The sequence below is a fragment of the Mustela putorius genome, unplaced genomic scaffold (assembly GCF_011764305.1).
Source record: "Mustela putorius furo isolate JIRA1106 unplaced genomic scaffold, ASM1176430v1.1 tig00003988_pilon_pilon_pilon, whole genome shotgun sequence".
In the NCBI taxonomy this organism is placed as follows: Eukaryota; Metazoa; Chordata; class Mammalia; order Carnivora; family Mustelidae; genus Mustela; species Mustela putorius.
The window spans coordinates 9,655,977-9,800,155 of record NW_025422127.1 but is presented as its reverse complement, the minus strand read 5'-3'; the positions used below and the strand labels follow the sequence as shown (position 1 = coordinate 9,800,155).

Below are 144,179 nucleotides of genomic sequence, written 5' to 3'. Positions count from 1 at the left end.
AGCATCTGCCTTTGGATCAGGCCATAATCTTGGGGTCCTGCTGGAGTCCCTCATTGGGCTCCCTGCTCATCAGGGAGTCTGCTTGTCTCTCTCCCTCTGCCCCTCCACCCTGTTCATGCCCTCTCTCCCTTTCTCAAATAAATAAAGTCTTTAAAAAAAATAGTACGAAGTGCTAAGTTGGATCTCATAAAAATTAAAAACTTTAGTTCTTCAGAAGACACTGTTAAAGATTGAAAAACAATGATTTCTAGAAAATAATTGCACATCATATAACCAATAATAAACTTGTATCCAAGATACATAAAGAACTCTGGTAACTCAATTAAAAAAATTTAAAAGGGACAAAAAGATTTGGATAGCCATTTCCCCAAAGAAGATACAAATTTACAGATGGAAAATGAGTACTTGAAGACAGATTTGACATCATTAGTCAGAGAAATGCAAACCATGATGAGTTATTAATACACACTGATAAGAGTGGCTAAAATTAAAAAAAAAACTTGACAATGACACATGTTGACAAGAATGAAAAATAACTAGAAATCAAAGGCAAAATGGCACCACATTTGACAGTTTCTTATAAACATAAACAAACCACAGGACCTAAAGATCTCACTTCTAGATATTTCTCAAATGAAAAGAAAATTTACTATTCACACAAAAGCCTGTGCATGACTGTTTATAGTGGCTTCACATGTAACTATCCCCAATGGAAAGAACCCAAATACCCTTCAAATGACTAATGAATAAACAAGCCATAGTACTACCATACAATGAAATATTATGCAGCAACAAAAAGGAACAACTAATTACACATGCTAATATATATGGGTGAATCACAAATGTATCATGCCACATGAAAAGAAGTAAGACTCACAAAGTTGTATTTTGCATGAATCTACTTCCATGACGTTCTGGGAAAGATAAAACCATAGAGACAGAAAACAGAAGTCATGGCAAAAGAGAAGTTAATTACCAAGGGTCATTTTTGTTGTGGTGAAACAGTTCTGTATCTTGGTTTTGGTGAGGGTTATACAACTATATGCTTTTGCAAACACTTGCAGAACTATCCACTAGAAAGGGAAGAATTTTACTGTATTTTGCCTTAGGACAGGTTTTTTTTTTTTTAAAGTAAAACAATAAAGTTTTCAGTTTAAAAAAAAGAGAGCATTTTCATGATATTGTAGTAAGTTGTTTCTTAAATAGGACATGCACACCACTAACTTGAAAAGAAATAAACATAAATTTCCACAATCTGTCCATTGACTGATTCTATTAAGAGAATGGAAAGGCATCCCTCAGAGTGGGAAAAGATACTTATAATTCACATATCTATAAAGGACTCATATCCAGAACACAAAAAGGATTCCTCTAATTCAAGAAAGAAAAGACACATAACTTATGAGAGAACAATGGACAAAAGACTCAGACAAGCACTTCACAAAAGACTACTCAAATAGCCAATGAGCATCATTGAGGGAAATGCAAATTAAATCCATATGCAATACAACTATGGACCTAACCAGAGCAGCTAAAATGAAAAACACCTGACACTGCCAAGTGTTGGGGCATATACAAAGGAAACAGATCTCTGTTGGGGGAGTATAACTAATATATCAAAATACATGTACAAAATCATCATAATGGCGCCACTTATAAAAGCCCCAACTTGAAAATCACCAACACTAAAATAAATCAATAAAACATGACATATTCAGATAGAGGAACACTCTACAGCAAAGAGAAGGAAAGAACCACAACTACAATCAACAATACTATAGTTGGATCTCACAAAACAATATATAAAACAAAAAAATCCAGATATCAAAGATTACATACTTCATGATTCATTTAGATGCATTTCTAAAGGAAGCAAAATATATTGTTAGATATTCAGATGTTGGTTCCCAATGGAGAATGGTACCTGAATGAATGTACAAATGGGGCTTCTGGGATGTTTGTGCTGCCCTCTTCTTGATCTGAATGATAATTATTTGAGTGTATTCATTCTGTGAAATTCATAGAATTGAACAATGGGACTTGTGTACTTGTGTATTTGATGTTAACATTACATTGAAAGTTCTATCTACCACTTGATAATGGAGTGTGCTTTTTGTATACATTATGCTTTAAAAATTAATTCAAAGTGTACTAAAAATCTACCCAAGAAATGAGAAAAATAATTTAAAGTAACCTAAGAAGTTAGGAGGCGGTGCCGGGAATATTTCAGTCTGAATGAATCCCATCCCCTCTCCACTTTTGCTGTTGTAGTTGTTGTTGTTATTATTATGTTTAGTTAGCCAATATATAGTACACCATTAGTTTTGGTGTAGTGTTCAACAGTTCATTAATTGTGTATGACACCCAGTGCTCATCACAACACATGACCTCTTTAATACCCATTACCCAGTTACCTCATCTCTTTCCCTTCTGTAACCCTCAGTTTGTTTCCCAGAGTCTCCCTCCACTTTTAATTTCAGCACATTCCCTTCTCCTGACAACCCAGCAGGTCTTCACAGAACAGATCAGGCTCTGTAGTAATCCCCATAAAGGAAATTGATGCAAGCCTGTCACTTCTCCATGAGAGAGTTTTTTCAGAGAGTTCTAGGGTAAGGATTAAGTATAATGTTTTCCATAGAATGCTTGACTTTCCAGTAACTGTGACCCCATGGATGAAGAAAAACTCTACTATCTGGCTTGTCTCTTGGGCTCCCAGAATCTGAAAAGGAGCATTATTGATTGGCTTTTCCAGAAGCAGACATTGAGACAGAATTGAGGATGCAAAATATTTTTTAAGGATTAATGTCTCTGAGAGGAAGCCAAGAGTCAGGGGTGTGAAAAACAAGATGAACTAAAGGAAGAAGTTGAGTTATGATGCAGGTCCCCCAAAATCTCAGTCATCTTGGTAGGGAAGACTGGAGCAAGTATGGACTGTTTGAGTCTTATAATAATAATTTGTTCTGAAAATGTTTTCATAGGAGGGATAGAGAATTACAGAAACCACAAGTCCCATTAAACTTATTGGAAGAATGCACTCTTCATGCCATCAGAATTTTATTTATTAAAGTGTATTTTTATTTTTAGTATTCCACTTTTATAAGTGGTGCCATTATGATGATTTTGTACATGTATTTTGATATATTAGTTATACTCCCCCAACAGAGATCTGTTTTAATGATTCAATATCATTAATCACCAATGAAATGCAAATCAGATCAGTAATTAAAGGCCAGAATTACCTCATTCATTTTTTTATATTCAGAATTGTGTTTGATGCTCCAAATATCTGTGAATCAATAAAAAGTTCAAATGATCAGCAGAATATAATGCAAGTAAGAAATTTAAGCTGTTCTCCCATAAAAAACAATCCATGCATCTTGCCTGGTTCATCAGAAACATATTTTGAAATTGGTAATGGGCTTTGGGAAAGTTGGCCTCAGGAAGAGCCTAAAATGATACTCGTGAGTTCAGGTAATCCAGCAGATAATTACATCTCAGGGAGAAATGATGAAGACTTACCTTTAAGCACTTACATGCAGATAACAGTGGGAGTTCTATGGCAGTTGAAACTGTACTGTTGACACAGGTTGGTACACAGATTATAAAAAGAAGTAAATGCCACAGAGTTTATGATGAGAGCAACCAGGATAACTATACAGAGGATTTAATAAACTGTGGGAAGTGGTTGGGAAATGCAGTGGGGTTGGGAAGAGAGATTGGTAAGGAAAAATGAGAAGAAGTTAGCAAATGAAAGAACAGGAAATATTATTAAGTGGGTATATTTATTTTGAATACTCTTTCTTTGGAGTTGTCCTCCCACCTAAGACCACTGAGTACCTTCACAGAGAGTACCTAATAAGAGAACAGCAGAGATTGTACAAAAGACCTAAAAGACAGCAATTCCTTTCCCCTGATGCAACTTTGCTTTTGTCTTCCTAGATTCCAAGATGGCTGAGAGTACTAAATTTTGGGGTATGGCACCTATCATCCTGCAGATGAGCAAAGACCCCACCAACTTCTACATAGGCCGAGCACTGTGGTTCAGCATTACTTTTCTTTATATTTCAGTTGTGTATGTAGTGCAAAACACCTGGCTTCACCTGGATGTAGACTTCCAGTGCCATGGAAATATCTCCAAAACCTGTCTGGCAGAATGCTACGAGAATCACTTCACGAGGCCTGTATTAGGAGTTTGGTATGTGGTTGGCTTTGCCTTTTCCTCCATTTTTTTTGTGATGGAGTTTTTTGTCACTCAGACTGTGCATAAGCAAACAAAGATATTTAAGAAGGCATCTTTGGAAAAGGAACCCCATGGCTCTGAGAGAAACGCATACCACGTACACACAAAGGAAGACGAGATTTTTGACTTATCCCGGGAGAAGCCCCTCCTGATAATGTATCTTGTCTACTTTCTCATTCAGTGGTCTATACAGGTGATCTTCTTGGTCATTCTCATTCACTATCACCTACCACTGATTAAAAAACCCATTCAGTGCAGTACCCACATGTGTCATGGACCTTATGCATGTGTGCTATTGGGGACACAGGAAAAGATGATGTCCATCATACTTCTGGCTACACTCTCAGTGGTTATCATGATGCTTTGTATTATGTTTTTCCTGTATACAATTAACACATACATAGTCATGGGACATAAATCGACCTGAGACATACAGAGACTCTGTAAAATCCTGACAGTAGCCTTAATGATCAGCACTGATGACAAAACATGGAATGATGGCAGAGAAGGCCTGCAGCAGTCTGACACCAAAAAACAAACATTCTGGATCCTACTTTCACATTCCCAGAACATTCTTATCTTAGAAAAATAAACTCGGAGATGGGACAAGCCTGCTTTCTTCTCATCTGGGTAATCAATTCATTTCCCAAAGGAATAATTGGAATAGGTTTCAGGGTATTTCAAAGGCGGGAATATGACGGCATTTTACCCTAGCAGTTTGATATCCTGTCTATGGTGAAATTTTAAGAACTATTCTTTTTTTTTTATTTTTCATTTTCATGTGCTTATTAGTTGTTGTTATGTTTTCTTTGGTAAAATGTCTACATTTTTCCCTGCTTTTTTTTTTTATTAACATAGAATGTATTATTTGCTTCAGGGGTACAGGTCTGTGAATCATCAGTCGTACACAATTCACAGCCCTCACTATAGCACATACCTTCCCCAATGTCCATCACCCCGCCACCCCAGCCCTCCCCTTTCTCTCCCTTTATGCCATGGTTCTCAACTTATTGGAGAGGGAAATATCTTGAGCAGAATAGAGTGGGAAAAGAATTTCTCCCTCCTTCTGTTCCAATTCATTTTTATCCCTTCCTGTGTCAACAAAAGATTTATGGAATCAACACTACCATATTCTGGGAAAAAAGAAAAATTTTCTGCTCCCTTACCTCTCCTAGAAGCTGGAGGGTGCTAGGCCTCTGAGCAGTAGTACATAGAATTTTAGTTTCTTTGTTCCTCCTTCCTCTGTATTGGGCTCAGAGATTATACCGTGTCTCTATGTGAATATGGACAGTTAACATTCACCAACATGTACCTACCTACTTTCTCTTATTTTAAAAAAAGAAGATAAAATTTATTTTATTTTTTTTAAAGATTTTATTTATTTATTTGACAGACAGAGATCACAAGTAGGCAGAGAGACAGGCAGAGAGAGAGAGAGGAAGGGAAGCAGGCTCACGGCAGAGTAGAGAGCCCTATGTGGGGCTCCATCCCAGGACCCTGAGGTCATGAACTGAGCCGAAGACAGAGGCTTTAACCCACTGAGCCACTCAGGTGTCCCCCCAAAAAACTTTTAAAAATGGGGTTATAGTAGGTCAGCAAAGAGTGATTTTGACATGTTTGGGTGGGATAAGTAGCGATTTTGACAACATGGATTTTCCTTTGGCATGTTTAATTGTGATGTTTAACAGATATCCTTACAGTCTAAGGTGACACTTTTAAACTCTGTCCTAATGATGACTTGAGCCCTGCCCCTTAATGGAAGAATCAGCAGAACCTATAGAATCATATTTGGAATTGACATTCTCTATTGAAATTTTGTTCCTATTTATTTTTAAATTTTCTTTTTGTTTCACTGGAAAGGAAAGATGATGTTCAGTTTTAAACATTTGTATAAGTTGCTTTGTTATAGTAGAACTAAATGTGTAAAAAAAAAAAACAACCCAGTGGATTAAGAAGATGTGGTGTATATATATATAAATCCGGATACATATCTTGCCATTAGCAGTGACGTGGATGGAACTAGAGGTATTATGTTAAGCAAGATAAGTCAATCAGAGAAAGACAATTATCGTATGATCTCTCTGATGTGCGGAATTTAAGAAACAAGGCAGAGGATCATAGGGGAAGGGAGGGAAAAAAGAAACAAGATGAAACCAGAGAAGGAGACAAACCATAAAAGACTCTTAATCTTAGGAAATAAACTGAGGGCTGCTGGGGAGAGGGGTTGATGGACACTGGGGAGGGTATGTGTTGTGGTGAGTGCTGGGTGTTACAGAAGACTGATGATTCACTGTTATATAAGGTGATGAACCACCCAGAATCACCCAAAACCTAACATATAACAAATGAACATAGAACATAATGTATGTATATAGCAAATAATACATATAATATAATGTATTATTTGTTATATATTATATAATATAATGTATTATTTGTTATATGTTATATTTTAAACATTGTATGTTTTAAAAGTACATATATTTATACAAATAAAAGGTACTTTTAAAAAAGGTACTATTCTACAGAACTACAATGTGCTCCTACAATCTCACTTTCAACTCAGAAGAACTGAAATCAGGATCTAAGATTTTATTTATTTATTTGAGAAAGAGAGAGAGATAGAGCACAAGCAGAGAGGAGAGGGAGAAGCAGGGACCCGGATGTGCGGCTCCATCCCAGGACCCTAGGATCATGACTTGAGCTCAAGGTAGACACTTGATTGACTGAGCCACCCAGTCACCTGCCATTGAAAGATTTTAAGCAATAGAGTGATATTTTCTGAATTTATGTTTTCAAACTTTGCCTTTTGGAACAAAAGGAGGCCAGAATGTAAATGTAAATGTAAATTGAAAGACCTTTTAGAAGACAGTTGGAATTTTCCAGGGAAGGTATGTTGATAGGTGGGACTAGGGTAGAGATAAGATAACTTTTCAGGTCTGAGTCAACTAGTCAGTGCTAGATTGGGCAGGGAGGCCCAGGAACGGGGGGAATCAAAAATGACTCCAAGGTTTTGTCTTGAATAGCTGAGTATGTGATGGTATCATTTGCTGAGATGACGAATAGAAAGGAACTTATTGAAATGGGAAAGGGAGAGAGAAAGGGAATGTTCCACTAGGGATATAGGAATTTTGAAATGCTCGATAGACAGCCAGTTGGGGGTGTTGAGTAGGCAGTTTGGTCCATGAGACTGGAACTTGAATGAAAGTCTGACCCGGAAATATAAGTCAGTGTCTGTATATGGCCTCCCAACTATGCAACTAGATGAAGTCACTTGAAGAGAGTTTGTATAGGGAAGAGGACCAGAACTGAGCCCAGAAGCCCTGAAGCCCTGAAGCACTCATTGTTTCAGCAGTGGGGAAGCCAAGGAACCAGGGAGAAATTGTCCAAAAGAGAGGAGGAAACCAGGACTATGTGGTGGCAGAAAGACAGTGGCGTCAATATTGAATACAGTTGAGGGCAAGAAAGTCCCCATTGAATTGTAAACAGAAGGGCAAAAGCAGTTTCCGTGGCTTGGTGGGGAAAGCTGAGGAGGGACAGGGAGATGAGGAAGAAGAGACAGTACTGTTGGAAGCAGGACCGTGCAAGACCCTTGCAGAAGAGGGAGGGCTGGTTTACCCATACAGTGGAGGGAAGGGAATTTCAAATTATTACCTCAGCTGCTTTTCTTACTAGGTGATGGCGAGATGACTCACTTTTTTTTTTAATCCGTACATTGATTAACATTGGATTGGGCTGTGTACGTGCATATACAGCATGTTGTTCATCATGCTGAGTTCGATTTAGTTTAATAAAATATTCTTTTAACTTTAAAATTTATCTTTATAGACTTCACCATGACAGTAAACATCTGTTTAGCACCTGCTGAGATTTCTAGTTCAGCTATTGTTCTACATTGAAGATGATCATAGCCCCATCTTGTGGACTTGTTTAGTGGGTGAAGGTACAACTGTGTCCTGTTCTCTGTTCTCTACGACTCTCTCTGGAAGACAGTCAAGGCTTTTGTGAACTTCCTGGCTATCTGGTAAATGAAGACAAATCCAAACATTTGGCCACTTTGCTTTATTTTTGTTTTGCTTATAATTTCATAGATTCTATGTTAAACCCCATAACTTCATGGGAGAAATAGAGGCTCCTGGGCTAGCGGTAATACAGTGTGAAATCCAGACTGATTCCAATGTCAGGAGGCTGCAGCAGTTTCTAGAAAGTGTCAGAATTCTAATCATCCCTTGGCTTCTGGAGGTGAAAGCAGGACCTTCCATTACACAGAGGCAGTTAGGGAATTTTCTGATTGTGTAAATAATTGAAACTTTCATAGAAAAATTTTGGAGATTAAAGTTAGAAAATGGAAATCATTCATCATCCAAGCACTTGAAAACAGTTATGACCATTTTTGTATATTCCATTTCGGAGCATAGGATTTTGACGCTTATTTTTAAAGCCATTGAGATCATTACAGAGAGAGCTTTGTGTTTGGTGAAGGTTTGAGGGCTTTGGGGTTATATAGGAAGTTACAGATAATCTATCCATTTCTGTTTGTGAATCAGGAACACAATGATATTCAGACTGGTTTCTCTAGAGCCAGGCAAAGAGAATTCATGTCCTTAGGAGTTTGAAGTGGCCTATTTTGTGCAGTGAGATTGTAATAATTTTTTTTCTTTCTAACTTCTCATTGTCCCTGGCAAACACTTAAAGTCTTAGGCAATGTGAAATTTCGACTTTGGGGAGTCACTGTAATTTATGGCCACTCTGACCACAGGGAAGTGGTTGTTTTAGATGTTGGTCTTGAACTAATGGTGGGTGGTCATGGTGCCTAGCAGGGGCTGGCTTTAGAATTTGAATTACAACAGTTTTATTTTGAATGACACTTGTATTTAATAGCTTTACGATCTCACTGTGGGCAGACAAGGGGCCATTAGAACCTCAGTAACAAGTGCATCTGAGGCAAGGATTCACTCAAAAGGACAAGAGCATCTTGATTGGGGATAATTAATTGCTGATTTTATAATTTGATTTTCAACCAGGTCTGCAGGCCAAGAATTTCATGCAGCTAATTCATGTGTGTGTGCTTGATAACTAGTGTGCAAGTAAAGGGCTTGTGCAGGTGTGGGTTGGCTGCTCTCTTTTTGTGCTTTTTTTTTTTTTTAGATTTTATTTGCTAAGATTTTATTTATTTGACAGAAGGAGAGCACAAGCAGGTAGAGTAGCAGGCAGAGGGGAAGGTAGGGGGAGAAGCTGGCTCTCAGCTGAGCAGGGACTCCATCTCAGGACCCTGGGATCCTGACCTGAGCCAAAGGCAAATGCATAACCGACTTACCCACCCGGGGAACTCCTTTTAATACTGTTTGAACTGAGTTCAGAGCCAAGGGAGGAATCTATGGAGGGACTAAGCCATGGATATACATGGTTTATAAACAGCCTTTAAGATTCATTCCCCACTTTGACATCCAGAGCCTGTAACATCTCAAACCCTAGGATGCACGGCCTCCAGTAGAAATGACACAGGGATTTGTCCCACAAGGCCTCTAGAGGCGCACTTCATCAAAAGCGCCTTTATTTCAGGAACTTGCTGAAAGTGGTTCTCCTGCTGAAATAATTCTGGGGATGAACATTTCCTGGGAAGCTGGGTTCACAGACCTAAGATGTTCCACAACAAGGAGCAGTCTACATTGTGGCTTGGGACCAAAAACACCGGTTCTTGGGAGAGAATGCAGGCCCTGTCACGACGTGGGAGCCCACACTGACAGAGAAAGATGGCCCTCAAGGGGACGTGGAAACTGAACGGGAAGAGCTGCTTCTCAGGGTCTGATACCGACTGCTTCCCTTGCCAGTTTAAAGGAAAAAGAGAGAGAGAGAGAGAGAAATATCTCAAATGACAATCCCTGAGAAAAGAAATGAGAGACTCCCAGCCCCTACCACATCCTCGTCCCACAAAAGTGGTAAACTTTATATTATCAAATGCAACCTCTTTTGAGGTGTTCTTTCAAGGGTTTAAAAAAAAAAATTGAGCTATAAAAGGACTCATTTACAAAAACCAGGCTCTGAATTATAGAGAGCAATCAGATGGTTACCAGAGGGGAGATGGGTGGGGAGATGGGTGAAATAGGTGAAGGGGATTAAAAATGCTCTTATAAAATTAAAAAAAAAAAAAAAAGGAAAGAAAGAGTGCACTTATCATGAGCACTGAGTAACGTATAGAACTGTTGAATCACTATCTTATACACCTGAAACTAACTTAACTCTATGTTAATTACACTGGAATTAAAATTTAAAAAATAAAATGATTGAAATTAAAAATGACTGAGCCACCAGGTGCCTGATTAAGATATATATATACATATACATATGTATATATATATAATTCATGGTTTAAAAATGTACATATCAGTGATTTTCAGTATATTAACTTCACTATTGCCTGTTTACCATTAGCTAAAACCAGTAACAAATTCCAGAATATTTCCATCACACCAAAAAGAAACCCCACATCTATTAGCAGTCAGTCACATTTCTCTCCACCTTCACTACATGGTAATCACTAATCTTCTTTTTATCTCTACAGATTTGCCAATTCTAGATAGTTCATATAAATGGAATCATACAGTGTGTAGCCTTTGTGACTGACTTCTTTCACATCAGGATAATATTTTCAAGGTTCATCCTTATCGTAACATGTAGCAACTCCCATTAGTTTTTAGCAGAATAATTTTTCATTGCATAGATGTGCCACATTTGTTTATCCACTCATCAGTTGTTGGCATTGGATTGTTTACATTTCTTTTTAGACATTTATTTATTTATTTATTTGAGAAAGAGACATCAGCGGGGAGGGGCAGTGGGCGAGGGGGAAGGAGAGAAGCATACTCCCTGCTGAGTGCATAGCCTAGCAGAGCTCAGTGGAGTGATCCTGAGATCAGGACCTTAGCCAAAAGCAAGAGTTGAGTACAACTGAGCCCCCCAGGCTCCCCTGGATTTTTTGCATTTTTTTGGGCTGTTATGCATAACGTTATGAACATTCTTTTTTTTTTTTCCAAAGATTTCATTTATTTATTTGAGAGAGAGAGAGAGCATGAGAGGAAGGAGGTCAGCGGGAGAAGCAGACTCCCCACCAAGCAGTGAGCCCAATGCGGGACTCAATTCTGGGGTTCCAGGATCATGACCTGAGCCGAACACAGTCGCCCAACAAACTGAGCTACCCAGGTGCCCTACTATGGACATTCCTGCGCAATCCTAATTGGGTTTTGGGGTCATGATCATAGGCCCCAGACAAGCAACATAGGTTGACTAGTAAAGTTGAAAGAAATACTGTTCAATTTCTATTATGACTTTTGATGACACTGAGTGCTGAGATTTGGAACATAATTATGTTTGGATTAACTATCCTAAGATTTGGGGATTGTTTTATTTTTGTTAATGTGTAGGTGTGAAAAACGATTGCTGTGTAATTTTATATGCTTTAGATCCTTCATAGTGAGGCTGATGAGCTGTGAAGTAAGGAAACAGACACAAAATCTGAGGTCCTGAACTGTAGCCACTCTAGAGAAAGACAGTACAGGTTGCAGCCGCTTAAAGAATGAAGACATGGAAAATTTATCTAACTGAAATTGAGCAGAATGAGCAGTTGATGAGAATGTAAGAATGATTATTTAGACTTTAAACTGAAATTCGGGACTTTAATTTCTTGAATTTGTAATGCACAGGAACAGCAGAATTTTAGCCCTTTACACTTTAGCCCTTTGGGACTTCAACTAAAAGATTTTGGATTTTAATTTTTTAAGATTTATACCTTTTAATTATATCACTGGGAAATTAACAATGGGAGGGTTTTTTAATTGAATTTAGGAGTATCACGGTATGTTGATATATGATTTTTGGAATATTTTAATTTAATTTGGAATATTTTATTTCATTTTAATGTTTTAATGTTGTTATTTAACCTCATTGTGGAAACTCTGAGAGGTTATGTTGGGCAATATAGCCGGGCAAAATTTGGAAGAGAAAATAGAACAGAAGTGAACATTCATCTTTAAATTCAGAATGACCACTGAGATCATTCAATTAATATACCATTCAGTCCCATTTCAGAGCGTAGAGCAAAATCTAATTCTATTAGCGGTAAGAAAGGTCCTAGAAAGTCCCAGAGAGACCCACAGATGAGTGTGGAAGGGCAGTTATTTTCTTCTAACAAATATTTTCTTCACTATGGTAAATGTATATTAGTTCTATGCTAATAATGCCTCATGAACTAATTTTTAGAAGATATCTAAAAAAATCATATACCTACATTTAGAATAAAAATTTTTAAAAATGCAGCACAAAATAAGTCTTCTATTCAAAGGTAAAGAAAAAATACAAGGAATGATGGTTGTATTATCACTTACTCTTCCATCTGGGAGATGGAAAATTTCTTTTGCTGTAGATTTTTTAAGCAGTTAGATTACAGAGACATTCAAATGTGAAAAAAATAGTTCTGGATTTTCCTCTCTTAGCTGAATCACTGCTACTTCCACTGCCAGGAGTGTAAAAATGGTGATTGGACTTTGGCCCTGCAGTTTTTACTCCTTGGGCCAAAGTGGAAGATAAATTTGGTCGTTCTTCCAAGTGTGGGTCTTGAGCCCTTTCCTGCCAGCCTGGAAAAGAGGCTGGAAACCAGCTATGCTCTTTCTGCCCTGACCTGTCAGCACTGAGTGTTTCCAGAATTTTCCCACTGGCTGCTACTTTGCATACTCTTCTCTGGAAAGGGAGTCACTTTTCCATTCCTGGCATTATATCTTAATTTGGTGCAAGGTTGTGGGATAAGATTAGACCTTTTGTTTGTTTGTTTGTTTGTTTCATCATGGAAGACCTGTTCTTTACTGTTTTTATTTTTTAAGTTCATGTCATTCACTTTTAAGAGTGATTTCAAAAGGGATTTCAAGAAGGGCGCCGGGGTGGCTCAGCTGGTTAAGCATCTGACTCTTGATTTTGGCTCAGGTGGTCATCACATAGGTCGTGATCTCATGAGTTGTGGAATTGGGCCCCATGTCAGGCTCCATGCTCAGTGGAAAGTCTGCTTGAGATTCTCTGTCTCCTTTCCTCTCCTTCTGCACCTCCTCCTGTTTGCACGCACACACTCTCTCTCTCTCTAAAAGAAAGAAAGAAAGAAAGAAAGAAAGAAAGAAAGATTTCAAAAATTTGTGCATATATGGCCATTTTATCCTGTCTTTAGAACATTTAAAAATGTTTCAGTGTCTCCTTTTTAAAAAATCTGGCATATTTGTTTTGTTTAGTTAATGTACAGACACAATGCAAGGTTCTGAAGCAGAATGTCACATACATTAAAAGCCATCTCTGGAATTTTGAAGTTAGAGAAAAATTCTGCAAAAAAAATCCCATCTAGCCATCTAATTCTAGTAGTGTTAGGAAGCTCACCTACTTTTTTTTCTTTTTCAAAGATGATTAAATATTACAGAGTCAGAATTTCACATTCTACCTGGCATATGGTGAGTGTTCAACAAATGTTGGCTTTTATTGTTACTACTCTTTAATTTGCTCAGCCACATGTGATCATCAAACAACGATTTTACCGATTTTACCCTATGCTTATGTAATACCTTTTTGCCCTCCTTCTCTCTGCCCTCCCTGGCTCTTTCATTCTTCACTTTTTTTCTTTTCTTCCTGCTGTGGTCATCTCCACAATCATCCTTTAAGTCTGCTACTATTTCTATTCTCATTGTTCCTATCAATAACTCCATCAGGCAAATAGTGCAAATTTGTATGTTTACTTTAAAAAAAGATTTTATTTATTTATTTGAGAGAGAGAAAGAGAGCAGATGAGTGGTGGGGGTTGGGCCTAGGACCCTGAGATCATGACCTGAGCTAAAAAGGCAAATGCTTAACTAACTGAGAGACCCAGGCATCCCGTATATCTACTTTCTAGTTTTATAAAGTACAAATGTGTTTCTTCTTTTTTTTTTTTTTAAAGATTTTATTTATTTATTTATTTATTTATTTGACTGAAAGAGACAGCAAGAGCAGGAACACAAGCAGGCAAAGTGGGAGAGGGAGAAGCAGACTTCTTATTTTCTTATTGAAGCATATTATTAAATTTAAACATAAACTATTTAAATTACTATATCAACTTACACTAGGAAGTCCTATATGTTAGTATAAACACAGACCACCCAAATATTATTGCTTATGGGCTTGCCTTTAGTCTTTCATGGACTGATGTGAAGTACCAGATTGCATTTATAATGCAGGAGAAGGCCTGCTTCTGCTTTCCATGGCACCATTTTGTATTTAAAGTAAGGATGCTTGTTAGTTACCTAATGGCATTTTCCTTTGGTCTAGTCTATAAGATGTGGGGCATTTGGGATGACATTTTGGTTCATGCTCATTTTATTTCTTTGGTCACTCCAGACATTTGTGGGAAGAAGGATTTTAACACTTCTTATAGCGTAATGTTTTCTGGAACTCAACCTATACTATCATGGACTCTTCAAAAATCAAGTCATATGTTGTTTCGAATGCTTGGAATCATCTCTCAAAGACATTTGCTGATTACCATGTTAATGCCTAAAAAATGTTTTGAAGTTCTTTTCCATGAATGCATTACCTTAGCATTCAGAATTAAGATGTATCTCTGATTCAAAATCAAAGTATAATCATGGCAATTATTTTTTCAGGAAATTAGATTTTCCTGGCTGAGATAGCAATAAGTCTGATTGTCAAGGAAAACCCTCCACATGAACAATGTTCTAAAGGAGGAATAAAGAGGTTTTATCTGAGAATTTCAGAACACTGAAGGAAACTATTGTTTAAGGAGAGCCTGATTTTGGCAGTGATTCTTTAATATATTGAAAAAGTGAGATAAAATTTTTATTTTTACTTCTTCATAACCACAAGATGGCACCAGTTTCCTATTTTTAAAAGTTTGACACTGTTGTTTTTCATTTTTAATGTATTTTTTTTTTTAAGATTACAAGCTGTTTGGGGACATCTGGTTATAACTTTCCCTCAAATACAGGCTCGTAGATTATAAGGCTAGAATTACGGCATTAAATAAGAATTTGTAGGTGGAATAAGATTTCTAATATATGTCACTTATAACAAAGCTTTAATGTGGAGAGAGTTACTCATGAATAAGCTGGGGTACTGCAGTAATTTTGTCCACAAATGTTAAACTATGGAGTTTCAAACTCAAAACCTCATACTGGCAATTTTATGAGCATTTTCTCATACAAAGTCACATAAATGAGTATAAACTATCTGGCTATGTTAGGTCTTGTCTTCGTTACCAGAATTATAATGCATTTGTGAGTTTGAATGGCCAAGACCAAGAATCAAAGCAGATTGTATCTGATTGCTCCCTGCTAGTTTCTTCTAGATTACCCTATAAATAGATTTCTCAAAATGACTACAGAATAGATTTTGGCTAAACATTCCATAGTCACACATTTTTTGTGATGTTGCCTTGAAATAACTTGAAGTTGAACTTTTGAGACTCTAAGCCCTGGCGAGTTTGGGATAGGTCCCAGGAATGATAAGATGGCATTGATGATGTGTGTCTGTTATAATCGCTTTCCACATTAGTTTACAAGTGTTAGAACTGTTCCAAAGGACTTAAGGCTAAGTTTATTTTATAAAGGGTCAACCCATTATATTAACATGATAACTGTGCTTTTCTTGTGGAAAACTTGGAAACAGACTAATAATAAAATGTCCCCTTGCCCCCGACTATGAAAACTAGATTGCTTTAATTTGAGAGAATTGATCATAGTCTTACAATGACAGTTTCTACACTATTTTACACAACATTCTCAGTGTATTTAACATTTACTTTGACAGCAAAGCTGTGGAAAGAAAGGTTCTGACTGCATGGTTATGAACCAAAAACCAGGTAAGAAGCTTGACTTTAGGGAATAATTTCTACCCTGTTAATTGTCCTATGGGTCTTAAGGAAATGAGATAGACAATAATCCATTCTTAGTGGGCTAATGAGGCACAATGTCTGAAAAGTTAGCACGTATATTGGAACTTCCTTGATGATGAATGATGTCCAACATCTTTTGTGTCCAACCTGTTGGCCATCTGTATGTCTTCTTTGGAAAAATGTCTATTCAGAGCCTCTACTCATTGTAAAATCAGACTGTGTTTTGTTTTGCTTGGCTATTGAGTTGTATGAGATCTTTATGTATTTTGGATATCCACTCTACTTCAAGTCCTATTTCTATGTTCCCTGTTCCTTGACTGGCACCACCATTCAAGTGGACAGGCTAGTTTATCTCTCATCCTAACCACTGAATTCTGAAATTTTTACCTTCGAAACATCTTCTTCTGTCAGTTGCCACCATAGTCTGAACAACATTTTTTTTAATGTGGAATATGCATTATTAGCCTTAAAAATGGCTTTCTTGTATGCAATCTGACCTTCACTCTGGCAGAATAACCCTTTCAAATAAGAATCTATTGATACCACTGATTGGACAAGACACTAAAGAAATTCCCCTTATGTTGAGGATAGAGACTCTATTTCTTTTTTTTTTTTAATTACATTTATTTATTTTCAGCATAACAGTATTCATTATTTTTGCACCACACCCAGTGCTCCATGCAATCTGTGCCCTCTATAATACCCACCACCTGGTACCCCAACCTCGCACCCCGCCACCACTTCATTCCCCTCAGATTGTTTTTCAGAGTCCATAGTCTCTCATGGTTCACCTCCCCTTCCAATTTCCCCCAACTCCCTTCTCCTCTCCAACTCCCCAGAGACTCTATTTCTAAACATATGTCACCAGTGCCTGTATGATCTGGCTCCTCCCTCAGATTCTGGATTTCTCCTGCACCACCTCCCTCACTCCTCTATGCTCTGACCTCTCTGGCCATGTTCTCTCTTGACACAGAATCTTCTTACATGAGGCTTCTCCTATCTGGACTACTCTTCTACCTCTCCACTACATACCAAGTTGTCTCCTATCTTCCCGCAATATAAGCTCAAGCTTTAGCTCCTCAAGCCTGCCTTCATGGACCTGCCTTGCAGCTCTTTCTTGGTGCCTATCACTGATAATTTTACATTTGCTTCTATTATTATTCTTAGCCAATAATGCCTGTCTTCCCTACGAGGTCATGATTTATGTCTGCCAATCATTAATTCCATAGTCCCAGGCAAGAGAATGTAATAGGAGCTCAATAAATAGTTGTTAGATGAAAGATTGCTTATACTGCTTTACAACTTACTTTTCTATCTAAAAGAAAGCGGTGTGTGATTACTGTTAGGTTTGGGCTGTCTTGAGCATTGTTTTGAAGTGGCCAGCAGAAACTTCAATGGCATACATGAAAGGGATGTAGCAGGCTACTGTGTATGTTCTTTCAGAGGAGGTTGTGGATAGAGTAGCCCAATTTCTCAGAAGAAATAGATGTTGCTCCCACCTTATTTCCTCTCTAGCCACACAAAAAGCAGACTAAATGGAGCAAGTTAATTTCAGATGAAGTTTCACACTGTTGAGATATCTCACTGGGTTGAGATAGCATTATAGGATAGTCAAGGTGGTCTGAGATTGGCTGTGGACAGTTGCAATTGGTGTTCTTCCATACATATTGGGAAGCATGAAAAAGTTTCCAGAAGTGTTACTCGAAATAAAAATCTTGTTTGCTTAACTAAAAGCTGTTCCCACCTTTTCTTGGGATGTAGAACCTTTATTGCGTTCCAGTGTGTAACCCTAACTCATGTGCCTTGAGAAAGATACAGTATCCAGACCCCAGCAAGAAATTCTAATGGATCTAAGCCAGTCATTGTGACCCAGTTCCCTTGTCATTGAATCTGATGTGGGCATGTCACTGCATATGAGAGGCCTTTGAGTGTTCTTGGAGAAAAGGCTCTTCTCTTGTCATCATAGGCATGTGGATAAGCAGTCTCCCTCCTTCTGCTCAATGCTTCTGTGTCTGAATGGGGTCCTGAGAAGGCTGCAGCCAGCTTGTAACATGGGAACTAGTCTGCAGATGAGAGACATGCTGAGCATGGCAGAGAGGCAATGTAGAAAGCTCTGAGCTGCAGGCCAGTTCTCCAGACTCCATCCTCTCCAGACTGCGACCAACCCACCATCTGTCTAAAATGTTTTAATGTAATAATTGTTTTCCCCTGCTTTCTTGTCAGTTTCCTGCTGTAGTATCCATTTGGCCTCTGCCAACCATTTTTCTGTTCTCATCTTTAAATACGGCACCCCCCCAACCTCTACTCCGCTTGTTTCTTGGCATTTAAAGTCCTGTCATACAAGATCACTTGCAGTTCCTGAGTGCTAAAGCCTGTTATTTCATGGTTCTATCAGATTGTTTATGCTTAACGTTCCCTGTGGTTTAGAAATCCTATTCTCTGTGATGCCTCTCTTGACTTCTGAGGTAGCATTTATTTTACCACCAGACCTAGAACCTCTTTTTTTTTTCTTTTTAAGATCCTCTTTATTTCAGAGAGGGAATGCATGCGACCAGAGGAGGAGCAGGATAGGGGAGGGAAAGAGGGGAAAGAATCTTCAGCAGACTCCTTGCTGAGCTCAGAGCCTGATGTTGGGCTTGATCCCATGACTCTGAGATGATGACCTGACCTAAAACCAAAAGTCAGTTGCTTAACCACCCAGGTGCTCCCAGACCTAGAACTTCTAACATAATATCAAAATGATTTCAAAAAATTAGTTATTTGTTTATCTCTCCCCAGTAGACTGAGAACATTCTGATCATTGGTTATTTATCTTTACATTTTCACAACCTATACAAGTCCAAGTTTGTAAAAGGTACTCAGTAAACATTTAATAAGTTAATGAGGTTTTTCCTCTAGTAGAGATAAAGGAGTGTGGTCATCAAACCATTGGAACCCTAAGTCCACATGCGACCTACTGTTTCCAGTATAGTGTTCTTACAGAGAGTTTCTTTATTAATCGATGGATCAAATGTAAGTTCCAGAGTTAGTTTACTTGCCGTTGAATAAGTAATTTATTTTTGAGTCTTAGTGTAATTCTTCTGATGGTCAACAAAAACTAGAAATTCTAGAATTTTTGAAAGGATTTTTTTGTAAGTGATCATTATATTATTGGGCAGTGTTATCTATATAATAAGTTAGTACTGATGCCTTGTTTGTGTATTAAGGAGTTCCTGTTGTGGGACAGGGGATCAGATGTTGAGAGTTTGGACAAACCCATGAAAACCAAAAATATACCTGAAGCTCACCAAGATGCATTTAAAACTGGTTTTGCAGAGGGTTTTCTGAAAGCTCAAGCCCTAACACAAAAAAACCAATGGTAAGTTGATTAGACACCATCCATATTTGGGAAGAATATCTAAAAGGAAGTCATAGCCCTACCTTTAAGTGGTTACACATACTTTTTCTAACACATATGCACTTTTTTATTGGTTATATTCCATTATATTTGTAAGTTAAGCTGTGTCAAAATGGAAATACCTGTTGACACTCTCCCTTTTCTCATATGAGAACCAAAGTCGAGGACAGAAGCATGAGTGCCTTCATGAGGTTTTTGATAATAGGGTGCTGAAGGAAATCATGGCAATTATACAAAAGAATGCCAGGTTTCGAAATTGCATTCGATGGAATATGATTACTGTCAATAACCTAATTATTGCTTTTCATCAGGTGTCATTTGTCATTGTTGTTATTTGATTTAAGTTTTTCTTTCTTTTCCTCCTCCAGATTCTCTGAGACGAACTCATCTGATTCTCTTCATTCTGCTGTTGTTTGGCATTTACAGACTCTTAAAAAATCCATTTTTATCTGGTAAAGGCACTTTTTATTTATCTGGCTTTTTAATCTTTTAAATACACGACTTTTTTTCATCGTCTGTCTTAGACCGGAAAGAAAAAAGCATTTCCTGTTTTGTTTTTGTTTTTTAAATATTTTATTTATTTATTTGACAGAGAGAGAGAGAGATCACAAGTAGGCAAAGAGGCATGCACAGATAGAAGGGAAAGCAAGATCCCTGCTAAGCAGAGAGCCTGATGTGGGTTTCGATCCCAGGACCTTGAGACCATGACACCCCTTTTGGAATGAGCCCAACTCTGATTATGAAGCTAAAGAAAACATATTGATAATACTAGAAAGGGGACATTACAAAGTTTGTAGATTAAATTTTCTATGCTTATCTAAACAAATATTATAATTGCTATTACAATTCTATATTGCCATCATCGTTATAGAATCTAGATTTATATAGACCAATGTAATTTATAACATTTACCAAAATAGGTGGTTCAGTAGGTGGTAACTGTGATCAGTTTTACCAACTCTTGAAGAGCTAATATAGGAATTTCATTTCCTTGCCTAGAATTTCTGTTTCTGTAGGAATAATTTTACATATAGTTGCCTTAAAAATACTAATAAGGGCTTTTATACCTTCATTCATTGTCTTGATCCCTCAACTCTATTCTATATAGATTTTATATACCTCAGTTGGGAATTTTTTTTGACACAAAGTTTGGGCAGAGGAAATGTAGCTTTAGTAGTAGATGACACCTAATCTGTTTCCCTTTTTCCTACAATTTAAAGTTATTGATTACCTTGTCCAAATGTCTTTTGTCCTTCTTTTAGCATATGGATATCTTTGAATTTAAAAAATGTATTTTAATAGATGAAGGGCTAGAACTCTTTTTATTTATTTATTTTTTGGGGGGGGAAACAATAGGTTTATTACTCATTAGAAGAGGTACCCCTCTTTCAACATTTTTTGATGTTTCTACTTAGAACATTTTTTGATGTTTCTACTTAAAAACTGTTGTTTTTATTTTGGGGGGATGCTATTTTTTTTAAGATTTTATTTATTTATTCAAGAGAGAGATTGTGCGAGAGCACAAGCAGAGGGAATGGCAGAGGGAGAGGGAGGATCAGGCTCCCTGCTGAGCAGAGAGCCTGATGTAGGGCTTGATCTCAGGATCCTGAGATGGTGACCTGAGCCAAAGGTAGCCACTTTACTGACTGAGCCCCCAGATGCCCCCAGATCTCTTAATAAACATAAATTTTGAAGTTTAGCATTCGCACAAAACTGTACAAATCACAAATCTGTACCTTAGTAAGTTTTCACACAGTGAACTCAGTATATTATTGGCACCCATCTCAAGAAATGAAATATTACCAGAAATTTCCTAGTGTCCCTTTCTTCCCACCGCAAGCATATTGTTGTTCTGACTCATAAGACACATTAATTGGCCTGAGTTTGAATTTTACATAAACATAGTACATGTGGTGTATATGGCTTCTTTCATTCAAGGTGATGTTTATGAGATCCATCCATGTTTATAGATGAAGTTTTACTTCATTCATCCCCACTGCAGATTATTCTATGAATCACAATATTGTGTATTCCCCATTAGGTAGACATTGGGTTGTGTCTAGTTTTGGCCTAAAAAGTGCTCTTGTGAATATCTCTTATGTTTCTTGGTGAACATATGTATACATTTCTCCTTAGGGGTGAACAGAACTTTACTTATAACTGTTAACTTTACAAACATTTTATTAAGTTTTAATAATTTAATCAGTAGCTTTCAAAGACCATTCTAAGTCTAATCAAAAAAACTTGTTTACTCTTTAACGATTGTATACATCCTAGAGAAAATCCTAGAAAATGATTTAGGAATCTAAGAGAGTCATGAGTTTAATTCTAGATTTTCATAATGCCCTTCAGCCCAGAGATGTTTCATGTTTTAGTACACTTCTTGTCAGGTAGTTTCTTTTTAACCCTGACCAATGTACTTGAGTTATTTTTTTCCCCACTGAGAACTATTTAAAGTTGTCTAATACAGGGTTGCAAATTGGCTGCAAACGTATTATAAGACCAGTGTAATTTAAAATAAATACATAAAAGTACACACATAAATGCACTTTTAATTTAAATTGATAGCTAATATTTTTAATGATGTCTGTTGGATTCTTGACAAATCCATAGAAATTTACTGTGCTTGGAGGTAAACTTCCGAAAGGCAAGGTACCTTCCCTTTACCATGACTTGACGTTAAAAACAAAATACAATAATCCATTGCTAATTTAATTTTTACCGATTTAAAAGCTTAAGGTTTAGTTCTTAACGGCTATTTTACAAATAAGTCTTCATTCTGAACATACCATTGTATAACCTTTTTTTGAGAGGAAGGGGATTTTGAATTTTATTACAATTTCAGATTTTAAATTGTGAGAATAGTGCAGATAACTCTCTGCACTCTTAACCAGACTGAGTAGTTTTTTAGCATTTTGTCCCATTTTCTCACTTTCTTTACATAAATGTATTTTTAAACTGTTTAAGAGTAAATTGTAAAGCTCATGCTCCTTTAACCCCAAATACCTTGTTATGTATCTCCTAAAAAATAGGATTATTCTATTACATAACTCCAGTATAGTTATTAAAGTCGGGAAATTTCACACCATTCCAGAACTAATTATGAAATTTAGTTATATTCAAATTTCTACATTTCTCTTATTAATACCTTTTGTAGTGAGGTCCTCCCATCCCCCACCCCAAATCCAGGTTTAGGACACAATCCAGGTTTACACATTTAGATTTTTCTTTAATCTTTTTTTAAAAATTATTTTAGAGAAAGAGAGAGAGGGAGAGCAGGCAGTGGGGAAGGGCATAGGGATAGAGAGAATGAAAATCTTCAAGCAGACAGATTATGATCTGAACCAGAATCAAGAGTTGCTGCCTAACTGACTGAGCCACCCAGGTATCCCTAGATTTTTCTTCAATCTGAAAAAGTTCTTTAGCTTATTTATTTATTTATTTATTTGAGAGAGAGAGAGTGAGCACATATGCAAGTGCAGGAGTCAGTCAAGGGGAGGGCAGAGGGAGGGAATCTGAAGCAGACTCTGCACTGAATGTAGAGCCCCATGCAGGGATCAATCTCATGACCCTATCATGAAGTAAGCCGAAGTTTAATGTTTAACTGACTAAGCCACCCAGGTTCCCTTCCTCACTCTGTTATTATGAGAGTGGGTGTGGATATTTCATGACCTTAAAAATTAGTATACATACTAATTTGTGGAATAGTCCTTTTTGTCTTTGGCATTTTCTCTTTTAATGACTGTTGTGATTTATAATTAGAAATACATATTTAGGGGCGCCTGGTGGCTCAGTGGGTTAAAGCCTCTGCCTTTGGCTCAGGTCATGATCCCAGAGTCCTGGGATCGAGCCCCGAATTGGGCTCTCTGCTCAGCGGGGAGCCTGCTTCCCTTCCTCTCTCTCTGCCTACTTTTGATCTCTGTCTGTCAAATAAATAAGTAAAATCTTAAAAAAAAAAGAAATACATATTTAGTTTTAGTCCCATTTCTTGTAGTTTTATAGTGATGACAGGAATAGATTTGTCTTCTGTTAATGAGTCAACTTTTAGGGCACACCTAAGGTTAGCAGCTGGTTGCCAGGAGAATCAACCATGTGATAAGAGGGCTGGAACTTTCCACAAATTAGTATGTATTTTGCAGTCTTTTGGGATGAAGTCCTTAACTTACGGTATTTGATGCTATCTTCAGGTGGGTAGCATCAGAATTGATTTGAATGTTAAGGTTCCCGACTGGTGTTGGAGAATTGTTTATTGGTGTGAGGGAAAACCATATGCTAGAATTGGGTACAAGATTGTAATGACTTTGTGGTGTCCTTGGACTATATGATCATACTATGCTGTAATCACTTACATTAAACTTTAACGGTTTCCAGTGTTTTGCGGTTAAAATTAGCAGTCTGAGGGCTTGGCAAAAATGTATATAGAGGAAAGAGAGAAACATGCTTTTAGTTGTCAAATGAGTAGGTCAGAGGAGTAAAAGGCATAGGAAATATAGTCAGTGATACTGTAATAGTGTTGTATGGTGACAGAGGGTAGTTATACTTGTGAGCACAGCATAATGTTTAAACTTGTCAAATCACTATGCTGTGCACCTGAAACTAATGTAACTATGTGTCAACTATACTCAGACATTTTTAATTAAAATAATAAAATCAGCACTGTGGTGATCATCTTATTATCTCAAGGCTTTGCCTACATCCTTGATTATCTCTTTAGAATAAATTCTAGATTTATTAATTTATTTATTCATTATTCTGGATTCTAATACTAGAAGTGAAATTGGTAAGTTAAAGGTGGCACTCATATTTAAGGTTTGTTTCTATACTGCCCACTATCTGTACTGACAATGTTCAGCAGTATATAAAACTATTTGCATGAATCTCTGCTAATTTGGGATTCATTTATTAAAATCAGTACTATAACATCAAAAAGTTTAAAGTTTAAAGTCATAGAATAGTTAAACACTTTTCTTTCTAATCACAAGAGATATTTTGTAAAATTGTTGGAATATTCTCAGTTACAAAAATACATTCTACCATTTAAGCCAGTTAAGAATAACAATAACATAGCAATACAAGGGGTAGTCTTAAAGGTATTTTTCAACAACTTTCCTTTAAAAATAGTTTTTTATGTTAAAATATAGCATTAATACAGGGCTTTTTGCCTTTTTAAATGAAAAATGAAAAGTTGTGAAAACCAGAGAAATCTGTTATTCCAACTTATGAAAAACGCACTGCTGTTATGAAAATTTTCTAACATAGGAAAAGTTACAAAGCTTAGCATGAACTACTTTACCTCTACATACTTTGTTATGTATCACCTAAGATTAAGGACATTATCCTAAAGAGAATAATTTATCCTACCAAATGAAATTAAATACTGTTTCCTTAATATCTTGTACTCCGGAATTTCTTCAAATTTTCATCAGATGTCCAAATCAAATTTTCATCAGAGTTTCTGAAATATGTTTTATATGTGTCACATTTTGTTGCTTAATCTTTTAATTTGTGTTTATGTGAATTTTATCTTACTTGTTTAATGACAGATAAGTTTATTATGTTCCATTCTCTCAAGATATAAATGGTAGAGGGAAATTAGTTTTAAAGAAGTTCCTGAAGTGAATCATTACTAGAGACATGTGTTTTGCTTTGTTTCAAAATAATAGTCATGTGCTTTCAACCGGAAAACTATGTATACATTAATCAATAACTACTTGTTTCATAGGTTCACATCAGGTTTTATTTTTATTTTTTAAGTTGAATCAGTGTATTTGCTTTCTCTTTTAGGAATACTTTTAGTTAGACCACCAGGGACAGGAAAGACGCTTCTTGCTTGGGCTGTGGCTGGAGAAGCTGATGTTCCTTTTTATTCTGCTTATGGATCAGAATTTGATGAAATGTTTGTGGGTGTAGGAGCCAGCCATATCAGAAATCTATTTAGTATGTTTTAATGTATCTTTCATACAATACAAAATTTTGTTAATTTTAGGGGAAGAGGGATTCTTACCCTTGATTTGTTATTCGATTATGATTGATAGCTGACCTCACCATTGTGGGGTTTTGTTTCTAGGTAACTTAATGTCTAACCTAAAACAGAACTGTACTTTCCCAAACAGAGGAGCTAGAAGTGTTAGGTAAGGTTTGGGTCTGTTGAAAAGCTGGGTTTTCTGTTGTTGTTGTCCTTTTTATCTTATTCATTAATTCAGTAGTTTTAATTAAGGAATAGTTAGCCTCAAATCTGACTGTGCCTTGTACAGTCAGAAGAATGAGTACTTGGTTATTTTTATTATATATCATTTTGTATGATACAGTTTTTTTCCTGAGGCTGCTGTTCTTAAATCAGTTTTAAAAGAAAGAAAGAGATCTCATTTTATGCACTTTCTCCTTAATGAATGTCTTTTGTTGCCTTTGACAGTCTTACAGGTTTTTAATACTTACATGATTTTGTTAAAAAAAACATTGATTTCATTAAACTTATTTGTATCTCTTCTCTCTTCCTAGGGGAAGCAAAAGCAAATGCTCCCCGTGTTATATTTATTGATGAATTAGATTCTGTTGGTGGGAAGTGAATTGAGTCTACAATGCATTCATATTCAAATATGTAAATCAGCTTCTTGCTGAAACGGATGGGTAATTGAATCTTCGTCTGTCTTTGGGATATCATAATATATTTGGGAACATTCAAGAAATAGCGGGGCATCTGGCTAAGTCAGTGGAGTAAGCAGCTCTTCCTCTCTGAGTTGTGCATTTGAGCCCCATGTGGAGTATAGAAATTACTTAAAAATAAAATCTAGGCAACTGAGTAGTCCCTGTGCATGAAGTCAAGACAAGCTGCATTCTCTGTATTGTGTTCTTTCAATTACTAATGGGCTGACTGAGGTATCAACTCTTCTTAATTGGTGATCTCTATACCTTTTTTCATTGATTGTATCATGACAGGAAAATGATTCCCATTTAGAATACCAGTCTGTTTGGATACGTAAAGAGTGTTTGCTGATTCCTCGCTTTTAGTGTTGTGGTAGATTAAAAGTTTGCATCAGTTTTTATAATATAAAGAGCAAGAAGTGGGGTTTCTTTGCAATGGCCACGGTCGCCAAACTATGGAAAGAACCAAGATGCCCTTCAACGGACGAATGGATAAGGAAGATGTGGTCCATATACACTATGGAGTATTATGCCTCCATCACAAAGGATGAATACCCAACTTTTGTAGCAACATGGACGCGACTGGAAGAGATTATGCTGAGTGAAATAAGTCAAGCAGAGACAGTCAATTATCATATGGTTTCACTTATTTGTGGAGCATAACAAATATCATGGAGGAGAAGGGGTGTTAGAGAGGAGAAGGGAGTTGGGGTAAATTGGAAGAGGAGGTGAATCATGAGAGACTATGGACTCTGAAAAACAATCTGAGGGGTTTGAAGTGGGGGGGGAGTGGGAGGTTGGGGTACCAGGTGGTGGGTATTATAGAGGGCACGGATTGCATGGAGCAGTGGGTGTGGTGAAAAATAATGAATACTGTTATGCTGCAAATAAATCAACTTAATTAAAAAAAAAAAAAGAAGTGGGGTTGCTTTGGAAGAAGGAAAGCCTTCTTAAAACCAAACAGGAAGTCTAGGAGCAAATAATTTGAACTGGAAAGCTTGAGAGTATTTTTTCACAAATTAGGTTCCCTAGCCTTTTCCGTCAGGTCATGTCTTCCTAAGTAGAACAAATACTGTGAAGGCATGTAATCATAGATGACTTTGTGATTTATTGTTAACAGTTTTATTGAAGTGTACTGGCCTAGTAACATTTGTTCTTTTTAAAAAATAATAGAGATGTCTTATCACATTGGGTATAAAAAAAATCAGTCCCTTTTCTTTACTGTTACGAAATTTAATGATAGTTTTGTGTAGAGCATTTCTATATGTGTATTGTTTTAATTTTCAGTGAAATGTTACTTTCCTTCTTTTTTTACTAGTTTTAAACCCAATGAAGGAGTTATAATAGGAGCCACAAACTTCCCAGAGGCATTAGATTAAGTACATATTAAAAGACTGTTTTTACAAGTACTGATACATACTGAAACATGGTTGAACTTTAAAAGAGAAGGAAGCCCATCACCAAACATCACATATGATTCTGTTTATGTGAAATGTCCAGAATAAGCAAATCGGTGGCAACAGAAAGTAGATAAGTGGCTGCCAGAAGGAGGGAAGAATGGTAGCTATTGGTAGCTATGGGGTTTCTTTTGGAGTGGGGGAATAAAAATATTCTTAAGTTAGATTGTTGGTAATTGCACAACTCTGACTATATTAAAAACTACTGGATTATCTACTTTAAATTCTGTGATGTATGAATTAAATTTCAGTAAAGTTGTTAAAAGAATCTTCTGACAACTTTATATCACAAAAGTTTGGGGGTGGTAGAGAGCATTTTTAAAATAAAATTTATTACAGTTTTAATTTTTTTATTTTATCATAGAAGTTATTCATATTTTAATTTGTTCTAATCATTTTTTTAAATCTTGTCTAAGTCTGTGGTTTAACATTTTATACTTACAGCAGTTGTGATAGGAAGCTATCACAGTGTAGCTCTCATCATAGACTGCTGCAGAGTTATTGTTCCTTGAGTGACTAGTTTGCATGTTTTTGCTTATGAGGATTGCGTACTATCTATCTCTATCAACCTTTGTTCTGCCTTCTGGTTATTGAAACTGTTACTTGAGCCATGTTTTACAAGGAGTTATCTGAATATTTATATGCAGAATTCCAGTCTAGGGTGGAATAGGTGATGGGGATTAAGGAGCACACTTGTGATGAGCAGTGGGTGACATGTGAAATTGTTGAATCACTGTATTGTACACCTGAAACTAACATAGCACTGTATGTTAGCTGTCCTGGAATTAAAATAAGAAATAAAACTCCATCCAAGATGATAATCCTTCACAAATATTTAATGTTAATGGATATGAGAGGCATTAACTTGCAACATGTAGTCATATTTACTCTTCCAAACATGAAATTGTCTATCAAATAATACTAGAATTTTTATTTTTTATTTTTTTAAAATTTTTTGATTACTTTTCAGTGTACTGGAGTTCATTGTTTATGCACCACACCCAGTGCTCCATGCAATATGTGCCCTCCAAAATACCCACCACCAGGCTGGCCCGACTTCCCACCCCCCACCCCTTCAAAACCCTCAGGTTGTTTTTCAGAGTCCATAGTCTCTCATGGTTCACCTCCCCTTCCAATTTCCCTCAACTCCCTTCTCCTCTCCATCTCTCCTTCTCCTCCATGGAGGCTAGTAAAATTTTAGGTCATAATTTGAAAGTTTATAAATCATGTCTGGCAACTCTGCATTTGTTTATTTTTCACAAAGTTATTTAAATTTAAGAACTTTTGTGATGTGTCCCAATGGGGCTTTAATGATCTATTCAATGGCAATTTTGGTTTTCCTTTAGAAAAGGTAAGTTTATTTTGTAGTTACAGTGATATAAATATTTTAAGTGTTAGTTCAAGATACCTGTTTTCAGGGGCACCTGGGTGGCTCAGTGGGTTGAGCTGCTGTCTTCAGCTCAGGTTGTGATCTCAGGGTCCTGGGATGGAGCCCTGTGTCAGGCTCTCTGCTCAGCAGGGAGCCTGTTTCCTCCTTCCTCCTCTCTCTCTGCCTGCCTCTCTGCCTGCTTGTGATCTCGCTCTGTCAAATAAATAAATAAAATCTTTAAAAAAAATAAAAAATATTTTTTAAAAAAGATAGCTCTTTTCTTTTTTCTTTTGGAATATGAGTCATTTGTGAAGAGTTGTTTTGGAATTTTAATATTGTGTTTACCTACGTAGCTGTGGATCCAGAAATTATAGCTCGAGGTACTGTTGGTTTTTCTGGAGCAGAGTTGGAGAATCTTGTGAACCAGGCTGCATTAAAGGCAGCTCTTGATGGAAAAGAAATGGTTACCATGAAGGAACTAGAGTTTTCCAAAGATAAAATTCTAATGGGTAGGCTTTCTCTCTTTTTTATTTTCCCTGTCTTACACTGTTCATTATGTTAGAGAATAAATTCTTTTTGAGAAAAATGTTATAAGAAAGAAAGGTATAGGAGCAAGAAAATATTTACTCAAAAGTAGCCAAGCAACTGGGCCTCTTACAGAACAAATATAGTTTATATGATTATACAGTTTGGGGGCAGGAGGTGCCCATGTGTTTACTCTTGTCTGGTATAGCTGATAAAAGAATAATTGTACTGATAAAAGAAAAATTTTGCTAATTTTCAGTATTTGATTTTAAATCTTGAATCAGCTTCAGAGCAATTTCGTTGTGACACTTCTTGTTTAAATTTATTTTCTGCAAATAGAACTAAACTTTCCTGGTTGACAGTAAGGAGTAAGAGGACAGCTCTTACAATTTTGGTTGTCAGTTGGCAACTTACTTTGGCTTAAAATAACTTATTAACACTCTTAAGTCATGTCACTCTAAGAATAACTTAAAGGCAAATGGGTTTCATTCATCTAAATATACCTTCTTAACAGAATAATTTTATGCAATTAAATTTTTATCCTTAGGGCCTGAATGTAGAAGCGTGGAAATTGACAATAAAAACAAAACCATCACAGTTTATCACGAATCCGGTCATGCTATTATTGCATATTACACTAAGGATGCAGTGCCTATCAACAAAGCTACAATCATGCCAAGAGGGCCAACACCTGGACATATAAGTATCTCGTTTTTTTCTTTTCCTTCAAATAACACTCTCCAAAAGCTTTTGTAGGAAACTGTTGAGGAAAATAATTAAAAAGAAAATTCAACTATGTTCTAAGTTTGCCAGTAAGTTTCTTCTTTAATCTTCTGAACCATTGTGAGATCAGAGATACTCGTGAAACTTATCTGCTAATATAGAATACTAATAGTTCAAATATTATATATTTACATGATGAAATTTAAGTCTGGAATGACACCAAAGTGTCATTCTTAAATATGTCATTGCTTTTTTTCCCTCTGCAAAGAAACTAGATTAGTGGTTCCACAGTCTTTCTAAGATTTTTCTGAGTACAAGTTTCATTTTCTTTCTAAGGATAGACATTTTAAGCCTTTTTTGGCACCTGGGTACAGGTCCATCCTATTGCAGAATTATCCTATTGCAGGATTATATAGCTATGGCATGTAAAATAAACTTTTGCTTTATAAAGAATTTTTTTTTCCTTTGTATAATGCCACTTTTGTCGTTAGTTGCCTACGACCATCTCTACTAAATGTCTCTGAGCTGTCAGCATCATGATATTAAGTACTATAGCAAGAGCCAGATGACAATTCTGATCATTAATGTGAATATTTCCAACTGTGTCTGGAGTTTTTCTTTGTTTTCAATTGTCTAGGTGTCCCTCTTGCCTGAGAATGACAGACGGAATAAAACTAGAGCTCAGCTGCTTGGGCAGATGGATGTTAGTATGGGAGGAAGAGTGGCTTGAGGAGCTTTTATTTGGAACTGACCATATCACAAGTTGGCTGTAAAGAATGGCTTTAGTTCAGATTGTGCTTGCTGATTTAAAAATATTTTAAAATAAAGTCTATGTATATTTTTAAATTTTAGATGCTTCCAGTGATTTTAATAATGCAACTAAAATTGCAAAGTGGATGGTTACCAAATTTGGAATGAGTGAAAAGGTAATACCTAATTTTACCCCTCCCTCATGTATCAAATGATGACTGCCAAGTGTCTCCTTATGAGACAGGGTTCTTTTTTTTAAGACTTTATTTTTTTATTTGAGAGAGTGAGCATGAGAGGGGGAATGGTCAGAGGGAGAAGCAGACTCCCAGCTGAGCAGGGAGCCCAACGCAGAACTTGATTTTAGGACTCTTGGGACCATGACCGGAGCTGAAGTCAGCCTCTTAACTCACTGAGCTACCCCAGGCACCGTATGAGAGAGAGTTCTCGTTATAAATTGGTAACATTTACTTTTCCCCTGTCTCGTTCTGAGTAGATTTGTCACAGCTCATTCTAAACTAAACTTTTTTTTTTTTTGAATACTAAAATATAGTATTCACTTTCCATTCTGGCTGCTTGGACAATAATAGTGTCTCATGAGTTAAGCAAATGATAAGATATTCTGTTTCTGTTCATATGACCTAAAACTTCTGTTTGCCGAGCTTGCTTATTTTACCCTTCCCACGTATTTCACTCTCCTACGTTATCACTGTGACTTCACACAGCACTTCTAATACACTACATTGTGAATTTCTGGATTTGGAATAGTGGCAACGGTTTTCTAAGAAGGTACTCAGAACCATACTTAGGATTTTAAAGTTTCTCTCTTGTTCATACTTTTTAGTCTTACACTTTCAGAAGAATGATGAAATTTCTATACTGAATTTCTTCCTTGCCCTTGATGAGGTTTCCTTAAGTATAGGATAGTACTTCCTCTGTTAACATTTATTAGTGGTTTGGGGTGTTTCTGTTCAATTTCTTTCTTTTCATTTGTTTTAGCTTGGAGTTATGACCTACAGTGATACTGGGAAACTGAGTCCAGTAACTCAATCTGCTATTGAACAAGAAATTAGAATCCTTCTAAGGGTAATAATTCTGTTTTTCTGTGCTTATTCATCTGTCTACTCATTAATGTGCCTAAATAGTTAGGTGCTACCAGAAGATAATGGTTATCCCCTGCTTAGAACTGTCACTATATATAATCAAGAGAATGAGTGCACCATTGAAGCCATGATTTCAGTATGTAGTTGGGAGCCTCTGGTCATAGACTGAATCTTATTTTATTCTGGCGATAGGCTAGGAACAGTTAAAATCAGTAATTATAAATATTCTACTTCAGCTGTAAAACAATAGTGTTGTTAGACTAGGGGGGATATTTGATTATTTGAGTCTTTATTATTTTCACTCTGAAATATATTTTATTCAACAAATATTAGTTGCTTTGTGCCTCGCTGTGTACATATGCTGAGAATGAAGCTTAAAGGGCTTTGAAAACAAAAGTCTTTTGGATTGCAGGGTCCAGAACAGAATATGTGAGCATCGATTCAGTGAGATGAGTCAGTAGGTACTTGGAATCTCCTTAAGGTACAGCAGATGCTTGGATTAGGGCAGTGAGAGGGGAAATTGAGAAAAATGAATGCATTCAAGAGATACTGATCTAGTGGAATCAAATACCTTTCTGATGTTTGGGTGAGAGAGCAGCTAAATTAAGTAACAAAGCTGTGTTCTCGATTTCTGCCTGGTGCAGCCATCTAGTTGTGTGTGCCATTGACTGAGAAAACAGTGATGATGGCCTAAGGTGGGGAAGTGTGTAGATTATGAGCTGAGTTTTATACATATTGAATTTGAAGTATTTTCTTTTTTTAAGGTTTTATTTGTTTATTTGAGAGAGAGTGAGAGAGCATGAGCATAAAGTGGGGTAAGTGAGGAGCAGAGGGAGATGCAGACTCCCGGTTGAGCAGGGAGCCTCATGTGGGGCTCGATCTCTGGACTCTGGGATCATGACCTGAGCTGAAGGCAGACACTTAACCAACTGAGCCACCTAGGTGCCCCTGAATTTAAGGTGTCTTAGTGAAGATTTCAAGTGGGGAAGGATACGTGGGTCTGGTGCTTAGTGCAGATGTTGGATATGTGCATTCCATTTGGATGTACATGAAGGCAGGTCTTGGAATGGAAAAGACTAAGCTAAATGGCAGAAAGTCTAGTGAGTGAGAACTGGAATTAGGGTTGTAGATGGCCGAATGAAGGATGTTGAAGTCAGATGGTGTAAACTTCAAAGAGCTCACCTCTTTACCCTGAAATATCTGGGATAGAAGGGAATCACTTGAGGGATTCAGAGTCTCCCCAGGAGGGCCAGGTTTGATTAACTCAAGGACGTCAAAGCTTTAAAGTCATTAAGTTTATGAAAAGTTTATATGATAGAAAGGTTTAGAAGGTGTTTCAGAAGAGGAATTCTCTCTCCCTTGCCTGAATCTTCATTCTCTCTCTCTCTCTTTTTTTTTTATGATTTATGTTATTTCGAGTAAATTATCTCTCCTAGTATTAGAACATTGGAAATACTCTTTCTTTGCTCTTAATACTTTTCTGAAATGTTAAGCATACGAGGGCGGTAAGTATTCTTTCCACTAGATGGCACACTTACATTGTTAATAAGGAAAATGATGATTAGCTAGTGTACATTTTAAGTTCAAATGCATATGAAACTTAAAGATATAAAAACCTATCATAGTCTTACATGTTACAGTGTAAGGGTTTCATTCCAATGGAGTTTGTTGTTTTTTTTTTTAAAGCATTATTTTTTTAAAGATTTTATTTATTTATTTGACAGAGAGAGATCACAAGTAGGCAGAGAGGCAGGCAGAGAGAGAGAGGAGGAAGCAGGCCCCCTGCTGAGCAGAGAGCCCAATGCGGGACTCGATCCCAGGACCCTGAGATCATGACCTGAGCCGAAGGCAGCGGCTTAACCCACTGAGCCACCCAGGCGCCCCCAATGGAGTTTTTAAAGTCAATACTAATTCATCCTAGGTTATTAGTTTCAATATTCCATGACATATTTATAATACTTTATATGTTATCTTTAATTTTATATTTCACTTGACCATAACAGTTTTGTTCAGAATGTCTAATGATGTTTATTTTTAATAATTGTGTTATTTTTATATGATGTATGCTTCTTGGTGTTGGTAAACTCATTTTACAATGGTATAGTCACTGACTGACAGGTAAATTGTTACCAAATAAGAGTAGAAAAGTAGATCTTTCCTCACCCTTTAAAGTGAATAAATTGGTGAAATCTCACAAGGCAAAAGGAGCAAACCTGCCTTTCCTTTTTAACGTGTATATTGAATAAAGAAATAGATTTCTTTGTTCGCAGACCTTATTTAAAAAGCAGATAAGTATACTATATGCTTATATATTTTTAAGTATAGCTGCCTAAGTAGTACTCACTTATCCATGTGATACATTTTGAGGTTAAATATAGAATGTTTGCAAGTATGAAACTAATCCTTGAGAACCAAGCTTGCTTTATCTATTGATCAATCAATCAAGTAGGCTCCATGCTGGGTGTTTAAAAGCTCCATGCCTTAAGATACTCTTAATCTCACAAAACAAACTGAGGATTGCCGGGGGAGGAGGGGGGAGGGATGTGGTGGCTGGGTTATGGACATTGGGTAGGGTATGTGCTATGGTGAGTGCTTTGAAATGTGTAAGCCTGATGATTCACGGACCTGGACGCCTGGGGCAAGTAATACATTCTATGTTAACTTTTAAAAAGAGCTTCATGCTTTTATCTTTTATAAATAGAAATGAATATAGTTCACATTTTTTAAGGCATATACTTTTTATTTCTTATTTATGATTTTTGCTTCTACTAAGTTTTCTGCCTCTTTGATACCTCCTTTTTTTCATTTCAGGACTCATATGAATGAGCAAAACATATCTTGAAGACCCATGCAAAAGAGCGTAAGAATCTAGCAGAAGCTTTACTAACCTATGAGACTTTGGATGCCAAAGAGATTCAAATTGTTCTTGAGGGAAAGAAATTGGAAGTGAGATGATAACTCTTAAAATGGATGCATTGCTGGTTTTGCTGCAGGAATATGTAAGTAGCATTTCGGTGGTTTCCTTTTGCAACGCTTTTCTCCCATTCTTGCCTTGGTATCACTCAAGAGTGTGAAACACTTTGTCTCTCTTTTGTCACATTTAATCTAATTCTGGTTATTCTCATGATGACACCTATGGCAAATTATCAGCCCATAGCAAATATGTTAAAGAAAATAAAGAACTATTGGGATTGGAAACAGCTTATTTGATAAATGTTAATCAGTTATTCAGTTGAAAATAAGTAATGATTTTAGGGTTGATTCCTCTACTAGATGTGAATAAAAACTTGGCAGTGTAAAATTATTGAAGGATTGTCTTTGTTTTTAGATAGTACCATTTATCTTTGATGAAGAAATGCTGCCATTTGGATCAAGTGAAACATATTTCTATATAGGTTATTGGAAACTTCATTAAGATGCACTTTATTATGTTTCAGATTGTTCATATATAAAATAGTTCTGTTTTTGTCTATCTAAGAGAGAATTGTAAATGTACAGATTTAATCAGAATTTAAGTGACTACAACCTTTTAGAAATGCAGCTTGCATTTTCATGGTCTTTTTTCTTTTTAAACATCATCATTTACTAATGAAATTTACTTCAGAGCAGCAAATATTTTGTTAAATAAAAAATGAAATTTACTTCAGAGCAGCAAATATTTTGTTAAATAAATTATTAAAAAATAATAAGTTAAATTAAATATTTAGTTAATTCAGATTTAGTTTTGATATACTTGTTTCCATACCTCCCATTTTGCTTTTTGTTTCCTGTTTTTCTCTTCACTTCAAAATCTGAATAACTATATAATTATGCTTGGTATTAAAAGAAAGATTAACCCCAAATCTCAGTCCTTTCAAAGTGAACTTTGAATTATCCTCCTGGTTATGGAAAGTCATGTTTGCTTTTCATTCAGATTTTTTTAATATGAACATGTTGTTACAGGATTTACAGATGACTTTATTTAACTGAATAGAGAATTATTTTAGAGCTCATTGTATTGGCTTTACAACCAGATTATATTCTTGAAGTGATTTTATTAAAATTACCTACAGTTTTCTAATAACTTTTAAGCTGTATATGGTCTTCATTGAAGAAGTTGATAGAGGGAGTTTGCTATACAGTATCTTGCCTCTTTTTTTTTTTTGTAGCTTTAAATTTTGATCTAATTTCAAACTTACAGAAATGTTACTTGAATAATACAAGGAACTCTCGTATACCCTTGGTCCAGATTCATTGTCCCATTTTTTAATTGGCCACTTCCCTTTCCCCTTTCTCTCCTCTTTCATCCTTCCCTGTCCCTCTCTCCTTCCTTCCTTCTCCCTGTGTGTATACATGTCTTTGCATGTTTTTATTTTTCCTAGATAGACTTCTGGGGTTGAAAATGCTGGGTCATGTAGTAAGTTTCTGTATACCTTTTTATGGACCTGATGAAATGCATCATTCTCCATATCTTCTACAGCATATTCTTAGGGTCTTTTTGATAAAGTCATTCTGCTGTAAATGGATTAACATACATTTATCTCTACTAGTGATATCCTCTCCTATTTTATTGGCCGTGTATATATTTTCTTTGGAGAAATGTCCATTAAGAGCACCCTCACCGTCACTTTTGGGTTGTCTTATTATGTGGTGTAAGAGATCATATATTCTGAACACAGGTTCTTTATCAATCTTGCTTTTTTTTAATCCCATCGACAATCTCTGTTGAGTGGAGTGTTTAGTTAATTCAGATTTAGTTTTGATATACTTGTTTCTACACCTCCCATTTTGCTTTTTGTTTCCTGTTTTTCTCATATCTCAAGAGATTCTTCTGTTCCTCCTTTTTTGAGTTACATCTAAATGATTGATCTAGGTATGACTGTATGCATCTTATCAGTCTACTCTAATTCTGGTCAAATGTAGGAACTTTGTTTCAATATATCTCATTTTCTTTTCTGTGCTCCTAGTGTCATATGTTATATCTGTGCATGTTACATCAACTCAGCAATATAGTGACATAACTAGCGCTTTATATAATCTTATTTCCACAGTCTTTCTCTGGGAATGTCATTTATTTTTGCCTTTGTTTTTTTAAGAATCGTTTTGCTGGATATAGAATACATGGTTGCCTTTTTTTTTTTTCTTTAATCATTTAGATTATGTTATCCCATAGACTCCTAGCTTCCATTATTTTTTTTTTTCATTTTGATTATGTTATCCCATAGACTCCTAGCTCCCATTATTTTTTGGTAAGAAGTCAGCTGTTAATCATAATTTTGGTCTCCTTTTGTGATAGGTTGTTTTTTTTTCTCTTGCAGATTTCAAGATTTTCTTGTTGTTTGCTTATTCTTGTCTTAGCAGTTTGACCCCATGATGATGTGTTTAAGTGTGGATGTCCTTGTTTATTTCCTAGTTAGGATTTATTGGGCTTCATGGATCTGCAGATTAGGTTTTCATCAAATTTAGGCAATTTTTGGCAATTACTTCTTCAAATATATTTATTAATCCTTTTCTGTCTTCCTTCTGGGGGTCTCCTTATATATGTGTTGGTACACTTATTGTTGATCTGGTCTCAGGCTTTGTTCATTTTCTTCATTGTTGTTTTTTTTTTTCTCCCTCTCTGCTTGAGATTGAATAATTTCTGTTGATTCTTCAAATTCACTGATTCTTCTGTCATCTCAAATCAGTTGAATTTTCCATTTCAGGTACTGTATTTTTTAGCTGTAAGTTTCATTCAATTCTTTAATTTACTTTGTATCTTTTTATTGAGACTCTTCGTGTGTTGTGTCATTTTCATCATGGTTTTCAACACTATTTCCATTAGTCTTTGACCATGTCTGTATAGCTGTTTTTAAATCTTTGCTGAATCTACCATCTGGAAATACTCAGTTTCTCCTTAATGCTTTTTGTAGTAAGGGTCACTTTTCTGGTCTCTTTGTTTTAAAATCTTATTGAATTTCAGGTAATGTAGCAATTAGGGGTTCTGATTTCCTCCCTAGGAGGTTGTCTTGTCTTGTTTTGTTTAGTAACTTGCCTCCTGTAAATTTATGAAGTCTGTCTCTACTGCAGTGTGCATCCATTGATGTCTCTATTCATTTCTTAAATTTTTAAATCTTGCTTCCTACCTGTTGCCGTTGTGCCTGCATCCTTTAACATTTAGCCAAAGATTGGGCAGATGTTGCGTGCAGACCCCATTATTCATGCTTTCTCCTCTGCTGATGGATCTGTGTGGGCTTCTAAGTCCATTCAACATTTGGGTCATTTTGAAGGCTGCCTGGTTTTTGCTTTCTAACAAGCTTTTTGCTTCTTTGCGTGTGTGCGCATGCTTTGGCAACCATGGGTATGTGGGTGGCTTGAGCCAGCTTCAGTTTCTACTCTGCATGCCTCTGGTAAATCTAGAGTTCATGTGGAGTGCTTATCACATCCAGATGGCTCTCTGACCTCTCAGAGTCTACAGTTAAATACCTTGCTACTCTCATCTTGTTTCCCTCAAACAGCATTGCAACCCCAGGCTAGAGAACTCTGTGTGCTTAGCGTGGAGGCCACCTCTTTGACTTACTCTGCCTCAGGTTAAGCAAGTCCCTTCTCTAAGTGAGAAGTTCTGGCATGGGAAATGAGAGCACAGCACAGACTCAACACAAGCTCTAACCAAACTTCAGTGATTTTCATGAGTAAACACTTCTTAATTTTTTGTAGGTCTTCAGAGTCTTTAAAGTAATATTATCCAGATTTATAGCTGCTTTTTTTAAAAGTGGGGATGATTTGTCAGTTTCCTCACCTCATCGTACTGAAAGTGAATTTCCCTCTCTTACTTTGAATCATACTCCAACCAAAGCAGTTTAATGAGAATAGACCTAGAGAGGACTGGTAAACTTTCCAGAAGTATCCATTCAAGGCTCCCAGAATGCCAGTTTGACATGTAACCTTTATCTATTAAGTTGATTACTTTTGGTAATGGATACATGTTTTATTTTTAGATATTCTTTGTGTTTATTCATATTCATTTTAAAGTAAATACTGAGTTACTTCAGTCCAGCTGGTTATGAGTACATTATTTAATGTAAGTATGTAGTATTTTAATAAAATATGTTGGAATGTAGACTTGATCTTTGGATTGAAAAAAATAACACCTAGTCATAGACATAAGAATGGGGAGTTGGTATACTTGAACTAAGGACTTTATTTCTGTGCAAATTTTCTCCTGCCCCCATTCTGTCACAGGTGAATCCCCATTCTTTTAGGCAAGAATGTGGATCCCCACCCCATATAGACCATGGACTTTAGTTATATATAAATGGTATGTTATATATAAATGGTAATATAATGGGTTGGTAATCTATTATGAATTTGAGAATGCATTTAATGGGAAAGAAAGCTAATTACAAAGCTGCCAAAGTGGGAAGGCGAGAAGGCACTATGTCTCATAAAACCTAGTTTGGAGAGCTTGATATGAATCTCTTGCAGTTCTGGAATTATAAATGTTTGGCTTATATTCAGGAAATCTGGAACCTGCGAGGACTGGTAAGGTGCTTTGGTTAATGAAGGGAGAAAGTCTAATGTTAGTTGAGACTGTTCTGCACACTCATCATTTGGTTTGACAAAAAGTGCTCGAGTGCTTTTGAAGGACCAGATGTTTGTCAAGTGTAGGGATTGGGCCCTTGTGGGGGAATCCATTTTAGACACTGTACAAAAGGGTTGCTTAGAGGTACAGGGAGGACTCAGAAGAAGACAATCCAAAATGGATCTCTGGATTCCTTAAGAGTTAAGAAGAAAAAAAGCCCGACAGAATGGATTACGTTCACTCAGGCAAGGGAGTTGCCGGGGCGAACAGCCATGGGTACAGAAGTGCCTGTGTGAGGAAGTCGGTATGAAAATAACTGCTGGGCACCTGGCTGGCTCTGTCAGTAGACCATGTGACTCTTCATCTTGGGATTATGAGTTTAAGCCCCATATTAGGTGTGTAGCCTACGTTAAAACAAAAACCTAAAACAATAAAATGATTGCCAAATGCAGCCCGTTCCAAAGCATCTTAGCCAAGTAAGAACTCAGTCACCCCCGACAGTTTTAACTCTGGCAAGGTCAAGCCATACACAGCCAACTGAGAGGAGGAATGGAATTAGGCAGGAAAGAAGAAAAGGACCATGCCGGCCTTCTAACCCTACTGCAGGTAGTTAGCCTGTAGCCTGGCTTGGCTTATGAACTCTTGACATTTGGTGTTTTTATAATTTTGTGGGGCTGACATTCTGTTTTAGTGCCTTACAAGTTCAAACAACTCTATAGACTTTATATTAAAGTAAGCTTTTTCAATCTGGATTGGTAGAAAAATATCTGAATATTTAAGAGACTAGTGGGAGATGATTTTGCTGTGTGATTTTATCCCGTGAGTTAAAAACATCAGTTATGGGGGCGCCTGGATGGCTCAGTGGGTTAAAGCCTCTGCCTCCGGCTCAGGCCATTATCTCATAGTCCTGGGATTGAGCCTGGCATGGGGCTTTCTGCTCAGCAGGGAGCCTACTTCCTCCCCCTCTCTCTGCCTGCCTCTCTGCCTACTTGTGATCTCTGTCTGCCAAATAAATAAATAAAATCTTTTTTAAAAATAGTGGTTACATATATTAAGATTTTTGGGGTGCTTGACTGGTTCCTGATCTTGGGGTTGTGAGTTGGGGCCCCAAATTGGATGTGGGGATTACTGAGAAAAAAATAAATAAACTTTAAAAAAAAAAAAAAGAAGATGTTTGAGCATTTTTTTTTTTTGGTGCTATAATTCCATTCATGTGATTATTCAAAACCTGAAATAGTTTTGTCACAATTATATATGGGATATATATATATATATCCCATATATATATATATGTGTGTGTGTGTGTCACTGGTGTCACTGTTAACTTTTTAAACAACGCTTTATTGTTTTGGTATTTTTTTTAAAAGATTTTATTAATTTATTTGACAGACAGATCACAAGTAGGCAGAGAGAGAGAGAGGAGGAAGCAGGCTCCCCGTTCAGCAGAGAGCCCGATGCGGAGCTCGATCCCAGGACCCTGGGATCATGACCTGAGCCTAAGGCAGAGGCTTTAACCCACTGAGCCACCCAGGCACCCCTGTTTTGGTATTTTTAATAAGATTTTTTATTTATTGTACTATATTACAGCTTCATATTCTTTCCCCTTAAAATCGCTATGAAATTTTGTTCTGTTATCTTCCCATAGTTGCTACCAGAATTAATACTGCTAATACTGAAAGAGCTAATCCAGGAATTTGGTAGAATAATCTATTTTTATTTTTATTTATTCTCTTAAAGATTTTATTTATTTGACAGAGAGAGAGAGAGAGATTACAAGAAGGCAGGCGGGGCGTGGGGGAAGCAGGCTTACTGCTGAGCAGAGAGCCTGATACGGGGCTCGATCCCAGGACCCTGAGATCATGACCTGAGCCAAAGGCAGAGGCTTAACCCTCTGAGCCACCCAGGCACCCCTATCTATTTTTATAATTTATAATTTATTTATTATATAGTATTATTAATTATTTATTATTATTAATAAGGCAAAAGAAATCCTTTCTGATGATTGCTTTTAGTTGGTCATAGCTCTTATTTCCCCCTTCATTCTGTTGATAACACTTCTTTGATTATGTTAAAAATTCAGGAATTATCTTGTGGCATACTTCTTTGCCTTTTAATATTGGTAAACTCTGATTTTATTTCTTTGGGTCTTTCAGCTTCTCTCCATTTTCCTATCATCTAGATGCTTTTGATTTCTTAGTCTTTCTCTCCAACCCTTCTGTTAAGGCTGTATGTCCCCCTGTTCTCTGTTTCTCCAGAGCACAACACGTGTACATCAGCAATAACCTGTCCTCGAATTTATTCTGTGTCAACCTCTTGCCAACTGATGGTGAGTCCTAGGAGCAATCTTGAACATATTTGTATCTCTAGGGCTAACTGAGGTGCTGTATAGGTAGTCAGCTAATAACATTTTCTGTGAATGACACAATGCTAGGCATTCAGTAGGTTAATTCTTTTCATTTCCCTCACCCTCAGGTAGGAGGAATAGAAGTGAACTGGAATAGAAGGTTCAGATTCTCCATAGAAAGTTAAATAATGCTGTAGAGACTATTATGTGACTTTCATTCCTGAAAATATCCTAGTGAGTAGAACAGAAACAGGAGATACCCTTCTTGTAGAGGAACATCTGATTTCTTTTTTAGAAGATTAAAAAATGCAAGGTCGGATTGTATGCCAGGTTTACAACATATCTGATATGCAGAAGGACCTGTCAAAAAGAAGAAGATATCTAGCATATGAAATTCTTTAAGGTATTTTGGATTTCATATAAGATGTGTTTTATCTTTTGGTCAACCAGGTGCTGCCATTCATATTCTAAATTAAATGTCTTAACATAAATTTATTATTAATGAAATTCTCTTAAAATTCAACCTAAAGGGACAGAGTTTCATGAATCTTTCATATATTTGTTTGTAGTGCTGGGAGATACCAGACATCATTTTAAAACTAGAGAGGGTGGACTTAGAGAGCGGGGCAGAGGAAGAACAGGTGAATGAAACTCAAATTTAAAGATTTCCTCTTTACAATGTGAAATTATACTTCATCCCTTGGGTGACATCTAGAGTGACCTGCCATTTCCTGAGATCATTATGTAGCAGAAAGGATTAATAATTATTATTTTAGACACTGAGCCTATTCTGTTTCATGTAGACAAATATTTCCAAATTGCCCTTCATAGGGAATATACAATGTTTATGCCTACAAAACCAGTCTATTTTTTATTAGGTTCGGTTGGCTATGTGTAGTACATCATTAGTTTTTGATGTAGTGTTCAGTGATTCATTAGTTGCATATAACACACAGTGCTCATCGCGACATGTGCGCTCCCTGATACCCATCACCCAGTTACCCCATCCCCCCTCCCTGCTCCTCTCTGAAACCCGGAGTTTGTTCCTGGAGCCCACAGTCTCTCACAGTTTGTCTCCCTGATTTCTCCCCCTTCAGTTTTCCATTCCTTTCCCTTTGGCCCTCCATCTTATTCCTTATGTTCGACATATAAGTGAAACCATGTGATTTTTGTCTTTCTCTGCTTCACTTAGCATAATCCTCTCCGGTTCCATGCATGTGGATGCAAATCCTTTCTGATGGCTGAGTAATATTCCATTGTACCACATCTGCTTTATCCTTTCATCTCTTGAAGAGCATCTTGGCTCCTTCCACAGTTCGGCTATTGTGGACATTGCTGTTATGAACATTAGAATGCATGTGCCCCTTCTTCTCACTACATCTGTATCTTAGGGGTAAATACCCAGTAGTGCAATTGCCGGGTCATTGGGTCGTTATTTTTAACATCTTGAGGAACCTCCATACTGCAAAACCAGTCTTTAGAATATTGATCTTTTTATGTCAGATTTTAAAAGATGTACTACCATAGAGCTGTAATTGGGATTTTCTTTAATTAATATGGAGTGAAATTAAATATCTTCTCCTATATTAAAAAAAATACTTTCTCTAGTAGTTAATCACATCCTTGCCAAATTCTTTACTCACCATGCTTGCACACGTAAAAGCCACAGGTTCCATTAATTATGAGTTAGGACCTTGTAAATTGGGTGACCTTGTTCTTATTTTCCCTTAGGAAGAAAGTATTAAAGCTGAGTTTTGTTTACTGCACACCTCTAACAGATTTTTCAGTTGAATTGTACCATTAGTAATCAGATGTAGTCATTTTGGGGAGTTAAAAATAATGAAATAGATTATTTGTTGTTACAAAGAAGTGAAAAATCTCCCATTTTCCAGATCCCTTGTTTCTCTTATATTGCACTGTGAACTTACCAAGTGATCAGATAAATCAGGATGTTTTTGTAAATAGATGGGCATCTCCTGAATGGGTCCTGGGTATAAACAGATGTGGTCAAAATTCCAAAAAAAAGTATGTGTGGGACACCTGGGTGGCTCAGTTAAGCATTTGTCTTTGGCTGAGGTCACAATTCCCGGGTCCTGGGACTGAGTCCCACATTGGACTCTGCCTGCTGCTTCCCCTGCTTGTGCTCTCATGCTCTCATGCTCTCTCTGGCAAATGAGTAAATAAAATATTTTTTAAAAAGTGTACATCACATGAACTCTCAAGGAAACAGATGTATAGTGAGCCTCTCTGTAGCTGCCACCTTACTGTGTTTAAGTGGATACATTTCACTTAATGAGCCTATCCTTCATGTTTCATCCTTTCTGTGCTGCAGAAATGATTTTAGGCTCTCACCTCAAATTTTGCCACCCTTCACAGTCCTGAAAGTATGTTAAAGACCAGCTATTCTTAAACCTGAGATGTTATGTCTAGGTAACTCCTAGAAATTATGAACTAGGTGATGACAAAGACAGAGGTGTCAGAAGTAAGGAAATGAGACAAAATAGAAAGATATTTGGAGAACTTGGTTGCTAAAGTATTTTCAAGAACAAAAGAGAGACTCTTGTTTTTTATTATTTTGAAATAATCACAATTAGCTAAAAAGCCATAATCAGTTGTAAAAATGTGAAATGACAGCGATAATAAGAAATTTGTGGTTCAAGTAATGTGAAGCCTCGTGTAAAATCTTCATGGATGTGGAAACACAGCCCTCACTAGTTAGAATGGCAAATTGCCAGTACTACTTCTGCTATGACAAAGGTTCAATTTTTAAAAATTTTGATGAAAAATCATGTTTCATGCTACTATAGCAGAAAACAACAGACTTCAGAATTTACGCAGCTGATATCATATGCTTTGATTATTATATAACCGATTTTTTTTTTCCTGTTTGGGAAATTAGGCAGATGTGTTTGCCTGTACCCTCTCTCCACATAAGCTAATGCCTTTTGTATACTTTTTAAAAAAAATTTTTGTTAGATTTTAAGATGCTTAAGTTTAGGGACGCCTGGGTGGCTCAGTTGGTTAAGCAGCTGCCTTTGGCTCAGGTCATGATCCTAGTGTCCTGGGATCGAGTCCCACATTGGGCTCCTTGCTCAGCAGGGAGCCTGCTTCTCCCTCTGCCTCTGCCTGCCATTCTGTCTGCCTGTGCTCGCTCTCTCCCCCTCTCTCCCTCTGATAAAAAAAAAAAAAAAAAAAATCTTTAAAAGATGCTTAAGTTTAATGATGCTTGGTGTTATAAAAGATCTTCACATCTTCTTATATAAAATGTGAAGAATTATTAGAGGAATAAATAAAGGAAAAAGAATGTTAGGCTTTATAAAAATACACCATTTCCAAAAATGAGATATTACTATGTGCCTATCCCAAGTCCCCAATTTAGTTTTATCCACCAGAACTTTTGGTCTCTTAGAACTGATTATATTGTTAACATGTCTTATCAATCACATGTGATACAAAAGCGGTGTCTTGAATTTATGCTTAATTTGGGGGAAGTATTTCTTTAAATGAATAATGCTAATTTGTTTTTTGAAAAGATTTACATAAATTGTAACAATGGGGAAGATTTTTTTCACAAGGATTTTCAGACTGTTTCCTAGGTACCTAATAATATTTGCATGAAGTAATCCATATAACAGGTAAGTATGATGATCTGTAAGGTAGTGAGTATATCAAGATTCCAGTGGACTAAATTATGACAGAACTAAAGGGCAAATGTCTTGAGGTAAGATGATGAAGTTGAACCTACTGTCCGGATCAGATAAGAGTAGAAGGCTGGTACTCATGGTTAATTTATGAACTGGTTATATCCTGTGATCATTTACAAAAATTTTTAGTTCCTTTATTATGAACAAAGAATGTTTATCATTCATGCTAATCCTTTTTTCCTATATTTTCACTTACATTACGTTTATTTGGTCACAGATTTTATATGGCCAAATGTATTGATACTTTCTTTTATAACTTCTGTTGTTTGAAAAATCTGTCACTCATCAGTAATACCACTCATATATGTTTTCCTCTGAAATATTTAATGGTTTAATGCTTTTGTTAAAAAGAGTAAACACGGGCGCCTGGGTGGCTCAGTGGGTTAAAGCCTCTGCCTTCGGCTCAGGTCATGATCCCAGGGTCCTGGGGTCAAGCCCCACAGAACACCACATCCAGCCCCACATCGGGCTCTCTGCTCAGCAGGAAGCTTGCTTCCACTCTCTCTCTCTGCCTGCCTCTCCGCCTACTTGTGATCTCTGTCTGTCAAATGAATAAACAAAAATCTTTAAAAAAAAAAAAAAAAGAGTAAACACTTTTACGAATAGGGTTTATTTTGGTGTATGTGTTGAGATGCGTAGGTAGGTTTTGCTCACTAATTTTTTCTAGAGTATTTTTATTTTCCATCGATTATTCTTTTGTAGGCAACATAGCATTTAATAATTATATTTTTGGCGGCCGCCACCGCTGCCCCTGTCCCGGCTGGCGACCGCTGCTGCTGGTGCCTCCCCTGCTGGTGCCGCCGCCGCAGCCGCAGCTTCCGAGCTGCAAGCTGAGCGGAGGCCCGGACGGAGCGCCAGCGCCGCCTGCCCAGCCACCCCGCCCGCCGCTCCCCGGCCCGGCCAGCTCTGCCGGCGCCCCCGGCGCCCCCAGTCCGCCCGCCCACGCGGGCCCAGCCTGGCGTGACTGCCTGCCGCGGCGCTCCTCCTCCTCCCGCGCCCGCGGCCTGCCGCCTCCTCTGCCCGCCCCCGCTCCGCGCAGCTCCGGGCTTGCGGCGCAGCCACTCTCGGCGCCCTGCAGCGCCCCCCCCCCCCACTCCCTTTCCCCGGGTCCTGCCCGCCCTGTCTACTCGCAGGTGAACGTTCCTGAGGAGCCCCAAGTACTGGAACTATGAGGCTCACGTCCTTGGGGTGATCAAGATGATTACCAACTGGTTGGAAACTTGGTCGAGGAAAGTATAGTGAACTATTTGAGGCCATCAGCACCACCAACAATGAGAGAGAGGTTGTAAATATTCTCAAGCCAATGAAGAAAAAGAAGATAAAACGAGAGGTTAAGATTCTGGAGAACCTCCGTGGTGGAACAAATATCATTAAGCTGATCGACACTGTGAAGGACCCTGTGTCAAAGACCCCAGCTTTGGTATTTGAATGTATCAGTACTACAGATCTTAAGCAACTTGACCAGGTCCTGACAGACTTTGATATCGGGTTTTATATGTATGAGCTACTTAAGGCCCTGGATTCCTGCCACGGCAAGGGAATCACGCACAGGAATGTGAAACCTCACAAGGTCGTGAGAGATCACCAGCCGAAAAAGCTGCGACTGATAGCCTGGGGTCTGGCAGAGTTCCACCATCCTGCTCAGGAGTACAATGTCCGTGTAGCCTCGAGATATTTCAAGGGCCCGGAGCTTCTTGTGGACGATCAGATGTATGATTACAGCTTGGACATGTGGAGTTTGGGCTATGTGTTAGCAATGATCTTTCGAAAGGAGCCCTTCTGTCACGGACAGCACAACTATGACCAGCTTGTTCGCATTGCCAAGGTTCTGGGTACAGATGAGCTGTATGGGTATCTGAAGAAATATCACATAGACCTAGATCCGCACTTCAACGAAATCCTGGGACAACATTCACGGAAATGCTGGGAAAACTTTATCCATAGTGAGAACAGATACCTCGTCAGCCCCGAGGCTCTAGATCTTCTGGACAAATTTCTGCGATACGACCATCAACAGACACTGACTGCCAAAGAGGCCATGGAGCACCCGGACTTCTATACCCTGCTGAAGGAGCAGCCCCAGCCTTCTGCAGGCAACACTGTGCTTTCCAGGGGCCTCACGGCAGCCCGGTGAAGACTTGGAAGGCGATGGGTCATGCGGCATTGATGCTCGCCAATAAAACCGACCAACCAAACCCAAATCTTGAAGGAAAACTACAATGTGATAAAATGAAATTCTAGTCATTCCTTTTAAATGCAAAGAAGAGTAAAGACCTAACTGTCTGTCAAAAAGAAAGAAATCCCCCAGTACTAGTCTACAGGGTGCTGCCGTTGTGGCGGCAGGAGGATGCCCAGAGTTCAGGATCTGAGGGAGCATTCCCTTTGGAATGCATGGGAGAGGAGAGACCTGGAGTTGTTGTTGTTCATTTACCTTTATTTAACAGGAGCCTACTGTTGAATTAACCCGTTCAGTCAACAAGCTCTGAATATCTGACTTCCTGTCTATTCCACTATGGTCTGGGTTTCCTTTGGTGTGAGATTCAGGCTCAAGATTTAGCAAAACGTCAGCAGTCTATACTGACACACCAGCCTCATTTATGAAAAAAAGATATTAAAACAGTGACAGTATTTTTTAAGCTCTTTTACAAATTCATGTTTTATGTATTTTTTTATGACATGAGCTCTCTGGGAAATGGGCCTCACCCCTGCAGTTTTCTTCTAAGTGTATTCATTTGGGAGCAAACTGCAGGCGCTCACAAGAGGCCCCTTTGCCGTCAGCAGGCATCACTTAAAACCTTGTGACACCGTGAACAAGTCCCTCTGTCTCACTAGAAGTGTGATGCGAAGTGCATAACTTGGAGCTCACTGTAACCTTTGTTGATTTGCCTGGTCATAAAACCTTGTTGCTATTTTTTCCATGTAGCCTTTTTTTATTTTTTGCAGACTTATAAGGAAAACGTCACCATTTCCCAGCACATCCATCCCTATGTGTGCACCTGTTTTCATGCACCTCTCTAAAATAGATACTTTCTGGTCATAACCATAATGAAAGCTGGAAAGTCGGTCTTCAGGCAGGTTGGGGAATAAGGGAAACATCCTATTAGAATGTATTTAGGAAAAGACCTATTGAGTGACAAAAATGTACTCTTCCCCCAGGCCCTACCCTTTTTGCCTTTTTATCCCCATGAAAAGCAATTTCCCTCTATAGTCAGGGTAAGCTGCATTTGGAAGCTCCAAGAGGTCATATGTGAACGTGATGGCAGAGCTGTCCTTCTCACGGGCAGGGATTGGGGTCATGTGTGCAGCCCGTTCCCTAGTGACTGAGCAATTATCATCTGGGAGGCCTGAGGCGTTAGAGTTCCTGGAGCCAGTGTCAAAGCTCAGGATCCATTGTGCCAGCCTTCGTGTTAGCAAAGGAAGCTAGATTCTGTCTTAAAAAGTAAACAGGCTGATTTCATTTTGGGGACTTATCACCAGTCTGATTTGCAAGCAGTCTCCTCCCCCAGCTACAGAGCCATGCCACAACTGTGGGACTTCAAGCTAGGCTAGAGCTCGAGGTGTTGACCCACAACAGACCGTAGGATTTCTTTATTAATTATTTAATAATGCCACACATTTTTATAAGGTTAGATTGTTTGTTTGAAAACATCTGTATATTCCGTATTCCAATAAAATTGTATTGGTATTGGTAGTAAAAAAATGTATATTTTTACATTTGTGAATTATATATTTTATACTTTATTATCTAATGCTGAAAGCTTCATTTGTTAATCTTTTTTTAAATTTTTAAAAATTTTTTTATAAACATATAATGTATTTTTATCCCCAGGGGTACAGGTCTGTGAATCGCCAGGTTTACACACTTCACAGCACTCACCATAGCACATACCCTCCCCAATGTCCATAACCCCACCCCCCCTCTCCCAACCCCCCTCCCCCCAGCAACCCTCTGTTTGTTTTGTGAGATTAAGAGTCACTTATGGTTTGTCTCCCGCCTGATCCCATCTTGTTTCATTTTTTTCTTTTCCTACCCCCCAAACCCCCCATGTTGCATCTCCACTTCCTCATATCAGGGAGATCATATGACAGTTGTCTTTCTCCGATTGACTTATTTCACTAAGCATGATACGCTCTAGTTCCATCCATGTTGTTGTAAATGGCAAGATTTCATTTCTTTTGATGACTGCATAGTATTCCATTGTGTATATATACCATCTCTTCTTTATCCATTCATCTGTTGAGGGACATCTAGGTTCTTTCCATAGTTTGGCTATTGTGGACATTGCTGCTATAAACATTCGGGTGCACGTGCCCCTTCAGAGCACCACGTTTGTATCTTTAGGGTAAATACCCAGTAGTGCAATCGCTGGCTCATAGGGTAGCTCTATTTTCAACTTTTTTAGGAAACTCCATGCTGTTTTCCAGAGTGGTTGCACCAGCTTGCATTCCCACCAACAGTGTAGGAGGGTTCCCCTTTCTCTGCATCCTCGCTAGCATCTGTCATTTCCTGACTTGTTAATTTTAGCCATTCTGACTGGTGTGAGGTGATATCTCATTGTGGTTTTGATTTGTATTTCCCTGGCGGCAAGTGATGTGGAGCACTTTTTCATGTGTCTGTTCGCCATCTGGATGTCTTCTTTGCAGAAATGTCTGTTCATGTCCTCTGCCTATTTCTTGATTGGATTATTTGTTCTTTGGGTATTGAGTATGATAAGTTCTTTATAGATTTTGGACACTAGTCCTTTATCTGATATGTCGTTTGCAAATATCTTCTCCCATTCTGTCAGTTGTCTTTTGATTTTGTTCACTGTTTCCTTTGCTGTGCAAAAGCTTTTGATCTTGATGAAATCCCAATAGTTCATTTTTGCCCTTGCTTCCCTTGACTTTGGCGATGTTTCTAGGAAGAAGTTGCTGTGGCTGAGGTCGAAGAGGTTGCTGCCTGTGTTCTTCTCAAGGATTTTGATGGATTCCTTTCTTACATTGAGGTCCTTCATCCATTTTGCGTCTATTTTCGTGTGTGGTGTAAGGAAATGGTCCAATTTCATTTTTCTGCATGTGGCTGTCCAATTTTCCCAACACGATTTATTGAAGAGGCTGTCTTTTTTTCCACTGGACATTCTTTCCTGCTTTGTTGAAGATTAGTTGACCATATTCATTTGTTAATCTTTAAACACATTTTTTTTTAAGATTTTTATTTGAGATAGAGCGAGAGTGAGTGAGAGTGTTGTTGGGGGGGTGCATAGTGGAAGGACAGAGGGAGAAGGCGAAACAGGCTCTCCACTGAGCAGGGACTCCAACATGGGGCTTAATCCCAAGACCCTGGGATCTTGACCTGAGCTAAAGGCAGACACTTAACCAACTGAGCCACCAAGATGCCCCAATCTTTAAACACATTTAAAGCTATTTTATTATTTTAACTAGAAACAAATTACTATGTGCAAAGCAACACACAATTTATCATTGAAAAATCATGAAATATAAATAAGACAATAACTATGTAGTGGTATTAATCCCTGGCAGTCTCCCAATGTTGGCTCCCCAATATGCAAGGATTTGAGGGGTGATGCTAAATTTTTGCCTATCTCCTTCCCATTGGAGGGATTTTGAGTTCCCACTTGAGTCCCAGGTTGGAAACAGAGCTACTTAATTTGCTTATGTTGAAAAAATCTGGCAACAAAGAGGATACCTATAACAACTCTCTGGGCACCAACTCCCTATGAACTTTAGTACCAGCTCCTATGTTTGGCACACAGATTCTGGGACAAATAAAAAATATTTTGAAATTTAATGAAGTAGAGATGCCCACTCATTTTTCTGTTGAAAATAGGAAGTTCATCGAGTGATCGGCTCTAGTCATGAGAAAGTGTACTACCAGTATGTACTTTCCCCTATAGGAAAGAATGACACGAGTGGGAACGGTTTGAACCTGCAGAATGCTCTATACCCTCTTGGTGGAGGGGATCAGGCACATAGGCATTGGCCTGAATTCTGTAGGGGAGAAGTGTGGAGGTAAAACGAAGAACCAAACTGAATTTTTATTTTATTTTATTTTATTTATTTGACAGAGAGAGAGAGAGTGTGTGTGTGATCACAAGTAGGCAGAGAGGCAGGCAGAGAGAGAGGGGGAAGCAGGCTCCCCACTAAGCAGAGAGCGCGATGTAGGGCTCGATCCCAGGACCCTGAGATCATGACCTGAGCCGAAGGCAGAGGCTTAACCCACTGAGCCACCCAGGTGCCCCCCAAACTGAAATTTTAACTTGCGTTCGTAATCTGAGTTTTAATGTTTGAAATTTATGAAGAGGAGTTACAAATGTCCCACTCTGCCTAAGGAATCTCAGAGTCACAGATAGTGTCTTTTCTGGATAGGTGGGGGATATGGGAAGAGTGGGTGCAGAGTTGGTTTAAAAAAAAAAATCTCCAACTATGAACTGCCATAATAAGCAGAAATTACTCGGAGAGGGTGTCAAAGCAATGAGGGGTATGTTGGGTATACCCTGGGACTGACTTGTTCTTAGCACTAACAGCCCTGTATCCCAAGAAGCCCCCAGTCCTAAGCACACTGGGGAACCTGCTCGAGATCTGGAGGTCAGAGGTCTGAAAATCTCACTTAAGTTAAAGTGTTGGCAAGGCTGCATTCTTTTCTGGAGGTTCTAGAGAAGAATCCACATTCTTATCTTGTGAAGTGTGTAAACCTGGTGATTCACAGACCTGTACCCCTGGGGATAAAAATATATGTTTATAAAAAATTAAAAATTAAAAATTAAAAAAAGGAAATGGGAATGTACTGTATAATAAAGAAACATAGCTGTATAAAAAAAAGATTATTGATTTATTTATTTGACAGAGATCACAAGTAGGCAGAGAGGCAGGCAGAGAGAGAGGAGGAAGCAGGCTCCCTGCTGAGCAGGGAGCCCAATGCCCGGCTGGATCCGAGGACCCTGAAATCATGATGGGAGCTGAAGGCAGATGCTTAACCAACTGAGCCACCCAGGCACCCCCTGTCAGTGATTTGTATTGCTTTTTTTCATTTCATTCACTATATCATTCAGCTCCAGAATTTTTGTTTAGTTCTTTCTTAACTATTTCCAGCTCTTTTTAAAAAAATATATTTTATCTATTTATTTGAGAGAGAAAATGAAAGAGATCAAGTTGGGGGAGGGACAGAGAGAGGGAGAGAGAATGTCAAGCAGACCCAGGGCTCGATTCCACAACTCTGAGGTCATGACCTGAGCTGAAACCAAGACTCAAGACACTTAACTGACTGAGCCACCCAGGTGCCCTTCCAACTCTTTACTAAATTTCTCATTTTGTTCATCTAATATTTTTCTCATTTTAGTGAACTGGCTTTTTTAATTAAAGGTTTTGTTTGTTTATTTATTTTAGAGAAAACATGTGTGTGAGCCAGGCGAGTAGCAGAGGGAGAGGGACATGAAGACTCCACACTGAGCATAAGCCCGAAGCAGGGCTGGATCTCATGACCTTGCAATCATGACCTGAAACAAAATCAAGGGTCATGAGACTGAGACACACAGGCACCCCTGAATTGGCTTTTTGTGTTTTCTTGTAGCTCACTGAGTTTCCTTAAAACTGCTATTTTGAACTCTTTTTTGGATAAAATACTGATCTTCATGTGTTTGAGATCAATTACTGGAAGATTGTTGTGATCATTTCATGATATCATATTTCCTTGACTTTTTATATTCTTTGAAGTTTTACATTGCTGTCTTTGCATTTGAAGTAGTCTTTAATGACCACCTTTCCAGTATGTCCAAACCTGATTTTTTTGTTTTTTTGTTTTTTTGTTCTGGTGGTATGTTGGAAATTTACTGTAGGAAATCTGGTTTTCCAAAAAGGCTCTCTCTTCAATGGGTGATTATCTAAGATAGTGTTTTCCAGGGGCTCCCGGATGTGGTTGAGAGGAAGGGGCTGGAGCCAGTGTATGGGCTATTGCTGGGTCCACAGCTGGGACTGTAGTGAGTGTGCCTATTATCTGATGCATGGGTAGGCAAGAGTTTTCCTAGGTCCCTTGGTTTATGGTGCTTGGTTCCACAGCGCCTACAAAGAGGTCCACAGCATTTTGTCACCACAAAGACATTGTATTGTAATTATATATTTATCTGTCTTTGAAGCAAGGGATGTGTACTTCCTTATATATATGGTTGGACTTCATAACTGTTCTGTGAACTAATAAATGAACTGAGATGGGTAGCAGAATTTTACAAATATTGGTTTTCTTTATTCTTTACCAGTAAAATTATTAGAAAACATTGGCTTTTTGAAAAATTTTTAAATTTTTTAAAAAAGATTTTTAAAGATTTAATTTAATTTTTTCCCAGTGCTCCAAGATTCATTGCTTATGGACCATACCCAGTGCTCCATGCGATACATGCCCTCCTTAATACCCACCACCAGGCTCAACCAAACCCCCCCTCCTCCAAAATCCTCAGTTTGTTTCTCAGAGTCCACCGCTCTCATGGTTTGTCTCCCCCTCCGATTTCCTCCAACTCACTTTTCCTCCCCATCTCCTAATGTCCTCCATGTTATTCCTTACGCTCCACAAGTAAGTGAAACCATACAATGATTGACTCTCTCTGCTTGACTTATTTCACTCAGCATAATCTCCTCTAGTCCTGTCTATATTGATAGAAAAGTTGGGTATTCACCCTTTTTGATGGAGTCATAATATTCCATTGTATATATGGCCCATATCTTCTTTATCTGTTCATCTGTTGAAGGGCATCTTGACTCTTTCCACAGTTTGGCGATTGTGGCCATTGCTGCTATGAACACTGGGATACAGATGGCACTTCTTTGCACTACATCTGTATCTTTGGGGTAAATACCCAGTAGTACAATTGCAGGGTCATAGGGTAGCTCTATTTTTAATTTCTTAAGGAATCTCCACATTGTTCTCCAAAGTGGCTGCAGCAACTTGCATTCCCACCAATAGTGTAAGAGGGTTCCCCTTTCTCCACATCTTTTTCAACACTTGTTGTTTACTGTCCTGTTGATTTTGGCCATTCTAACAGATATAAAGGTGGTATATCAATGTGGTTTTGGTTTGAATCTCCCTGATGGCTAATGAAGATGAACATTTTTTCACGTTTCTGTTAGCCATTTGTATGTCTTCTTTGCAGAAGTGTCTGTTCATGTCTTCTGCCCATTTTTTGATGTGATTATCTACCTTGTGTGTGTTAAGTTTGAGGAGATCTTTATAGATCTTGCATATCAGCCCTTTGTCTGTAGTGTCATTTGCGAATATTTTCTCCCATTCCATGGGTTGTCTCTTGGTTTTGTTGACTGTTTCCTTTGCTGTGCAGAAGCTTTTGATTTTGATGAAGTCCCAAAAGTTCATTTTTGCTTTTGTTTCCTTTGCCTTTGGAGACCTGTCTTGAAAGAAGTTGCTGTGGCTGATGTCAAAGAGGTTACTGCCTATGTTCTCCTCTAGGATTTTGATAGACTTCTGCCTCACATTGAGGTCTTTTATCCATTTCAAGCTTATCTTTGTGTATGGTATAAGAGAGTGGTTGAGTATTTCTTTGAGATAGAGGGAGAGAAAGAGAGCATCAGAGGGGAGAAGGTCAGAGGAAGAAAAGCGGACTCCCCATGGAGCTGGGAGCTTGATGCGGGACTTGATCCTGGGACTCTGGGACTCTGGGATCATGACCTGAGCCAAAGGCAATGGCTTAACCAACGGAGCCACCCAGGCACCAGAAAACATTGGCTTTTTAATGGATATTTTAACTGCTATTTTTAAAATAGTGATCTGCTTTGGATACAAAGGAAGTAAGGAAAGGGGAAAAAGAAAAACAAACATCAAAAAAATCTGTGATTACACCAAGGTTTGAGAAAGATCCTTCTCTAACTTCTCATCCACTACAAATGAATGATGACAGCACTTCAAGTGGAATGGATCAGGATGAAGGAAGGTAAAATCTATAAATTATTTATTTCCCTCTGAAGGAATTTTAACAGTGATTACTTTTTATAGAAATAAAATGCTGTAGTGTAGGTACAGGCTAAGACAAGAAATACTCAAGTATATCAGACACACTGCTTGAAAGGTTAAGTTGAGGACAAGTGACTTTGACAAGGAGCAGTTTCAACAGTCACCATGGAAGCTGGACTATAATGAATAACTATAAAGAACTCCTTAGAAAATTTTATGGGGAAAGGTAATAGAGAAATGGATGATAACTGAAAAAGAATGTGGAGTTCAAAGGAATTTTCTTTCTTTTTTAATTTTAAGATGGGAGCTTTTAGAGTACGTTTGTATGCTCCTGGAAATGATCCAATAGAGACATAGTAATTTAATTTGCATTTCCAAATATTAGAAAGCTTATTGATTGTATTACACTCTTTTAAAGATGATATAGTAATTGTCCTTAGTACTCCTATTCATGTAGTTTTGTGTCAAGAAGTTGTTTATTCAGAATTGGTTTCACAGTGGAGTATTCTCATATAATTGAATGTGCACATACTATCATTCATTGATAAAATATATGTATAATAGTAAATATAGAAACCTTGGGACATTATGAATAGAACTAATCATTCCTTGATAATTTTAGATATTCAGTGCCTTTGACAGTATCATGAATAGCTATGGTTTTATTAGGGACCTTGAAGTATCTGGTTATATTAACTTAATATTTGTTTAGATTCTGGGGGAAGGGGAAAGATTTTCTTTATAATTGAAAAATAAACTATTAATCTATCATGGATTATTACTTTTGGTTTATAAAGTTCTAAATTACAAAAGCCATGATTCCTGTGTCAACAGTGTCATTAATATTTGCCTAGAAAGAATTGTTTTTCTTTTTAGACCTGCAAAGAAAACATCTAATGAAGAGGAAGAGATAAATATATATATATATATAATTTTATTTCACTTATTAATTTTTATTTTTTTCAAATTGTTTACTCATAGATTTTGTTTTAGATCCCCAAGAATCTGTATAGCGTGCTTAATAAGTGTATGTTTGTGAATAAACAGTTGAATGAATAAATGAATGCCCATTGATCAACTTCTTTAGAAGAAGCAAATCTTTAGTTGTTTGGAAGTAGATTTTCAATATTGCCTACATATGAAGTCTTTTTATTAAAAAAATGGTTAAGAATTCATGCATTATTATTTACAATTATAGCTAAAAACGGAATGCTAATAGATTCATTTGCTATCAGATTACTTAAAAACACTTAAATATTACTTTCACCACATACTGTAAAACACGTGTTTTGAAGGCACATTTTCTGGATTTGAATTCTGGGTCTACTCCTGACCACCTGTACTGGCTTTGGGAAGTTACTTTTTTCTGTGCCTCATATTCTTCTGTGTAAAATACCTAATATAATTACCTATGTTTATAAGATTATTGTGAGGCTTAAAAAACCTTTAAAACATGTAAAGTTTTTATAATATGCATAGTATTTACACAGTAGATCCTCAAAACACTAATATCATGATTATTAAAAAAGAGTTTCTTTCATATAAGAACTTAACTTGCACTTTCCAAATAGTTTTTAGAGCCAGTAAAAGCTTGTTTTTATTGAAAATGACAACAAAAAAATGTGGTATATTTCTTCGTATCAAATAATGCAAGTAACATTATGCTTATCCTTTGCTTTTTGCCAGTTTGATCAAAATTTAATGCTTTGTTAACATTATTAATAATATAATTTAGATGTGACTTAGATATTATTTGTACTTTAAGTATTTAATATTTGCCTGGAAAGAATTGTTTTTCTTTTTAGACCTGCAAAGAAAACATCTAGTGAAGAGGAAGATATATAGATGATAGATAGATAGATAGATATAGATATAATTTTATTTCACTCATTAATTTTTAATTTTTTTTCCAAATTGTTTACTCATAGATTTTGTTTTAGATCCCCAAGAACAGGACCATTTTGCTCTTTTTATTCCCATATTTCTAACCCAATAGACATTTGATCATATAGGTCAATGAATATTTTATTGTAATAATTATCCATTAACAGGTAACCTTACTCTTTCCTATATTTTTTAATTAATTTTTTTGTAAACATATAATGTATTTTTATCCCCAGGGGTACAGGTCTGTGAATTGCCAGGTTTACACACTTCACAGCACTCACCATAGCACATACCTTCCCCAATGTCCATAACCCCACCCCCTTCTTCCAACCCTCCTCCCCCCAGCAACCCTCAGTTTGTTTTGTGAGATTGAGTTGCTTATGGTTTGTCTCCCTCCCGATCCCATCTTTTTTCATTTTTTCTTTTCCTGCTCCCCAAACCCCCATGTTGCATCTCCACTTCCTCATATCAGGGAGATCATATGACAGTTGTCTTTCTCCGATTGACTTATTTCACTAAGCATGATACCCTCCCAGAGATAACTCCCAGAGGTATTAGTACTAAGCAGATAATGCTTTTTCATTGCTTCTCTTCAACTATATATATCTTTTGGAAGAGATTAAAATGAGAAATAAAAACATGAGCCCTAGAAAGAAAAAAAAATTGAGAATGTAGAAATTTCATTTGGATAATAAACCAACATATGTGGAACCAGATCATAACAAGTGCTTTTTATTGCTTACAAAACAAATTTTAAAATAAGCACATTTATTTGCAGATTTACTTTATTTGCAGATTTACAAGAAAAAGAAAGAACAACAAGTCCTGAAATGTTATATGAAAAGACTGAGGAGCAACTAACAAGAAAAGAATAATAAAGAAGAAAAAATATAGAAGTATAATAAAGAAGTATAATAAAGAAGTTGAAATGAAACAAGAACTTGAACATAATCTTAGAACACTAGATATGGAATTGAGGACTGCAAAAAAATGATTTCAATCAGTTAAGTCTTTGATAAAAATTGCATATTTCCATCACTATTATTTATAATATCCCTTTGATTTAATGTATATTACTTAGGTATAAAATAGATAAAAAATTAGTTTTATTTGACAATGGCAGCATCTACAACCTGAAGTGCTTGACATCACAGAGGAAACTCTGCATTCTCGCTTCCTGGAGGGTGTCCGCAATGTTGCCAGCGTATATCTGCAGATAGGTTACCCAACTGTTGCATCAGTGCCCCATTCTATCATCAATGGATACAAGCGGGTCCTGGCTTTGTCTGTGGAGACTGATTACACCTTCCCACTTGCTGAGAAGGTCAAGGCCTTCTTGGCTGGTCCATCTGCATTTGTGGCTGCTGCCCTTGTGGCCGCTGCCACCACTGCTGCACCTGCTGCTGCTGCAGCCCCAGCCAAGGTTGAAGCAAAGGAAGAGTCGGAGGAGTCGGATGAGGATATGGGATTTGGTCTCTTCGACTAATCAGCAAAAAGCAACAAATTCAGCCAAGTTTATTTGTGAAACAAGGAAATAAAGGCTTACTTCTCTTGAAAAAAAAATTAGTTTTATACTAATAGGAACTATGATATTTATAGCTAAAATCATTAATTTATTGGAATTCTTGGCTTCTCATATAAGCCCTATATATTATTTCTGAATGAAGGGATGGAGGATAAATTGAGATAAATATTCATGTTGGCTTCTTTTTTTATTATTTTATTTATTTTTAGAGAGAGAGCATGAGTAGGGGAATGTGTAGAGGGGGAGGAAAAGGGAAGGAAAAGAATCTCGAGCAGACTCTGAGTGCAGAGCCTGACTCAGGGTTGGATCTTAAAACCTTGAGATTATGACCTGAGCTGAAACTAAGAGTAGGACACTTAATCAACTGAGCTACCCAGGAACGCCAGTTTTGGATTTTTTATATTAAAATACAGGCTAAATGACCTTGAGACTATGATGGACTTAGTTAAATGTTTTGTAAAGAAATTTTATTTCACATACTATATATCTACCTGTATTTTTACCCTATGACAAATTTAGCTGTCATTTAAATTAAAATTTGAGTTATTCATGTAGGATAAAAATCCTTGTATTTAAAAAGGTTACTTCTTTTGAACATTTTTTTTAAGTTCTTTTAAACTTTTGACTTTTTTTTTAAAATCCTAATGAAAATATGTCTTTAGGCTGTGGAAGAATTGAATGATACTAAGAAACAACTTTGTCAAGAACAGGATGCCAGGATATTACAAGATGGAATTCTAAACAATCACCTCTGCAAACAAAAGGAGGTAGAAATGGATAACAAAAGGAGTTCTGGGGTATTTTCTTCAGTTATTTTGAAGTACATGTGTGTAGGTATTTGTATGTATATATATTTTATTTTCTGAAATTATTATTTTTTCTCCATGCATATATATATATATATTCTCCATATATATGTATATATATTTTTCTCCATGTATATATATTTATAAATAAATATATATATATAAATTATATATATATAAATATAAATATATATATATATAAATATATATATATAAATATAAATATATATATAAATATAAATTATATATATATAATATATATATATATATAAATATATATATAAATATATATTTATTTATATATAAATATTTATATAAATATTTATATATATATATATATTGTGTATATATATATATATAAAACCAGCACTGCAGATCATGGAAATCATAGAGGATTTTTAAAGCATGTATATATATATACATATATATATATATATATATATATACATATTTATATATATATATATATTTTTTTTAGGGGGTCAGTGGCATTTTGGGTCCAGTGGATAAAGTAATATTCTTAATTTAAATGCATTTGCCCGCCAGAATCAAATAGTGACATTCTTAATGTCTTCATCCAAAGGGAGAGGCTTTTATTATTTTCCATAACCATCAGCTCAAAACTGTTGCAACTAACAACATATGTTTCAGTTTTTGGCAGTTATTTCTTCACCTCTCTCTCAATAGTTTAGCTTAACACTTCCACCGATGAACAAATGTATAGCCTGTTCAGAGACTTTATTTTGGATGTTATCTCTTACTTTTGAGAAGAGTAGCAATTTCCTCTAAGTAGTATCTTGTTTCATTATAAGGTGCCTTTGAAACAATCATATGCTAATGATAATTTATTGATGAGTATTTTATTCCTAATAAAATAGCTTAGTGTATTTTCCCTATTTTGTATTTATTACCATTTTAAACATCATGATGAGGGAAAAAATTTATTGCAGCAGCAAATTATCTCATGATTTTTCTGAGTTGTATAAATTTTACCTTATTTACCATCAGTATTTTGTGTGAAGTATGAGGCTTCTTTTGTCATTATGATTTATTCTAGAGAAGAGCTCCAGTTTCGTGCATAAGCACTAGTAATGGAGTAAGAAGACCTGTGGGAAGTCCTGCAGCTCACTTAATATTTTGAACCTCTCCATTCTAGAATTGAACTAAAAGAGTTCATTGATGTATGTGGAAGTGTTTATAGTATAGGGCCTAGATTTGTCAGTTATCAGTAGATTTAACTCTTATAACTGACTGTAGAAATGTTAGAAAAGTAGAATTTCTAATGACTATTGAGAGGAAAAAGAATTTTAGGAAATTTCATCTGTTGAAATAGATGCAGAGCTAAGGATTTTACTGTGGCACACCTGTGTCAGATGTCAGACTGTAAACTTGATTCTTAGTGTAGTCAGATTTATTAATCTTTTATTTTAGGCTTTCTGGGTTTGTCATAAATTGGAGAAAGACCTTTCCAATTCTGAGATTCTTAAAATTTTTGTCTTGCTTTCTTTTTTCCTTTCATGCATTCATTGTCTTTAATTAAACTTTTGAAGCTTTGGGAATTTATGCTTGTATAAAATTTGAGGTTTACTGGTGATTCACAGACCTGTACCCCTGGGGATAAAAATATATGTTTATAAAAAATAAAAAATTTAAAAAAAAATTTGAGGTTTAGACCCAACTTTATTTTTTTTCCAGTTCAATATCTACTTACTGCAACCTAGTCATTGTATAAACATAGTTTGTTCTTTCATTTCAGAGAAAAATCATCATAATGCCATTTTATGGTGTTCCAACTAAAAGTATCCTTTGTTTTACTTAGATTTCTAATAGTCATGAAAATGAAAAATATCTGTTGTATTAAAAAATACATGTTGAAGGATCAAATCGCTATGCTAAGACTGGAAATAGACACAATAAATAACCAGAACCAGGAGAAAGAAAGGAAATACTGTGATTGCACTATTGGGTATTTACCCTAAAGATACAAATGTAGTGATCCAAAGGGGCACATGCACCCGAATGTTGAAAAGACATGGACATTTTAAAAGAAAAGCATGTCCATCTTCAAAAGACCTTAAAACTGAATGAGGAAAGATTAACAAAAACAATACTCCAACACAGTGGACAAATGAAGCTCTGACCATTGAGAACACAGTGCTAAAGTCTAACCTGGAGAATGAAAAGCAAAACAAAGAAAGACTGGACGAAAAAGTTGAATCATACCGTGCTAGACTAGCTGCTGCTATACAGGATTATGACCAAAGTCTGGTGTCAAAAAGAGACCTAGAACTTGCTTTCCAGGGAGGAAAAGGCAAATGGTTTTGTGTACAGGACAAACTGAATTTTGATGTGTCTAACCTAAAAGAAGATGATGAACTTCTTTCTCATAACCTTTCTGAAGCTGAAAGTAAATTTAATACTCTGGAAACTGAGCTCCATTGCACAAGAGATGCTCTCAGAGAAAAGACTTTGGTTTTAGAACGTGTACAAAGAGACCGAAGTCAAACACAGTGTCAGAAAAAGGAAATTGAACATGCTTATCAAAGTGCACAAGATAAAGCAAGTAAATACATTGAGAAGCAGGAATCCTTAAAGGAGAGATTATCTCAACTACAAAGTGAAAATATGTTGCTTCAACAGCAACTAGATGATGCTCACAACAAAGCTTCCAGTAAAGAAAAGGTAGTAATTAATATCCAAGAACAGTTTCAAGATATTATAAAAAAAACCTTCAAGCTGAACATCAAAAGCAAGCTCTTGTAATAGAAGCAAGCAAGAAAGAGCAAGAAGAGTTAATCAATGAACATAATCTTTTAAAAGAAAGAATTTATGAGTATTAAAAGGAGAAAGTAGAAAGAGAAGTAAGTATCCAGAAAGATAAATATTTTTCAAGCTTCCTGAGAAAATTCAAAGCAATATTTGATTATGGGTTATTGTTGTTGTTATTATTATTTTAGAGAGTTGTTATTATTATTTTAGAGAGAAAGAATGCATCTGCACATGAATGGGAATGGGGCAGAGGTAGAGGGAGACAGAATCCCAGGAGGGCTCCACATTGGAGAACTCCACCTCATGACCCCGAGATCATGACCTAAATGATTATAGCTGAATTTTGAATGTACTTGAATATAATAAATATATAGACTGTAAGTCAGCATAACTTGTATCCAGCCAATAAAAATTAGACTTGAGAGGTGCTTTAATTTGAATAAAATTGTTCTGTCTTCTATGAAAGTTTAAGAAGTTAAGTTATAAATTGTTAATAGATAGTAGGCTGATATTAATAATTTAATCTTATACTGCTAAAATGATAATTTTAATCCTTGTCATTACATTTTGATACCATGACAAACAGATAAGTGGAAAATGCTCAAAATACTAAAACGAGTATTTTAAAATTGAGATTCAATTAAGTGGATTAACTTGACAGTTAGCTCCAGATTTCCCAAATGAACTGAATAAAAAGTACAGTATCTCAGTACTTTTTATACATATATACATAAGTATAAATATATGTATATACATATATACTTTTATACATTTATATATTTATGCAAGCTATATTTATGATAGCTTTTTACACATTTTAGGTTGGTATAATTTTATTCTTATTTATATAAATTTGAATTTTTAATCTGAAATCATGTGTTCTTATGACCTTTTAATCCTTTGAAGGGACTTACTTTTCATTAAATAATAATTTGGGACAACTATGGTGAGCTTTAGCAAAACTATATTTGATTTAATCTTCCCACTGCTATTTATAACTTTTTAAGCAATTTTACAAATAATTTGCTCATTTCAAAGCTCAATTACTATCTTGTGGGCATAAGTTTGTACAACACAAAGAGAATTGTATCTCTGTAATTTATTAATTGGGCATTGGATCTTCATTTTCAGATTAATAAGGGGTGGCAGGATTCTTGTGTAGCAGGAATGGAGGTCAGGGAGAGAGGTGAAAGCCAGGTTATCTAGGATCTTGAAGGCCATTAGAATGACTTCACTTATGTTCTGAGATAGTTATCTATTAAAAGGATTTGAGCAGAGGATTGAATATGTGAGGAAATCTGACATTAATTGAAGCCTCTAATAAAAAAGAGGGAAAACATTTCATAATGTAGAATTTACCAATGTTAGTTCCACCTATATATTCATTTCTTTTTGAGACTTCAGGAGATTGGGAAGCTTTGGGAAAATTCATCCACAAGGAATGGATAGTGGGGCTGAATTAATTATCTAAGTAACATAATACTGACTAGGCAGGATAACATCTTTTTGTGTCTTTAACCAAATTCATTTAACAGCCATAATGTGTACATGTTAGGAAAAGGAGATGAATTAATGTTTATAGTGAAATTTTCCAAGAACATAGGTTAAAGTTATATATTGTTAACATAATTTAGTAGTAAGATGATTTTTAAAACCAGTAACAAAAATGTCTTATTAGGTAGCTGTGAGACAACTTCAAGAAGAAATGGCCGATACCCTAAAAACACAATCTATGTCAGAGGTTTCACTGGAGGTGACATCACGTTGTGGTATGAATTTAGAAGATGAGGTACAGGACTTAAAGAAAACACTGGCTCAGATTAGGAATCAGGTATGTATGAAATGTAACATGTCAAGTTAATCTGTAGTTGGTTAAATAATGTGAAGTGTTTTAGGATGCTTATTTCCATGGACCACTTCATTATAATTGTATTTTCATTATAATTAATTTAGTATAATTTTAGTATCTTCACAATGTACTTATTTCTTAAAATTTGACTTTCATTCTGCTATTTGTGTTATACTGTTTTTTCTTATAGTAGTTACCCTTAGGAAAGTTGAAACTTACACATCATTCCTCACAAAAATTGAGACTTTTTTCCTATTAAAAAATTTTTTAAAGATTTATTTATTTGTGGTGGAGGAGGGGCAGAGAGGCAAAGGGAGACAGAGAGAATTTCAAGTAGACCCCTTCCCAGCACAAAGCCCCCCACGTTGGCTTGATTCCATGACCCATAAGATCATGACCTAAGCTAAAATCCTGAGTTGGATGCTTAACCAACTGAGCTACCCAGGTGCCCTAAACAATGTTTTTTAATGATATCTCTGTTACCATGATGAGCTAAGCTGTGTAAAAGCAGAAGATAATGTTTAATGGAATGTTTCAGAAAATTGCCTTATTTCTCATCTTCACTTTTTTGAATGGATACAGAATCTGTACTGATTTCAGGATAACTTGTAAAGAAAAGTGATTTCACAAACCAGTTGAACTTAGGCATTTCCTTCATTTTCTTTTCCTTTTCAATATATAATAAATGCACAGAAATATTTAGATCATGTATACTACATGCACCTAAAAGAGAGAATTAAGAAAATTATCTAGGCCTTGCCATTGGATTTTTTTTAAGCTTTATTGAGATAGATTACACATTCCATACAATTCACCCATTTAATATGTGTAGTTCAATGTTTCTGAGTATATTGATAGAGTTGTGCAACCATTACTGCCATCAAGTAGAACATTTTAATTACCCTGAAAAGCAGCCCTTAGTCCTTTCCCCCAGGTTCAGGCAACCACCAGTCTACTTCCTGCCTCTATAGAGTTGCCCATTCTGAATATTTCATATATAGGGAATCACACAATGTGTGGTCCTTTGTGACTAGCTTCCTTTGCTTAATGTTTTTGGGGTTCATCTGTGTCATAGCATATATCAGTGCTTCTTTCCTTATTATCAAACAGTACTTCATTGTGGGCTAAAACCCTTGTTCATTCATCATTTGATGCACCTTTGGGTTGTTTCCACTTTTTGGCCATTAATAATGCTGCTGTGAACATTCATTTAGTTATTGTCTGGACATCTCTTTTTATTTCCCTGCCATCACAATTTATCCTCTCAGTTAATTGGGTTGATTTCACCCTCTCTTAGTCTTTTTTTTCAGGGGTACAGGTCTGTGATTCATCAGTCTTACACAATTCACAGCACTCAGCATAGCGTATACCCTCCCCAATGTTCATCACCCAGCAACCACATACCTCGCATCTCCCTCCCCTCCAGCAACCCTCAGTTTTTTCCTGAGATTAAGAGTTTGTCTCCCTCCCCAGTCCCATCTTGTTTCATTTTTTCTTTCCCTACTCCCCAAACCCCCCACGTTGCCTCTCAAATTCCTCATATCAGAGAGCTCTATCATAATTGTCTTTCTCTGTCTTGACTTATTTCCCTCAGCATAATACCCTCCCTCTAGTTCCATCCACATCATTGCAAATAGCAAGATTTCATTTCTTTTGAAGGCTGCATAATATTCCATTGTGTATATATACCACATCTTCTTTATCCATTCATCTCTTGATGGACATCTAGGTTCTTTCCATCGTTTGGCTATTGTGGACATTGCTGCTATAAACATTCGGGTGCACGTGCCCCTTCAGATACCAACATTTGTATCTTTAGGGTAAATACTCAGTAGTGCGGTTGCTGGGTCATAGGGTAGCTCTATTTTCAATTTCTTGAGGAACCTCCATGCTGTTTTCCAGAGTGGCTGTCACCAGCTTGCATTCCCACCAACAGTGTAGGAGGGTTCCCCTTTCTTTGCATCCTTGTCAACACCTGTTTCCTCACTTGTTAATTTTAGCCATTCTACCTAGTGTGAGATGGTATCTCAGTGTAGTTTTGATTTATATTTCCTGATGCCAAGTGATGTTGGGCACTTTTTCATCTGTCTGTTGGCCATTTGGATGTCTTCTTTGCAGAAATGTCTGTTCATGTCTTCTGCCCATTTCCTGATTGGATTGTTTGTTCTTTGGGTGTTGAGTATGATAAGTTCTTTATAGATTTTGGATACTAGCCCTTTATCTGATATGTCATTTGCAAATACCTTCTCTCATTCTGTCAGTTGTCTTTTGTTTTTTTTTTTTTTAACTGTTTCCTTTGCTGTGCAAAAGCTTTTGCTCTTGATGAATTCCTAATAGTTCATTTTTGCCCTTGCTTCCCTCGCCTTTGGGGATGTTTCTAGGAAGAAGTGGCTGAGGTCAAAGAGATTGCTGCCTATGTTCTTCTCAAGGATTTTGATGGATTCCTGTCTCACATTGAGGTCTTACATCCATTTGGAGTCTATTTTTGTGTGTGATATAAAAAGATGGTCCAGGTTCATCCTTCTGCTTGTGGCTGTCCAATTTTCCCAACACCATTTGTTGAAGAGACTCTCTTTTTTTCCATTGGACATTCTTTCCTGCTTTGTTGAAGATTAGTTGACCATAGACTTGAGGGTCCATTTCTGGGTGCTCTATTCTATTTCACTGATCTATGTGTCTGTTTTTGTGCCAGTACTATACTGTCTTGATGATGACAGCTTTGTCATAGAGCTTGAAGTCTGTAATTGTGATGCCTCCAGCATCAAGCCCTGCATTAGGCTCCCTGCTCAGCAGAGGGCCTGCTTCTCCCCCTCCCTCTGCAGCTTCCCCTGCTTGTGTTCGCTCTGTCTGTCAAATAAATAAATAAAATGTTAAAGAAAAAAAACACAAAAACTTAATTATGTTGAGCATCTCATCTTTTTATGTGTGTTATTATCCATTTCTATATCTTCCTTAAGGACTGAATCAATTACTTGGCCCATTTCTTTCTTGGATTGTCTTTTCATTATTGTAAGAGTTATTTGTATATCCTAAATACAGATCCCTTATCAGATATAAGATTTTCAAATCTTTTCTCCTATTCAGTAGCTTGCCTTTTCACTTTATTGATGGTGACATTTGAAGCAAAGAAGTTTTTAATTTTGATGAAATACACTTAATCTTTTTTTGTCTTTTAGTGTCATATCTAAGAAACTGTTGCCAAATCCAGTCACAAATGATATACCTATGTTTTTTTCTAAGAGTTTTATAGTTTTAGCTCTTACGTTTTGAGTTAATGTTGTATATATGCTATAAGGTAGAGGTCTAATTTTATTACTTTGCGTGTGGATATCCATTTGTCCCAGTGCCATTTGTTAAGAAAAGACTATTCTTATTCCATTCAATTGTTTTATACCCTCATTGAATGTCAGTTCACCATAATATAGCAATTTCTTTTTAGATTGTCAATTCTAATACATTGATCTATATGTCTATCCTTATGTCATTGTCCAATCAAATTTTATGATCTTCCCTTACCACTAATAATGGTGCCTGGGTGGCTTAGTTGGTTAAGCATCTGACTTGATTTCAACTCAGGTCATAATCTCAGGGTTGTGAGATGGAGCCCTGCACTGCACTCTATTTCAACCATGGAGTCTGCTTAAGATTCTCTTTCCCTCTCCCCACCCTACTCGTGCCCTCCATAAAAAGAAAACAAAACCACTGATAAACACTCAAAGAGGAGAAAGAAATCCAAATATATCACTAAAGAAAACCAGTAAAACTTCGAAGACACAGAAAATGATCAGAGAAAATCTCCAGAAACAACCACAAAGCAAGTAGTAAAATGACAAATATATATCTATCAATAATTACTTTGGATATAAATGGGGTAAGTGCTCCAATCAAAAGACATAGGATGTCAGAGTGGATTAAAAAAAAAAGAATAAAAAACAAGGTCCATCTATAAGCTGCTTGCAAGGGTTTTATTTTTGTCATAAGGACACCTGCAGATTGAAAGTCAGGGGATGGAAAAAAACGTGTGTCATGCAGATGGATATCAAAAGAAAGCCAGAATAGTAAAACTTATATTGCACAAAATAGAGTCTAAAAGAAAGAGTGTAGTAAGAGACAAGGGCACTATATCATAATAAAGAGGACAGTCTGACAAGAAGAAGAGCTATCAATTGTAAATATTTATGCACCCAACATGGGATCACCCAAATACATAAAACAATTAATGACTAACATAAAATAACTAATTGATAATAATACAATAATACTAGGGTACTTTATCTTTATTATATAAGTTTTAAATGAAATTCATTGCTTTTATTCCTAATTGCAAAAGTATCCATGAAGACAATGTACAATTTGGATATTTTAGGAAGGAATAGAAATAATCAATAGTTGGTACTTTAACACACCACTTACATCAATGGACAGACCAGAAAGTCAACAAGGAAACAGTGGCTTTATATGATGCACTAGACTAGATGAACTAAAGAGATATATTCAAAATATTCCATCCTTAAACAGCAGAACACACATTCTGGAACATTCTGTAGAACAGATCACATTTTAGGCCACAAAACAAGCCTTTTTTTCCTCTAATTTTATTTTTTTTTCAGTGTTCCAAAATTTATTGCTCCATGCAATACTCACCCCCCATGATACCCACAAACCTGGTCTTAATAAATACAAGAAGATTGAAGTCATACCAGGCACCTTTTCTAATCAGAATACTATTAAATTAAAAGTCAGCCACAAGAAACAATCTGAAAGACCAAAAATACATGTTGGTTAAGTAACATTCTACTAAACAATGAATGGACCAATGAGGAAATAAAAGAATAAATGTAAAAATACATGGAAGCAAATGAAAATGAAAAAACAATTGCCCAAACTTTTGAGATACAGTTAAAATTGTTCTAAGAGGGGAAGTATATAGCAATACAGGCCTACCTCAAGAAACAAGAAAAATCTACAACCTAACCTTCACCTAAAGAAGCTAGAAAAAGAACAAAAAATGAAGCCTAAAGTCAGCAGAAGGAAAGAGAATAAAAATTAGAGCAGAAGTAGGGGTACCTGGGTAGCTCAGGTGGTTAAGAAGCAGACTTGATTTCAGGTCATGATCTCAGAGTCCTGGGATTGAGCCCTGCTTCTGGCTCTGTACTCAGGGGGGAGTCTACTTGAGGATTCTCTCACTCCCTCTCTACTTGACCCTCTCCCTACTCTCTCTCTCAAATAAATCTTTTTAAAAATTAGAGCAGAAATAAACACTATAGAAACTTTAAAAAGACAAAAATAGGAGAGATCAATGAAACCAGGAGCTGATTTTTTGAAAAAATTAATAAAACTGATAAGACTTTAGCCAGAGTTATCAGAAAGAAAAGAAAAAGGACCCAAATAAAATCACAGATGAGAGAGGAGAAATAACAACCAACACCACAGAAATGCAGACAATTATAAAAGAATATTATGAACAACTATATGCCAACAATTTGGACAATGTAGAAGAAATGGATAAATTCCTAGAAACATACAAAATTACCAAAACTGAAACAAAGAATAGAAAATTTGAACAGACTGATAACCAGCAAAGAAATTGAATCATTAATAAAAGAGCTATTAACAAACACAAGTCCAGGACCAGAGGCAAATTCTACAGAGCATTTAAAGAAATAGTACCTATTCTCAAGCTATTCCAAAAAACAGAAAGGAAGGAAAAACTCCAAATTCATTCTATGAGACCAGTATTACCCTGATACCAAAACAAGACAAAGACACCACAAAAAGAACTATAAGCCCGTATCTTTGGTGAACATGGATGCAAAAATCCTCAACAAAATACTTGCAAACTGAATCCAACAATACATTGAAAAAATCATCACCATGATCAAATGGGATTTATTCCTAGGCTATGGCAGTGTTTTAATATCTGCAAATCAATCATTATGATACACCAAATTAATAAAAGGAGAAGAACCATCTGATCATTTCAAAAGATGTAGAAAAAGCATCTGAGGGATACCTGGGTGGCTCAGTGAGTTAAATCCTCTGCCTTCGGCTCTGGTCATGATTCTGGTGTCTAGCCCCGCATCGGACTCCCTGCTCAGCGGGGAGCCAGCTTCCCCTTCTCTCTCTCTGCCTGCCTCTCTGTCTACTTGTGATCTCTGTCTGTCAAATAAATGAATAAAATCTTTAAAAAAAAAAAGCATTTGGGGGCGCCTGGGTGGCTCAGTGGGTTAAGCCGCTGCCTTCGGCTCAGGTCATGATCTCAGAGTCCTGGGATCGAGTCCCACATTGGGCTCTCTGCTCAGCAGGGAGCCTGCTTCCTTCTCTCTCTCTCTGCCTGCCTCTCAGTGTACTTGTAATTTCTCTCTGTCAAATAAATAAATAAAATCTTAAAAAAAAAAGCATTTGACAAAGTGCAACATCCATTCATGATAAAAAAGTACAACATCCATTCATGATAAAAACCCTCAACAAAGTAGGTTTAGAAGGAACATACTTCAACATAATAAAGGTCATATATAAAAAATGCACAGGTAATGACATCCTAAGTGGGGGAAAATGGAAAGAAAAACTTCTTAGATCTTGCTTCTAGTTATGTGCTGCTTCTCATTAGCACTGTTTGTCATTAATAAATTAATCTTAGGGGCACCTGGGTGGCTCAGATGGTTAAGTGTCTGCCTTCAGCTCAGGTCATGATCTCCGGGTCCTGGGATGGAGTCCCATGTCAGGCTCCCAGCTCAGCAGGGAGTCTGCTTCTCCCTCTCCCTCTGTTTCTCCCCCTGCTTGTGCTCTGTCTCTCTGTATCTCTCCCAAATGAATAAATTTTTTAAAAATTAAAAAAAATTAATCTTAACATTTATTACTTCCCACTTTAAGGAGACCAATTTCTGCTATATAAATTATGTATCTTATTAATGGCTTTGTCATCCATTTTTCTGTTTATCTTTTTGTTTTTTCTTAACAAACTCCCCAGAGTTCAGTGGCTTAAATAAATAACATTTATTTTGTTCACAAATCTACTGTTAGGAAAAGTGTGGCTAGGACAGCTTGTTCTCTTCCCCTAGCTTCAGGTGGGGCAGCTGAAAGGCTTGGGGCTGGAACTGTTTGAAGATGTGTTCACTCACATCTGGTGTTGCTGATGCTGGCTATTGCCTAGGACTATAGTTAAAGCAGGCAGCCTAAACACTTACACTGGCACACCTAGACTCTTTGTGGCCTGAACTTTCTTACAAGATGGGGGGCTAAATTCCAAGAAAGCTTCCTGAGCTGAATAGCAAGGCAGAAGGTCTATTGTCTTTTGTAACCTAGCCTTGGAATACACAGAGCATCACATTCACCATATTCTGTTAGAAGAAAGTCACGAAGGTAGGCCCATGGTCTTTTTTTTAATGGAATGAATATTTTAAAGCCTATGGACACATTTAAAAAGCAGCATGATTTACCCACCAGCCACAATTTTTTGTATTCCTCCCACATGAAAAATACACTCACATTCCCCCCCCATACAAATCTCAGTTCTCCTGGCATTGGGTTTAGGCTTGAGTCCAAGATCTTGCCATCTTAATCAGGTACAGCAGGGATAAGGTGCCTGAAGTATAGTCCCTTGAATGCAAGTCCTCTCCATCTGAACACTCGGGAATTAAGGAACTCAAAATGAACACTCTGGTAACCTGCTAAGGACTCTCCCACTGAAAGAAGATGGGAGGCACACTAGTCCATAGCGTCTTTGAAACACACCCTGAAGCATGCTGTCAGTTCTTCAGTTGCATGGGAATGCTTCTCCATGGCTGTTTGCTTTACTCTTTGAGCTCTTGGTTCTGTCTTTTTAGTAATGAATGACCTGTATTTGTAGCTGCTTTTTCAGCCTGCTTCCTCCTCATGGGACTTCTAAGACTCAAAGGCCTATTTTTAGTTTGTACTATCTTGGTCTCTTTTAGTCCAAGCTCTGCAAACAGTGTTTTTGCTACTATAATTCTCTTAGTTTTTTAGTTTTCCTTGAATATGATTGGATTTCATGCCATTAGAAAAGCCATTCTCTTGGGTCTTTTTGAGATAAGTTTTCACCTCAGGTTTCCTGTGAAGCTCTCATTTGACAATGCCTTTAAAATTCTCATACTCTTAAGATCCTTAAAGAAATTTGAGGCACAACTTAAATCCTTCTGAAGTCTTAATAAAGGGTTTATAGTTTTGGCTTCACCCATAGGCCATGTCTTCCTGGATTTGCTTTTAACCCAGAAGCCATTTCTTTATTTTAGCGTTATTTGACAATACAGCATGTGGAGAGGCTGTGAATGAGGAATAGATAGATGAACCCAGTAAGTCCTGGTTCCTTCATATTGAATAGTCTTTCTTTAAGCTTATCTCTCCTATCGGTTTTACTTCCAAGTGGTTTGTGGCAAGAGTTCCTTTTCCCTCTAGTGTCATTTTCTTCACTTATCTAGAAACCTTTGCTGTAAGCCTCTTCAAGGGCCATCAGGTTTCCACTCACAGTCTCTTGGAAGCCCTTTTGGTTTTCATTCTTGCTCTTCTCTACTTCTCACTCTTAATCTTCTTTCAGGTTCCACCCACTTCCTGGTTCAAAGAAGGTTTAGTTTTCGGTGGTTTTTTTATGGTAGCACCCCATTTTTCATATCAGTATCTGTGCCAGTTATTTTATTGCCGTATAATAAACCACCTCAAAACCTAGTGGCCAAAACAGCATTTATCTTGTTCACAAATATTTGGACAAGGCTGAGTAAGGCCAACTCATTTCTTCTTCATTTGCCATCAGGTGGGATGACTGGAAGCTGGGAACTAGAATCATCTAAAACCTTGTTCATGCACATGTTTGGCTGTTGAGGCTGGCTTTTGGTTAGGATGTTAGCTAGGGCAGTCTCAGCTGGAATATTTCCATGAAGACTCACTAGGTAGCCTGGACTTTCCCACAACAGCTGGATTCTAAGGGTGAGGTTTCCTAGAAAAGGAAAGTCAAATGGAAGCTCTATCACATTTTCTAACCTCGCCTTAAAAATCACACAGCAGGGGGCACCTGGGTGGCTCAGTGGGTTAAAGCCTCTGCCTTCAGCTCAGGTCATGATCCCAGGGTCCTGGGATCAAGCCCCACATTGAGCTTTCTGCTGAACAGGGAGCCTGCTTCACCCTCTCTGCCTGCCTCTCTACCTACTTGTAATCCCTCTCTCTCTCTGTCAAATAAATAAATAAAATATTTTTTTAAAAAATTGCACAGCAGTTCTGCCATATTCTGTTCACTAGGACCCAGTTACTAAGGCTAGCACATATGAAGGAGAGGGATTGTCATGGGAGCAGTTGTCAGTTTATAAACCACCACATCTACTCACCTTGTCTTACCAATCATATCTAAAGGAAAGGAGTTCTTCCCAACTCAGCATCACTGAAACTCCAGCAAGTTTTTTGGTTGTTTTCATTGCTTAGTATATTCTCTTATTTTATGGGAAGTTACAAAGGATTGTAACACTGTTGATTTAAGGAATTTTTTTTTTTTGGTCCAAAAATATATGGATCATCTCACTAAATTTTTTTCCCCACTAAATTTTGTTACTGAGGGATGTGATTTCTTAACCCTGTGAATCATTTCTCCTTAGAATGCAATTCAAATTAGCATAAAACATTTGTAATTCAGAAAAAGGCTGATGGCATTAGAATCAGTATTTATAGATTCATTAATTAGAGTCTTATTTTCAAGGTCTTATTTTGGTAAACATTTATTGGCTCAGACCTACATAAGCCAATATGGTATTCCTAAAACTTCTTTAAAAATTATGGAGTACGAGGGCACCTGGGTGGCTCAGTTAAGTTCCTTTGCTTGGGTAATGATCCTGGGATGCTGAGATTGAACCCCATCCTGGGCTTCATGATCAGTGGGGAGTCTGCTTCTCCCTCTCCCTGCTCTTACACTCTATCTTGCTTTCTCTCCCTCTCAAGTAAATAAATAAAATCTTTTTAAAAATTATGGAGTGTTAAGATGAGGGAAGGGTTAAGAGACTTTCTATTAAGAGGTGACTTACAGTTATTTTATGGAGGAAAAATCTGAAACAATCGTAGAAAAATAAAAGTATAAAAATCAAATACAGATGTGTGGCAAAGAGGATGACAGCAGAGATAGATTTTAGCAACTCCTAGTGGTTTCAATTTTTTCTTAATTTTCTTAATTTCTTAATTTTCTTAATTTTCTGAGTTATTTGAAGTTCCACATTCCAAGACTGCACTACAATATAGATAACATTTTGTTGAAAATGAATTTATTTTAAAATTTGAGCACCTGGCTGGAACAGTCAGTAACGTATGCGAGTCTTGATCTTGGGGTTTGAGTTCAAGCCCCATGTTTAGTGCAGAGATTTAAAATCTTCAAAAAAAAATTGGGTCTTAATTTTGCATTAGACTATTTTCAATCTACTTCCAAACTGTATTATTTTATTCATGCAGGTTGATCTTACAGCAAAACTGGAAACTGTGTTTTCAAAAAACCAGGTTCTTAGGAATTATCATCTATGAAAGAAATACCGACAAAATGTGAAAAACTAGAGAAGAAAAAAAAGAAGTTGGAACAATAAGTAGTAAATCTCAGAAGTCGTGTAGAAGTCAACATGGTAGAATATAGTGAAATAGAACAATATAAACGGGAGCTTGAAGAAAGAACAAGATTGAACATAGCAGAAAAATTAAAAGAAGTTGATCTGTTTTTACAGGTTAATTTATTCATCTATAATATGCTTTAATTCATTTCACTGCAAATTACCTTTTGGTTACATGTGGTGTAGAGTTTTTCTCTACTTCCTTTATAGCAATTTAGTAAATTTCTGGAAGCATTTGTTCCTTCCCTTTAAAAATTTCAGTTTTCATCATTATTCTCACTAAACTGATCTTTCAGAATAGTTCACAGTGGAAAGTCATTTTATTTTTTAAGACCAGTTAGTATAAAACAAGGCTATTGAGAGGAAAAGAAAAAATTTTTCCTTTAAAAATTTTTTACCATGGGGTACGTGGGTGGCACCATCAGTTGCTTGTTTAGGCTACATTCTGAGCATGCCTACATAAAAAAATAATTGTACCATACTTGGATTATTCATTTTTTTATATTAAATATTTTAATTATTTATTTGGAAAGCACGAGTGGGGAATGGACAGGTAGAGAGAAAATTCCAGGCATACTTCATGCTGAGTATGACACAGGGCTTTATCCCAGGACCCTGAGATCACTATCTGAGCAGAAACCAAGAGTCAGGCACTCAAATGAGTGAGTCAACCAGCTATCCCATGTACTTCGATTATTCTTAAGTTGTATTGTTCACTTTTTAAAAATTTAAATGATTTTATTATTCTATGAATTATCAGATTGCGTGAGTTCTAATATAAGAATGAACATTATTCACATTTAATTCAGTTTCACATTAATGATAAATATTTTACATTTCAGCTTTTTTTTTTTTTCACTTTAAAAATTGCTCTCTGGTCTATGGACTCTGAAAAACAATCTGAGGGTTTTGAAGGGGCGAGGGTGTGAGGTTGGGGGAACCAGGTGGTGGGTATTGGAGAGGGCACAGATTGCATGGAGCACTGGGTATGGTGCAAAAATAATGAATACTGTTATGTTGAAAAAGTTTTAAAAAATTTTTAAAATAAATAAATAAATATTTAAAATAAATAAATAAAAATTGCTCTCTGAATCATTGACACAAAACTAAAATAAAGAAATATACTGTAGGGGCGCCTGGGTGGCTCAGTGGGTTAAGCCACTGCCTTTGGCTCAGGTCATGATCTCAGGGTCCTGGGATCAAGTCCCGCATCAGACTCTGCTCAGCGGGGAGCCTGCTTCCCTTCCTCTCTCTGCCTGCCTCTCTGCCTACTTGTAATCTCTCTCTGTCAAATAAATAAATAAAATATTTTAAAAAAGAAATATACTGTAGTTATCCAGGTTGTAACAATTTTAAAACTATGCTTTTAATTTGCTTTAGACACAAGTAGCATCTCAAGAAATCTTAGCTCAGTTAAGAGAAAATAATAATGCTTCACTAAGAAGTCAAATGGAACTCAGAATTAAAGAGCTGGAATTTGAATTATTCAAAATGGAAAGTTCTCAAGAAGATCTTATTAAAACAGAATTGAACAGATACAAGCACCTCTACCTAGAAGAAGTAACACATTGAACGTCATTGACAAATGAACTGAACAAGTAAATTAAAACAATCATAGAAAGTAGAGTTAGCTTATTAATTTGCCTCTAAACCTTAATTTTTATGGAGCCACATTCATGAGATCAGTAGTAAGTGAAAGCCAACTAAATAGTATAATTTTGAAAAATGATGTTTGTAAATGAACTTACTGTTGAAATGTTAGTCCAAGACAGTTTGTATCTCTCTCTTTTTTTGGTTTTAAATGATTTTATTTTTTTCCCTTGAATATTTTCAGTTAATCTGATCTCCTAGTCTTTAAGCTAATTGTTTGAAGGTTTATAATTTAGACAGCATATTATTATAAAATTGTCAGAATTACCTTGAATAGAAATGAGTTTATTAATATTGATTTATTGATGTTAGTTTATTTTTGGAAGAGTACATCTCTAACCCAAAAGGTCAAGACAGAAAGGGCAGATTCCACCTCCAGTACCCTGGTATCTGTGTTATAACCTAATTGCCTCTGGAGCTGTTTTAGTTCATTTTGATCACAACTCTGCCATCTACTTCTCCCTGAGCAATTGTTCCTCTAAATTATTCCTCAGTGCCAAATGCTCAATTTCTCTGAGGTAATGTGTGAAATGTACAAGAGTGGTGAAAGCCAATGCTTGAAAAATGTCTTTGAGGGATTTTTTAAATTTTTATTTTCTTTTAAATATTTTATATATTTATTTGAGAGAGAGAGAGAGAAAGTGAATACAAGCAGAGGGGAGTGGCAGGCAGAGGGTGAGGGAGAAGCAGGTTCCCTGCTGAGCAAGGAGCCCAGTGTGGGCCTCAATTCCAGGGCTCTGGGGTCCTGACCTGAGCTGAAGGCAGATGGTTAACTGACTGAGCCACCCAGACCCCCCAGGATGGTTTATTTTTGCAGCTCTAAACTGGTTTACTAAATATAAATATGTGTCATGGCATCCCCAAGAATCTTTTAAGTACAACCATTCCAGAAGGCAGCAGGTATTACTTGTTAAGCCATGGCCATCACTGATAGCCATTTCTTTCCCTCCTTAATTTGAAGTTCTTGTTAGTTAGGAACCCTAGAAATATATGTACTTCTTTAGAACAGTTTTAAACCTATAATTACACATAGTAGGTCTGCTCTGTCACATTTACCATGTTAAAACACTATTTAAGGGCACATTCTGTTTACTATTATGGAAACTTTAAAAAATGCAAGTAATTTAGGAATGATCTGGGGAGAAATGAAATACTAAGCATTGTGTTTTGTAATCTTAACAGGACTAGTGAGAGGCTGGCAGAGACCAGTACAAAACTTCTGGTGGAGAAGCAGCAGAAGCAAACTTGGCTTGACACTATTAATAGGAGGCCAGCCCTAGAACTGCCTTATGGTAGAAATGTTAGCAATAATAGTTCACTACTCAATAGAAATATTGCTGTAAGAGAAAACGTGGTGATTCATACCTCAAACTCATGGCATTCGAGTTATGACATCGGGACTTTCTTGACCAAGTTTAGTTATATTATCTTACCTTTTTTAAAATTTTTTATTTTCAGCATAACAGTATTCATTATTTTTGTACCACACCAAGTGCTCCATGCAATCCGTGCCCTCTCTAATACCCACCACCTGGTACCCCAACCTCCTACCCCCCACCCCTTCAAAACCCTCAGATTGTTTTTCAGAGTCCATAGTCTCTCATGGTTCACCTACCCTTCCAATTTCCCCCAACTCCCTTCTCCTCTCTAACTCCCCATGTCCTCCATGCTATTTGTTATGTTCCACAAATAAGTGAAACCATATGATAATTGACTCTCTCTGCTTGACTTATTTCACTCAGCATAATCTCTTCCAGTCCCATCCATGTTGCTACAAAAGTTGGGTATTCATCCTTTCTGTTGGAGGCATAATACTCCGTAGTGTATATGGACCACATCTTCCTTATCCATTCGTCCGTTGAAGGGCATCTTGGTTCTTTCCACAGTTTGGTGACCGTGGCCATTGCTGCTATAAACATTGGGGTACAGATGGCCCTTCTTTTTGCTACATCTGTATCTTTGGGGTAAATACCCAGGAGTGCAATGGCAGGGTCATAGGGAAGCTCTATTTCTAATTTCTTGAGGAATCTCCACACTGTTCTCCAAAGAGGCTGCACCAAGTTGCATTCCCACCAAAGGTGAAAGAGGGTTCCCCTTTCTCCACATCCCCTCCAACACATGTTGTTTCCTGTCTTGCTAATTTTGGCCATTCTAACTGGTGTAAGGTGGTATCTCAATGTGGTTTTAATTTGAATCTCCCTGATGGCTAGTGATGATGAACATTTTTTCATGTGTCTGATAGCCATTTGCATGTCTTTATTGGAGAAGTGTCTGTTCATATCTTCTGCCCATTTTTTGATATGATTGTCTGTTTTGTGTGTGTTGAGTTTGAGGAGTTCTTCACAGATCCTGGATATCAATCTTTTGTCTGTACTGTCATTTGCAAATATCTTATTCCCATTCCGTGGTATCTTACCTTTTTTTCCTTGGGTTTCAGATTTCTGATATAATTTTTGTTTTTAATTTGGTAAAATTCTGAGTTGCTTAGCTAGCTAATACACACTAAGTAAAAGCCATAATTATTTGTGCTAATAAAGAAATGAGACAGAAATTTTGATTTTTTTTTCTTAGTTCCTGGAGCTCTTACTTTCAAGAGATACATACCTATTATTACCTTTATTCAATAAATATAACTAAAATGACATATTTTATTACTTTTTCAAGATTTTATTTATTTTAGAGAGAGAGTGTACAAGAGGGGGAGAGTGTGAGACTCTCAAGCAGACTTCCTGCTAAGTGTGGAACCTTACATGGGGCCCAGTCTCACAACCTTAAGATCATAACCTGAGCCAAAAACAAGAGTCAGACACTTGACTGAGTTACCCAGGCACCACAAAACTGACACCTTTTAAATTTCTTGAAAACCTACATCTAAATTTGATTTTAGAAAGTAAATATTATTGCTCACTATGAAATCTATACTTAGATGCTTTGACTAATTTCCTGGTTGACAATGGTTCATAACAATTTTAAAGTTTGCTGTTACCCATTTTTCCCACCCCTATGTATAAGTGAACAATAAGAATCCAAACACTTAGTCACATATGGATATTTACTATTTTAAAGAATCCATAAGTCCTTTTTAAGAATTAAATAAACTTGTAACGCTAAAAAGATTAATTTTTCTTTTTAAGTTATAATTGTTGTCATTTTCATACCTGAGAGTACATCCTTAATTGTTTTCTTACTTGGAGCATTTTTTTTTAAACTTATAACACTTTTATTTCAATTTTTACAAAACATCTTGCTGAGCAATTGTAGAGCATTTTCTAAATCGCTAAATCAAGCAAATACTGGATTCTTTTTTTTTTTTAGAGAGAGGGAGAGAGAGAGAGTGTGCAAGCTGGCGGCGTGGGTGAGGTGCAGAGGGTAAACAGGCTCACATACTCAGTGCAGATGCAGGGCTCAGTCTCAACGATCCTGAGATCATGACCTGAACCAAAGTCAAGATCAGATCCTTAACTGACTGAGCCACCCAGGTGCCCCACAATTGGAATTTTTAAAATGAAGTCCACATGTATCTACCTTGCCATCACTTGAATGATTGATGACTAAGATGGGAATAATAAGGAGTCTTTAAGTAGCAGCTAGTTTCCATTGTGCATCATTGTTATTAAAATATCCATTTCAATCAATGTACATAGGTTTACGGTTTTGAAGGTATATTCATGGTCTTATTAAGGTAGACAAAAGTAGCATAAGCTCATGGTAAATGAGGCCTCAATCTTGTTCTTTCATTTGGTTTCCTTATTGTCTTGCTCTCTTCCCTTCTAATTTGAGGATTTTCTTTAGTGTAATGCTTGGTTGCCTTTCTTTTTCTTTTTTGTATATTATAGATTTTTGTGATCACAATGAAGTTCATATATAACATCCCATGTATATAGAAGTCTATTTTAAGTTGATGGTTACTTAAGTTCAAACACATTTTAAAAACACTACATTTTTCCACCCCACCTTGTTTTATGTATTTGATGTCTTAGTTTACATCTTTTTATTTTGTGTATCCCTTAACTAATTACTGTAGATACAATTGTTGTTACTACTTTTGTCTTTTAACATTCATACTGGCATTATAAAAGTGATTGATCTATTACTTTTATTGTATGTTTGCTTTTACTAATAAAACTCTTTCTTTCATAATTTTCTTATTTCTAGTTATGACCTTTTCTTTCTTTCTTTCTTCCTTTCTTTCTTCTTTTAATCTATTTTTGAGAGCAAGCAAGAGAGAACACAGATGGGAGGGGATGGCCACAGAGAGAGGGAGAAGCAGACTCCCTGAGCACAGGGCCTGGTGTGGGGCTCAATCCTAGGAGGTCCCTTAACCTGTCCTCATTTTTTAAATTCTTTTATCTTTTTATTTTTTGGCTTGGATGATTTTTGCTTCCCTGTCTTGTAGAACACTGATCTGTTTGTCTGCAGCTTTTAATCTGCTGTTGATTCCCTCTGGAGTATTTTTCATTTCAGGTGTTGTATTTTTCAGCTCTGACTGGTTCTTCATTATATTTTCTCTTTCTTGAAGTTCTCACTGAATCCATCCATTCTTCTCCCAAGTAGTATGTTGCTTTGAACAATGAATGTTAGTTATAAAGTCAAGGAAGAAGAAACCATTTCTAAGTATTGTCTGTTCATTTTTCTTGTCAGAACTGGTGGAGTAGGTGGCAGATGACATTGCTCTTCTTCTTTTTTTTTTTTAGTTTAATTTCTTTTCAGTGTAACAGTATTCATTGTTTATGTACCACACCCAGTGCTCCATGCAATGCGTGCCCTCCACAATACCCACCACCACTCTCCCCCAACCTCCCACCCCCCGCCCCTTCAAACCCCTCAGATTGTTTTTCAGAGTCCAAAGTCGCTCATGGTTCACCTCCCCCTCCAATTTCCCTCAACTCTCTTCTCCTCTCCATCTCCCCATATCCTCCATGTTATTTGTTATGCTCCTCTTTTTCTGAGTTGAGAACACAGGAGTCAGGCAGATGGAGATAAGCTTAGTAACTTGTATACATACTAACAAATTGGAGGATGTGGCTTAGGTATGTAGCCACAGCAAACTTCCTAATAGTTTATTCCAAATTAGGCACTTCCACACACAGATGTAAATGGAAGAAACAGATGTTTGATGCCCATCCCACAAAGATGAAAACAGACCTCAATTCATGTTACTATGCCAGGCATAGCTTTTTTTTTTTTTAAGATTTTTATTTATTTATTTGTCAGAAAGAGAGAGAGAGAAAGCATGCAAGCAGGCAGAGGCGGAGAGAAAGGTAAGCTCCCTGCTGAGCAAGGAGCCCGATGCGGACTTGATCCCAGGACGCTGGGATCATGACCCAACCGAAGGCAGTAGCTTAACACACTGAGCCATCCAGGCATCCCGGCAAGCATAGCTTTTTAAAGAAGAGATTTGGAAGCATGTAGGCACTGCTTAATGCCTTCTCCCAAATTCACCCATTAGGTAAATCTCATTTTCTGTCATGAAGAAGGTAGAGAAATGTTCTCACATAGAAATGAAGGTTTACCTATAATTTCTGAATGGATTTAATTTATAATTGAAGTTAATCATGTCTTTTGTACATATGAACTAATGGAGAGGCTAGATGGCAAAGAGAAATCTGTTCAGTGTTTTAAATTTTGTGATAAATAACTCACAACATAGGTAACTCATTTGTTGATTGATTTTGATAAACCAAGTTTTATTTGAAGGAAATGAATAATTCTTTCAAGGAAGAATTTCCTCAGTTTCAGGTTCTTCAGTTCAACTAAAGATTTTCTCCTTCAAGTTCCCTGTCCCTTCAAGTTAAAAAAAAATTTGTGCTTATAACTTGAGTATATTGACTCAATAGTGCAATTTCTGGGTCATTGGGTAGCTACTAAGAGGAATTAAGATAACTTCTCTTCCTTTATTTTTGTTCATGACTGTAAAAAATTATAGCTTAGTTAGAAAGCTGTTTTCTGCCTAATGCCTTAACTTTATTGAGCCAATGACAAAGTTATATGTATTCATTTTCTCTGAGTTCTGGTTAAAAATGCACGTATTTTCCTGAATATGAGGAAGTAACTGGCATAAAACTCTAGGCTCAGTAAGACCTAAAGCACATTCCTGGCCTGCAACTAGGTGGTTTTTTGACCTCAGGCAAACTAAAATCTTTCTGAGGACTTTTTGTCTCTTATGTAAAATTAGGACTTTGACTAAGTTAGTGACTTTTATACCTCTGAGGAAAAATTTTTTTCCCAAAGAATAGAACTTAACTTCTTTTTTTTTTCTTTTGCATTAAACTGTATTATATAAAACAGAGACAAGTAGAGCTGTTTAGCTAAAGGAGAGATGAGACTACACCTGTAGACTTCCTTGTCCCTCAATCCTGCTGTGTCCCAGTGGAACCTTAGATTTTATGAGCCATAGTTTAAAAACTAACAGTTGTGAGAAAATCCTTCTAGTTAATAATTCTTTAAATTAAAATTTTCTGATACATTGCACATTGTTTTTCTGGGTATAATTTTCTTACCCTCCTATTTTTTGATAAATGGAAAAGTATAAATAAAATTACAAATGCATTCTCCTTATTAGTGGACTTCAAGTTATTTCTACCATCTAAACACAGTTCTCACCTGGAAATAAAAGTCACAGAAATAAATATTTAGGAAAAGCTTTTGGGGGAAAAGACAGTAACATTACATTGGTAATTCCTTAAGTCATGTCATATAAAAAAGTGCTTTATATTTTACATAGTATTTATTAATGGTATTATAAAATTACTTCAATAAAAGTTTCTCCCATCAAGTGGTATTGAGTTATTAATTTTACAAGGCTGTCTAGTAATGTTGTCAGATTATTAATTTTATAAGGCCTGAATATAATGTTATTGTCAAAAAGTGTTATGATTCCTTAAAAAATTAAAAATAGAAATGAAGTACAATTCTGTAATTCCACTACTGGGTATTTACCCAAAGAAAATGTAAGCACTAATTTGAAAAGTTATATGCACCACTATGTTTTTTGAAACATTATTTACAATAACCAATGTATGGAAGCAACCTCAGTGTCCATCAAGAAGATGTGTGATACATATACAATGAAATATTTATTCAGCTATAAAAAAGAATGAGATCTTGCCATTTGTGACAACATTGGTAGACCTAGTATTATGCTAAGTGAAATAACACAGAGAAAGTCATGTACTGTATGATTTCACTTCTGCATGGAATCTAAAAAACTAAACTACTAATAGCCTACAGGTGACTGGAAGCCTTACTGATAACATAAATAGTTCATTAACACAGGTTTTATACATTCCATGTATTATATACTATATTCTCACAATAAAGCTAGAGAGGAAAAAAAATGTTATTGAGAAAAACGTAAGAGAAAATACACTAAAATACACTATCAAAAAAAGTCCATGTGTAAGTAAAGTAGACCTGCACCATTCAAACCCATATTGGTCAAGGGTCAGCTGTGTATTACAAGTATTCCCATCTAGAATTTTCTTACTTAGACCTTTCTCATAAAAGGTACCCTCTCAGTGAATGCCCCAAATGCGGTCTAATGTAGGGTACTGAGGGGTGCCTGGGTGGCTTAGTTGGTTAAGTGACTGCCTTCAGCTTAGCTCATGATTCCTCATTCCTGGGATAGAGCCCCACTTCAGGCTGTCTGCTAAGTGGGGAGTCTGCTACTTCCTCCCCCTCTGTCTCTTCCCCCACTTGTGCTCTCTATCTCTCATTCTGTCTCAAATAAATAAATCAATAAAATTGCTGGTATAAACATTGGGGTGCTGGTGCCCCCTTGGATCAATATATTTGTATCTTTGGGGTAAATCCATAGTAGTACAATTGCTGGGTCTTTGGGTAGTCTATTTTCAGCTCTTTGAGGAACCACCATACTTTTTACCAGAGTGGCTGCACCAGCTTATATGCCCACCAACAGTGTAAGAGGGTTCTGCTTTCTCTGCATGCCTGACAACATCTGTTGTATCCTGACTTGTTCATTTTAGCCATTCTGACAGGTGTGAGGTGATATCTCATAGTGCTTTTGATTTATATTTATTTCCCTGATGTCAAGTGATGTTGAGCATTTTTTCATGTCTGTTGCGCATTTGTATGTCTTCTTTGGAGAAATATCTGTTCATTTCTTCTACCCATTTCTTAACTGGATTGTTCTCTGGGTGTTGAGTTTGATAAGTTCTTTATAGATTTTGGATACTGCCCCTTATCTGATATGTCAATTGCAAATACCATTTTCCATTCTGTAGGACATCTTTTAGTGTTGTCAGTTGCTTCCTTTGCTATGTAAAACCTTTTTATCTTGTTGAAGTCTTTGTTTCCATTGCCTTTGGAGACCTGTCTAGCAAGAAGTTGCTTTGGCCAAAGTCAGAGATAATACAACCTGTGTTCTGTTCTAGGATTTTGATGGGTTCCTATCTCACATCCATTTTGAGTCTTATTTTTGTGTGTGGTATACAAAGATGGTCCAGCTTCATTCTTTTGCTTGTGGCTTTCCAGTTTTCCCAACACCATTTGTTGGAATAACTGTCTTTTGTTCCGTTGAACATTCTTTCCTGCTTTGTCAGATTAGTTGACCATAAAGTTGAGGGTCCGTTTCTGGGCTCTCTATTCTGTTCCATTGATCTATGTGTGTGTTTTTGTGCCAATACCATACTGTCTTGATGATGAAAGCTTTGTCATAGAGCTTGAAGTCCGGAATTGTGATGCCACCAGCTTTGGTTTCCTTTTTCAACATTCATTTGGCCATTTGGGGTCTTTTCTGGTTCCATGCAAATCTTAGGATTATTTGTACCAGCTCTGAAAAAAATGTTGATGGTATTTTGATAGGGATTGTGTTGAATATAGGTTGCTCTGGGAAGCATAGACATTGTAACAGTATTTGTTCTTCCAATCCATGAACATGGAAGGTTTTTCCATTTCTTTGTGTCTTCCTCAGTTTCTCTCATGAGTATTCTATAGTTTCCAGAGTACTGATCCCTTGCCTCTTTGGTTGGATTTATTCCTAGGTATCTTAATGGGTTTTGGTGCAATTGTAAATGGGTTTGACTCCTTAATTTCTCTTTCTTCTATCTCATTGTTGGTGTATAGAAATGCAAATGATTTCTGTGCATTGATTTTACATCCTGCCACTTTGCTGAATTCCTGTAGGACTTCTAACAATTTTAGAGTGGAGTCTTTTGGGTTTTCCACATAGAGTATCACATCATCTGAGAAGAGTGAGAGTTTGACTTCTTGCTGATTCAGATGCCTTTATTTCTTTTTGTTGTCTGATTGCTGAGGCTAGGACTTCTAGTATTATTTGAATGACAGTGGTGAGAGTGGTCATCCCTACCGTGTTCCTGACCTTAGGGGTAAAGCTCTCAGTTTTTCCCCATTGAAAATGATACTCACTGTGGGCTTTTTGTAGATGGCTTTTATGATATTGAGGTATGTTCCCTCTATCCCTGCACCATGAAGAGTTTTAATCAAGAAGGGATGCTGTACTTCGTTAGATGGTTTTTCTGCATCTATTGAGAGTATCATATGGTTCTTTCCTTTCATTTATTAATGTATTGTGTCACACTGATTGATTTGCAGATGTTAATTCACCCTTGCAGACCAGGAATAAATCCTACTTGATCACGGTAAATAATCCTTTTAATGTAGCGTTGGATCCTGTTGGCTAGTATCTTGGTGAGAATTTTTGCATCCATGTTCATCAGCAATATTGGTCTGTAATTCTCCTTTTTGGTGGGGTCTTTGTCTGGTTTTGAGATCAATGTAACGCTGGCCTCATAGAAAGAGTTTGGAAGTTTTCCATCCATTTTTATTTTTTGAGACAGCTTCAGAAGAATAGGTATTAATTCCTCTTTAAATGGTTGGTCAAACTTTCCAGGGAAGCCATCTGGCCCTAGAGTTTTGTTTGTTGGGAGATTTTTGATAACTGCTTCAGTTTCCTTGCTTGTTATGGGTCTGCTCAGGTTTTTCTGTTACCTTTTCTTCCATATTGCCTAATTTGTTGGCAAATAGTTGTTCATTATACATTCTTAAAATTGTGTTTCCTTGGTGTTGGTTGTGATCTCTCTTCTTTCATTCATGCTTTTATTAATTTGGGTCCTTTCTCTTTTCTTTTTGCAAAGTGTGGCCGGGGGGGGGGGGTTATCAATCGTATTACTTCTTTCAAAGAGCCAGCTCCTAGTTTTGTTGTTGTGCTCTACTATAATTTTGGTTTCTATTTCATTGATTTCTGCTCTGGTCATTATTAATTCTCTTCTCCTGCTGGATTTAGGCTTTCTTTGCTGTTGTTTCTCCAGCTCCTTTAGGTGGAAGGTTAGGTTGTGTATTTAGGGCCTTTCTTGTTTCTTGAGAAAGGCTTGTATTGCTCTATACTTCCCTCTTCAGGACTGCCTTTGCTGCATCCCAAAGATTTTGAATGGTTGTATATTCATTTTCTTCTGTTTCCATGAACTCTTTTACTTGTTTGTTAATTTCCTGGTTGACCCATTCATTCTTTAGTAGGATGCTCTTTACCATCCATGTATTTGAGTTTTTCCCAAATTTCCTCTTGTGATTGAGTTCAAGTTTCAAGGGACTGTGGTCTGGAAATATGCAGGGAATGATCCCAGACTTTTGGTACTTGTTGAGACCTGATTTGTGACTCAGTATGTGATCTCTTCTGGAGAAAGCTCCATGTATGCTGGAGAAGAATATGTATTCTGTGGCTTTAAGATGGAATGCTCTGAATATATCTGTGATGTCCATCTGGTCCAGTGTGTCATTCAAAGCCCTTGTGTCCTTGTTGATCTTCTGCTTAGATGATCTGTCCATTGCAGTGAGTAAAGTATAAAAGTCCCCTACTATTTATTGTATCATGCTCAATGTGTTTCTTTAATTTTGTAATTAGTTGACTTATGTAATTGGCTGTTCCTATGTTAGGGGCATAAATCTTGACATTGTTAGATCTTCTTTTTGGAGAGACCCTTTAATTATGCTAGTGTCCTTCCACATCTCTTATGACAGCCTTTGACTTAAAATTTAATTTGTCTGATAGAAAGATTGCCACCCCAGCTTTCTTTTGATGTACATTAGCATGGTAAATGGTTTTCCACCCCCTCACTTTCAATCTGGAGGTGTCCTTGGATCTAAAATGAGTCTCTTGCAGACAACATATTGATGGGTCTTGCTTTTTTATCCAATCTGATACCCTGTGTCTTTTGATTGGGGAATGTGGCCCATTTACTTTCAGGGTAACTATCGAAAGATATGAATTGAGTGCCATTGTATTACCTGTAATGTCATTGTTTCTGTACATTGTCTCTATTTCTTTCTGGTCTATGACACTTTAGGCCTCTCTCTTTGCTTAAAGGATCCCCCTTAGTATTTCTTGCAGGGCTGGTTTGGTGGTCACAAATTTTTTAGTTTCTGTTTGTCCTGGAAACTCTTTATCTCTCCTTCTATTTTAAATGACAGCCTTGCTGAATAAAATATTCTTGGCTGCATATTTTTCTGGTTTAGCACCCAGACTATACCATGCCAGTCCTTTCTGGCATGCTCTGAGCTGCTTTCTGGATTTTCTCTTTGTCTCTGAAATTTGCAAGCTTCACTACTCTATATTGAGGTGTTGGCCTATTCGTATTGATGTTGAAGGGGTTCTCTGTGCCTCCTGGATTTAAATGACTTTTTCTTTCCCCAGGTTATGGAGGTTCTCTGCTATAGTTTCTCAGATATACCTTCTGCCACACCCTCTTTCCTCCTCTTCTGGGATCCCAGTTATTCTAATAATGTTTTGCTAATAAGTGATACCTTATGGTATCACTTATCTCTTGAATTCTCCCCTCGTGATCCAGTAATTGTTTCTCTCTTTTTTCTCCACTTCTTTATTCTCCATCATTTTGTCTTCTATGTCACTACTTCTCCTTTCTGTGTCATTTATCCTAGCAGTTAGAGCCTCCAATTTTTTAAATTTGAAATAGTTAATATTTATTAGTTAATTATAGCTCAGTAAGTCTGTAAAAGATAAGTGGTGTTTTATTTCTCCATTACCCATTATGTATGTGATGAATTTTTTAAAATTTCTATTCAATTAGCTGATATATGATATATGTTTCAGATATAGTGTTCAGTTAACCATCAGTTGTATATAATACCTAGTGCTCTGCATATCACATGCCCTCCTTCATGCCCATCACACAATTACCCCTACCTCATCCCACCTCCCCTTCAGCAAACGTGTTTGTTTCCTATCTGAGTCTCTCATGATTTGTCTCCCTTTTTGATTTCTTCCATTTAGTTTTCCCTCCCTTCCCCTATGATTCTATGCACTATTTCTTATATTCCCCATATGTATGAAACAATATGATAGTTGTCTTTCTGTGATTGACTTATTTCTCTCAGTATAGTACCCTCTGTTTCCATCCATGTCAATATAAATTGTGAGTTTATCCTTTTTGATGGCTTTGTAATATTCCATTGCATTTATATATACACCATATCTTCTTTATCCATTCATCTGTTGATGAACATTTGGGCTGTTTCCACAGTTTGGCTATTGTGGAGATTGCTTCTATAAACATTGGTGTCCGGGTGCCCCTTCAGATCAGTATGTTTGCATCTTTGGGGTAAATACCTTGCAGTACAATTACTGGGTCATATTTTTAACTTTTGAGGAACCTCCATAATGTTTCCAGAGGTAGAGCCTCCATTTTTTATTGTGTCTCCTTAATAACCTTTTGATTTCAACTTGGTAATATTTTTGTTCTTTTATTTCTCCAGAAAGGGATTCTCCAGTGTCTTTTATGCTTTGTTCAAGCCCAGCTAGTATTTTTATAGTTGTTATCCTAACCTCTAATTCTGCCATCTTACTTATTATATCCATATTGATTAGGTTGCTGACAGCCAGTAGTACCTCCTGTTCTCTTATTTCAGGTGAGTTTTTCCATCTAGTCATTCTGTCTATAGAAGAATAGAAAATGAAAGAACAAAATGCTAAAATAACACCAACAAGCCCAGAGAAATATACTCTTAAACCAATCAGAAGAGTCCAAAAACCAAAATAAATAAATAAATAAAATGAAAATGTAAAAAGAGAGAATATAATCAGACAGGTGATGAGAATAGAGCAATACACTAGATTCTGGGTATATTTTGATCTGTTTGTTAGAGGAAACTACATCCCAAAATTGTAAAATTGTGTATATATATATGTATATACATATATATATGCAAAAATAAAGTTAAACATTATGAAAGCATAGAATGTAAGTATAAAAATAAAAATTTAAAAAGTTTAAAAAACCCAGCATAATCTGAGTGAAATAAGTCAAGCAGAGGGAGTCAATTATCATATGGTTTCACTTATTTGTAGAGCCTAACAAATAACATGGAGGACAAGGTGAAATGGAGAGGAGAAGGGAGTTGGGGGAAATTGGAAGGGGAGGTGAACCATGAGAGACTATGGACTCTGAAAAACAATCTGAGGGGTTTGAAATGGTGGGGGGGTGGGAGATTGGGGGAACCAGGTGGTGGGTATTAGAGAGGGCACGGATTGCATGGAGCACTGGGTGTGGTGCAAAAACAATGAATACTGTTACGCTGAAAATAAATAAATAAATAGATAGATAGATAGATAGATCAAGAAAGTGGGAACCAAAGAAAAAAAGTTTAAAAAACCCAAGTTGATAAAATGAGAAATTAGTTGAAATGGAAAAAGAATAAGAAAATTAAACTTGAAAGATTAAGGAGCCATGAGTTCTATATAGTATTTTCCCCCAGCACTAGAATTTTTCAGTTCTCTGTGATTAGTTAAAATTGATCTTAGCAGGAAGTTCTTGCTGATTTTCTGGGGGAGGGGCCTGTTGAGCTGATTCTCAGAGGTCGTTGTCCTGGTGGTATTGCACTGCCCTTGCCAGGGGGCCAGACTAAGTAAGGGCCTCCATATTCCTCTTTGTGGTTTTGGTCCCTGACAGTTTTCCCCACTGCTTGAGTGGATTAGAATGAAAATGTGAGCCTCCCAGTGTCCAGCCCTAGAGCTGAAAGCAGGCACCCTCCACTCTTCAGTGTGCCCTCACAGCAAAGCTGTCAATCACTCTTGTCTCCCTGGTTTCTGTATGCACTCTGTGTACACCCAGCCTTTGAGCATATTTTTCTCAGCCATGCAACCCCCTTTGGAGTTTCCAAACTTTGCAGTCTCCTGTGGCATGCATTCATGCCACTCCTCCAGGGGGCCGGAGGGGAGTCTTGCCCTGGTTTTTCTGCATGTTGGGCCCCTGCTCTGACAGCAGTTACCCAACAGTCTGGGGTTTGTGGTTAAGGCAACACTGAGCTGAAAGCCCCCTCCTCTGCTCTTTGATTACAGCTGGCTTCCCTGCTGAAACACCTGGGAACTCTCCCATACTCAGGCACCCCATTCTTTTTGTGACCCTGGGGATCATGAGATCAGGCAGTTCTACCTAGGATTCTGCCCTACTTCTCCACCTGAGTACTTTTCAAGCAGGGATGTCCCTCACCAGATTAGATATAAAAGTTCCAGTTTGCATGCCACTGCTATATCACTTTCTGATAGGCGGTTTATGCCCCCACAACAGTTTATCTTCCCATCTATCACCTTGGATTCACTTCTCCATGCCACACCTCCTACCTTGCAGAACATGGTCACTTTTCTATTTGTAGAATTATAACAGTTCTTTTCTTATATATCAGGTTGAGTTCATGGGTGTTCAGAATGATTTGAAGCTCTCTAGCTGAATTCCAGGGACTGAACAAAATTATGGTCCCCTATCCCTCTGCCATATTCCTCTTATTCCAGAAATTATGTATATTTAATAGACCAATATTAATTGTACTTTTTATCAGATTTATCTAAATAGTGTACATGTATTTCTTCTGGTACCTAAGATTAAAATAAGTAGGGATTTATTTTATTTATGTGATTATCTTTCTATTTAAGCAATCCCTAACTTAGTTTTAGTCTCTAATAGTGTTATTTTAAGTTCACATTTCATAAGCTATATATAGTTCCTACAATAATGTCTCTTGTTTAACTTGAACATTATAAATAATATTTGACTTATTTCAGATGCAGCAGGAGTTGGGAAAAATATAACTAGAGAACTAGAAGAAGGTATATTGCCAAATTTCTGAATTAAGATGGTCAATGATTTCTGAAATCAACTATGAATGGTAAATGGCATTGCTTTCCATTGTTTGGATTATAGGTACTATGTTAAAATTTTTAATATATATCTAATAAAAATGTAAAACATAAACATAATGAGGAACATACTTATTCCTCATTTAGTCATCGTGTTTCAGACTTTTTTAAAAAAAATCTCCAAATGTCTATTTATCTGTTATTTCAAGCTGTAATCTTCCTTCACTTCTGCCATCCCTCTGGAACTGTCAACCTGAATATGTGGGCTTTCTCAAATCCCTGTTGCTGCTAATGATATAAAACAAAACAAACAAAAAACGCAGTCTTGTCTTAGGTGATACTTAGTTAAGCAATTATAGTTCAAATAGCTGTCACTTGACAGGTGACATCTAAATCTCCAGTCGTTGATTTTGTCATTGCTTTACCTTTTGCCATTGGGTAAAATTCCAAGCTCCATACATGGAATAAAAACACCCAAATCAGTTTGGTTCTTGCCAGATTTTTCAGCCTTCTCTATCGCTAACATTTACCCGACTCTGCAGCTTTGCTCTCGCACGTCTTCAGCATCGACTACTTGCAATTCCACAAGTGTTCTTCTCACTCTCTGTGTATCTTCTTTGTATATGCTCCTTCCCTCTACCTGGCACACTACTTCCCTTCCTTCAGGTATCAGCTTACATATCCCCTCCACCAAAAAGCAGACAATATTGATAGAAAACTAGGATTTTCCTTCTGTATGTACTTATGTTCAACTCTGAAAATTGCCTGTTTGATTTTTCAGTCTGTTGTATATGACTGTTCATGAGTGGACTCTGTTACCATCTTGTAATGAGAAAAACGGAAGCTCTGATATTTATACACAATAGCAATTACCTCAGTGGACAACCTTAAGCAAAATATATGTAGAAGTAAACTTGTGGGGCCTGCCTCTCTGCCTACTTGTGATCTCTGTCTGTCAAATGAATAAATAAATAAAATCTTAAAAAATAATTTTATTTTACAGGGGAGTGGGGGCACAGAGAGGGAGGAAGAGAGAGTCTCAAGCAGACTCAGTGCAGGAGTGGGGCTGGATCTCATCACCCTGGATCACAACCTGAGCCAAAACCAAGAGTCTGATGCTCAAGTGACTGTGCCACCCAGACACACCCCAGATAATTTGTTTTAAAGTATCTGAACCTACCTTGTTTAAGCAGTGAAGAAATATAAATGAGAAATATCTGGGCTATGTTAACCATTAAAATTAAATCCTTGGATCTTGATAAATGATAAATTACATAATATCAGAATCTAAGTTCATATTCATTGGACAAAAACCTTTTGGATGGTGCAGTGTCCTCTCAGAGTGTGCAATATCAAGCTCATCCTTAACTGATCAATGACATAGACGAACATTACAAATCTATGACATCCCAGCTCTTCCATTGCTAGGAAAGCTTTTAAATATTCACAGAAGCAAAACTTCCTGCCTCAACCAATATGTCCAAGGGAATTACATCCGACCATTAAAACCACTTCTTTGGGCCTTCAGCACCTGTCTAAAATACAATGGCAGAAAATACAAAGAGAAGTCCTTGTTAATTTCTAACAAAGCCATGTCAAGTTATAGAGGCAGAATGAGACAGGGAGGACAGATGGGATACAGCTACCAGAAACAGGTATGCCTTCAGGTAACCTAACTATGGTGATCAACCAGAGGTATGGGGTGTTTAGCAAAGAATGGGCATGGTATATTTGAGGGGATGGGATGAGTATCAAGTAAAGATGAGCAGAAAAATGACAGGGGCAGGTGTTGCTGTAACAAACTTCAGTAACTTCGTAATTGTGCCAGGCACATTCCTGTTGCCATTCTGAGACCTGACGCCAAAGATAGCATCTTCAAAGGGGTTCCTGTTTTTATTGTTCTGATGAGAAGCCGGAGTCCATTCATTAGCACTGTTCTCACTTCTCTCCTCTTTCACTCTCAACCAGAAATTAGGGTCTATGAGAAGTTAATGGCCTCTGGTTCTGCACCTGCCCCCAATTAGTACTAAGGTAATAGGTGAAAAATATGTTTGGAATCATGCAAACCTCCAGAGACAGGTAGACGTCCTCATTAAGCCTGAGAATTCAGAAGCGTTCTGAGCTGTGCAGTTGCGCTGTGGAATGATCTGCAAAACCAAGGCCCCTGGCCATTCAGATTATAGCCTGGACCAAGAGGCTGAATAGATTGGGAAAGTTAAAAAGAAATGAAGAGTAACTCCGATGAGTTATGGCAAGCAAGAAATCTTCACAAGGTCACTAATGTAACAAACTGTGCTCAGTTAAGAGCAGTAAAAATAAAACCAAACTACGGATTTCCCAAATATATTATTCTAAAAGTCTTCATGAGAGGCTTTTTTAAAAAGTAACTCTAGACTTTTTAAGATAAATTGTGAAAACAGCATTCCTATATACACTTCTCTTTGTGTTACTATCTTACAGAAACATCAAATATTTATCCAAAAATGACGGTACATCATAATATTGCTATAATAAAGTAAATTCAAAACTTAATCAACTTTCACCAGTTTTTCCATTGCTTCTGTTTTAGGACCAATCCAGGATAGCATCTTGGGTTTAGTTTGGTCCTGTCCCCTTGGTTTCTTCCAGCCTCTAACAATTCCTAAGTTCTCCCTTATCTCTACAATTCTGACATTTTGGAAGGGTGCCCATCCATTATTTTGTACAAGTACCTCAGGGTGGGCCTCTCTGGTGATTTCTCATTATGAGATGGAGGTTCAGCACTGTTGGGGGCATGCCGTAAAGACAATGTGTTCCCAGTGTGCCATATCAAGGGATCCTTGATGTCAGTATGTTTTACTGATGATGTTTTAGCAGACGTTTTAATCACTCTGCTAAGTCAATGGCAGGCTTTTTAATCACCTTTTTTTTTTTTTTTTTAATAAATGAAGAAGGAGAAGCTTAAGGAGAAAAACAAGTTACACAGCCTAAATATAGGGTCTGACTCCAAAGTTCATGGGCTTTCCAAAATTTACCACATTGTCCCACTTTAGGTGGAACTATAGTGAAAATTCCACCCCCCATTTTTTACTTCTCCTCTAAGATCCCTAGGTGAGTAGAGTTGACTAAAACTGTTGCCCATTCTGTGTTCCTATGTGCTTTCAGAGTTCTAAAAAAAGGTGAAAATATAATTCAAATAAAAACAATAGAAAATTAGCATTTGTAGTCTCTCAGTGAAAAAGGATATTAAACATCAGGGTCTTGTCTTTTCTCCTAAACCAGATTTATGTTTTCTGATGATCTGAGGCCAAAATAATTTTGTATATTGGGCATCAAAAACCAACCAACCAACCAAAACAACATTGTCGAAAGAGAGTATTAATATTTTCATCACAGAGAGATTTGGACATAGGCTGAGAAAGAGAACTAAACAGTTTTGAAGGAAATTTTCTTCAGAGAATCAGTAATAATAATCTCAATGACTATATTTGGCCTCCAGGCTAGAAAAATATGAATTTATTTTCCTCACTTAACCTCCTCCCCTGTCTTCCCACATCAATGATATATCTGAAATAATCACCATACCTGCTCTTAGAAATGTTTCACATAGAACAGACTTCATATTCTATTGGAAGGAAATCTAGTCAGTGAAATTAAAATGTTATACAAAAAACTAAGTGAACATATTATATGGTAAATGTAAAATTGTTTTCAATTAATTTATATCTGTTCTTATATTTTCTCCTAGCCAGAATATATTTCTTACACTTGAATAAATTAATATATGAGTTCACCATCTCTTATGAAGCTTCAAACTTTTCCTAGACAAAGCTATCCATGAGTCACTGAGTTATGGGCTTCATTATGGGAAAAAAAGACTGGCCAGTCTCTCCAGAGTATCCTGATAGAGAGAACTTGAAACTACAAAGTATATGAAAGAATGTGGCCAGTTCATTCATTTAGCCACAAATATTTTTTAAGTTAATATAACAGAGCGATCACACGCACTGAGATCAAACTTAATATACTTAATATACTAGTTGTGAGATCTTGATTAAACTATTTAGTCTTTATGGGGCACCTGGGTGGCTCAGTCAGTTAAGCATCCAACTCTTGATTTCAGCTCAGGTCATGATCTCAGGGTCGTGAGATCAGGCTCCTCGCTTAACAGGGGAGTCGGCTTGAGATTCTCTCCTTCTGCCCCTCCTCCCCTCTAAAAAATTATTTAGTCTTTCTACATCACAGTTTCCTCATTTGTAAAATGGAGATAGCAGAGTTCTATAGCTCATCTGTAGGATGGGGAAAACAGTAATCTCTTCAAATGTTTTAATGAGGAGCAAAGGAGGAAATATCCATAAAACACTCACACAGGTTGTGTTACACAGTTCTACACAGAGTAACTGTGAAATCTATGTGTAGGACACGCTTGATCATTCTTATTGTCCTAGCATAATTATTAATAGGTCCTGCCATTCAATCTAAAAAGAGTCCCAGTTTGGAAAATAAAGTACATAGCCATCCTTGTAACAAAGCATGTAGTAAATACTATATAACCATTGGTTTATTATCAAAACTTCATTCTGAGCATTGGGGATGCTTAGTAGCGAGCAAAAACAACAACAAGGACATCATAATCTCTGCCTTCCTGAAGTTTTTATTCTAGTTGGGAGACATAACTAACCATCAAAACCAATCAGTAAAATATATGTTAGATGGTGAAAATACAACGGCATTCAACAGCAACTCAGCTTCTGGAAGCTGTCATTTAGCCTATCCTCTCAAATGTATCAGTGGAATTTTTTAAAAGATTTTATTTTATTTTTAGAGAGAGAGAAAAAGAGAGAGTGGGGGGGCAGGGTGAGAGGAAGAGAATCTCAAGCAGACTCCCCACTGAGCACAGAGCTTGGCATGAGGCTTGATCCCACGACCCTGAGATCATGACTTAAGCAGAAACCAAGAGTTGCATGTCTAACCAACTGCACCACTCAGGTGCCCCTATCAGTAGGATTTTTAAACTTGTCTGAATAAAGAAATATCAACTCAAAGTGGGATAAAGAGTTAAATGTAAGACCAGAAATCATAAAACTCCTTTAAGAGAAAACAGGAGAAAAACTCTTTGACATGGGTCTTGGCTCTTTTTTTGGGGGGGGGGGGGTGACACCTAAAGTGCAAACTACAAAATAAAAAATGAACAAGTAGGACTACATCAAACTAAAAAGCTTCTGCACAGCGAAAGAAACAAGGAAAAGGAAAAGACAACCTAATAATGAGGGGCAAATATTTGTAAGTAACATATCTGATAAAGGGGTTAATATCCAAAATATATAAGGAACTCACACAACTCAAGTAAAAATAAGTGATCCAGTTTAAAATGGATCAAGTTTAAAATGGGCAAAGGACCTGAATAGACATAAAGATACACGACCTAAAAGATACATGAGTGGCCAACAGGTGCATGAAAAAGTGCTCAATGTTGCTAATCATTAGGGAAATGCAAATCCGAAGCACAGTAATACCTCATGATCTTATCAAAAAGATAAGAGATAACATTGTGTAAGACTGATGATTCACAGACCCTGAAACAAATAATACACTATATGTTAATTTAAAAAAGATAAGAGATAATAAATGCTGGCAAGGATGTGGAGAAAAAGGAATCTTTGTGCACTGTGGGTGGGGTGTAAACTGGCGCATCCACTATGGGAGGAGTATGGAGGTACTTTGAAAAATTAAAAGTAGAACTACCCTATGACCCAGCAATTCTTCTGTGCGTTTCTTTTGGTGATTTCACTAGCTAAAAGGCTCCCCATGAATAAACCTAACCAAAGAGGTAAAGGATCTGTACTCAAGGAACTACAGAACACTCATGAAAGAAATTGAAGAAGACACAAAAAGATGGAAGACCATTCCATGCTCTTGGATCGGAAGAATAAACATTGTTAAAATGTCTATACTGCCTAGAGCAATCTATACTTTTAAGGCCATTCCGATCAAAATTCCACCGGTATTTTTTGAAGAGCTGGAGCAAATAACACTAAAATTTGTATCGAATCAGAAGAGACCCTGAATCGCTGAGGAAATGTTGAAAAACAAAAATAAAACTGGCGGCATCACGTTACCTGATTTCAAGCTTTACTACAAAGCTGTGATCACCAAGATCACATGTTACTGGCATAAAAACAGACACATAGACCAGTGGAACAGAATAGAGAGCCCAGATATGGACCCTCAACTCTATGGGCAAATAATCTTCGACAAAACAGGAAAAGAATTATACAGTGGAAAAAAGACAGTCTCTTCAATAAATGGTGCTGGGAAAACTGGACAGCTATATGTAGAAGAATGAAACTCAACCATTCTCTTACACCGCACACAAAGATAAACTCAAAATGGATAAAAGATCTCAACATGAGACAGGAATCCATCCGAATCCTAGAGGAGAGCATAGGCAGTAACCTCTTCGATATCAGCCACAGTAACTTCTTTCAAGATATGTCTCCAAAGGCAAAGGAAAACAAAAGCGAAAATGAACTTTTGGGACTTCATCAAGATCAAAAGCTTCTGCACAGCAGAGGAAACAGTCAACAAAACAAAGAGGCAACCCACAGAATGGGAGAAGATATTTGCAAATGACAGTACAGACAAAAGGTTGATATCCAGGATCTGTGAAGAACTCCTCAAACTCACCACACACAAAACAGACAATCATATAAAAAAAAATGGGCAGAAGATATGAACAGACACTTCTCCATTGAAGACATACAAATGGCTATCAGACACATGAAAAAATGTTCATCATCACTAGCCATCAGGGAGATTCAAATTAAAACCACATTGAGATACCACCTTACACCAGTTAGAATGGCCAAAATTAGCAAGACAGGAAACAACATGTGTTGGAAGGGATGTGGAGAAAGGGGAACCCTCTTCCACTGTTGGTGGGAATACAAGTTGGTGCAGCCACTTTGGAGAACAGTGTGGAGATTCCTCAGGAAATTAAAAATAGAGCTTCCCTATGACCCTGCCATTGCACTCCTGGGTATTTACCCCAAAGATACAGATGCAGTGAAAAGAAGGGCCATCTGTACCCCAATGTTTATAGCAGCAATGGCCACGGTCGCCAAACTGTGGAAAGAACCAAGATGCCCTTCAACGGACGAATGGATAAGGAAGATGTGGTCCATATACACTACGGAGTATTATGCCTCCAACAGAAAGGATGAATACCCAATTTCTGTAGCAACATGGACGGGACTGGAAGAGATTATGCTAAGTGAAATAAGTCAGCAGAGAGAGTCAATTATCATATGGTTTCACTTATTTGTGGAGCATAACAAATAGCATGGAGGACAAGGGGAGATGGAGAGGAGAAGGGAGTTGAGGGAAATTGGAAGGGGAGGTGAACCATGAGAGAGACTATGGACTCTGAAAAACAATCTGAGGGTTTTGAAGGGGCGGGTGGTGGGAGGTTGGCGGAACCAAGTGGTGGGTATTAGAGAGGGCACGGATTGCATGGAGCACTGGGTGTGGTGCAAAAACAATGAATACTATTACGCTGAAAAGAAATAAAAAATTAAAAATTAATTTAAAAAAATAAAAAATAAAAGGCTCCCCATGGGGCGCCCGGGTGGCTCAGCCATTATGCGTCTTCCTTCAGCTCAGTTCAAGATCCCCGGGTCCTGGAATGGAGTCTCACATGGAGCCCCAGCCCCGCATTGGGCTCCTTGCTCAGCAGGGAGCCTGCTTTTCCCTCTCCATCTGTCTGTCCTCCCCCTGCTTGTACGCTATCTCTCTCTCTCTCTGTCAAGTAAATAAAATCTTTAAAAATAAAATAAATTTCTACCCACATGCAATGCTGATGCTGACGTGCTGCCTGTTATTCCTAAGTGCAGGAAGGCTGTGCGTGATGTGCCTAATGGAGAAAGTACATGTTTTTGATAAACTTCCTGTTAGCAGTCAGTGAATCTTATAATGTTAATGAACCAAAAACAATATATATTGAGTATAGTATCTTTAAACAGGAAATACATAAAACAGGTATACTGATCAGTTGACCAAAAAAATGTTACTAGAGGTTCACAGATATCTGACTCTATATTTTTTTCTGAGAGTATCAGTTCAATATTCACTGATTTTGTGTTCTTTGTGACTTTACATTATATAAGTATCATAATAAACCACACACACACACGCACACACGCACACACCAAATTGATGTTATTTTCCCAATAGAAAAGAAAAAAGCTGGATTAAAGGTAAATTTCTTCTTGGAAATCTATATCCTAGAATAGAAAGTAAGTTGAAAGTTTAGTTAATGTGAATTTCAATGTTATAATTTAATGTTAACATAGAAACATGTCATCGCATTTTGTAATTAGTACCCTGAGTTCCAGAAGAAATGGAGAAGGAATGATCCTTCTAGAGCTAGAGTCTAGAGCCACAAGAGGGCATCACTATCTCAGGAATGAGACTTGATATTCCAACTAATTATTAATTAATTAATTAATTAATTTAGAATTTATCCTCTTCTCATTATTTACTTTCTCTTGTTCAATCACAAAGTGTTCATAATTCTTAAAAAATTCATTGGTACATGTTAGCCATGCACCATTATTGACTCAGTGAATAATTTATGGATTCAAATGATGTAGAGTTAAAAACATTAAGCCGAAGTTAAGAATTACTTTGGTCTATGAAACTTTGATTTCCTACTTCTTGTGTCTGTAAGCGGATAAGAAATGCAGCTCAACAACACACATGTGAAAGGAAAATGGAGCTATTTCAGGACAAATTGGGGCCTTAGTGACCTTGTGAGTAAGGAGATCTCTACCGTGAGACACCCCGACCCTCTAATACTGGGTTTTGTCAATCCCATCAGACAGGACACTGTCCAGAAAAAAATCACAACAAAATTTACTCTGGCAGGAAAGCTCATGCAACCAACAAAATCTAGAAAATCGAGATGTTACTGTGTTGCCTTCATCAGTCAAATTCAAATTTTCACACCCATTTAACAAGAGTTAGCAGAGGAGCATTTTACAGCCAGGGAAGTCAATTTGTTAAATGTAGCCCTGCCAGGTTTTGATCTAGACTGTTGGAGTTATCCTTAACTCCTCCTCTTCCCTGATCATTCATACCAATCCACCAGCACTCCTCCTGGTTTATCCTTCAAAATATATCTGGGATTTTAAGACTTCTTATCATCCTTACCACTGGGCCAAAGATGGCATCATCTCTCATCGGGATTTTAATTCTTAGGCATAGTGAAAAAGATTTCCCTAATTTGTCTTTTTCCCCCCACTCAATGCAGTAGCTGAAGCAATCTTGTGAAAAGGTAACTTGCAATATAGCACTGTTCTTTGCAAAAGGTCCAGTGGCTTCTTACCTACGTCAGAGTAAGGCCAGAGAGAATCGTTAAAATGGAGGACAAGGTTCTCAGAGATCCTGTCCTCCGTGACCATGACCTCTTTGACCTCATTTGCTGCAGCTGTACCCCTACCCCTGTCACTTCCTGCCTCTTACTCTTAGCTGTTGCTCTAACCTGCTGTATATGCTTCTGATCAGAGGCTGGTACTTGTTATTCCCTCTACCTCTTTCCCAGACATCTTCATGGTTTGCGTCCCCACTTCTTTCAAGTGCTGGCTCATTATCTCCTTTTCAGTGAGGCTTTTCTTGACCACCCTCTTTAAAATCTCAACTCTCTTTCAGGAAGAATTTCCTGTGTCCTTTCCTGTTTTATTTCCCCCCACATTATTCATCATCTTCTAATAGACTACATAATGTACTTAAAATTTTCATGACCCTGGTTTTTTCCACTTCCTAGAAAAGAGCTACCATAAAAGCAAGGATTTTTGTCTCCTTTGTCATGTCAGTATTCCTACAACCTAGAATATTACCTGGATCAATAAATGCGTTGTTGAAAGGATTAATGGTAACTCTCAGCTCTGTGTGTGTGTGTGTGTGTGTGTGTGTGTGTGTGTGGGTGTGTACTAATGTGGATAGGAACCCATTTCCCAATCTCTTCACATATCCCTAATGAAGTCTTCTCTGGCAGAATGTGATTGACATTAAGTGTAAGCATTTTCCTTTGGTCACCCTTAAACTCTCTTAATTCAAGCAGAGTAACACAACATAAAAAGTCCAGATGGGTTTGGTTGTTTATGCAACTAAGCCAGGGCAGACAACTGTGGAGTGGCACATCCAGAAAAATACCAGGACCCAGGCACCCATGCATTTTCAGTGAGTAGATAAAAGCCAATAGTTAGCCCATGAAACTCATACTGTGAATTCTAGCTGAAGATAAATGACAACAGAGGTCCCACTTTCCTCTCTGTATGAATTTGGGAAACACAAGAAGGACTAGACCATTCTTAGAGGATGTTAAATTTTCATAATTATACTGAATAATTGACTTGAGTAGGAACCCTGGAACACCCCTCCCACCATGACACGTCTCAGGTTTTTCTCCTTTTATGAATCCAGCCAAAGAACAAAATAAAAAATCTATCCTTTTTTTTTTTTTTTTTTTACCATGCAGAGTTTATTTTTTTGTATGTTACTCTTGAACACGAACATGGAACTCTATGCCATTCTACAGTGTGAGTGCTAAGTAAAAATGATTTCAAAACTCTTAAGGAGGACAGTGTAAGATACTTGTATGACCAGGGTGCTGAAGACATAACCTGGGAGGAGCCTCCTTAAAAATATAGTGATAAGAATTAAAGGAATTGCAAAGATGAAAAAGTGATAAGAATTAAAGGAATTGCAAAGATGAAAAAGGGCGAGCCCACCGCCCGCCCTCCAAGGTGGATAGGAAATAAGACTCATTTTCTAAATCATCAGAGGAAAAATATTTTAACAGAACTAATTTGGAATTATTTATCTATATTATTATTTCCCATTCTAGAAGGAGATGGAGAGCGTAGATCTCTATGGTAATAATCTTGTTTCAGAAATATTTAAGGAAGACAATGTTGCTTCATACAGCCTTGTCAAGTGAAAAGAAAGTGTGAGGGATAGGTAATGTTTCTGTTAATATCTCAGCCATGATTTTGGTCCAGATGTTTTATTTCCTATGCTGGCCCTATTTAATTAGTAGCAGATTCAGGATCGTCACAGATTTGAGTCTGCCAAACCATCACGATGAAACCATTACACCGTATAGTTGTTTTAGCTGTTCCAGTTATTTTTTTCTTCTTCTCTAAGGGTTATCATGTGCTCTCCTCACAAATAAAATCTGTTCATCTGGGAGAAATGGCAGCATGCTGTGTTTGCTCATGTTTACCTTTGAAATTATTTTTCCTTAAGCGATGGTGGATTTTCTAGATGTTTTATGTAAACTTGAAATTGAGTAATAAAATGGTAAAATAAACTAACAACAACAACAAAAGCCCCAACACAATGGGTTGAACAATTGTTCCACATAAAATATCGAATTGTTGGGTGGAAGTTTGTCGAACCAAGACTGAAGTGTTCAGGTCTTGGTGTTACAGAAGAAAAGCAGACACATTTGGTTTGAGAATAGAACTCTAAGTAAGGACTCTAGCTAACCATTTCTCTATAATTTATTTTACTTTGCTGAAACAAGCTTTGATTTCTCCCCCACCCTACCCTGCTTCCTTTTTTTTTTTTTTTAACAATCTTGCCCATCAAGTCTTCAAAGCCCATTTCAACTATTTCCAAGGGAGTATTGGATGTGCCAGAAATTTAAATCTATTACTAAAGTTGTAATTTGATTTTACTACTGATGTAATACAAAAACTAAAAATCAATAAAGTACATCCTCACTGTCGACAAAAAGAAAAAGAAAATTTATTTTAAATGTTCATAAAGTCATTGGCAGTAATGTCTGTAGCCTCTCACTAAAATTTCACCTTGCATGTTCTGATGGCTTGGGAACATCTACGGAAAGTGCTCTATTACGCTGTTTTTTTTTTTTCCTCACTGTAGTCCTCTACAAAATGTCATTTTACATGTGTATCTTAGTTCCCATAAAACTTCATTCTTTCCTGAGATACATATAGTGATGTAGCTTTTTAAATACAGTGAATATTATTAAGACTTCAGATTGTCATTGGTATAAAGCAAGTTCATTTACTTTTTAAATTCTGTTCACACCTGAAGATTTAATTTCCACTCATTCTTAAAATGGTTAAAATAGTGTATGATTTTCCAAAACTTATACTTTGCTTTTTATTCTCAGTGTGTGCACGATTCACAAATTGTATAAAGAAGATGTATTCTCTGCCATCAATTGTCTGTCTGTGTATCAGACAGGGTCCTCTAAGGAACCCCGAGATTTATTAGAAGGAGTTGGTTCATGCAGTTGTGGAGGCTGAGAAGTCTCATAGTCTTTGATCTGCAAGTTGGATACCCAGGAAATCTGGTGGTGTCCACGTCCAAAGGTGTGAGAATCAGGGGAGCTGATGGTGTTAAGTCTCAATCAAGGGCAGGAGAAGAAAAACATCTCAGCTCAGCAATCAGACAGAAAGGGGCCACCTTCTCCTTTCCTCTGCCTTTTGTTCTATTCAGGTCCTCAACAAATTGGACAACACCCACCCACACTGGTGAAGGCAATCTGGTTTGCTACAACCACTGATTCAAAGCCTAATGTCATTGGGGAAAACTCTCACAGACACACCCAGAAATATTTTCACTAAATATCTGGGTATTCCCTGATGTAATGAAATTGACACATAAAATGAACTATCACACCTGTTTATACTCATATTACACAAAACCACTATTTGGATTCCTTTTGCCTCTGACAGTAATACTGTCCTGGCGCGTATCTCTTCTCTCCTTATCCCCTCCAGACTATTTAGAGTGACTTTTTTTAAAATATTTTATGTATTTATTTAACAGAAAGAGAGAGCGCAAGTAGGCAGAGCGGTAGATTTGGGTTAAATAAAACTTCAGCTGTGTATTCTTGTATTTGTATGGTTTTATTTTTTTATGTTCAGATTTCTCTTCTATTTGGAACCTATGCTGGTATTTGACATAGGGACCCAATTTCACTATTTTCCCGAATGCCTAGTTAGTTTTTCCCATTGTATTGATTTAAAAGTCCATTTTGGGATGGTGCTTTTATATTTGTATTTGTATTTGTTTCTGAATTTTTGTTTATTCCATTCTTTTGTGTGTCTCCTTTTGTGCCCATACCACAGTGTTTTAAATACAGAGGTTTTATAATGTGCTTTCATATCTGAAAGGACTATTTCCCTTTTATGGTTCTTTTCTTTTCTTTGTATGTTTTTAAAATATCATGTGTACTCTAGTATATTTTTTGCAATATGAATTTCAGAGTTACCTTTTTTTTTTTTGCTTAAAAAATTATGCTATTTATGTTAGGACTGTGCTAAATTTCTATGTTAATTCAAGAAAATTGACGTCTGGGCACCTGCATGTCTCAGTCAGTTAAGAATCTGCCTTCGACTCAGGTCATGATTTCAAGGTCCTGGAATCAAGCCCTGCGTAGGGCTCCCTGCTTAGTGGTGAGTCTGCTTCTTGCTCATCCTCTGCTCTTCTCCCTCGGTCCTCTACCCCTGCTTGTGCGCTTTCTCTCAAATAGATAAAATCTTTAAAAAAAAAAAAACAAAAAAACCCTGACGTCCACAAACAAGGGATATCGTTCCATTTGTTCACGTCCACTTCCAGAAGTGTGCTAAAGTCTTTCTCACATGGTTTCTTCACATATCTCATTATGTTGATTTCCAGGAATTGTTATCTTACCTGTAGCTATTATAGAGTTTTCTCTTCTGTCTGGTTGTGTTTGTATACACATTGATTTTGTACGCTCGTTTTCTCTTCTACTCTTTTTTTAAATTTATTTCATTGTTTGCATCCTTGATTGTTTTAGATGTTTCAGGTATATTACCATATCATCTGCTATTAGAGATAGTTTTGTATCTTCTTTTCCATTTGCTAGATTTCTAGTTATTTTCCTTTAAAAAAAAATGCACTGGCCCATACCTCCAATATAGTACTAAGGAGTAATGGAAATAAGTGAGTCTCTTGCCTTGTTCTTGACATTAGTGGGAATGTCATAGTGTCTCCCCACTAAGAGAGAAGCTGGCTTTAGAGATAACCAGGCTGCACTTCCCCAAGTGTTTGTGTGAAGAATGGATATTAAATTTTGTCAAGATCCTTAAATAGAGAAAGGCAATTTCTGAAGATAAATAATTTTTCTCTTTGATGAAAACCAGAAAATAGAGCTTAAGGGACATTGAAAGATATAGAAAGTATAGAAAAAATAGAGGTTAAGAGGCATAGAATAAGACTATTATATATCTCTAAGGAGAGGAGATAGAAACTAGGGGAAACAAAATACTTTCTTAAACGTCTGGGAATTTTCCTAAAATAGTAAAAGTCACTCTACATATTTAGAAAGACCAGAATATCCCAGACATGATTAAAAAAAGAAATCCAACGCTTAGTGATGTCATTGTGAAGTTATTGTATTTCAAAGAAAAGCGGAAGTAAAATCACAATTTCATTATGAATCAGGGAATTATAAGACAAAATGAAATACCACTTCATAATCTCAAAGTGACAGAATTAACAGTCTGACAATGACCAAGGTTTGGTAAAAGTGTGGAGCAGTGGGAGTTTATATAAGCAGCTGTTGAAAGTTCATATATAGAATTTAGAAATAGAATTTAGGAAGCAATTTGATACTTCTTAGCAAAGAAATCCCCTATGACACAGAAATTCCACTTCTAGAGAAATAGTACCTATATAAACAGATTTGTACAAGAATAGAGGAATAAAATAGAATAGAAGAAACAGCACCATTTGCTGCTATTCTTACACAGCAATATACAATATGCAGTCAGGACCAAGAATGAACTAAAACTATATCACATATGACTATGCATATAAATCCTTAAAACAGGCTTTTGAAATATAGCAAATTACAGAAGAACATATACAATATGATACATTTATATAAAGTTGAAAAGCAGTAAAAATTCAACAAGGTACTACCTTGGGATGGAAAACTGTTTTCAAACAAAGCAAGGAAATGATGAACACAAAATTTAGAGTAGCGCTTCCCTCTAGAGAACGGCAGGGGGCAGAATGTGGTTGGGGAAAGGATACCCAGGGACTGAAGTCCTTCATAGGTACTGATATAGATATATATAAAAACAAAAACAAATATATATATATATGTATATATATATATATATATATGGATTGTATTTATGTATTTGAGACAGAGGGAGACAGAGTGAGCACAAGTTGGGGGGAGGGGCAGAACGGGGAGGAAGAAGCAGAGAGCCCATGAGGGGCTTGATTCCAGCACCCTGGGTTCATGACCTCAGCCAAAGGCAGATGCTTAACCAATGGAGCCGCCCAGGAGCCCTGGTACTAATACTTTTTTAGCAACATGGTCATAAAAAGGCTTTTATGGAATGAAAATTTTTTAAACAGTACTTGGACATTATCTATACTTTTAAGTGTACTATGTTACAAAGTAATAAATTTAGATATTTTGTAAAGAACCATTGGATGATGAGGTATTCTGTATTCACCATGACTCAATTGCTGCACGGTGTACCCCCTTACAGTCCATTTCATTTGGACTGTACATTTTGGTTTGAAATGTACATTTGGTTTGAAATACATATTTGATAATGGGAGGCCCGGTTGTCTCAGTCGGTTAAGTGTCCTTCATTTCAAGTCATGATCCTGGGGTTTTGGGATCAAGCCCCACATGGGGCTCCCTGCCCATTGGGGAGTCTGCTTCACTCTTTCCCACTCCCCCTGCTTGTGCTCTCTCTCTCTCTCTCTCTCTGTCAAATAAATAAGTAAAATCTAAAAAAAAAAAAGAAATACATATTTGATATCCATTTAAATACTTGGTTAGGCTCCCTCAAGAGGGTTAAAATATTTCTACCATTTATATGGGAATGTTTCTGAAGACATTTATTCCTTCTATCAATTCCTTACAATTCAGTTCTTGATATGCAACCCCAAGACAGAAAGATTTGCTCTAGAAAACGTGACCTTACTTTGTCATAATTGTGCTGATCTTCCATTTTTTTTAAACTAAGCTTATCCCTTCTTAAGCTGTAAGTTTCAGTGAATAGATGCATAATATAGCTGTAGAAACTTTCCAACACAACTTCTACAATACCATCTTTTCCATTATCATTGGGTAATAAACTGAGTATAATTTGCCTTATTCACGTCAAAGCAGATTCTAATGGAATATTCTTTCCCTTTGCTACAGATTTATGACCAAATAGAAGCAACTCAGTGCAGTATAACCAAAGTGGTAAACCTATCTTAATTTTAGTTAGAAATCTATTTTGTGAGCACCTGGGTGGCTCAGTCAATTGAACATCTGACTTGATTTCAGCTCTGGCCATGATGTCAGGGTTGTGAGATCAAGCCCTGTGTTGGGCTCCCTGTTCAGTGAGGCTTTTGCTTGAGATTCTCTCTCCCTCTGCCCCCCCCCAAAATATATACATAAATCTTTTTAAAAAATAAATCTATTTTATTACAGAAAGAAAAAAGATAGGTGGCAACTGAGAATGGAGTTAAGCTAAGAATACCTTTAAGGCAACGTTCCTTCATCTGACAGTTGTACTGTGTTCAATATTACGTGCAAGCACAATGCCTCTCAAGCTCCAGAACTTTGAATGACATATAACTCCTGCTCTAAAAACAAAACAAAACGAGACAAGACAAAAAATAAAAAACATTTACCTGATGCAGTAACTTACGAGAATCCTTTATTTCCAATGCTTTTATTTCTTGGCGGATGGCCTCCGCGCCTCAGCAGAGACCCTAACTACCATAGCAAACTCTAGCTTAAGCTCCAGAAATCAAGAATGTGGCACTCGTCTGTATGTACACGCAGATGTTGACCTGGCAACTGAGGAGAGCTAACTGAGGAGGACAGGTCTCTTACTGGACAATCAGAAATGGTCTGTGCAGAAGAATTCCCTTGCCAGAGAAAAATAATTAACTGAAAACTCCATCTCTCAGAGAGAACTGTTCTATAGTTCATCCAGGTGCTTTTATTTATAGTTGTTAATCTTACATTCCTGGATCAAAACCTCATTTCTTAATTCACATATAATCCCTTACATATCTCACTACTGGAAAATATAGTTTAAGAAATTGTAAGGGAGGGGTGCCTGGGTCGCTCAGTGGGTTAAAGCCTCTGCCCTCAGCTCATGTCATGATCCCAGGGTCCTGGGATCGAGCCCTTTATCGGGCTCTCTGCTCGACAGCAAGCCTGCTTCCTCCTCTCTCTCTCTCTCTCTCTACCTGCCTCTATGCCTACTTGTGATCTCTGTCAAATAAATAAATAAAATCTTTAGATTTTATAAATTGTAAGGGATATCGGATATCAGTAGGGAGAAGAGGAAAGAAAAGATGTTTGAAAGTTCTGAGTATATTCAAAAACAACCTTTCCCATAAAGGACGGTCTTCTCTCTCTCAGTCGGTCAAGCTTCCCCACTTCCATGTTGGAGGGACATGCAGTAAGCACTGTCTGTTTCCCTCACTTTTCTCCCTAGTCTTAGATCCATATGGACATATGAAAGCCCATTTAAACTTCCCAAAGCTCAAATTTCATCTTGTTTTGGGTTTATGAATAGTTTAATGAGAGACAACTAGACATCACTAGCTTTCTACCCCCGAACTTAAAATGCCTTAAAATTTAATTTTTATTGAAATAAGAAGAAAATGATAGTTAACATAAAGGAAGCATATTCTGAGTACCCATTATATTTTCACATGGATGATTTTACTTAATTGTCACCCTAACCCTTGTTCACCTGCCACATGTTGCTTAAAGAGGAGAAAGATGTGTGCAATTCAAGGGAATGTTAATTGGATACACCGGAAGTCAGAGTCAGCCAGTAGAGGTGTTGAAATTGAACGTTGCTCTATCTGACCACAGAGCTTTTTTCACCATGGCCTGCTGCCCACAGGGATGATGGTGTCATTCCATTAAAAAACAACTGTCATTGTTTTAATGAAACGCATTTATTTCATGCCACACTTTGGAATCTTTATTTCCATATTACTGTTCATTTTGTGTCAATAGTGTCACTTAAACACGTATTCCTTTTACTTTTGGGAAGAAGATATACAAGTTATTTTCCTTGAATTCCTACCCAATCTTAGTAGGATCACATATCACTTGGGAAGAAATACACAACTCAGTAAACCAGCACTGGAAGCCCAGATTGAAAAGGTTTGCAAAGCTGCCACAGCTCTGCCTTTGGTGCTCAGATAAGTGGGTATGGAAGAAATCCACACACTACAGAAAATCAGCATGTTGAATGTGATCATTTGGGGCTTACTGAAGCTGTCTGGTATCCATTTTGCTTTGTTTTGTTTTGTTTTGAGAAGGAGACAGAGATAACAAGAGAGAACACAAGTGGGGAGGAGAGGGAGAAGCAGGCTCCCCACTAAGCTGGAAACCTGACATGGGGCCCCATCCCAGGACCCTAGAATCATGACCTGAGCCCAAGGCAGATGCTTAACCAACTGAGCCACCTAGGTGCCCCAAAACTGTCTGGTAGCCTGATAGCCAGAAAAGCAATAGTCAAGCTCAGAAGTGCTAGAGAGCCCCAGTTACACCCAGAACACAGTAGAAGGCAGTGGTGGATCCCTTGCTGCATTTTACCAAATTGATTGTGTGTCAATGGTAGGGAAAGAGGGAGCAGTTCCCAGCCAGATTATGCAGACGAGTACTTGAGCGAGGGAGCCACTGTGGACTAGAGCAATTGAGAATTGGTTCACCAACCACATTTGGAGAGTTTCCTGGTTTTATGGCTTTGAAGGCCACAACCACTATGAAGAGTTTTGCTAACACAGCAGAAATGACTATAGAAAATATAACTCCAAATAACATTTATCTCAGTGCGAAGGTGAGCAGGAGAGGCCCACCAGTACAAGTCAAAGAGCAGAAGAAGCAAAACATTGAGGAAACAAAGAGGATATAACAGAGATTTCAGTTACTTCCTCCGACAATGGGTGTGTCTCCATATTGGATAAACAGTCCTAAAATCATAGTAGTGACAACATAAAAACTAATGGCCAAAAGACTGGAACAGCTCCGGGATCTTCATGGGACCAAAAAAAAAGTCATAATTTTGGGGAGGCACTGATTTCTCTGTTTATTTGGATGTGGGTCTTCAGGACACCTGATACTTCATGCACATTTGAAAGGGATACAGTCAGATTTATTATAGCTTTTCAGTCATTCCCCAAATATATGTGTAAAGCAAATATATCTGGAACAGAACCATATTTGAATTCTGAAGTAAATATACCCAATTATATTCATGAGCTCATAACACTGGAAAAAAAAAAAAAAAGACCTTCCTTAACAGGAGAGAAATCATCTGTTACATGTTTGAATCCAAAATATCCAGAAAGAATGAGTTGGATTAAACAACTAGAGAGCAAAAATTTAAAAGTAAAGTGAAAGTGAGGGAAAAACACAGACCATATAAAAAGTGTATTGATAATGTATGAAAGGAAGAGGAAAGACATTCCAAGGATTCCGGGCTTTAATTAAAACCTAGGAAATAAAGAGTCCTGATATTTATTGAATATCTTTATTAAGGTAAGTGCTTTCTTGAAAGTTGTAATTTGGTTATGGTAGTAGTTTTACAACAGATTTAACATTGTTTAGGGCTTACAGTAAAAAATAACAATGAGAGGAAGAAACTTCGGAGATTTAAGTTTTCAAGAAATTGCAAAACAAGCATAATGAAGTGTGAAGTTTCATCCATTAAGGTTTGGCCTCATTCACTCTGAAGAACGATTATTTTTGGCACAATTTATATTAGAAAAACAATTACAAATTCAAATGTGGGTTTGCACTCCCCCCAAAATTTTATCAAAAATATTGAGAAATATTGATCATTTTTATGCTGTTAATCTCTCTTCCAAAGGATTGATATAAACTGGCTATTTTTAAGAACAAGAACTTCTTTGTGATCATTATAGAAACTTCCTAGGTATGGCATCCACCTCCACTCATTTTCCCTCTTGTTTCTGTGTGGTTTTTTTTAAGATTTTATTTATTTATTTGACAGAGAGAGATCACAGGTAGGCAGAGAGGCAGGCAGAGAAAGGGGGAAGCAGGATCCCTGCTGAGCAGAGAGCCCTATGTGGGGCTCCATCCCAGGACCCTGAGATCATGACCTGAGCTGAAGGCAGAGGCTTTAACCCACTGAGTACCCAGGCGCCCCTCCCTTTGTTTTTTATGTATTTTTTTAAACATGAATTCTAAGCACTTGAGATTCCGACAGAAAGAACACAAGCAGTCTAACTTCCAGTTGGAGGTAGAAGGAGCAGGAGCATTAATCATATTATTACAAGTGTGTGTGGAAATGTTTTGAGAAGCATACTGAAATGATAGCTGCTAATGAACAGCCTGTGGGCCATAGTGTCAAGTCTGAACTTTATTTTAAAAGATGGATGGAGAGCTCTTGTTGGATTTAAATTACAGAAATAATAGCAGATTTGCAGTTTTGTAAGATTTTTCCTACCACCCCCACTGCTCGTGGGTAATAAAGGAGATGGAATTTCCATTCAATGTCATTCTTTTGCCCAGTCTTACATATCCTGACATTTGAAATGTGACCCCCCCAATCACTATTTGATGAGGGTATGGTACTCAATTTCTTCAATCCCCCAATGGTGACAGCCTGGTTTGCATGGCGACAGGGGAAAGCCTGGGTTAGGCCAGGTGCTGTGTCCACACAAACCAGGGCGGGCATGGTTAGAACTCTCATTCAGTGGGAGGGGGCCAATATAATCAATTTGCCAGTCCCTCACTAGCTAGAAACTCTGGTGAATGACCCCCAGCTTCTTCTGGCAGTTGCTGTGGGCTTCTTTAGATCACACAGGACACGCTGTTACTGCATTAAGCAAGTCACTGTCCTTCAAAGGCAATCCAGCCTTCCTGGCAATATGCCATCCTGGGTGTGGTGCGTCCAATCTACCATATGTACTGGAGGGTCAGGAGCTAAGGTTCACTCCTGAGCTAAGGTCTCAGCTTCTGATTGTGGCGGGGTTGGGGGGGTGGTGGTGGTTGATGCTGGTGCTTTCTGAACTGGGACATGGAAAACAGTGAGGGCCACTCGGGCTTTTGCAGGTGGACCCAAATGTCTTTCCCATATCCTGACCCCATAAGGGCTTATTCATAGTCAGCCACCCCTTGGCTTCCCTTTGTTCATGTCATAGGGTTAATCCCTTTAGAGCAGCATAGCTATCAAGGCAAAGGGTTAAAAGCCAGGCACACGGGGATCACCACTGAGGCTGCTGTGAGCTCAGCCCACGGGCCGCTACAGTTTGTTCCTGTTTCTCCCTAGATGGTTTCCATCATGGGGTTGAACGGCAACAGCAGTCCAGGTAGGCGGACTTCCCTGACTTGACCATCTGTGTACCAGGCATTGGCAGGAATTTCCCTTGCCCCCTCTTTGCAGGCTACAGGGCTGCCATAGACATGGGAGTGTGGCGATAGGAAAAAACAGCACTACCCACTGAAATGAGAGATATGGGTCTTAGACCTTGTTCTGCCACTCAATATTTACATGATCTCCAGCAAATAATCTCTTATTTGGAACCCAGTACCTTGTTTGTGATGAATGTATTAAATTAGATCATTGCGTTGAACTTTAACATTCTTCCCCATTCCCGGTGTATCTACCTTTCTCTTGCAAATATCATAGAGCTCGCAGACCAAATTTTCTCAAACATTAAAAGCCACTGTTGATTAGAAACAGATGGAAAAAATGATAATTGAATTTGAGTTAAGAAATAACACTTTTCTTTATTGAGATGTATGAGAAGAATGAGGACATTATCAACATATCAAAGATGGTTCGGTGGGGAGGTTCTACTGCCAGAGGTAAGAGATTTGATTTTCAGCTGCAAAATACAGTGAGAGCTGACTGAAGCTTAAAGCAGAATTTTTAGAACCAAAGGCAATAGCATCAAATTGGATGAGCCTGGGAGAAAAGCAGATGAATAACTTGTTCTTGTCCCACAAATAGATTTCACTAGGACTTCAATGAAAGATGCTTGCTTCCTTCGTGGGCTTTACATGCTATTCCTGTGACTTAGCTCATCTCTGACTGAGTCCTCAATAGACCGCATAGCTCCCTCTTCCCAGTCTGCTCCAAACAGATCCAAACTGGAAGGGAGGGCAGGCTACAGCCAAACTTAACTGAGGGCTTAGAACCTGCATGTCAACTAATTCCCTAAGGAATGTGCATTCTGATCGAATCATCATCACAGCCACCATTTCAAATAGTTTTTTTTTCTTTTTTTTATTTAATTTTATCTTTTTTCAGTGTTCCAAAATTCATTGTTTATGCACCACACCCAGTGCTCCATACAATCCTTGCCCTCCTTAATACCCACCACCAGGCTCACCCAACCCCCCACTCCCCTCCCCTCCAAAACCCTTAGTTTGTTTCTCAGAGTCCACAGTCTCTCATGGTTTGTCTCCCCCTCTGATTTTCCCCAACTCACTTCTCCTCTCCATCTCCCAGTGTCCTCTGTGTTATTCCTTATGCTCCACAAGTAAGTGAGACCATATGACCATTGACTCTTTCTGCTTGACTTATTTCACTCAGCATAATCTCTGAGTGAAATAAGTTAAACAGAGAGATTATATCCTTACCATCTCTGTTTTAAAGCTCTTTGTTTGTAAATTATAAAATAAATAGGGAAATTCGCAGTCACCACAAGTATTTAAAAAGAGTGCAGGACACCTGGATGGCTCAGTTGGTTAAGCATCTGACTGGGTTATAACACAGGTCATGAACTCAGGTCCTGGGATGGAGCCTGGTGTTGGGCTCTGCACTCAATGTGGAGTCTGCTTCAGATTCTCTCTCTCCCATTCCCTGTCCCTCCTGCTCATGCTCTCTCTTCCTCTAAAATAAATAAATAAATCTAAAAAAAAAAAAAAAAGAGTACAATGTCTGGAGAGCTTTAATAAAATTATTCACAAAAATTTAAACAATATGCTTCACATACATTTATAAAATTTGAGATAATAATATAAATGTAACAGAAGTTAATTACAGCATAATTTAAATCTTTGCAGAATACCTCTGTTAGATATAATGATGTTTAAAAATGAGCTAAATCGTTTGTTTTGGTATTTAACTTCCATTTAGGCGACCAGTCTTTGAGGTTAAATTCGACATGGAAATCTTTCACATCTTACATGAGTAAATTAACAGCAGAATATCAGTTTTGGCACCTTGAAATTTCATGGGGAAGAAAAATTTCAGAATATCACTCAACAAAATTCATGGCAAATCATATTGGATACCGAAAGAAATTCTTATTGTTGTTCAGGAGTAGGAATAAGAAGGGATGCGAGAAGAGTAAATATGCAAAAATACCCTGTTCTGTATTCTCCCATGGTGAGGACAAAGTCTGTATGACAGAACAGCAGCATGCTGATCCCAAGAGCCATGTACCAGCTGCTCTGTGCGGCCATTCATGCTCCCAAATGTAACATCATTGTGTTACATTTATCTAAGCTTTTGATATTTAATTGCAATGAAAATTGCCTTCAGAGAAAATTTTATATTTATGGTTATAGCCTGGAAAGTTGGTCTATGATGAAAACTCAAGCCAAATAATGATTTTTAACATTTGGTTTGTGTCATTGAACCAAAAAGTGTGCACCTGCTAATGTGTATAAAGGTAGCCATTACCTCGTGTGTTGAGGAAGGAAAAAGTAGAAATTAGCTGTGCCTGTTTTATAAATTACAGAAAAGTTTAAACAATAGTTAAGAAGATAGATACCCAAATATGTTGATGAATATAAAAGTAATTTTTAAAACATAAAAGTGTTGCAGGTATGATCTTACTTAACTAAAAACGAATAAGCACTATGTTATATAAACATGACTTACATAAGTTTGGAGAATGTCTCAAGGTATATGCAAGAAATCATTAAACAGGGTGGACTTTAAATCTTTTTTTTTTTTTTAATTTTTCTGAGTGAGAGAGAGACAGTGCACACGAGCATAAGCAGGCGGAGTGGCAGGCAGAGGGAGAGGGAGAGAGAGAAGCAGGATCCCTGCTGAGCAAGGAGCCTAATGCGGGACTCGGTCCTAGGACTCTAGGATCATTACCCTAGCAAAAGACAGATGTTTAACTGACTGGGCCACCCAAGCACCCCAAGTATGGTTGACTTTAGAAGAATTAGGATGGATGGGAGGTCTTTTACTTGCCACATTCTTCTTATATTGTTAACCATAAAAATACTAGTTTTAGGGACACCGGGGTGGCTCAGTGGGTTAAGCCTCTGCCTTCAGCTCAAGTCATGATCTCAGGGTCCTGGGATTGAGTCCCACATCGGGGTCTCTGCTTAGCAGGAAGCCCGCTTCCCCCTCTCCCTCTGCCTGCCGCTCTGTCTACTTGTGATCTCTCTCTGTCAAATAAATAAAATCTTAAAAAAACCTTCTTTCATAATTTAGAAAAAGTAATAAAATAAAGGATAAAAACATATGTATTTTGACTGATTAACATATTAATTTGTTGATTATTAATATTAGTCACTGAATATTCATAAAATTATTAACATAGAATTATTTATTGATATTAGTTATTACTGACTGATCATAATAAATAATTGACTGTAGTCATTATGATTCATCATTTAATAACTCATTTAACTCAGCCACTAGATAATTTCTTATTATTCAAAAACCATTTGCTGATAAGACCCATATTAGATATGCATATATTTTATAATATATACACGTAGAATTTTAAAGTTTTCTTTATTAAATCCACAGAACTATAAAATGGAAGATGCAGGGGAAATTGAGCAATACACTGAAACAATAAAAAGTCCCTTTGAGAACAAGGATATTTTCTAAGATGTGAAGGCTGTGACTCATTAGCATGGGGATTACCAGGTGATTTTTTTATATATGTAAATAAATAAATATTTATTTATTTACTTACTTATTTTACTAATGCCTCCTGACACTTGTGAATTTTAATCAATAGAGACCAGTTTGATCTTAAGTATTTTTAAGGAAGGGAGTGGAACATTACTACATCTAACTAACCTTCCAGAGAAGCATTATATTTTCATGTCTAATTAAAATTACTTCTTCTGACATTCAGGTTTATTTCTCCTAATACAGGCCCTATTATAAAACAAAAATCCTCAAATAATTTGGAAAAATAGAATGAAACTAAATGCTGAGTCTCGAGGACTCCAGAAGCTGTGTTTTGACATAGGGAATGGATCTGAATTTCAAAGTAGTCATACACGTGAGGTGATTCAACTGGGGCAGACTTGTGAGATCGCCTAGGGGTAAGCACATTGATAGAAGAGATATAAACCCACAATGCAACATACACAGCACGAGAGAAATCCAGAAGTTTCAAGAGATGTAAGCGAAGGAAGTAGGAAAAAGAAAACATAAAATAGGAAAAGGAATTCACATGGCCAAGTTGTAAACACATATACAACATACCCAGCTCTGTGCCAAGTGCGAAGACTTGGAGTCTGTCCCCTTTCCAGTTAACAAACATGAGGTGGCAAGGACCAAAAGGAAAACTGGAAGTGCGGAGGAGGGCCCCGCAAATGTCAAGGGCAGACCGAAGGATGAGTGATGCCTGGAAGAAAGTAGAGACATTTTACCCACCAAAATAAAACTGTATCTTTAAGCCCCTGATGTGTCCACATGCTCAGCCCAATCTGCTGATACTTAACCACCTCACCATTTCCCCATTTAGTTGTTTCCTAAACTGAGGAGAAAGATGTGTTGCCCAGTAAAGTCCCTTGGCATCCTTATGCAAGAAAGGAAACCCTGACTAAAACACAAAGCCACAGAACACGTTGATATTATGATGTCTTAGGGTCACACTTCCTAAAAAAAACAGAAAAAGAATCATTTTTCTTGAACCTTACCAACAAAATACTCCTGGATTCAGAAACTGACAGAGGAGAAAAAGAGAGAGGGAAAGAGAGAGAGAGAATGAATCCGTCCCAACCATCTACATCACAAGGCCCAGGTAAAATTTGCAACTCTCCCTTTCTCTCAGAGATCTGTCTTTTGGGAAGAGGTGATAAATATTTTGAGGGAAGGGACAATAGAAAAGTCTCCACTAGAACAAAAGAAGGGAGACAGAGACAGAATGCAAGAGAGGAAGCTGAGGGAGGCAGTGGTTAGGGACCGTATGTTGTACTGAGGATCGCTGGGCTGGATTCCAGGGAGAGCTGCATCAGACCGCTCTGCCCACCCTTTTCCCTGTGTCGTGTTGGGCAAGGCACCTCACTTCTCTAGAACCCACTTTCCCTGTCTGTAAAATGTGTGTCTGGAGGGAGGCGGAGAGGAGCTACTAGAGGTTGGGCCGCGTTTTATCTGGTCTGATTGACAGAGAGCTTAGGAAATAAGACACCGAAAAGAGGAGAGCAGGTGAGAGATGAGAAAAACAGAGAGGATAAGAGGGAGAAATGGGAAAGACAAAAATAGGAAAAGAAGGGGAAAAAATCTGGGAAACTTAAGAAGGAAAAATTGCCCATCTCAGTTCACGAATCTTAAGATTAGCAATTCTAGGGGTTCTGAAAGATGGTTTCCAGACCAATAGCAGCCTCTGGGAACTTACTGGCTCAGTACCAAGTCTCATGAAACATTAACTCTAGAGGTGAAGTGCTTTCCTCTGTGTTTCAACACATCTTCCAAATGATTCTGATACATGCTGACGTTTGAAACTTACTCCATATAGAACAGTGCGAGTGGAAGGAACTACGTGGTTGGGTAAGAATCTCTTTTGTAACGTGCTAGGGAAGTTTGACTATGTTTGCATATTTCTTTCTACAGAGAAAAGACGCTTGTCTTCCCAAGTTCTCTTATGGACTGTTGCTGGGGTCTCCATGCTACTGCTCAGCGCCTGTTTTATCACCAGATGTGTTGGTGAGTTCGAAAGGTCAAGTTCAATCTCCCTGGTGAATATTAGGGGTAAAATCTTTCTGGTCGCCTTTGGGTTCTCTTCCCCTTCAAAAGGTATTTCTGTTCCACTTTCTTCCCTATTTATCTCCAGGTTATTGCTCAACTAGAACAGAATAGTTCACCTTTCAGTGACCTCTGACACATTTTTCATGATAGACATTTTCCATCTCCTTGACGGCTTTATGTCCTTCCCTTTGCATTCATATCATTAGGGTAAACTTCTCTATGGGACCCTAACCAGAAGCATGATAAAATCGCTTTTTGGAAGAAGGGTAGGGGGGGTTGGCATAGAGAGACTAAATAAAGATGCATTTGTTTTCTCTGGGCCTTTGGACCCGAGATACAATACATTCACCTTCATAAATCAGGAAAATCATGAAATGTGAATTCCCTCTTCTTTCTTTGAGTAGGTAAATCTTATTGTCTCTCTGTGTAGAAGGACAAATAGGAAAAAAGAAAAGAGAAAAGAAAAAGAAACCATGATAATTATTGGTACTTTCATTATTAATACAAAAATGATAAAAAATTTTTTTCAAGATTAATGGACATTAACTCTGCACCTTTCCTTACAGTGACATATCGTGTCCTTCAACTCTGCGATGAGAATAAGTTCCAGCTACATGAGGCATTCATGGACTTCTCCTGCTCCAGTGATGGATTGGGTATGATAGTCCTCAAACTTGAAGATCAACATTTATATATTGACACTTTTTTAAAAGATTTTATTCATTTATTTCAGAGAGAGACAGAGAGTGCAAGCATGAACATCAGGGAGGGGCAGAAGGAGAAACAGACTCACCCCTGAGCAGAGAGCCTGATGTGGGTCTCAATCTGGAAACCTGGGCTCATGACCTGAGCCAAAGGCAGACGCAAATCGACTGAACCACCCAGGGGCCCCTATATCGACACTTTTTTTTTTTTTTTTTTTTGCTTCTAGACTGATTTGGGGACAAGTAAAGTAATTGGATGTTGTTCTGTTTTTCAAAAAAAAATGTAAAATCTTGCCTGTTCTGTATGAGAATGCTGAGGAATTGGTAAGAAGACAGTTCTAGAACTTCAGAAATGCAATTAGCATCGAGACAGGAAATCTTGGGGACGTTATAGAAAACTTTTAGAATAAATCTGAGGTATGTCTCAACAGAACCTAGAAAAGGAAGATAATTGTCTCCAGGAATGCATTTTCTTTTCCTCACTTTCTTCCAAATGAGGTGAAGGAGAAAAAAATATATATAGATGAGGGAATTTGCAAATACTTCAGAAATTTACTCCCTATAATGCTCTTACATATACAGTCTTATTCCAAGTCTTACCAAAATGCTACATGACGCTCCTCCAGGCTAGAGCATTCATGGAAACTTCTCTCCTCCTAGGTTCAGTCAAGAATTGCTGTCCATCGAATTGGGTACATTTTCAATCTAGCTGCTACTTCTTTTCTACTAACACCATGTCCTGGGCATCGAGTTTAAAAAACTGCTCCAACATGGGTGCTCATCTTGTTGTTATCAACACGCGGGAGGAACAGGTAGTTGGAGTGCAGCCTCCTCCAATGTCTGTGCGACCTTCTTCTTAGCATCTATCCCCTTCTCCATACGTGCATACAGCATTGGGCCACAGCTACTATTTGTTGAATGAATGTACTGAAATGCATGCCATTTCTACTATTTCTGTAATCGATAACTTACCCTATTTTCATCACGAGAAGAGGCTAAAGCGAAGGGATTTCTATGTTCTGTTTCTTGATTAGGAGGTTGGGGGGGGGGAAGGGCTGGGAATTCATTTTAGAATGGCCATTACATTGATGAGCATATCATATGATTATGGCAGATATGTCAAAGGTATGACCACTATCCTTATGCTGTGATTAATAATGTTTCGTGCTGGATATATACAGTAGATTTTGCTACAAATAACAGTAGATAAACTTGAAATTAGTTATTGAGAACCTCCTTCTCTGTTAAAGATTTGATTCTATGGTATGCATATTTTTACCAAATTAAAAAGAAAATCCTCTATGATCTTACAATTTCAGAGACACTTATCATCTGTAGTCTTTGTCCTACTTTATTTCTCTTAAGAACAATTACCTTCAACATTTGTTCAAAATTGAAATAATTGGTCTATTTTTTTTTTTATTGTGTTGCTTCCATAGGAATTCCTTTTCTTTGCGAAACCTAAAAGGAGAGAGTTCTATATTGGACTGACAGACCAGGTGAACGAGGGTCAGTGGCAATGGGTAGATGGAACACCTTTCTCAGAATCTCTCAGGTAATTTCCTTCTTGCAGGAGAATTTTAACACTGTGTCAAATCAAAGTTAGACCATTGCTGCAGGGAGTTCACAGAACCTCCTCCTGTTCCACAAGATATCTTCGGGTCAAGCCTTCATAATACGATTTGCAAGAAGATAGACGAAGGAAGCATGAGGATCTAGTGCCCCCATTTCCTGAGACTATCTGAATACAGGGGAAGTAACAGTTGAAAAAGAGAGGGTTAGAATTAAAGACTAATTCATTGGAAATGCAGCAGAGACAGAGTGAAATTCAGAGTCTTATGCCCCCAAACTAGTAAATGAGATAAAAATAATGATTTGAGAAAGTGGAGTTATGGAGTGAGAGCATGGAACCCCCTTGTTAATGTCCCTTTTCTTTTTAATAATGACCTTACTTCGTTACTGCATGGCACTTAGGAGTTTTCAAAGTTTTTATCTCATTCGTTATTTCATTTTACCTAAATTACACCTTTCTGGTATACATGGATATAATTAATCTTTACTTAGCATTTGAGGAAACTAAAGGTCAGGAAGGTTAAGGTCCATTCTAAGAGTACAGCCCAGATGCCCTGAGACTTGAGAAATTCGCTTCACTACAGCACAATACCACCACTGAAGTATGTACCTACGTGAATACAGACTCAGTATGGAATAAAGGGAACCAAAGGTAAGATGAGATATGAGTGTGAAGGAAACAAATCCATGAGAATATCAGAGCTTCGAAGGAAACACGTCCACCAGAATATCAATAGCCACTCGTTATGGGTCGACAACCATGAGGGAGCATGACAGAATAGAAAATCAGGAGTATCCAGTTCAGCTTCATTCCTCATAAACTCTATGACTTAGACAAATGGTTTAGCTTTCCTGGGATTCATTTTGCTTATCAACAAAATGGAGATTATAGGGACACCTGGATGGCTCAGTTGGTTAAGTGTCTGCCTTCAGCTCTGGTCATGATCTTGGGGTCCTGGGGTCAGGTCTGCTTCTCCCTCTCCCTCTGCCTCTCCCCCTGCATGTGCACTTTCTCTGTCTCTGTCCAATAAATAAATAAATAATTTTTTAAATTAAAAAATAAAATGGAGATTACAATGCCTAACAAAAGTGTTGTGAAGTGATACAACACAAGTGTCATTTGCCTAGCATAGTAGGTCACTTGGCTTCTTGTAGCTGGGATTTTAAATCTCCTGCATGATTATTCTCGTTCAGCTTCTGGGATGTCGGGGAGCCCAATAATTTAGTGACAGTGGAGGACTGTGCCACCATCCGAGACTCTTCAAATCCCAGGAAAAATTGGAATGATGTGCCCTGTTTCTTCAGTATTTTTTGGATTTGTGAAATGCCAGAAATAAATGTCTAAAGCAACAGAAAAATTCTCTAAGAGCAGAAAGCACAACTTAAATGCATAAATATGGAGGCACAAGAGCATGAACATAGCTCCAACCAGAGAGAAGTGTGTGCGGCACTTAATGAGGACTCCTTAGGGACATTGGGAGGACTTCGTTGCTTTTGCTACCAATAAAAATGAGTCATTTTGAATGTTATAATTTGTGACTAATTGATGTGCATGTTTCTCCAAATTAGTCTCAGGACTTCTCAAAATTTACCAAGCAATTCTAGAACAAATGTCAGGAAAAGTATGCTCCTTTGGGCACATTTGCTTCATTTGTGAAGACTGATGGGAAAATATGGGACATTGAGCAAGTACAGAGCCCAGCAAGAAGAGGATTTTCAAAGTGACTTTGAAGCCCCTGAATTCAGGCTCTGGTCAATTTTTCTTTCTGGCTCCTGATAAGTCTATATTCTCTTCTCAACTGCATACCATTTTTACCTCTGCCCAAGCAAGTAGCTTCACTATGTTCTCCGTACAATGAGTAAGAAACTCCCTCAAGTCATGAAGCTTATCCCTGCTTCAAAGACATGTGGACTTCCCAGGTAATGGCCTTGACTATGCCTCGCTAGGAAAAGGCCATGCTGAGCTTCGGCTCCAAACAGACTATGATTCAGAAAAGAACTCCCTTTTCTCTTTCTTCTCTTCCACCGAATAACTGAATCTCACCTCAGTTTGTGGCTCTTGCTCATCTAGGGTCCAACATCAAATTGTTTGAAGAGAACATTCAGCTTGACAATCTCCTATCTCAAGCCTATCCACTACTAGCATATTTTTTTCAGTACTGAGAAGGTTATTCAAGAATATTTAAATAACACAGTACCTTTAATAACCATGTTTCTTGCACACAGCACCATAAAAAGACCCTCAAAATTCATAATGAATGTGTAATCATGAAATGGGAAAATTCAACTATGTAAGTGAATATAATATATTATCTTTCCTTAAAAATGTTTATTCTTCTTAGGTATAAGGGACCATGTGTGGTTTTTGAAACCAATATGCCTTTAAATCTAAAGTCATTTGACCTAAAAGTAATCCAGTACATATACTTTCTAGTTTCCTTTTTTCAAATCATAAACATCAATGAGAGACATATGGAAATACTTTTATTCACCATTGCTTCTTTGTGGTTGGCTATAATTTGTTATTTTAAATTTTATTTCAGGGGCACCTGGGTGGCTTAGTGGGTTAGGCCTCTGTCTTTGGCTCGGGTCATGATCTCAGGGTCCTGGGATCGAGCCCCGCATTAGGCTCTCTGCTCAGCGGGGTGCTGGCTTCCCCCTCTCCCTTTGCCTGCCTCTCTGCCTACTTGTGATCTCTTTCTCTCTGTCAAATAAATAAATATATAAAATCTTTAAACTTTATTTCAATATTGAAAGATATATGAAAGTATTAGTATACTTTATTCACCATATATTTATAATTTGTTATGCAATTAACTTTGTCTTCAAAGTTTGGCAAGAAAAGAAACAATCACTCAGGGTTTACTGATTAAAGATCAACAGAAACCAAGTTATTTATATTGAAAATTCTGAGGGGTACATCATCTGGTTGATTCTATTTTAAAATATATTTTTACAATAGGGCCTACAAAAATATTCAGGCACCATAAAAGCCAGAAATTTCCAAAAAATAAAAGAGTAAGCAATCATCTGTAGTCCCAAGACCATATTCCCAAAGTAAATCACTGTTAAGATGTAAATATTGCCATGTGGGCCTCTAAATATTTTAAAGAAAAATCATTCTAATACATTTGGTGAAAATAATACACACTCATTATCAAAAATTTTTACTCATGTTATCATGAATATGTAAATGTTATCACAGCTGAATCTTGTACTGTATCATGATTATGTATTATATTACATACTTTCTTAAATACATTTTGCTTTTTGTATAGCTAATATTGGCAACATTTTTTATATATCTAGTTTTCTATGTACTGATTAATAATGCATCCTTTAACTACCCAGAATTGTATATCACCTCTCAATGCATTCAGATACATTCTATCAGTCCCATATTTTTAAGAGGAAAAGAACTCCTCTTGGAACTGTCTTTCTTTTCTGATCTGAACTGGGATTGTTCTTATGGTTTCTTTCATAGCCATTATTTTGTTGATTTTTATTATACAAAGGAAATATTTTATCACTTAAAGGTTATTTCAGATTATGATATACCAATATAATGAAACACTATTTAGTTATTTGGAACAAGGTATAAAACGTTTCCCAAACTATATTTTTAAGTAAAAAATGCAAGATGATTACCTAAAACCACAAATAATCTGATTAAAAAATAAGCAGAAGACATGAACAGACATTACTCCAAAGAAGAAAAAATCTTTTCATGAGTCTATGAAAGATGCTCAACATCATTCATCATCGGGGGAAAACAAATCAAAACCACAATGAGATATCACCTCACACCAGTCAGAATGGCTAAAATCAAAAACACAAAAAACAACAAGTGTTGGCAAGGATGTGAAGAAGATTGTAGGTGAGAATGCAAGTTGGTGCAGCCACTGTGGAAAACAGTATGGAGGTTCCTCAAAAAAATAAAAATAGAACTGCCATACTATCATACTACTGGGTGTTTACCCAAAGAATATAAAAACATTAATTCAGAGGGATACATGCACCTCTATGTTTATTGCAGCATTATCTATAGTAGCCTAACTATGGAAGCAGCCTAAATGTACATCAACTAATGAATAGATAAAGGAGAGTGATATACACATCACACACAACAGAATTATACACACACAACATTATAGTGTGTGTGTGTGTATATATATACACACACACATATGTATGCATATATATACACACACACACACATACACATACACATACACACACACACTCAAGAGAATATTACTTGGGTGAAATCTTGCCATTTGCACAAGAGTGTTATTATGCTAAATGAAATAGAGAAAGACAAATACCACATGATTTCACATATGTGGAATTTAAGAAACAAAACAAATGAGCAAAGGAAAAAACGAGAGAGACAAACCAAGAAACAGACTTAATTATAGAGAACAAACTGGTGGTTACCAGAGGAGAGATGGTAGGGAAAGGGGGAAAGAAGAGGTGGGGATCAAAGAGAGTACCCTGATCATGATGAAAAACAGACAGGAATCCATCAGAATCCTCGAGGAGAACATAGGCAGTAATCTCTTCGATATCAGCCACAGCAACTTCTTTCAAGATATGTCTCCAAAGGCAAAGGAAACAAAAGCAAAGATGAACTTTTGGGACTTCATCAAAATCAAAAGCTTCTGCACAGCCAAGGAAACAGTCAACAAAACAAAAAGGCAACCCACGGAATGGGAGAAGATATTTGCAAATGACAGTACAGACAAAAGGTTGATATCCAGGATCTATAATGAACTCCTCAAACTCAACACACACAAAACAGACAATCATATCAAAAAATGGGCAGAAGATATGAGCAGACACTTCTCCAATGAAGACATACAAATGGCTATCAGACACATGAAAAAATGTTTATCATCACTAGCCGTCAGGGAGATTCAAATTAAAACCACATTGAGATATCACCTTACACCAGTTAGAATGGCCAAAATTAGCAAGACAGGAAACAACATGTATTGGAGGAGATGTGGAGAAAGGGAACCCTCTTACACTGTTTGTGGGAATGCAAGTTGGTGCAGCCACTTTGGAGAACAGTGTGGAGATTCCTCAAGAAATTAAAAATAGAACTTCCTTATGACCCTGCCATTGCACTCCTGGGTATTTACCCCAAAGATACAGATGCAGTGAAAAGAAGGGCCATCTGTACCCCAATGTTTATAGCAGCAATGGCCACGGTCGCCAAACTGTGGAAAGAACCAAGATGCCCTTCAACGGACGAATGGATAAGGAAGATGTGGTCCATATACACTATGGAGTATTATGCCTCCATTAGAAAGGACGAATACCCAACTTCTGTAGCAACATGGACAGGACTGGAAGAGATGATGCTAAGTGAAATAAGTCAAGCAGAGAGAGTCAATTATCATATGGTTTCACTTATTTGTGGAGCATAACAAATAGCACGGAGGAAAAGGGGAGTTAGAGAGGAGAAGGGAGTTGGGGGAAATTGGAAGGGGAGGTGAACCATGAGAGACTATGGACTCTGAAAAACAATCTAAGGGTTTTGAAGGGGCGGGGGGTGGGAGTTCGGGGTACCAGGTGGTGGGTATTATAGAAGGCACGGATTGCATGGAGCACTGGGTGTGGTGCAAAAATAATGAATGCTGTTATGCTGAAAATAAAAAATAAATTAAAAAAAAAAAACCAAACAGACAAAACCCCTGAGATTCATGGGAGAAAAAAAAATTGTCAGACATTTAAGATGCTATAGATAATGTTTCCACTAGTGTTAGAAAAAAAATGGGATGTATATGTATATACATTTATATAACACATATTTAAGCATATACAGAAATATGTATAAAAAACTGACAATCATAGTTTCTCTGAAGAGGCATTTAAGGGACTGGAGTTCAAAGTGGAAGATTTAATTCGTACTTTCATTTATAATTTTCTGGTTTGCCTTTTTAACATATACATATCATACTTTTTCAATGACAAAACAAGTGTTTAAATTTTTTTTAATTTTTTTAATTTCTTTTCAGCATAACAGAATTCATTGTTTTTGCATCATACCCAGTGCTCCATGCAATACAGACCCTCCTTAATACCCATCCCCTGGCTCCCCCAATCTCCCACCCCCCACAGTGTTTAAATTTTTTTAAGTGTTTCAAACTTCTAGGACTACCACAGTGTCCTAATAAATTTTGCAGTTATTTTTATGAAATGACTATCAGCTGTCTTAAAGACAGTATGAAGAATAGGAGAAGTGCCATGAGAGGTGGGGACAGACTGAAAGGGGCTGAGGGGAGAAACAGGGGGACCATTCAGAAGGCTATTGCAATAACCCAGGTAAGAAAGGTGGTCTGTGGTGGTCACCAAAGAGGTAGTGAAAAATAATCAGACTGTAAGAAATAGATTAGGGAGCACCTGGGTGGCTCAGTCAGTTAAGCAACTGACTCTTGATTTCAACTTAGGTCATGATCTCAGGGTTGTGAGATTGAACCCCATGTTGGGCCCCACATCAGGCTCTGTGCTTAGTGGGGAATCTGCTTGAGATTCTCTCTCTCCCTCTCTCAAATAAATACATAAATCTTTAAAAAAATTTAAAGAGTTTGTTGTAACTGGGGCCAAAATAATGGCATTCCACTACCAGTTGGAATACCCCACACTGTAAAAATCTGAGCAGAGGAAAGCAATGACTAAGAGATGGCATCATCTTGAGCCATTCTGGTTGATATGTCATCAGTGCACACCAACTGAAAAGAAACTACTCTGATATACTATCAAGAAAGCAATGTTAATGAAAATGGATTCTCACACAAAAGATGACTCTGCCACCATACCACACAAAAACATAGTATCTTGAATGAATAGAACAAAAATAAATAAAGCCATCATAACTGAAATTTTTCTATTTTCTCAGCAGGTTTTCTCTGTTCCAATGGTGCAGGTACATTCTTCCTTAGTCTAATTGGTTCTTCTTTTCTGTCCCCATCGCAAGGACTTCTTTGGAGGTTTCTAGTTGAATGCTGCTCCAGGTAATTTACAAATACTTTTTGTCTCAAAGTTACAAGGAGAATCATTCCCTGTCCATTTGTCTTGGACATTAACAAGGACAATACAATTTTCTTCCTGATTTTTGGGTTCACCCTCATGCCATAATCTGAAATGAAAGAAAAAAATATATATATTTATATTTGTATTTGTATTTATATTTATATTTATATTATTTTTGTGTGTGTGTGTGAGTGTGTGTGTGTGTAGGTCAGGGGACATGCAGGGAAAATGTCTTTGGTGAAAAATACGGAGTGCACTAATAGAAGTATCATAGTATATTAGTATGGGGTTACTCAACACATAGTACTCTATTCTGAGTAAGCATTCCTATATCAGTATACTGCAGTCCAAATGAATTCTGCTTGCTATCTTCCCAGCTTTGCCTATAAAGCTCTTACACCCCAGTCGACATACTCACAAATTATGTGGGTTAAATGCTGTCTTGTTCACCAAGGATTGGCCTCCATGATTCTCATCTATAAATCCCAGGAAATATGAAAATCGTCTATCCAAAAATTGAGAAATAAAGTTCTGCATAAAAATATAAATTTTGTATAATTACATAAAAATTTTATAAAAATTATAATTTTTATAAGTATATTTGCATTTATCATTTGATAGCTATTATGTTAGGTAACATAACAGCTAACATAATAACATTATGTTATGTTAGGAAATAATATTATGTTATGTTAGGAAAAGCTATTAGGAAAAGAGAGAAATGGTCAGATGGATTATTAGCTAAGCACAAAAGCAGTGTTATCAGACAAATGTGCTTTCAAATCCTGCCTCTGCCATTTATCGTGTAATGTAGTAAGTGCTCTAATCTCACCAAACCCAAAATTTCTCATCTCCAAAAGGACCACTGTACTACTGCAGTTACTGTGATGAGTAAGTGAGATCACACTTGGAAATCACTTAGCACAATGTTTAATAGGATCAAATTTTTTTAAAATTTCATTTTTAAAATTGCCTTCTTTATGCATGTGTGTATTAAATTAAGTTCCATTTTATTCAAAGAGTTGGTGAACCTACAGATTGCAAAGCCATGGTGACAGAATCCTCTGGGAAACCTCCCTAAGAAAAGAGTAGAATATGAGTTACATATATACTATATATATATATATACATATAGTGTGTGTGTATGTATATGTATGTATGTATGTATATATATATAGAAGTATATTACAAGAGGAAATTTGTTTTAAGAAGTGCTTTAAAAAGGGGCGCCTGGGTGGCTCAATGGGTTAGAGCCTCTGCCTTCAGCTCAGGTCATGATCCCTGGGTCCTGAGATCAAGCCCCACATCGGGCTCTCTGTTCAGCGGGGAGCCTGCTTCTCCCTCTCTCTGCCTGCCTCTCGACCTACTTGTGATCCCTGTCTGTCAAATAAAAAAAATAAATAAAATCTTTTTAAAAAGTGCTTTTATTTTTTTTTAAATATTTTTACTTATTTATTTGACAGAGAAAGAGAGAGAGATCACAAGAAGGCAGAGAGGCGGCGGGGGGGGGGGAAGCAGGCTCCCTGCTGAGCAGAGAGCCCGATGCGGGGCTCGATCCCAGGACCCTGGGATCATGACCTGAGCTGAAGGCAACGGCTTTAACCCACTGAGCCACCCAGGCGCCCCTAAAAAGTGCTTTTAAAAAATTTAAAAATTAAAAAAAGAAGTGCTTTAAAGTGCTTTAAAGAACTGAATTAAACTTAAGAATTTTTTTTTACTTAGAGTTAAAACCATGCAACTGAATTGTATTTCTTATGATTTCTTCTGAGAAGCTATTTCAGTCCTGCTTAACCATTCATTTATTCACTCACTCACCAAACATTTATCAAGACCTATCCAGTGTCCCTAGCACTGTGCAGGACTTTGGAGATGCAAAGATTAGGAGAGCACAGCCACAGACCTCTGCAAAGGAGAGTCACTGGCAGACAGGGAGCAGTGAATAGATAATCTCAGTACAGTGTAAGTGCCATGACCACACAGTGCACAAAGTACCACAGGTGTCTCTCCAAATTAGAACAGGGAGGATGGCATAGGGAAGGTGGTCAGGGTAGTTTTCTGGAGGAAATAACATGTGAATCAAATCTGGAAAGACCAAAAGTTGGCCAGATGAAGAAAAATGAGCAAAGAAGATAAAACAGATGAAGCAAAGGCATAGAGGCAGAACAAAGAAATTCCTCTTTCTCTGCAAAGAGATTCAAAGAGCAGAGAGATGGATTTGAGTCTTCCAACATACCAGCTCAGCTTCTGTGCTGATGGTGGCCAGATGAGCCCCCATCCTCATGCAGTTCCTTTCGCTCTTATCCCATGTCTTATTGTCATTAAGAGGAAAATAGCAGTTGGACTGGAATGCTCTCCAGCCAAAAGGACAGCAATTCCAGGTGGTCCCTCATGAGAAAATTGAAATGAGAATCAGTTGCAAAGGAGTATTTTATCTCTAAGAGATTGCATAGTTATTCCAGTTAATATTTTTTGGAAATAATACCAAGATTACCAATATCATTTTGTTCCCCCTTTAAAAAAGCCTAAAAATTGCATTTCTAAATATTTCTGAGCAAAAGTATCTGAATCATGTAGTGACTTATATGGAAATTACAAGATATTCTCTTAGAAGACAACATCATTTTTCAATGTCCCTACATGTATTTACTTCTATTTTTGAAGTGCTTCTAGAATAAAGCCTTTTGCAGGTAATTCTATCTAAAGAGGGTAGAGAACCTACTAGAACTCTCAAGCATTTGCCCATCCTCCCAAAGGATGAAGGATTTTACAGATTCCAGCAAAATATAAGAGACAAAGTCACTTTGGAAAAGCTGTATATTCTAGGAGGGAAGTCTTTAAGATATGCCTAAATCAAAAGAAAATGGAATTAAACTAATGTTATGTTTTGGGTGCCAGAAATGGATCCTAAATGTGTTGTTATATTCTCCAGTTATTCAACTAATTACAGACATGAGAAATCTATTTCTATTTATTGATGTTTACTCTTGTACCAGATACTCCTGTTGTTTTAATCTCTCCTCATTTACTACTGGTTACTTTAAATTGGACTATGAATCTGAATGGAAATGGAAGTAAGACAAAACAAAGAGGCAACCCATGGAATGGGAGAAGATATTTGCGAATGACACTACAGACAAAGGGCTGATATCCAAGGTCTATAAAGAACTCCTCAAACTCAACACTCAAAAAATAGATAATCACGTCAAAAAATGAACTTCTCCAAAGACACATGAAAAAAATGTTCACCATCATTAGCCACCAGGGAAATTCAAATCAAGACCACATTGAGATACCACCTTACACAGTTAGAATGGCCAAAATTAACAAGACAGGAAACAACATGTGTTGGAGAGGATGTGGAGAAAGGGGAACCCTCTTACACTATTGGTGGGAATGCAAGTTGGTGCAGCCACTTTGGAAAACAGTGTGGAGATTCCTCAGGAAATTAAAAATAGAACTTCCCTATGACCCTGCAATTGCACTACTGGGTATTCACCCCAAAGATACAGATGTAGTGAAAAGAAGGGCCATCTGTACCCCCATGTTCATAGCAGCAATGGCCACAATCGCCAAATCATGGAAAGAGCCAAAATGCTCTTTAACAGATGAATGGATAAAGAAGATATGGTCCATATATATAATGGAATATTAAGCCTGCATCAGAAAGGATGAATACCCAACTTTTGTATTAACATGGACGGGAATGGAAGAGATTATGCTGAGTGAAATAAGTCAAGCAGAGAGAGTCAATTATCATATGGTTTTATTTACTTGTGGAGCATAAGGAATAACATGGAGATTAGGAGAAGGAAAGGATAAGTGAATTGGGGAAAATCAGAGGGGGAGATGAACCATGAGAAACTGTGGACTCTGAGAAACAAACTGAGGGTTTTAGAGGGGGTTAGGTGAGCCTGTTTGTGGGTATTAAGGAGGGCCCATATTGCATGGGGCACTGGGTGTGGTGCATAAACAATGACTCTTGGAACACTGAAAAAATAAAATAAAATGAAATGTTAATTTAAAAAGAAAGGAAATGGAAGTAAGAAAGAAATTCTCCTATGCTCTTTTCTATCTACCTTTCAATTTTGATTTCTCTCTGGTGCATGTCAGCTTCTTGTAGTACTCTGGTAACTTGAACACTCTTGCTTCTCTCCTGCAGCGTAGAATGGTGTGATGAGTTACTGTCAAAGGGGAAAAGAGTTAGTTTTCTTTCCCTATATAATCATTTACTTAGGGAAATGGGAGCTGGTCACTCTGGTCCCTTTCTTCTCCTAAGAGTTAAGGTAACTAACCCTTATTCTTATTACCCAGTTCTTCTTTTCCAGTCCCAGGTGAATAGGTTGAAATGAATTGTCAAAAATTAATATTTTATTATCGTTATCCATTTTGTGGTTTATGGGAGTAGTTCTGCAAACCTTTAGGTGTATATGCTTTTAAGCATATTTTTCTATCAGAATCTGTTTTAGAGTGGAGATTTTTAGAAAATACTGGGATAGTTCTGCCAAGTATTATCATATCAGCCAGATACATTCACTTATCTTTTAAATATTTTTACTTTGAGGGAAACCTGGGTGGCTCAGTTGGTTGAGCATCTAACTCTTGATTTTGGCTCAGGTCATAGTCTCAGGGTTGTGAAATCAAACCCCATATTGGGCTCTGTGCTGTGCATGGAGCCTGTTTAAGATACTCTCTCTCTCTCTCTCTCTCTCCCACCGCCCCTTGCCCATCCTATTCACATACTCGCTCTCCCTTTCTCTCTTCCCAAAATAAATAAATAATAAATAAATAAATAAATATTTTTACTTTGAAACATAATCAAGTGCAAAGAAGTGAAAAACACAAATGTACAGTTTATCAAATTATTATAAAGTGAGCACTCCAGGTAACAACAATCTGGCTTAAGCAACATAACATTGCCAACACCTCAGGTGGCCTTCACATCCCAAATACAACCCACTTCCTCTTTCTTAAAGGTAACTATACCATGGTTTTTAAACCAATCATTTTGTGCTTTGCTTCAAATTTTACCCCTTGATAACATATCCCTAAACCCTACAGATCAGATTCACCTGCTTTTGAACATTATATAAATAAAATGATAAAATATGCATTCTTTTGGTTCTGTCTTTTGCTCAGTGTTATTTCTGAAATTTATTTTTATTGTTACATACAACTATAATCCATTCATTTTCATTACTATAATGTGATCTACTGTCTTAATGCACTAAAACGTATAGCCTTCTTCTGGTAGACATTTGCTTTGCTTCCAGCGTTTGAGTATTATGAATGATACTATTCTAAGCATTTTTGGCCATGCATCCTAGAGCACATGAGCATGCATTTCTGTAGGCTATATTCCTAGGAGTGGAATTGCTGGTAATAGAATACGCATATTGCCAACTATGATAGTCGCAAAGTTTCCCAAAGTGGTTGTACTGCTCTATGCTCCCAGAAGCAGCAGTTCATTGGAGTTTCAGTTGCTCCACATCATCATCAATACTTAGTAGCACTAGAATTTTTAATTATTGCCATCCTGGTATGTTTGCAACGGTATCTCATTTTGTGAGTTGAATTTTCATTTCCCTGAAAACTAATGAGCTTGACATTTTTTATGTGTTCATTAAACATTTCAATTTTTCTTTTCTATACTGCCTATTCAAAATGTTGCCTATTTTTCTGCTGTATTATCAGGACTTTTTCCTATTGTTTTGAAAGAATTGTTTATATATCCTGTACATTAATTTTTTATCAATTATATGCATTACAAACACCTTCTATGGCTGCTTTCTTGGTATTTTTGTTGTACACTAATTCTTACTTTAATGTAGTATAATTGGTCAATATTTTCTTCACTGGCTAGCACATTTTATGACTTAAGAAATCATTCCCTGACTTGAGGATATGAATATATTCTCCATTTATCTTCTAAAAAGCATTATTGATTTGCTTTTCACATTTGGCCAATAATTCATGTCAGGTTGCTTTTATACATGATATACAGGGGACATATTTCATTTTTTGAATGAGGATAATCAATGGTCTTCATTGATTGAAAAAAATTGTCCTTTCCCTATACCTGCAGTATCCCCTTCTGTTTTATATAAACAGTTCATATATGCAGGATCTGTAACTAAGCTCTCTATTCCTTTCCTCTGATCTATTTGTCTGTACTTGGACCTATACTATATTATTGTAATTATAAGAATTTTATATAAGGTCTTACTACTAGAAAGAACAAGTCTTTCAACTGTTCTTTTCAAAGCCAGACTACAGTCTATCTGAAAGTTGGTTTTTTGCTGGTTATTCTTTACTGATAAGATACAGCCCCTTATAATCTCAAGTCAAAACTAGGGAATGATTTACTTCAGCCACCAACCTTCATAGGTCTAAGAAAGGGTTTAACTTCCAGCTTTCATTCCCTGACATAAGACAGCACCATCAAAGGACAGAAGGTTAAAAATGTAGCTCTGAATTTTAAATTCAAGACCCTGAAAAGCAGTATGGATTGAAATGTTGGGATGGGGAATCAAAATAACAAAAGACTTAGAGGAACTTCATGAATGTTGTTTGGGGAAATTCACAGAGTTCCATTTCTGCTAATAACTTACCCAAACAGTTTGCAATAAAACAAGCACTGAGAACTGAGATGTAAAAAACAGCAATGGCCCAAGGGATCATCTGGGAATGCTGGCCTCTGACTAGGGCAAAAGGAAAGATAAATACATTGTCTTCTCTGCCACAAGAACTGGGAAAGATATTCTACTGAGATGCAAGCTAGATATGAGCTCATCCACAATATTTTAGATCTAGAGGGGAGCTTAAAGATTTCCTCCTGAATAAATCAGTTTTAGAATTTACTGATAAAAACATACATACATACATACATACATACATAAAAATATAACCTTTTTTAATGGAAAGGCTTTTTATAAGACAGAAAACTCAAAGATCATTAAAAAAAGAAAATGGATAATTTGGCTCCATAAAGACTAAAACATCTATATGACACAAATAATGTTAAAACACAAGGGACATATGAAAAAAAAATTTGTCACAATATTAATGTCTAGACTGTATAGAGAATTTCAAAAAGCAACTTAAAAACTGAGCAAAAGTTTGACCAGGAAATTTGCTGAAAATTTAGTTTGCTGAAATTATGAATGATCATTAAACAGAAAAGTATGCTCAAAGAAATGCAAACTAAAATATTATGGTATAATTTTTCACATATGAGATTTTTAAAAGAAAACAGAAAATATATAGTATCAGCAAGACTGAGGAAAAACAAACTCTCTTGGTGTTAGCATATAGTTTATGCTAAACTAAAAATTAGAAAGCTTTTAGACAGACCAAGTTAGCAACACTTATCAACTTCTAAGTGCATCATATTTACCACAACAATATCAGTTCTAGAGCTCTATCATGTAGAAAAATTGAACTTATTTCTATGAAAGGATATTCATTGCAGTACTTGTAGAAATATATAATTTTAAAATTAATAATTAAAATTAAAATAATTAAAATTAATGTTTTACTTCACCTCATCACTCTACCATGGCAAACTTCAATGGGACCACAGTGTACCCTGGTCCTGAAACAGCTTTTTATGTAACAATATGTCTTGGAGACTTTCTCTGTCAATCCTACTAATATATAGGATTATTTGAATCACTATACAGAATTCCATCACAGAGATTCACCATCATTTAGAATGTGTACTATTAGTAATATACAAGCAAGTATTGGTTTCTGGTGTTTTTTTCTGTTTCTAAAAGTACTGCAATGAATATCCTTTCATAGAAATAATAATATTTGTTCTATTCCTCAAAAATATTATTTAATATTCTTGTAATACAAATACATTGTGACCCTTAAGTACAGCATAAAATGGGATAAAGTCAGAGCCTCAGGTAAACTGTGAACCTTAGTTGGTGTGTTTTGTCTATCTTCCTTCCTCCTCCTACCTTTAAAAGAATCTTCCCAAATTGCTCTCTTTCTTTCCATCTTATTTTTCTTTTGCATAATTTATCTCTTGTCTTGGCCCAATGTATGTTTCACAAAGAAGTTTCTCTTACCCAACATACTTGAGTTTATCTATGACCTTTCTCTTCAGCAAAGTCATTGTCATTTCTTCTAACTCCTCCTTATCATCATCTTCAATCTTCAGAACTATAACTACTATTAATTTATATTTTTAAATCTTAGTCATAATTACATTTGCTTCTTTAAAACTGAGAGGAGAGAATGTACTCACGTTTATTTTGAGGTTCTTCTTGACCCATTGTGGGTTAATTCTCTTCCTGTCCAGTGGTTGGGAGAATGAGAAGCCTCTTCTGATTTTGCCCCAAGTGTATATTTCTGTGGGTAAGGAGTATACCCTCAGAAATACTTGAGATTGAACATTAATCTTACTTATTCTGGTAAGAGCAGAAAGTTCTCTACATAAAAGATGAGTCAAAAGAAGAAGTCTTTTCAAAGACAAGTTTCCTTTGATTCACTCTGAGAAACAGAGCAAAGACGAAAGGAAATTGGGAAAGCAACACCCAAAAACAGCCAGTAGAAATTTCCATGAAGTATGTTGAGATCACTAGATTAGTGTGTCATGTGAAATTTCTCAATTTGTTTTTATTCATTCAAACAAAAAGTTTAGCAATGCCCTAAAAGAATAATCACTATGCTTAATAAAAATTTAATACACACTCCATCTTTCTTTCTTTCTTCTTTTTTTTTAGGGAGAGGTGTTATATTTCAAATTACATGTTACATCCTTGAGGTAAATTATGCCTTAAAAATGTCTCTGAACTGAGTAAGTTGTATGCAAGATGACAAAAGATAATGCGAGCAATGAGCTAAAGCTTTTTTTTAAAAAAGATTTTATTAATTTATTTGAAGGAGCACAGAGGGAGAGTGAAAGAGAGAAGGTGGCTCCCTTCTGAGCACAGAGCCCAAGGTGAGGCTCAATCCCAGGACCCTGGGATCATGATCTCAGCCAAAGGCAGACGACTGAGCCAGGCGCCCCTGAACTAAAGCTTTTAATGTACACAATGTATGTATACTGTATGTAAAGACAGGTAAACAAATCAAAATTTGTTTATCACAAATTTTTGTTTTGGGGTTGAGAAAGGGATGGTGGAGCTGTTGATTAAACCCCCAAATCTTCCTAGATGAGAGAAAATACGCTTATAAGGCAATGGAAAAGGAAATGTAACATTCTGTGGTAAAGACATCATCAGGTTCCCTGTCCTCTTTTACAGTGCCATCATGGACTGAATGTTGTGTCCTACAGCCATGTTGGCATTGTAATCTCAAACGTCCCAGCCTCTAGAACTGTGAGATAAAAATTCCTGTTGTTTAAGCCACTAATCTATGGTATTTTGCTACAGCAGCCTGAGATCACAAAAACAAGTATCCAGTAGCTTAGAGATCCTTCTTAAATTCTAGCTTCCAAAATATGGCCCTTCACCTGCCTTCTTCCTTAAGCTACAATATTATTTTAAGTATATATACACTCACACATATGTACACACACATATATATCTGGTGATCTTGAATGAAATACTACTATGTTAAGTTGGAAGTGGGAGGAAGTAAAATTATAGATTTGACAACACATATATTTTTCAACACTGTCACAAACAAAGTATTTCCATAGCAACAATATTACTTACCCACAAACTCTCAAAGTGACTCTAGAAACTACATCTTTTCTAAAGTACTATGTATTCTTTATTAAAAGGATTTAGGAATCTTAGAGGATATATAAATCCCACCTAGAACAGGAAAAAATAAACTACACCTGGCATATTCTGTGTTCCTGGAAAACAAACATGATTTCAAATACATGAGAGAAACTCTGCTCTAGAAAGTTTACTGAGCCAAATGAAAAGATGTGTCTAAGGTGTAGTTAAGACGATAAAAAGACAGGGGTGCCTATCTGGTTCAGCTGGTAATGTGTTTGACTCTTGATTTCAGCTTAGTCATGATCTCAAGCTTGTGAGATCAAGCCTGGTGTCAGGTCCAAGCTGGGAGTGGAACCTTCTTAAGATTCTTTCTCTTCCTCTCCCTCTGCCCACCTACCCAACAAGTTGCATGCACACATGTGTGCATGTGCTTTCTCGCTCTCTCTCTAAAAAAAAGAAAAGAAAAAAAATGAAAAAATCTAATTCAAACAAATGAAAATGAAAGCACAACATTTCAAAACTTATGGGAGACTGCAAAGACAGTTTTTAAAAATATTTTATTTATTTATTTGAGAGAGAGTAAGAGAAAGAGAGCACAGCAGGGGGAGCAGCAGAAGGAGAAGCAGAATCCCCACTGAGCAGGGAACCCAAAGAGGGGCTCAATCCCTGGATCTAGGGATCATGACCTGAGCCAAAAGTAGACACCACCGTCCAGGTGCCCCTAAAGGCAGTTCTAGGAATGAAGTTTATAATGATTCCTGACTACCTCAAGAAACAAAAAGTAGCTTGAAGACCTCAATTTACACCTCATGGAACTAGTAAAAGAACAAATCAAGCCCAATTAGCAGAAAGGAATTAACAAAGACCAGACAAATATATGAAATAAAGACTGAGCAGGGGCACCTTGGGGGACTCAGTTGGTTAAATCTGAAACTTGATCTCAGCTCAAGTCTTGATCTCAGGTTCATGAGTTTGAGCCCCACATTGGGCTCCATGACCAAAAATATAAAAGATCATTAAAAGTGAGAGCTGAAATTTTTAGACTAAAAAAAAAAAGTCAATGGGGTACCTGGGTGGCTCAGTCATTAAGTGTCGGTCTTCAGCTCAGGTCATGATCCTAGGGTCCAAGAATTGAGCCCCATGTGGGGCTTCCCCACTCTGTGGGAAGCATGCTTCTCCCTCTCCCACTCCTCCTGCTTATGTTTCCTCTCTCACTGTCTCTCTCTGTCAAATAAATAAATAAAATCTTTTTTTAAAAATCAACAAACTTTTAGCTAGAATAGCACAGAAATGCAGAGAGTACTAAAATAAATGAAACCAGAAACTAAAGAGGAGACCCTATAACTGATAACACAGAAATACAAAGGATCATGAGAGACTACTATGAAAAATTATACACCAACAAGCTGGATAACCTGGAAGAAATACGTTCTTAGAAACATGGAATCCATGAAGACTGAAGTCGGTTGGGCATCAGCCTTTTGCTCAGGTCAGGATCCCAGGATCCTGGGATTGAAGCCTGCATCAGGCTGCTCAGCAGGGAGCCTGCTTCTCCCTCTCCTTCTGTCCCTCCCCTTTGCTTATGCTCTCTCTCTCAGACAAATAACATCTTTTAAAAAATGAATAGAAAATCTGAACAGACCACTTTTAAGTAAAGAGATTGAATCAGTAATAAAAAAGATCTCTCAAGAAAGAAAAGCCAAGGACCAGAAGGTTTCACTAGTGAATTATTCCAAACATTTAAAGAACTAATGGCAATCCTGAAACCTTTTCAAAAAACTGAAAAGGAGGAAATACTCCCCAAACTCATTTTATGAGGATAGGATTACTCTGATACCACAGCCAGATAAGGATACTACGAGAAAAGAAAATTATAGCCCATTATAATATAATATAATATAATATAATGAATATAGATACAAAAATACTCAACAAAATATAGCAAACCAAATTAACAGCACATTTTAAAACATCATTCACCATGATTAAATGGGAATAATACCTGAGATATAAGGATGGTTCAACATATGTAAATCAATAAATGTAATATACCATATTAATAGAATAATAGATAAAAATCATATGATCATCTCAATAGATGTAGAAAAGACATCTGACAAAGTACAACATACTCAATGGTGAATAAGTGAAAGTTTTTTCTCTAAAATCAGAACCAGACAAAGGTGCCCACTCTGACCACTTCTATTTGGCATAGCACTAGAAGCCTTTGCTAGAGCAATCAGGGAAGAAAAAGAAATGAAAGTCATCCAAACAGCAAAGGAAGAAGTAAAATTGCTTTTGTTTGCATATATGATCCCATATTAAAAAAAAAAAATCCCAAGCACTCCATCAAAAAACTTTTGGAACTAATCAATATATTCAATAAAATTGCAGGATACAATTATCATACAGAAAATCATTTTGTTTCTATAGGCCACCAACAAAACACCAGAAAAAGAAATAAAGAAAACAAATCCATTCATAATAGCATCAAAAACACTAAAATAATTAGGAATAAATCTAACAAAGAGGCAAAATAACTGCACTGAAAACTACAAGATTTTGATAAAAAAAAATAAGGAGGATACAAACCAATGGAAAGATACCCTGTGTTCATGGATAAGGAACATTAACATTGTTAAAATGTCTATATTACCCAAAACCACCTATAGATTCAATGCAATCCTTATCAAAATCCCAATGACATTTTTCACAAAAATTTTAAAAAATAAAATTAAATTTGTATGGCACAAGAAAAGACTCTAAACAGTGAAAGCAATCCTGGAAAAAAGAAAAAAACTGAAACATAACATTTCCTGATTTCAAATCATACTACAAAGCCATAGTAATGAAAACAGTGTGCATAAAAATAGACACATAGATCAGTGGAGCATAAATGGAAACCCAGAAACTCTTGCATATATGGTCAATAAATATTTTTTTAAATATATTTTATTTACTTGACACAGAGCATGAGCGGGGAGGCGGGGAGGGCAGACTCCTGCTGAGCAGGGAGCCCAATACGGGGCTCAACCCCAGGACCCTGGGATCATGACCTGAGCCGAAGGCAGAGGCTTTAACCCACTGAGCCACCCATGTGCCCTGGTCAACATATATTTGACAAGGGAGCCAACAATACTCAAAGGAGATTCAATAGTCCCTTCAAAATGGTGTTGGGAAAGTGGATAATCACAAGTGGAAGAATGTGGTTCTTACCCTTATCTTACACCACTAATAAGAAAGAAAAAAACGTCAAAATAGATTAAAGACTTTAAGAAGACCTGAAACTATAAAACTCCAAGAAAAAAAACATAAGGATAAAACTCCCTGACATTGGTTTCAGCAATAATTTCCTGGGTATGAGAGCAAAAGCACAGAAGCAAAAGCAAAAATAAACAAGCCCACTTACATCAAATTTAAAACCTTTCTAGTCAGGCACCTGAGGGCTCAGTTGATTAAGCAACTGCCTTCAGCTCAGGTCATGATCCCAGGGTCCTGGGATGAGTCCTGCATCTGGATCCCTGTAGGGAACCTGCTTCTCCCTCTCCTTCTGCCTGCTGCTCCCCCTGCTTGTGTGCTCGCGCGCTCTCTCTCTCTCTCTCTGTCAAAATAAATAAATAAAATCTTTTTAAAAAATAAAAATAAATGAATGAATGAATGAATGAATGAATGAATGAATAAAGCTTTCTGCTTCCTAAGAAAGCACTTACAAAACACATATCTGGTAAGGAATTAATACGTAAAAAATATAAAGAATGAATACAACTCAATAGCAAAAAATCCCTAATAACCCAATTTAAAAATAGGCAGAGGAACTGAATAATCTCCAAAGATACACAGAGAGCAATGAAAAGGTGCTTGACATCACTAATTATCAGGGGGGAAAAAAGCACAATGAGATATCACCTCAAGCCTGTTATAATTAAGGTTATATCAAGAAGACGAGAGATAACAACTATTGACAAGGATATGAAGAAAAGGGAACCCTAGTACACTATTGGTAAGAATGCAATTTGTATAGCCCCTATGGAAAAGTGTGGAGGTTCCTCAAAGAATTATAAATAGAACCATGATATGATCCAGTATTACCACTTCTGGTTTCATATGTATTAGAATATTGTAGGAATGTCTGCACTACCATATTCATTGCAGCATTATTCACAATAGCCAAGATAGAGAAACAACCTAAGTGTCCATCAACAGATGATGGATAAGGAAGATATGGTATAAATATACAATGGAATATTATTCAAACATGAGAAAGAAGTAAATCCTGCCATTTGCAGCCATTTGGATGGACACTGAGGGCATTAGGCTAAGTGAAATAAGTCAGGGAGAAAGATAAATACTGTATGACATCACTTATGTGTGGAATCAAAAAATGACAAATTAAGGAACAGAGAGTAGAGGCATGGTTACTAAGGGTTGGGAGTGGGGGAAATGGGGAGATATTGGTCAAATGGTACAAATTTCCAGTTGTGAGATTAATAGTCTAATATACAGCATAGTGATTATCACTAATAATATTATATATACTTGAATGTTACTAAAAAATAGATTTTAAACATTTTTGCCACACAAAAGAAAGGCAAATATGTGACAGGATGAAGGTGGTAGCTCATACTACGGTAGTAATCATTTTGCTACTTATAAATGCATCCAATCAATACACTGTATACCTTAAAATTATATCATGTTATGTGTCAACTATATCTCAATGAAACTGAGGGTAAAATGTTGTATCCATACAACAGAATGCTATTTGGCAAGAAAAAGGAATGAAATACTGCTATATGCTACAATATGGATGAATCTCATAAACATTATGCTGGTCCTTGGCAAGATGGTGGAGGAGTGTGGTCTCTGTTTCAACTGGTCCCCTGAATTTAGCTAGACATCTACCAAGTCACTCTGAACACCCACGAAATCAGCCTGAGATGTAAGATTATATGTTTGGATCTCTATGGGGGCAGAGGGTCATCAGTCCTGAGGTATGAAGGATGGAGTTGGGATTGCATGGACAAATGTTGGAGGATAAACAGAGTGGGGAGTGGACCACCAGAAACTAGCCACTGGAAAGTAATACCTCAGTGCAAAAGTGTCCTATGCTGGAGGCCAGGGATAGCTTGCAGAGCAGTGGCAGTAGGATAGGAAGAAACTGATAACAGGGTTCAAACAGAATACAGGGGCTTAAGGGGCAAATACTAGAATCAGGCGGCTACAGGCACAGATCTAAGCCTGCAGATTTGGGGCGGGGAGGAGGCAGCCACCACCACCACTGGCCTGGGCTCACCCAGACTGGGATCACTTGTGGCTTTGGAGGCACAGGGGGCAGAGATAATTGGGGGCTGGGGTCTACTGCTGAGAGGATTGCTGGGGGCATACACCACCTGTGGGAAGCTGCAGTTTTCAGTGGCACTTACAGAGGGGGAGACTGTGTGTTCTGGAGGATCTAGAGAGGAAAGGACTATGGTTTCTCTCCTCTGTGGTGGAAGTCTAGGTATGGACATTTTCATATGCTCTGACCCTCCAAAAATCTGCTAAAAGCCACCAGAGAACAAAAGCCCAAAAGAAATTTCCACGGAGTCCAGCCCCTTGAGAGGGAGCAGGGCAACTCCACCCAAGCAGGACTGACTGAAAAACAATGTGTCAGGCCCCTCCCCAGAAGACAAGCTGGAAGAACAAGAGGACAACAACCACAGAGTCCCCATGAAACTGTAAAACCCCAAAACCAGGGGGAAATAGTATATTAAGCTTCTGGTATTGCCTCACAGCCTGTGTATTTCTTAGATACAACTCTTTTTTTTTCTTTTTTTAATTCTTTCTTATGTTTCCTCCTCCTCCTCCTCTTCTTTTTCTCCTTCTTCTTCACCTATTTATCATTTCAACTAGATGTTTAATACAATGTATTCCATGGTAACTTTTTAACGTGAACTTTTCCACACATGCACTTTTTTTTATCTTATTCTTTTTTTATGTATATACAGATAAAATGTAGTCCTTTTTTTCCATATTCAATACTACCTTTATATATATACACCAGTTTTAATTTCCCTGTATTGCTGCGAAGTAGTATTCTCTAACAAAAAGAACAAAATACACCCAGGAAGAACTGAAACACCCTACCTCACCCACATCAAGGGATTATAGGTCCCTTCCCTTCACCCCCCCTTTTTTGTAGTTTTTTGTTTATTTGTTTTTGTTTTTGTACTTTGTAAATCTTATTCTTGGGTTTCATTTTGGCTGGGTTTTTTTGTTTGTTTGTTTGTTTTTGTTTGCTTTGTTTTGGTGGTGGCTTCCAATTGCTCTGAACTTTCCCAGGGTGCTCCTTGCCTGGATTGTGGTTGATATTTTTGACTGCACATCCCCTCA

The 144,179-nt window shown here is 37.1% G+C and overlaps 3 protein-coding genes and 2 pseudogenes across 6 annotated transcripts; 4 read left to right on the top strand and 1 right to left on the bottom strand.

Annotated features, from left to right (window-relative positions):
- Positions 1-26,174: 26,174 nt before the first annotated feature.
- Positions 26,175-35,083, top strand: LOC101682937 (annotated as a pseudogene).
- Positions 35,084-39,883: 4,800 nt separating this feature from the next.
- LOC101682647 (casein kinase II subunit alpha'-like) lies at positions 39,884-47,839 on the top strand. Its single transcript, XM_045071880.1, is given in 6 exon segments — positions 39,884-39,961; positions 41,881-41,983; positions 46,408-46,844; positions 46,846-46,885; positions 46,888-46,917; positions 46,920-47,839. Coding segments are annotated over 6 exon segments (1,608 nt in total).
- Positions 47,840-47,853: 14 nt separating this feature from the next.
- Positions 47,854-93,877, top strand: LOC101682344 (annotated as a pseudogene).
- A 23,791-nt stretch (positions 93,878-117,668) lies between these two features.
- LOC101671291 (C-type lectin domain family 4 member E) lies at positions 117,669-122,618 on the top strand. 2 transcript variants are annotated; one of them, XM_004766613.3, is made up of 6 exons: positions 117,669-117,869; positions 118,679-118,771; positions 119,380-119,469; positions 120,178-120,329; positions 120,957-121,072; positions 122,284-122,618. In XM_004766613.3, exons 1-6 carry the CDS (start codon positions 117,833-117,835, stop codon positions 122,432-122,434), a joined length of 639 nt encoding a protein of 212 aa, XP_004766670.1. In that variant the 5' UTR covers positions 117,669-117,832; the 3' UTR covers positions 122,435-122,618. The 2 variants fall into 2 exon arrangements, with proteins under 2 accessions (XP_004766670.1, XP_044927608.1); XM_045071673.1 differs by lacking the exons at positions 117,669-117,869; positions 118,679-118,771 and adding an exon at positions 118,799-119,213.
- Positions 122,619-127,848: 5,230 nt separating this feature from the next.
- LOC101670571 (C-type lectin domain family 4 member D) lies at positions 127,849-136,651 on the bottom strand. 3 transcript variants are annotated; one of them, XM_013063591.2, is made up of 6 exons: positions 136,382-136,650; positions 134,736-134,825; positions 132,204-132,308; positions 130,361-130,512; positions 128,546-128,658; positions 127,849-128,233 (listed from the first exon to the last, which is right to left on the bottom strand). In XM_013063591.2, the coding sequence occupies exons 1-6, from the start codon at positions 136,407-136,409 to the stop codon at positions 128,089-128,091; spliced, it is 633 nt and encodes a 210-aa protein (XP_012919045.1). In that variant the 5' UTR covers positions 136,410-136,650; the 3' UTR covers positions 127,849-128,088. The 3 variants fall into 3 exon arrangements, with proteins under 3 accessions (XP_012919045.1, XP_012919050.1, XP_012919049.1); XM_013063596.2 differs by lacking the exon at positions 132,204-132,308 and having other exon boundaries at positions 136,382-136,651; XM_013063595.2 differs by lacking the exon at positions 134,736-134,825.
- Positions 136,652-144,179: the final 7,528 nt, after the last annotated feature.

Coding starts and splice junctions, on each gene's coding strand:
- LOC101671291 (XM_004766613.3), top strand. CDS start 117,833: ATGAATCCGTCCCAACCATCTACATCACAAGGCCCAG. Junction 117,870..118,678: donor ATCTACATCACAAGGCCCAG/GTAAAATTTGCA, acceptor TTCTTTCTACAG/AGAAAAGACGCTTGTCTTCC. Junction 119,470..120,177: donor CTGCTCCAGTGATGGATTGG/GTATGATAGTCC, acceptor CTCTCCTCCTAG/GTTCAGTCAAGAATTGCTGT.
- LOC101670571 (XM_013063591.2), bottom strand. CDS start 136,409: ATGGGTCAAGAAGAACCTCAAAATAAAC. Junction 132,309..134,735: donor TTTTATTGCAAACTGTTTGG/GTAAGTTATTAG, acceptor CCCCTTTGACAG/TAACTCATCACACCATTCTA. Junction 128,659..130,360: donor TCAGCACAGAAGCTGAGCTG/GTATGTTGGAAG, acceptor ATTTTTATGCAG/AACTTTATTTCTCAATTTTT.